We start from the raw sequence: 117,177 nt of genomic DNA on the forward strand, positions 1-117,177 counted from the left end.
CAAAGCTCCACAAAGGAGATTGGAGTATCTGTCCATAGGACCACTTTAAGCCGTATTCTCCACAGAGCTGGGCTTTACGGAAGAGTGGCCAGAAAAAAGCCATTGCTTGAAGAAAAAAATAAGCAAACACGTTTGTTGTTCGCCAAAAGGCATGTGGGAGACTCCCCAAACATATGGAAGAAGGTGCTCTGGTCAGATGAGACTAAAATTGAGCTTTTTGACCATCAAGGGAAATGCTATGTCTGGTGCAAACCCAACACCTCTCATCACCCCGAGAACACCATCCCCACAGTGAAGCATGGTGGTGGCTGCATCATGCTGTGGGGATGTTTTTCCTCAGCAGGGACTGGGAAACTGGTCAGAATTGAAGGAATAATGGATGGTGCTAATTTCCATACAGGGAAATTCTTGAGGGAAACCTGTTCCAGAGATTTGAGACTTGGACGGAGGTTCACCTTTCAGCAGGACAATGACCCTAAGCATACTGCTAAAGCAACACTCGAGTGGTTTAAGGGGAAACATTTAAATGTCTTGGAATGTCCTAGTCAAAGCCCAGACCTCAATCCAATTGAGAATCTGTGGTATGACTTAACGATTCCTGTACACCAATGGAACCCATCCAACTTGAAGGAGCTGGAGCAATTTTGCCTTGAAGAATGGGCAAAAATCCCAGTGGCTAGATGTGCCAAGCTTATAGAGACATACCCCAAGAGACTTGCAGCTGTAATTGCTGCAAAAGGTGGCTCTACAAAGTTTTGAATTTGGGGGGTTGAATAGCTATGCACGCTCAAGTTTTCTGTTTTTTTGTCTTATTTCTTGTTTGTTTCACAATTATTATTTTTTTTGCATCTTCAAAGTGGTAGGCATGTTGTGTAAATCAAATGATACAAACCCCACAAAAATCTATTTTAATTCCAGGCTGTAAGGCAACAAAATAGGAAAAATGTCAAGGGGGGTGAATACTTACGCAAGCCACTGTATGTATTCACGGTCCGTCGGACTTAACAATGTTCCCTGTGTCAGTGCACAAAACCAAAGTACTTATTTATGTAGGGCTATTATAACTCGGATTTGGCTACAGACACAGACACATGAAGTGTTGAACTACTGTTCAATTCCCTTTAGAGATCCATTCCAATTAATGGAGTAGGGCCCTCCTAGGGGGGATCAGCAGGAAGAGAAGAGGTGGTGGTGGGTCAGTAATTAGAATGCTCTCCCCAGGATGTGGCAACAGGATTAAAGCCTGCAGGGCTGTCAGGGAGAGTCCTCAAAGCTGTAACCTCTAGCACCCACCAAGCACCCCACCGCCCCCTCACCCCTTCCTGGAGATTGGAGAAACAGGAGTAGATACTGCCACACTCTCTGTCCGTCTGCTTAGTAGGAGAGAGATGGGATTTTCAGTAGTAGTAGATCTCCTCAATTACAACTTCCTCAATATGTGTTGGCCTGCCCAAATTTCCTGCAACTCCACCTTATAATTATAGTGCAAAAGTCATTGACTGACCTTGTATTTTGCACAACAACGTGCGTTTTGCGCTTCTTATCGTATCATACTTGCGCTTATCCTATACTTGCTTATGTCGTTTTATGTTGTGTGTTTTGATCCATCCTTTTATGTCGCACACAAATTGACTTTTGGGGAGATTTTAAAGATTTACTGAACTGAACAAATAACACCATATTTGTGTTCACAATTTTCAAAGTGTTTTCAGAATAGCCGGTACTGACATCAATCTCACATGACTCTGAAATGTGTCTTTGATTGCCTTTTATTCAGGAGAGCATTTTGCATCATCATGATGTTGTGGCCGGTGACACTTTGCTTCTTAAAAGTCCAATATTGAAAACTTGAATGCCGACATTCAAGACATTTTGACACTGTATCAACAGTGGACTAATGAAAAAAAAACTGCCAAAAGATGAGTGGAGTTCCCCTTTAACTTTGATAGCATTAATATGTGGAGAGCATGCATACTAGTTAATCTTACACCTGCTGGTGTTGCCTCCCTGCCTGCCGGTGGGGTCCCTCACATGGGGCACAAGCAAGCCAGCCAGAACTCAACAAGCTGCTTTGAAGCAGCAATCTCATGTAACCTTTAGAAGGTCAGTTTAACAGCAGAGAGCTGAGCTCTTCAGTCTAGATTTCACCAAGGACCCCTAGGGGCCGAGGCACAAAGAGGGACCTGTTAGATTCATTAACTGGCACAAGGCCAGTGCTCAAGTAAGCAATGTACTGTATGTCAATGACTGTTAGGGTTTTTCAAGCTTGAAGAAGACTGGTAGAATAGAAAGGACCTAATTGAATTGAGGTTTTGTCCAGTTGGTATAGACTACATTGGCAAGTCTCCTACGCACAGTGATTTATCAGAGAAGCTCGAGCTCTTACACAGTTGCGCATCAGTGGGTTCACATGATAGCAGTAGGATATAGGCTTTCCAATAGTCTGATGAAGTAGGAGGAAAAACAGTAGGCAAACTGCATTGCATAAGTTTCCTTCATGCATATCAAGTTTCCTTTTTTTTATCTCTACATCACTAGGCTCAACACATGAAAATAAATATAGGCATAGTAAATCACAATTTAGATATTTTATTTAATAATAAAAATTAATCATTTTTAATGTCAATAAATCTTGAAAGCATAAAAAATACATGACAATTAGGGGCAGAATGTAAATGTTTTTATTTGTGAATTAAATTAACTGACAATGTATTTGAAGTCTAGCTCATCTATGAAATTGAGCCTATATCACATTGGTTTAAAGTGGTCCTCTTAATGCGTGAAATAGAGATAGACTACACTCGTGCCTGTGCGTCGGATGCTGCTGAGACTAGTGCAGAGTGGGCGAGTGAGCGACTCTGCGGTATTTTGGCAGGAGCATCAATCATAGGCTAGTCCACACTTGTTTACGGTCGAAATCAGCAGGAGACCCGAAATAACGTCGAAAGGCGATTGGACATTAACGTTTTGGGATCTTAGTTCACATTTTTCCTAACCCGTTTTCAAGATTTTTAATGGAAAATGGCGATATGCACTCCGTCTTGCAGCATTGTCTGCTTGGTATCGTTCCAGATTATCTTGATTTTCAATGTACAGTGGCCTGGCGCGGATGGTCTCACGTTCCCCCAGCAATACACGTAAGTATTCTATATCACTGGCTGCTCAGCTGTCACACACAACATGCGTATTTTGAGGTCCGGCATTTGAATGCCACGTTGGGTGACGGTCATTGTGCTGGTGTACCACCTCTGGTTTCCTTTCTTCAAATTAGGTTACTCACATTGTATTTCTGACGTGAACATATTTCTCGCTATGCTGCGACTGCTCTGGCAAACGAGGAACGGGCAATAAAACAGCCAATATAGGATGTTTAAGGGATGTGGACCGTTGCTTTCTGTCATATCACAATACATGAAGGAATCACATACAAACACGGTACTATTTACTATTCACCAATTACCATTTACCATTGACTACATGTATCATTTACCATTTAGTCTAACAGTTAAGAGCGTTGGGCCGTTAACTGAAAGGTTGCTGGTTCGAACTCCCGAGCTGACTAGGTGAAAAATCTGTCCATGTGCCCTTGAGCAAGGCACGTAACCCTAATTGCTCCTTTAAATCGCTCTGTATAAGAACGTCTGCTAAATGACTAAAATGTAAATGTATTAGAATTATTATTTTTGTCATATCATTGGCACAAACAATACTGTTTGCTTGCCACCCAGTATCTGTCAACAGTCTGGTTGGCAAGAGCAGGCTGCTTGCCACCTAATTGATGGTTGTTGTGTTCATATGAGGCTCAATGAGAGTTTCGTCGTCACAACATCTCTGTGTGTCTCATGATGTCAATGCAGTGCTGGCTGCTGTCTTTGATCAAAGTGGGCAGCATCACTATTTTTTGTTTCCTTCCAGACAGTCACAGTCCTGAGGGAATATAGTGGAGGACATGGTAGTATATAGCCATGATCCACTACTTCTACTGCTGTAAAATCTTTAGCTTTTGTTTGGGATTCAAGCACGTTGAATCAGAATGACACAACAACATTATGTGGACATGCTTTTATTTGGGATGTAGGTCTAGTTAGGTAGCCTATGAGGTGTGTGGTTTTGTTTGGTACTTTGTACAGAACGACATACATATCAATCAATCAAATGTATTTATAAAGATCTTTTTACATCAGCAGATGTCACAAAGTGCTATACAGAAACCCAGCCGAAAACCCCAAACTGCAAGCAATGCAGATGTATCAAACCATCAACATATCTTGATGGTTTGCCGACAACTTGATGGGATTGCATTTTCTATAGGAGACATGATGGTTGTGTGTGCAGGGATACAGAACACTGTTGTTCAATACATTTAATAAACCGTTTTTATTGCACAAACAACATACATTCTAGTGTAGTCTACTGTCTCAACGGAGTCACTCACTCCAGTCCTCTCTTTGAAAGACTTTAAAATTGATCAAGGGTTTCAGAGGAGTGCTGATCTAGGATCAGGTTCCCCCTGTCCATATAATCTTATTCATTGTGATCTAAAAGGCAAAACTGATCCTAAATCAGCACTCCTACTCTGAGAAGCTTGAGACATATGGCCCTTCCTTATGTGGCTTCTGGGACTACGACCACCAGATCTGGAATGTAATCTGGGGCTAAAGCATGTCTTACTTTAAAAATGGATCAATAGAATGAATCAATAAAAACCTCTATAGCCATTAGCCCAAATAGACAATCTCTGTGCCCTAATTAGTCTGTGAGAGGAGATTAAACACTAGCCGGAAACAAGACAGGTAACTGTGACTTAAAGGAAGTAAGTAGCCTACAGTTGTAATGCTTGGCTTACTCTGGCAGTTACAGTGAGCCCGACAGTAATAATGCCATTCTAGCTATGATTGAAGCTGATTTTAATAAGCCTGCGTTCAAAATTCATGTTCAAAATTATCCTCAATCTGTCCATAGTGGAATAGTCATCACATTGTGACCTACTTTTAATCATCCTCTTCCCAGCTCTTCTTCTCCAACCTTTAACCCTTTCACTCGTAAGCACAGCTGGCACTTAACTTGAGACCACAGCTTTCCGGGCCTTTCTCCAGACTGCAGTCAGGCAGGCAGGCTCTCACCAGATGGGGCTGGGATCTTTGGGACAGTAGAAGGAAACTCTGGGCCAATGACAGCTGGAGTTACTGGGAGTGGTTTGTTGTGTATCAATGAGAGCAAGGGTCTTTGGAGCAGCAGGGGAGGTGTGTGTGTAGGGGGGAGTGGAGTGTGTGTGGGGGGGTTATTGTGGGGGGTACATAAGGCTGCCCTCTCCTTCCCTCTGGTTATCTGCTGAGTGAGTGCATTGAATCAGCACCACTTCCCTCAGCCCTGGGTCTCTTCATGTAAGCTAAATGAAGCAGAATCGCTACACTGAAGAACAGCAGCTCCGTCCAATTAAGAATTAATACTGCAGCAGTCAGGGTTTATCCCTTTTCTCCATCCCTCACAGCCCCCATCCCTCCCTCCCCTCCGTCTCTTTCTCACACTCGCTCTTCCTCAGAATCTCTCTCTCCTGCCTCTTCCCGTCTCGTTCACCCCAACCTCTCTGTATATCTCATCCACTCCAACTTTCTCTCATTCCTTCTCTCCTTCCCTCTCTCTTTGGAGGTGAATATGGGTCACAGCGGGCCGTGTAGTGCTACTTTCTCTCTCTCTCTCTCTCTCCAGTCCCTGGGTGTGTATGTATGGTAGGTAACAGAGGAGAGACAGGAGCATGGCAGGCAGAAGCTAGCTCCTTAACACACAGTTCTCTGATGTCCCAGGGGGGCCCAGGAGGAGGGGAAATGGAGCGCACTAAGAAAAGCTAGGATCGGGCTTCAGCTGCTCTGAGTCACACAAGCTGCAGCATCCCAAATGGCACCCTATTCCCTATTTAGTGCACTACTTTTGTAGTGCACTATAATGGGTCCTGGTCAAAACTAGTGCACTATAAAGGGAGAAGGGTGTCATTTAGGATGTGCCACAGTCAGAGACAGGGCTTCTGCTCTGCTCTGTTCTGCAGTTCTGTGGGCACTAGCAGTAGTCATGTAACCAGGCCTGTTTAGTCATGCACTATCATATACTAAAGGCATTTATTACCACCCTACTCTTCCTTTAAAAAATGACAATCTTTAGTCATATTATATCAGATATTATGTCTGTCTGTGTTCGTCAACAGACAGGGGGTGCTCTGCAGTTCTGAGTGTAACAGTCATGAAACAAAGCCTGTTTAGTCACACACACTCATTTATTGCCACCTCTCCTTTAAAACAATACCATCTTTGGTCATATCATGTCTGTCGTTCTGTGTCCAGCATCTCTTGCATAATCATCACACAGTAGCCTAATTTGCATCAGACAGGACTACGGCTATTTTTAAATCATTAATGAGTCTGTTAGTCATTTATAGTGCTTCGATGTGTCATCCAGCAGCCAACGTCTGGTAGTGGAATGCATTGTCTTTCTACAGTATCTGTCTGCATCGGCTCTTCTCTCAGCTAGCTGTACTGGTGTCGGTTACATTGTGACTGGCTGTGTTGTGGCTCAATAGCCGATGATTCACGAGAATGTTTATAATGTAGGCTAGTTGTTACAGTTGTTACCCGCTTGATTCTTGTGCTGCTGGTCATTACTCATCTGATACTTGCTACCTACATTGTGTGCCTATATATAGCCCTTGGCTTGATTTCACAGAGTGTTCAAGTATGGATAACTGCATAGACTGTGTTCTTAATGCAATGTCTGTTTATAATACCCTTGGCAGAGTCTAGGCCTATATATCTTGATGTGTTAGTGACCTACTATATCTACTGTTTAGCATCGGAGTGATGAACCCTCTTTTGGAACACTGTAACTGAAGATTGTTCCAGAAGTGTATTTGCTGTGATTGTTGAGTGTAGCATAAGGCAATGGACTACAATAGTAAGAATAATGTGTCCTTCGATTGACTTGCTCCACCATTTTAGATGTGCTTGCTTTACTGCAGCATTTCTCAGGCCTGATGAAGCAACAAAATATGGCCCTCATATTTTACTTGCTGAATGGGCTCATCAATGATTAATGCTCCCTAAAGTACTTGAGTCGAGCATTGGGGCTTTGCTTTTTTTTTTTGTGTGGAGTCAGGTGGTTGAATGTGCTTCTACTTATGGGTTTGTTGCAGGAGAGAATCTAACCCCACCAAGGGAGTGAGAGGAAACTGATGTTCTTGGCTCGGAACCACCACTGTTACTCTGAGAGTTCCTTTGCTTCGACTCAGAATATCTTGTAGATACAGTTCCACTTTTGACCAAGTCTGCATCCCAAATGGCACCCTATTCCCGAAGTAGTGCATTTATTTTGACCAGGGCCCGTAGCCTCCACTTTCTCTCTTTATCATTGTTAGAGTGGTGTCGTCATTTCCATGTGTTAGGAGGGGAATGTGAACTGTTAAAGCTAATTATGGGGATCACAAGCAAGGTCCTGGTCATAACACACTCCTATTGTCTCAGTTTGGATGGGGTTAAATTGCAGATGTACTGGTATTGGTTAAAGTAATACCTCACCTCCATATTGTGTGTCCACAGAATAATGCACTGGGCCAGGCGCATCGAGCAGGAGATCGACAGAGTCTTCCAGCACATCAGTGGAGCCCAGCAGCTAAAGGGGGTGAGTGCTTGCCTAACCACTCTTCCCCAGGCTAGAAGCTATCGCATATAATGGTTCAACAGTGAGAGAGACGGCTTGTCAATCTGTGTGTTTGTCCTGCATTTTCTCATTGGATCACATTGTAACCTATATTTTGAACTCATTGCTCCTGATTGTCAAGTCTCAGAATATGTGTGTCTGAGTTGCCCTCTGTGTACTGTAAGATATATATGTGGGTGTGTCTTCTGTACTGAGAGAGTTGTGAGTGTGCACGTGTGGGTGTGCGCGTGTCTATGTATGTGTGTGTGCCTGTGACCGTGACCATACTATGACAGGTGACTGAACAATACAACATCCTTTAACATATACTGTACAGTAGCCGAATCGTAAAACTTGAATCAGCTGTAGTGGGCCACTGGGTCCTATACATGGTGAGGGATGCATGTCCTCGATGCTGTGAGTGAGCGATGACTGATGGTCGTGGCTCGTGTCCTCTGTGTTCCTCTGTGTTGGTGTCAGAGAAGAACAGATGGTCTGGCAGCCTGCAGTAAATCCTCGATGGGAGCCATGCACCTTTTCCTCATTCATTTACCCATAATCCTGCCCAGTGTCTGAAACAGCCTGGGAGCGAATGTTCCACAGCCTGGCGCTACACAGTGTAGGCCTCAGGAGAATCCTGTGCTCATTTGAAAAAGGCACATAAATTGAACTGAACCTTTATCTATCTGTGGTTTCTACCCAAACTTGAGTTTCTACTCAATTGCGAGTAGAATGCCGCTGGAGGGAATAGCTGCTGTTTTACAGGCTCCTGACCAATTGTGCTATTTTGTCTGTCTTTTTTGTACAACATGTTTCCGCCATCGCTTCCTATGTCCAAAAAGAGCTTCTGGACATTAGAACAGCAATCACTAACCTCGATTTGGATGAGGATTTCTACTTCAATGAGTTGGCAGCGAAGGACTTACTGCTCATTCCGGACCAGGCCCAAATCCCCGACATACAGAGAAGGAAGAGGCGGCGTTATAGAGGCCGACATGCGGGATATCTGACGAGACTACTTTGGCAAGTGGTTAGACCGCCTCTACCCTCTGTTCTATTGGCCAACGTGCAATCACGGGAGAATAAGCTGGACGAGCTCCGTTCAAAACGATCCTATCAACGGGACCTGAAGAACTGTAATATTATATGCTTCTCGTAGTCATGACTGAACAAGGACATGGATAATATACAGTTAGTTGGGTTTTCTGTGCATCGGCAAGACAGAACATCAGCGTCTGGTAAGCTCAGGGGGGAGGGGTGTGTCTCTTTCTTAACAACACCTGGAAGTCTCTAGGTTCTGCTCGCCTGAGTTAGAATACCTCATGATAAGCTGTAGACCATACTATTTTACCAAGAGATTTTTCATCTATATTTTTAGTAGCTGTCTATTTACCACCACAAACCGATGCTGGCACTAAGACCGCACTCAACTAGCTGTATAGGGCCATAAGCAAACAAGAAAATGCTCATCCAGAGGCAGCACTCCTAGTGGCCAGTGATTTTAATGCAGGAAAACTGACCTCATTTCTACCAGCATGTCACCTGTGCAACTAGGGTAAAAACAACTCTGGATCACCTTTACTCCACACACAGAGACTCATACAAAGATGCATACAGTCTGTAATACCTACATGTTTCAAGCAGACCACCATAGTCCCTGTGCCCAAGAAAGCCAAGGTAACCAGCCTAAATGACTACCGCCCCGTAGCACTCACATCTGTAGCCATGAAATGCTTTAAATGGCTGGTCACAATCTCTATTGCACTCCACACTGCCCTTTCCCACCTGGATAAAAAGAACACCTACGTGAGAATGCTGTACATTGACAACAGCTCAGTGTTCACCACCATAGTGCCCTCCAAGCTCATCACTAAGCTAAGGACCCTGGGACTGAACACCTCCCTCTGCAACTGGATCCTGGACTTCCTGACGGGTAGCCCGCAGGTGGTGAGGATAGGCAACAACACATCCGCCACGCTCTCCAAACAGGTCAGGGACAAAGTTGTGGAGAAGTACAGATCAGGGTTGGGTTATACAAAAATATCTGAAACTTTGAACATCCCACGGAGCACCATTAAATCCATTATTAAAAAATGGAAAGAATATGGCACCACAACAAACCTGCCAAGAGAGGGCCGCCCACCAAAACTCACGGACCAGGCAAGGAGGGCATTAATCAGAGCGGCAACAAAGAGACCAAAGATAACCCTGAAGGAGCTACAAAGCTCCACAATGGAGATTGGAGTATATGTCCATAGGACCACTTTAAAGAAAAAAATAAGCAAACACATTTGGTGTTCGCCAAAAGGCATGTGGGAGACTCCCCAAACATATGGAAGAAGGTAATCTGGTCAGATGAGACTGAAATTGAGCTTTTTGGCCATCAAGGAAAACTCTATGTCTGGCGCAAACCCAACACCTCTCATCACCCCGAGAACACCATCCCCACAGTGAAGCATGGTGGTGGCAGCATCATGCTGTGGGGATGTTTTTCATCGGCAGGGACTGGGAAACTGGTCAGAATTGAAGGAATGATGGATGGTGCTAAATACAGGGAAATTCTTGAGGGAAACCTGTTTCAGTCTTCCAGAGATTTGAGACTGGGACGGAGGTTCACCTTCCAGCAGGACAATGACCCTAAGCATACTGCTAAAGCAACACTCAAGGGGTTTAAGGGGAAACAGTTAAATGTCTTGGAATGGCCTAGTCAAAGCCCAGACCTCAATCCAATTGAGAATCTGTGGTATGACTTAAAGATTGCTGTACACCAGTGGAACCGATCCAACTCTGTCTTATTTCTTGTTAATATTTTGCATCTTCAAAGTGGTAGGCATGTTGTGTAAATCAAATGATACAAAATCAATTTTAATTCCAGGTTGTAAGGCATCTGTATGCCAATTAGGCTCTACACCCCTTGTAAATCGGATTAATGTGCTTAATTTTAAGAAGTTATTTGGCCACTTTAGTTGTGATACAAACCTTATTAAAACACATAGGCCTATGGGCTAGGCTACATGAGGTGTGCGACTATGATTAGAAAAAGTCGCAAAAAAAGGCATTGTTTCTTATGCTAGCCATCATTCACAAGTGATAATATATCATTCACAAGTGATAAGCTAATATTGTCACCCATCAGGCTATTCTTGATTTAATCTTGTCTTTACATATAGTAAATAATATATGTGTGAAATTTGTTTTGATTTAGAATGGACCATTATCATGCACCTGTATCGAAACAGGCAGCGGGAAAAAATATATGTCATCTATGCACTTAATTAGAGAATGGAGGACGCATTTCCCGTGGTTTATTTTCATGCCAGCCAGGTAGGCTATACTCCTGTTGTAAATATAAGCAACAACAGTCCATTATTACTTTAAGACTTGAAGATCAGTTAATCCGGAAAATGTCAAGAACTTTGAAAGTTTCTTCAAGTGCAGTCGCAAAAACCATCAAGCGCTATGATGAAACTGGCTCTCAGGAGTACCGCCACAGGAAAGGAAGACCCAGAGTTACTTCTGCTGCAGAGGGTAAGTTCATTAAAGTCAATATCAACTGTTCAGAGGAGACTGCGTGAATCAGGCCTTCATGGTCGAATTGCTGTAAAGAAACCACTACTAAAGGACACCAATAAGAAGAAGAGACTTGCTTGGGCCAAGAAACATGAGCAATGGACATTAGACCGGTGGAAATCTGTCCTTTGGTCTGATGAGTGCAAATTTGAGATTTTTGGTTCCAACCGCTGTGTCTTTGTGAGACGTAGAGTAGGTGAACGGATGATCTCCGCATGTGTGGTTCCCACCGTGAAGCATGGTGGAGGTGTGGGGGTGCTTTGCTGGTGACACTGTCAGTGATTTATTTAGAATTCAAGGCACACTTAACCAGCATGGCTACCACAGCATTCTGCAGCGAAACGCCATCCCATCTGGTTTGGGCATAGTGGGACTATCATTTGTTTTTCAACAGGACAATGACCGAAAACACACCACCAGGCTGTGTAAGGGCTATTTGACCAAGAAGGAGAGAGATGGAGTTCTGCATCAGATGACCTGGCCTCAACAATCACCCGACCTCAACCCAATTGAAATGGTTTGGGATTAGTTGGACCGCAGAGTGAAGGAAAAGAATCCAACAACAGCTCAGCAAATGTGGGAACTCCTTCAAGACTGTTGGAAAAGCATTCCTCATGAAGCTGGTTGAGAGAATGCCGAGAGTGTGCAAAGCTGTTATCAAGGCAAAGCGTGGCTACATTTAAGAATCTAAAATGTAAAATATATTTTGATTTGTTTAACACTTTTATGGTTACTACGTGATTCCATATGTGTTATTTCATAGTTGTGATGTCTTCACTATTATTGTACAATGTAGAAAATAGTACAAATAAAGAAAAACCCTTGAATGAGTAGGTGTGTCCAAACTTTTGACTGGTACTGTATATATATTATACAGTGCCTTCAGTAAGTATTCACACACCTTGACTTTTTCCACATTTTGTTGTGTTACAGCCTGAATCTAAAATTAGTGAACACCAAGACGCTCAATCTGTTTTCAACTTTGTAATTTCAATAACCTAATTTTAATAAAAACCTTGAACCCACCTGTCCCTGACTTTTCCTAAATATGTGTATTTTACACTCTATCAGTACTTTCAGACAAATATCATAAAATACTAAAATGTTCTGAGCATTTCATCCTCAAAGCGCCATGACGGTCAAAATGACAGTGTGCATATTTAACAGTAGAATAGCCGGGCCTCGAGGAGTACCAATAGCCACCAGTCTAATAAATCAATTTAACTAGGACAGCCTGGCCTCATTGAACCACCCTTTTGTGCCAATGTGATTTGGTTGTGTTTATGAAGGTGTTCGGTAACATTACAATACTAAATGTAAATATTTGAAAAAACGTAATATTTTCATTAGTTTATGTAACTGTAGGCTATACAGTGTATGTAAAAACAAAAAAAACACCAAAAACTGAATTTCAAGTGTAAAATCTATTTTATTCATGGAGGGCCTTTGTTACAACTATTAAATAAAAAGCATGTGCATTGAAACACAGTAAAAGCTACTTTTTATAACGACAAAACAAATGAAAATACCCAAGCTGCAAGACACACAGTCAATGAAGAAAATATCAGAAAATATCATTAGCCTAAATATCAGTATAGGTGCCAAGCGTGCTTGTGAATAGTGAAAATCAGCACAAAAGCAATAATGGCATTATATAATGAATATAAGTGTCGATATGACAGTGGTCAAAAATAGTATATTATTGTCAGTTATTGGACACATTATTTGTGGCCTCGCTCATGCTTACAGTATGGTGTGCATCTTCACGCAACAGTTGGATCTCATTTAGCTGTTATCCCTTGTCCTAACAGTCACCACAAATCTTCAACACTTTCACTTGATTGCAACACTTCCCACAAACAAGTCGCTTGGAGCTGAAACAGGTGTCGTGGGTTCTGCCCACCTTGCAGCTTCTCCTCCCCGGAGCTGTGCGCAATTTGGCTCGAGCAATGGCTCGCGTTCAATCTTTGCTGCTCTCTTGGCCCTCATATGTCTCTCACGTAGCCCGTGTGCCAGACTCATGATGAAGTCTCTCCTGCTCATGGGTGTTGTTCATGCACTGCTTGAACAACACGTGTGCGTTGAAAGCAGCCAAGTCAAGCATGTTGTAGAACACAGCAACAGGCCAGCGCCTAGTTCCTCCTTTCACCTAGTACAGCCATGCCATCTGATCCAAAACAATATCCGACACTCGCTCACCTGCTGCCCGATATGGATCCTTTCCCAGATATGGAAAGCTGTTCAGGAAAAGTCTATTGAGACCCAGAGTCTCTTTTTCAAAGGAGACCTGGCCAAGAAGGCAGTAACAATCAATACATTACAGAATTAAAACATACAACAATACAATACAAAAATATGATCCAGCCTAAAAAAAGCATTTACACTCCTCTGTAACAGTCTCCCATCAAAATTGTAAATTAATTCAGTGGCATTAACATATCTAGATGAAGCATGGATTGTAGACTATTCCATGCCTCTGGTGCACAAGACGAGAATGCAGTCTTGCCTAATACTGTAAATGTCCTGGGGACTTTAAGTAGCAACCACCTAGCAGACTGGGTATGGTAACTGCTGGTGGTGAAGGAGACCAGACTACAGAGGTAGAGGGAGTTTACCCAAAGTGGCTTTGTAGATGAACACATACAAATGTAACTTTCTGTGCATATAAAGTGAGGTCCAACCCACCATTTGGTACAAGGTGCTATGGTGGGTGAGTGACTTGGCATTTGTAATAAAGCGCAAGGAAGCATGATAAACAGATTCCAGTTTCTGTAAGACAGAGGAGGCTGCATGCATATACAACAAGTCACCATAATCAATTACAGAGAGAATAGTGGCCTGAACAAGCTTCTTTCTAGCCTTAAGCGGGAAGCAAGCCTTATTACGAAAATAAAAACCCAATTTCAATTTAAGCCTCCTCACAAGATTATCCATATGAACTTTAAAGGACAGCTTGTCATCCAACCATATACCTAGGTATTTGTAGGGTGACACTTTTTCAATGGATAAGCCACCAGATGTGACAATGCTAACCTTCTCTGGCTGAGTGCGAGCTCTGGTAAAGGCCCGTTTGAGACCATAAAGGGAGGCCTGCAGTGACTGAAAAGCAGTCTGGAGCTCTTCAACAACCTGAACCAGAGAAGGAGTGCATGAATATACAGTGAGGGAAATAAGTATTTGACCCCTCTGCAAAACATGACTTAGTACTTGGTGGCAAAACCCTTGTTGGCAATCACAGAGGTCAGACGTTTCTTGTAATTTGCCACCAGGTTTGCACACATCTCAGGAGGGATTTTGTTCCACTCCTCTTTGCAGATCTTCTCCAAGTCATTAAGGTTTCGAGGCTGACGTTTGGCAACTCAAACCTTCAGCTCCCTCCACAGATTCTCGATGGGATTAAGGTCTGGAGACTGGCTAGGCCACTCCAGGACCTTAAAGTGCTTATTCTTGAGCCACTCCTTTGTTGCCTTGGCCGTGTGTTTTGGGTCATTGTCATGCTGGAATACCCATCCACAACCCATTTTCAATGCCCTGGCTGAGGGAGGTTCTCACCCAAGATTTGATGGTACATGGCCCCGTCCATCGTCCCTTTGATGCTGTGAAGTTGTCCTGTCCCCTTAGCAGAAAAACACCCCCAAAACATAATGTTTCCACCTCAATGTTTGATGGTGGGTATGGTGTTCTTGGGGTCATAGGCAGCATTCCTCCTCCTCCAAACACGGCGAGTTGAGTTGATGCCAAAGAGCTCGATTTTGGTCTCATCTGACCACAACACTTTCACCCAGTTCTCCTCTGAATCATTCAGATGTTCATTAGCAAACTTCAGACGGCCCTGTATATGTGCTTTCTTGAGCAGGGGGACCTTGCATGCGCTGCAGGATTTCAGTCCTTCATGGCGTAGTGTGTTACCAATTGTTTTCTTGGTGACTATGGTCCCAGCTGCCTTAAGGTCATTGACAATATCCTCCTGTGTAGTTCTGGGCTGATTCCTCACTGTTCTCATGATCATTGCAACTCCACTAGGTGAGATCTTGCATGGAGCCCCAGGCCGAGGGAGATTGACAGTTATTTTGTGTTTCTTCCATTTGCGAATAATCGCACCAACTGTTGTCACCTTCTCACCAAGTTGCTTGGCGATGGTCTTGTAGCCCATTCCAGGCTTGTGTAGGTCTACAATCTTGTCCCTGACATCCTTGGAGAGCTCTTTGGTCTTGGCCATGGTGGAGAGTTTGGAATCTGATTGATTGATTGCTTCTGTGGACAGGTGTCTTTTATACAGGTAACAAGCTGAGATTAGGAGCACTCCCTTTAAGAGTGTGCTCCTAATCTCAGCTCATTACCTGTATAAAAGACACCTGGGAGCCAGAAATCTTTCTGATTGAGAGGGGGTCAAATACTTATTTCCCTCATTAAAATGCAAATCAATTTATAACATTTTTGACATGCGTTTTTCTGGATTTTTTGTTTGTTATTCTGTCTCTCACTGTTCAAATAAACCTACCATTAAAATTATAGACTGATCATTTCTTTGTCAGTTGGCAAACGTACAAAATCAGCAGGGGATCCAATACTTTTTTCCCTCACTGTATGACTGTATCATCTGCATGTAGATGCAACTTTGCTGGTTGTAACCCAATTGAGAACACAGGAGCTAAAATGGAACCCTGGGGCACACCTCTATTAATCTCAACAAAGCTAGACTTGTGATTGTCAGCATATACACATTGTGTTCTGTCAGAAAGATAGTTCCTAAACCAATTTACTGCCCCTTCACTGAGACTAATGTTACTGAGTCTAGCTAGCAACAATTCATGGTCAACTGATTCAAATGCCTTTGATAAATCAATAAACAGTGTAGCACAATAATCAGAGATGTCATGATAAATGTTTTCCCCGACATCTGAGTCGTTTTCATTCAGATCTTATAGCAACGCTAACGCAGCATGTGCATCCATTTGTCTTGGTCTTGCCATTGTAAATTATGCGCGCTCTCACTGTGTATCCTACTCCAAGTAGGCCTAGAGTAGACTAATAAAACTGATTGGATTTGGTGGACTGATATAGGGTGCACCGTTTTGAGATTATAATTAGAATAGTTGAATACAATAGAATGGCCTGCCCTGTTCTTCATTCACAATTAGTGATTAGATAATTATGCATTGTTCGCTTCCCCTCACTCATCAACTCACCCATTCTCCCCTTTTCTCCCCATCGTACTAAACTTCATTTATTTCATCTGTTGTTATATGTGTGAAATTAGTTTCAGTATAGTTTAGGTTCAGTTTTAAGGCAATTATCGGGGTGATTATCAACCGGGCATGGCACATTCAAGTTTTGGAGAAGGAGCGGAGCAGGCCAGGGGAAATCAATCCAAAAATTACATGCCCTCCTAAAACTGGTTATAACTCCAGTTCTGTTTGTGAAATTAAGATTCTAACAATGACAGTGTGTTTTTTAAGACTTATTTAGGAAAAGTCAAGGACAAGGGGGACATGACTTAAAAAATGGCAGTAATTAAACATTTGAATTTGTTTTGAGATATTATGATGCTCTCTGACTTTCTAGTGTTAATATACACAATCACAAATAAATCTATTCATATTTCATTTAGGAAGGTCATAAAAAAACATGATACAAGGCAATTTATTTCAAAAGAACATAATATAACATGTTTTGAGTTGTATTTATCTGTGCTTAGTAGCCAAGGCTATGGCTGTGCCATGCCAATCTATGGCAGCACCATGCCAATGAAATCAAGTTGTTCATTTAGCAGACATCACAGGCCCTGCCCTACCACAGTCAACACACATATTGTTTTCAGTCTTTGTTTCCATTGAACATGCCATACAAATAAAGGCATTATATACACTACCGTTCAAAAGTTTGGGGTCACTTAGACATTTCCTTGTTTTCGAAAGAAAAACAATTTCTTTGTCCATTAAAATAACTTAAATACAGTATAGACATTGTTAATGTTGTAAATGGCTATTGTAGCTGGAAACGGCTGATTTTAAATGGAATATCTACATAGGCGTACAGAGGCCCATTATCAGCAACCATCAGTCCTGTGTTCCAATGGCACGTTGTGTTTGCTAATACAAGTTTATCATTTTAAAAGGCTAATTGATCATTAGAAAACCCTTTTGCAATTATGTTAGCACAGCTGAAAACTGTTGTGCTGATTAAAGAAGCAATACAACTGGCCTTCTTGAGACTAGTTGAGAATCTGGAGCATCAGCGATTGTGGGTTCGATTACAGGCTCAGAATGGCCAGAAACAAATAACTTTCTTCTGAAACTCGTCAGTCTATTCTTGTTCTGAGAAATGAAGGCTATTCCATGCGAGAAATTGCCAAGAAACTGAAGATCTCGTACAACGCTGTGTACTACTCCCTTCACAGAACAGCGCAAACTGGCTCTAACCAGAATAGAAAGAGGAGTGGGAGGCCCCGGTGCACAACTGAGCAAGAGGACAAATACATTAGTGTCTAGTTTGAGAAACAGACGCCTCACAGGTCCTCAACTGGCAGCTTCATTAAATAGTACCCGCATAACACCAGTCTCAACGTCAACAGTGAAGAGGCGACTCCGGGATGCTGACCTTCTAGGCAGAGTTGCAAAGAAAAAGCCATATTTCAGACTGGCCAATAAAAAGAAAAGATTAAGATGGGCAAAAGAACACAGACACTGGACTTTTTCTTTGCAACTCTGCCTAGAAGGTCAGCATCCCGGAGTCGCTTGTGTATAGAGTGCCTTTGTCCTCCATTCTTTTTGATGACACATACACTACATGACCAAAAGTATGTGGAAATCTGCTCGTCGAACATCTCTTTCAAAAATAAAGGGCATTAATATGGAGTTGGTCCCCCCTTTGCTGCTATAACAGCCTACACTCTTCTGGGAAGGCTTTCCACTAGATGTTGGAACATTGCTGCGGAGACTTGCTTCCAATCAGCCACAAGAGCATTAGTAAGGTTGGGCACTGATGTTGGGCGATTAGGCCTGGCTAGCAGTCGGCGTTCCAATTCATACCAAATGTGTTCGATGGGGTTGAGGTCAGGGATCTGTGCAGGCCAGTCAAGTTCTTCCACACCGATCTTGACAAACCATTTCTGTATAGACCTCGCTTTGTGCACGGGGGCATTGTCATGCTGAAACAGGAAGAGGCCTTCCCCAAACTGTTGCCACAAAGTTGGAAGCACAGAATTGTCTAGAATGTCATTGTATGCTGTAGCGTTAAGATTTCCCTTCACTGGAACTAAGGGGCCTTGCTCGAACCATGAAAAACAGCCCCAGACCATTATTCTTTACAGTTGATACTATGCCTTTGGGCCGGTAGCGTTCTCCTGGCATCCGCCAATCCCAGATTAGTTTTTCTTCGTCGGACTGCCAGATGGTGAAGCGTGATTCATCACTCCAGAGAATGCGTTTCCACTGCTCCAGAGTCCAATGGTGGCGAGCTTTACACCACTCCAGCCAACGCTTGGCATTGCGCATGGTGATCTTAGGCTTGTGTGCGGTTTTTCGGCTATCCAAACCCATTTCATTAAGCTCCCGACGAACAGTTCTTGTGGTGACATTGCTTCCAGAGGCAGTTTGGAACTTGGTAGTGAGTTTTGCAACCAAGGACAGACGATTTTTACGCGCTACGCACTTCAGCACTCGGCGGTCCCGTTCTATGAGCTTGTGTGGCCAGCCTACCACTTCGCGGCAGAGCCGTTGTTGCTCCTAGACGTTTCCACTTCACAATAACAGCACTTACAGTTGACCAAGGCAGCTCTAGCAGGGTAGAAATTTGATGAACTGACTTGTTGGAAAGGTGGCATCCTATGACAGTGCCACGTTGAAAGTCACTGAGCTCTTCAGTACAGGTCATTCTACTGCCAATGTTTGTCCACATATTTTTGCCATGTAGTGTATTTTACAGTAAGAATATAATGGAATATCCCAAATGGCTATTGCTGATTGTCACCAGTAGCCTACACATGAGGAATGCATGGAGCAATGGTTATTCTAGGAAAAAGTAATATTTGGTAACAGAGACCATTCCTTTAATTTGTACAGTTGTTTGGCAAAAATAGTTTAATTAGAAACGTTGGAATCTGCTCTTTCTGATAGGGTATAGTAATCAAAACATCTGGCCTGCATGGACCTCTGTAGGGTGAAATGGAGGAAGTGCTATTTGGTGAGCTCCTTACTTCTTTGTCAATGCAGACTGTCAATGCATCAGTCTCCTCTCTATTCGAAAATGTATAATAATCAGACTATTGTCAATTTAATGGTGTCTTTAGGCCACATCTGTTATTAATATTATATTTGTGAAATTAGTTTCAAAATAGTTTAGGTGAAGTTTGGTCGGGCAGCTGTTTTCTTACAGTCAGAAAATACATTATCATCTTATTTGAGTATTTACAGTGAATGTGCTTCTGGATCAATCAATACATTTTCTGACTGATTACAATTAGCATTTGGTGTTCTGAGGTTTCTTATTATCTATTTTAACATAATAAATGTATTCATTTAGCAATTTATTATTTACTATAGAATATTTATACAATTGAAATATCAACGGTCAGAATGACCATCATGGCTATTCTAGTAGTTATGGAATTCCGGCGCTCTGAGTGTTAAATATATTTTTGGGTCACTGGCCTACACACAATACCCCATCATGTCAAAGTGGAATTATGTTTTTATTTTTTATTTTAACAAATTAATTTAAAATAAAAAGCTGAAATCTTCAGTCAATAATTATTCAACCCTTTTGTTATGGCAAGCCTAAATAAGTTCAGGAGTAAAAATGTGCTTAACAAGTCACATAATTAAGTTGCATGGACTCACTCTGTGTGCAATAATAGTGTTTAACATGATTTTTTAATGACTACCTCATCTCTGTACCCCACACATACAAGTATCAGTAAGGTCCCTCAGTCGAGCAGTGAATTTCAAACACAGATTCAACCACAAAGATCAGGGAGGTTATCCAATGTTTCGCAAAGAAGGGCACCTAAATTCAAAAAGCAGACATTGAATATCCCTTTGAACATGGTAAAGATATTATTTACACTTTGGATGGTGTATCAATACACCCAGTCACTACAAAGATACAGGTGTCCTTCCTAAATCAGTTGCTGGAGAGGAAGGAAACTGCTCAGGGATTTCACCATGAGACCAATGGTGACTCTAAAACAGTTACAGAGTTGAATGGCTGTGATAGGAGAAAACTGAGAATGGATCAACAACATTGTAGTTACTCGACAGAGTGAAAAGAAGGAAGCCTGTACATTATAAAAAATATTCCAAAACATGCATCCTGTTTGCAACAAGGGGCTAAAGTAATACTGCAACAAATGTGGCAAAGCAATTCACTTTTTGTCCTGAAAACAAAGTGTTATGTTTGGGGCAAATCCAATACCACTCTCCAGATATTCAAGCATAGTGGTGGCTGCATCATGTTATGGGTATGCTTGTAATCATTAAGGAATGGGGAGTTTTTCAGGATAATAAAGAAACTAAATGAAACTAAGCACAGGCAAAATCCTAGAGGAAAACCTGGTTCAGTCTGCTTTCCACCAGACACTGGGAGATGAATTCACCTTTCAGCAGGATAATAACCTAAAACACAAGGCCAAATCTACACTGCAGTTGCTTTCCAAGAAGACAGTGAATGCTCCTGAGTGGACGAGTTACAGTTTTGACTTTAATCTGCTTGAAAATCTGTGGCAAGATTTTAAAATGGTTGTCTAGCAATGATGAAAAAGAAAAGGAAAGCCGCACACTCTATGAGCTCAGATGCAATAATTTAATATCCTAATAACCAATGTTTCGACAGACAAGCTGTCTTCATCAGGGTATGTCTAGCAATGATGAACACCCAATTTGACAGAGCTTGATGAATTTTGAAAAGAATAATGGGCAAATATTGTGCAATCCAGGTGCTAAGCTCTTGAAACATACCCAGATAGACTCACAGCTGTAATCGCTGCCAAAGGTGATTCTAACATGTGTTGACTCACATACTGACCACACCCCTCGTGTTACGTGTGCGAGCATTGCAAAATAAATGTACACATAAATGTTATTCAATAATTTCATCCAAACTTCTCACGCGCGTCAACAAGTGTTTGGTGCGTAGCCAGGCGCTAAAATAGAACTTTGTTCTTTTTTTGACACAAATTAGCTAGCAACAGCAAGCTAGCTAGCTAAATGGCCATGAATGTTTCATGTGTTTCGACCTGTCCCCAAATTAATATAGTTGGTTCAAAGTTCGTTTTGATATTTCAACCTGCGTGTCCTGATCGCGTCTTGTGTGGATGGACAAAATCAACATGCGCGTGATGGGGCACACACGCACGTGACTGGTCTAGTCAGCATGTCTGGGGTGTGAATACTTATTTAAATGAGATATTTCTGTATTTCATTAAAAAAAGATTGCTAACATTTCAAAAAACATGTTTTCACATTGTTATTATGGGGTATTGTGTGCAGATGGGTGAGAACTATATATTTAATCAATTTTGAATTCAGGCTGTAACACAACAAAATGTGGAATAAGTCAAGGGGTATGAATACTTTCTGAAGGCACTGTATATTATCGAAAAGAGGCCATCTTAGGTTTCTAGCGAACCTCAGGTTTGCCAATCAACTGTAAAAAATTAGCACATAGGACCCATTGGAAATTAGCACTTTTTTTGCGAATAATAATTTCTACACGAGCGCATTCAGCACTGGTTTGTTTAGAAAAATATAATTTCTATGTTATTTGATTATATTCCAATACCTTCTGTGAGCTACCCGTTAGCCTATCCTTTATCACATTAATGGAAGGTGTGAAAAATGATAATAAGCTACTGTTTGTGTTTCCCTGGCTGAGTTGATGAGCTGATTTGGCCAGAGAGGAAGAGGCGAAACAAGAGGTTTAACTTGCCAAAATCTGTCCAAAATAAGCCCAATGCGTTTCAATGTGCTTATTTTAGACCAAGCTTGTTGCCTGCCTTCCCGCATTGAGACAACGACTTCCATTGTTAGGGTGGAGACATGAGCATCTCGTCATTTTATGCAGATCTCTGATTTGACCTATCAGTTGATTGACAGCTGATTGAACAATGATTTGGTCATTATCATTCAAGAATCTGGCACTTTGCCGCACCCATGTGTTGATGAAATTTGACTTCCGCTTTATCCCAACCCTGCCGAAAGACACACATAGCCTATATACAGGTTGAAGAGGTTGGAGTAGGGGCCTGCCACACTGGGCGCCCGTGGAGCAGTTGGCGTGGGGGGTTAAGTGTCTTGCTAAAGGGCAATGGCAGGTAATGGCATATAGAGGACCACAGTATGAGTCATAATACCCATAAAACCTAGCGGTCAAATAGGGAAATGTTCCAATCGTTTTTCCACCATTCATTTTTCTCATAGTGGATTTTAGAAACACTTAAAAGAAGAGCTGTGTAGGCTTACCCTGGTGTGACGTTTTGATAACCGTGTAAATCTCTTTCGGACAAGGTGACTTTTATCAATATATTTGCCTGTATTTACCCTCAACAAATGAAATGCTAATTAGCTGCTAATGTGGCTATCATAAAGAACTACAAATGCCATGATGACGATAATAATAATAAAGGTAAGCCTAGATGATCTGGACGAGACTGCGAAATCGAGGAAAGGGTAAGAATCTCTGGATAAACGATCTAATGTTAGCTAAATGTAGTAATGAAAAATTTGACACATTTATTTAAATGTACCTGTTAGCAAAGGTGACAGCTAGAGATTACGTGCAGGAGCTTGCAGGGATTTGTAGTCTTGCATGATGTCTACTTTGATGCTAATTAGCAGTTTTGAATCTGAGAGTACATTTTAAGTGTTTCTAAAATCCCCTATGGGAAAAATGATTGGAACCATTTCCCTGTTTCCCTGGCCTTCCTCTGACACCGCCTGGTACAGAGGTCCTGGATGGCAGGAAGCTTGGCCCCAGTGATGTACTGGGCCGTATGCACTACCCTCTGTAGTGCCTTGCGGTCAGAGGCCAAGCAGTTGCCATACCAGGCGGTGATGCAACCAGTCAGGATGCTCTCGATGGTGCAGCTGTATAACTTTTTGAGGATCTGAGGACCCATGCCAAATCTTTTCAGTCTCCTGAGGGGAATAGGCTTTGTCGTGGTGTGTTTGGACCATGATAGTTCGTTGGTGATGTGGACACCAAGGAACTTGAAGCTCTCAACCTGTTCCACTACAGCCTCGTCGATGAGAATGCGGGCGTGCTCAGTCCTCTTTTTTTCCTGTAGTCCACAATTATCTCCTTTGTCTTGGTCACGTTGAGGGGGAGGTTGTTATCCTGGCACCACACGGCCAGGTCTCTGACCTCCTCCCTATAGGCTGTCTCATCGTTGTCGGTGATCAGGCCTACCACTGTTGTGTCGTCGGCAAACTTAATGATGGTGTTGGAGTCGTGCCTGGCCATGCAGTCATGGGTGAACAGGGAGTACAGGAGGGGACAGAGCACGCACCCTGAGGGGCCCCCGTGTTGAGGATCAGCGTGGCAGATGTGTTGTTACCTACCCTTACCACCTGGGGGCGGCCCGTCAGGAAGTCCAGGATCCAGTTGCAGAGGGAGGTGTTTAGTCCCAGGATCCTTAGCTTAGTGATGAGCTTTGAGGGCACTATGGTGTTGAACGCTGAGCTGTAGTCAATGAATAGCATTCTCACGTAGGTGTTCCTCTTGTCCAGGTGGGAAAGGGCATTGTGGAGTGCAATAGAGATTGCATAATCTGTGGATCTGTTGGGGCGGTATGCAAATTGGAGTGGGTCTATTATTTCTGGGATAATGGTGTTGATGTGAGCCATGACCAGCCTTTCAAAGCACTTCATGGCTACAGACGTCAGTGCTACGGGTCGGTAGTCATTTTAGGCAGGTTATCTTAGTGTCCTTGGGCACGGGGACTATGGTGGTCTGCTTGAAACATGTTGGTATTACAGACTCAGTCAGGGACATGTTGAAAATGTCAGTGAAGACACTTGCCAGTTGGTCAGCACATGCTCGGAGTACACGTCCTGGTAATCCGTCTGGCCATCCGGCCTTGTAAATCTTGACCTGCTTAAAAGTCTTACTCACATCGGCTACGGAGAGCGTGATCACATAGTCATCTGGAACAGCTGGTGCTCTCATGCATGCTTCAGTGTTACTTGCCTCGAAGCGAGCATAGAAGTGGTTTAGCTCGTCTGGTAGGCTTGTGTCACTGGGCAGCTCACGGCTGTGCTTCCCTTTGTAGTCTGTAATAGTTTTCAAGCCCTGCCACATCCGACGAGTGTCAGAGCCGGTGTAGTACGATTCAATCTTAGTCCTGTATTGACTCTTTGCCTGTTTGTTGGTTCGTAGGAGGGCATAGCGGGATTTCTTATAAGCGTCCGGGTTAGAGTCCCGCTCCTTGAGCTTTGCAGCTCCTTCAGGGTTATCTTTGGTCGCTTTGTTGCCTCTGATTAATGCCCTCCTTGCCTGGTCTGTGAGTTTTGGTGGGCGGCCCTCTCTTGGCAGGTTTGTTGTGGTGCCATATTCTTTCCATTTTTTAATAATGGATTTAATGGTGCTCCGTGGGATGTTGAAAGTTTCTGATATTTTTTATTAACCCAACCCTGATCTGTACTTCTCCACAACTTTGTCCCTGACCTGTTTGGAGACCTCCTTGGTCTTCATGGTGCTGCTTGCTTGGTGGTTCCCCTTGCTTAGTGGTGTTGCAGACTCTGGGGCCTTTCAGAACAGGTGTATATATAGTGAGATCATGTGACACTTAGATTGCACACAGGTGGACTTTATTTACTTCACCAATTTGGACTATTTTGTGTATGTCCATTACATGAAATCCAAATAAAAGTCAATTTAAATTACAGGTTGTAATGCAACAAAATAGGAAAAACGCCAAGGGGGATGAATACTTTTGCAAGGCACTGTATATCAGTGCATTCGGCAACAACCTAACCATTATGAAACTTCTATTCGATTAAATAAGCCTTGCGTAGCAAATTATCAATTACATTTTTTGTTGACCAATTTCGACGCTCTCGTTGATGTCTATACACAAATTCCTCACAATAACCAGGTTTCCATCCAACCTTTCAGCAAGTAAAGTACATGTCAGATAAAACATGTCACGACAGGCCTGATGGAAAGCAAATGTTTCGGTAAACTTTCCAAATGGCGACAAAACAAAATACACTAGACAAGGTGGGATCTTTTTGTGTCTGTAAAATTAATTATGAGAAAAATGGCAGTGGAAATGCCTTTATGCGCAAATATTGATATAATAACCATCATATCGAGGTAAACTTGGAGTCATGCGATGATATGGTGTGTGGTCCTTCCACTACGACTCGAAACCATGCAGTTTATTAGGCTACAGATGAAATACACTGAGTATACCAAACATTAGGAATTCGTCGGGGCATGGACTTTACAAGGTGTCAAAAGCATTCCACAGGCATGCTGGCCCATGTTTACTCCAATGCTTCCCACAGTTGTGTCAAGTTGGCTGGATGTCCTTTGGGTGGTAGATCATTCTTGATATACACGGGAAACTGTTGAGAGTAAAAACCCAGCAGCGTTGCAGTTCATGACACAAACCGGTGCGCCTGGCACCTACTACCATACCCCGTTCAAAGGCACTTCAATATTTTGTCTTGCCCATTCACCCTCTGAATGGCACACATACACAATCCATGTCTCGATTGTCTCAAGGCTTAAAAATCCTTCTTTAACATGTCTCCTCCCCTTCAACTACACTGATAGAAGTTGATTTAACATGTGACATCAATAAGAGGTCATAGCTTTCACATGGATTCACCTGGTCAGTCCGTCATGGAAAGAACAGGTGTTCTTAATGTTTTGTACACTCAGTGTAAGGTATGATGAACTTCACAGGGTGGTGAAAGTGCACAGTGATCTTGATGCTCTTTTCCAATAAATATCGAGGGTCTTATTCTGGTGACATCGATGCTTGACTGCCATTTGACAAATACAAATAATAATCTCATCATGTAGACTAGTCTACCCGCACTGTATCTGCAAGCTGTTGGCTAGAGCGGACGTGCCAAGACCAGAGTAGGCACATTTGCTATTTAAAGCAACAGTTTTTGTGACAAAACTATCAGTAGATTTGAAAATGCGATGGAAACATATTGAACTTTAGATTTTTATTCGGTACATGAAAACTTAAGAGAAAAATTAAATGTTGTGTGCACTAAGTCATCATGCATTTCTATCTGCAACAAGTCCATTTGTTGGAAATACCACTGGTGGGAAAATGTGCATATTTTTTGTTTATGCGCATTCTAGAATATTCACATGAAAATCTGTCGCCAATTGGATGGAAACCTAGCTTTTGTGGTCTTATTTTTGTGGACAGATTTTGTGGACCCTCTCACTTCAGCTCTTCCTCTCTGTGTATTTCCGAATTTCATGGCCTTTTTCATTTTATGGCCACTCTATCCATAATCGCAAGGGATATGTCAATCAATGCAAGTAAGAAGACCGATTTTGGTGAAGTCTCCTGGTCTGACAAACACCGCTGTAGCTCGGTTGTGACTAGAGGGAGTACAGCTACAACCGGAAGTGACTTTTCGTAGCAGGTTAGGAGAGCATTTTAGCTAACCCTTTTCCTAACCTTAACCTAAGTCTCCTAACCAGCCACGTTAATTATCCTAACCTGCTGCTAAAGTTCTCCTAACCTGCTATGAAAAAGTAACTTCCGGTCGTAGCTGTACTCCCTCTAGTCAGAACCCTGTAGCGCTGCCACCGTCCACCGCAGATGCGGAAGGCCAACATTGGCGGATGCCGAGGATTGGGACGCAGCCCATAAAAAAAAAACAGATATCTCTAGCTTAAACAGAGATTTTGATGGGGATTTTTTAATGACGCTAATTAGATTTTCACGTGGGCGCGGACATCGTCTTTAGGGTGTAACAAGTAGAAGCTCAGTATTGAGAAGTCATGATAAAAACATAGTTTGACCAGTCTTGATCAATCAGCTCTGTAAGGACATGGATTTTTGCACATGCTAATAGCTCTTAACACCTTGTCTGTTGTCATCATTCTCAACCCCCAGTTCAGTTCAGCAGTCAATCTAGCTGCTACAAACCTTCTTTGGGATTAGTTCATACATTAAAAAAAACCTCTTAATAAGAATGATAGACTATAAAGTTAAAGGGATACTTTGGGATTTTGGAAATGAGGCCATTTATCTACTTCCCAAGATTCAGATGAACTTGTGGATACCATTTTTATGTCTCTGTGTCCAGTATGAAGGAAGTATGAGGTCGTTTCATGAGCCAATGCTAACTAGCATTAGCATAATGACTGGAAGTCTATGGTTATCACGAATTCATATGACTCTGGGGAAGTAGATAAAGTGCCTCATTGCAATTAAAATAGCAACACACTTAAAACCAATATAATTCAAAAACAAACAAGGCAATAAAAGAGATGAATCAAAGAACATAAAACACAAAGGCCTCAAAGCTAAGTTAGAAAGGCCTGTTTTCAAAAGGGAATTTGAACACCTCAAGCAGTTTCTCACAGTACAATGCAAAGTTTGATATAAAATACGGGTAATAAAACATATAAAAAGTATGATACACTTTATAAAATATACACAAACAGTTATGATTAATCAGGCGTTATTTATCACTACAATTTAAGAAATATTGCTCTCAAATTCGATTTCTCATAGTTTTACCTCCATGTAGCCTAATGCCTGAAAAGTAGCGCTGCTTGACACTGGTAGCCCTGCTACCACACTTACTGTCTGTAGTCCTTGCAAACTGCACTTTATACCGGCAATATGCACAGCACTTCATAATTTTCTGAACTGGATTAAACTGGGCCTCTGATACAGATTCCAACACCTTGCCCTAAACCTCAATAGGGGGCTTGAAGTGATATTGATTCGGCTGTTTCTGGAACCAATTTACATGACATGAGAAATGTGTGTTTTTATGTGCTGGACCCACAAGCACATCATAAGAGAACAAATGTGTATGCCTGGTGTTAACTCTGCATCTGGTTGAATGCATGGTTGGCCCACCTGTCTGTCAGTGGCAAATTGTCTGTCTGTCATTTGCAAATCTCAATTCGAATAATAGACTATAAAGTTATTGGTGTCTATTCATACGATCTTGTCATGTCTTGAATTTTATTTCGCTTTGGTGATCTTGAACATGGAAAAATAGTCTACCAACTGCAATTGACATTACTGTGAGATAAAAAAACGGATTTTGTTCAATTAAATAGTACACATTTGACTTATTATTAACAGCTTTTGTCAAATATGTTAAAGGATCAGTGCAATCAAAAACATGGTTGTCCTGTGTTTTATATACATTTCCACACTATGAGGTTGAAATAATACTGTGAAATTGTGAAAATTATGATAATAACTTTTAGTGTAAGAGCTGTTTGAAAAGACTGCTTGTTTTGGTGGCGGTAAATTAGTTAATAGACCAATGAGAAAGAGAGTTCCAAACATCTCTGCCAATAACAGCTAGTTTTCAGTTTTCCTCTCCCCACTCAGAACACTCCCATATAGTCCTAGCTAAATTCTTCATTGAGAAATTGCTCTCTGCTAAGAAGCTATTTCTGTTTTAATTGAAAACAATGACAGTAAGGTACTTACAGTGAGGGAAAAAAGTATTTGATCTCCTGCTGATTTTGTACGTTTGCCCACTGACAAAGACATGATCAGTCTATAATTTTAATGGTAGGTTTATTTGAAGAGTGAGAGACAGAATAACAACAAAAAAATCCAGAAAAACGCATGTCAAAAATGTTAGAAATTGATTTGCATTTTAATGAGGGAAATAAGTAGGGCATTGGGCCAGGGCATTGAAAATGGGTTGTGGATGGGTATTCCAGCATGACAATGACCCAAAACACACGGCCAAGGCAACAAAGGAGTGGCTCAAGAAGAGGCATATTAAGGTCCTGGAGTGGCCTAGCCAGTCTCCAGATCTTAATCCCATAGAAAATCTGTGGAGGGAGCTGAAGGTTCGAGTTGCCAAACGTCAGCCTCGAAACCTTAATGACCTGGAGAAGATCTGCAAAGAGGAGTGGAACAAAATCCCTCCTGAGATGTGTGCAAACCTGGTGGCCAACTACAATAAACGTCTGACCTCTGTGACTGCCAACAAGGGTTTTGCCACCAAGTACTAAGTCATGTTTTGCAGAGGGGTCAAATACTTATTTCCCTCATTAAAATGCAAATCAATTTATAAAATGTTTGTTGTTATTCTGTCTCTCACTGTTCAAATAAACCTACCATTAAAATTATAGACTGATCATGTCTTTGTCAGTGGGCAAACATACAAAATCAGCAGGGGATCAAATACCTTTTTCCCTCACTGTATGTAGCAAGTGAAATGCATAGCTGGATATCATTTATTTGACACATCTTAAGATTTCTTATAGTTATCCTTAACTTATAGTTATTAGCATTGGCGTAGCACCCCCCCCCCCCCCCCCCTCCCCCCTCCCCCCCGATGCGGGGGTGCCACCAACCACCCCACCCCAAAGAACAGGATTGAAAGTCATACCTTCGGTATTTCCAAATACCCCGGTATAAACGGAACAGTGGGGAAAAAAAGTATTTAGTCAGCCACCAATTGTGCAAGTTCTCCCACTTAAAAAGATGAGAGGCCTGTAATTTTCATCATAGGTACACGTCAACTATGACAGACACATTTTTTTCCCTCACTGTAATTGTTACCCAGAAATTATTTTATATTGAGATAAAAACGTCTGCATTGGACCTTTAAATTATGTTACTAGGCTACTGTCACAGTCTGGATCCTGATCGACCCACGTCACTGAATGATAAAAATGTGACATGTATTGGGAGGACTGACCTCTTTGTGCATGTTATAGTTTTTACTGCAAAGGTCTATTTCTCTCAAAAAATATTTGACCAATTAAAAGTGCAATGTCAAATCAAATTCAAACGTTATTTAAATTGCATTTTAAAATGTATTCGCTAGAATACTCTTGCATGTTCTGATGGGACAGGAATCTTGTTACTTTTATGTAAGGTTACTGGTTAGTTTTGGTCACAATCTTTACTTTGGGTTGAGAGTGCAGTGTGCACTCCAACCAGCAGTGGCAGCAATACGCCAAGTAGGTGTCCATCTGCCAGAAAGACTAATGCAAAAAGTTAATACAAATAATAAATACCCCCAAAAAGCAACAAATCAGAGCTTTCTAACAGTATAAGGCATTACTAGGTACTGTTCATGGCCCTCTCATGAAGATATGTTTTATACAGCCATCCACTTCACTAAACATTCAACAGGTTAACTACCATAAGTTATGAAGTTATGAAATAAGTTATGAAGTTCATCATAATTAACGGTATGTAATCTGCCTATATACTCTGCATGCTTTTCCACGTGGTGGTGGTTGTACAACATAACATAATCATCGCGTGACTCCAAGTTTACTTCGATATGATGGTTATTATATCAATATTTGCACTTAAATGTGTTTCCACCACAATTGTCGCATAATCTATTTCACAGACCCCAAAAATGATCCACCCTTGTGTAGTGTATTTTGTTTTGTCTACATTTTGAAATTTTACAGACAAATTTGCAGTTTCCATCAGGCCTGTCGTGAGTTTCTTTATGCGTCAGGGAATTCATCCCAATGAAATGGTTGGATGGAAACCTGGTTATAGAGAGAAAGATATGTCATCAATAGCCATTATTTTGTATTATTTATTTAACTTAAATTTACCTGGAAATTAAGAAGAAATTAAGTCAACTTAAGCAGAAAAGCTAAAAAAAAGATACAACAATATTGTCACATCAAATGAATGTGACAGCAATATCAGTAAAACAAATTATGGTATAAAATCAGTTTGTCATCTAAAGAATTCAGGTGAAGGATGCTAGTTTATCTAACACAATTGTACACTGTTGGGTGTTAATGTTAAAAAGTAGCATATATGCACAGCAATGCTCAGTTTATTTTAAAGATGTTCTTGTCACGCAGAGATGCATACTCAGTCAGAGATGCATAGTTCTCCCAGAGCCTCAGATAACATATTTAGGCCTCTACATGGAAGTGAAATAATACGACTACAATGTCAACAATATAGAAATTAGGAACTTGATTCCAATCTTAAACTGCAGTGCTCACTAATCTCTTAATGAATTGCATGTTGTTGGAGGTTCCAGAGGTAGTCGTTGGCAAAGTTCATAATCTGAGTCATGGCGTTGAGTATCAGGATATCCATGTCGTCATCCAGCATCCCCTCCTCGTGGTAGTTCTTCACCGGCAGGATGCAGTTCATGGGAACGCCTAGCTCATTACTGCAGATCTCCATCTGAAAAACGTTGGAGACAAAAAGGGCTGGATCAGTTTTGCTTGAGTGATGATAATTCGATCATTTCAGCACAACCAAGATTTAATGGCTGACTACATTGCAGATATTGCATTGCATTAACCAATGGTTGCGTGCCACATCATCAACTGTGCAGTTGGGCATCAGATTGCCTCATCATATTTTATGGTTAGCTGACATGTTAAACACTTGTCCAGGCAATGTGAGATTTGGCATGCGTCTGTAATGTAGTCAGCATAGAACGCAGCCAATGTGAAATTTGATCAGGTCTGAGGTCATGTGATTCACCTTCTCTTTGATCGTCTTGCTGTAGTAGATTCTCTTCACATCTCTGTTCACCAGTTCACAAGCCTTGTCTGGCATGGTCATGACAACAACTTGAGGGATTTCTGCCGTAGAAGTGAATATTTAATGAATAGAAGGACTAACATATAGTGCCTTCGGAAAGTATTCAGACCCCTTGACTTTTTCCACATTTTGTTGCGTTACAGCCTTATTCTAAAATGGATTAAATATTTAAAAATTGTAAAACTAATGTAAAACTAAAATAAATACCTTATTTACATAAGTATTCAGACCCTTTGCTATGAGACTCGAAATTGAGCTCAGGTGCATCCTGTTTCCATTTATCATCCTTGAGATGTTTCTACAACTTGATTGGAGTCCACCTGTGGTAAATTCAATTAATTGGACATGATTTGGAAAGGCACACACCTGTCTATATAAGGTCTCACAGTTGACAGTGCATGTCAGAGCAAAAACCAAGCCATGAGGTCAAAGGAATTGTCCGTAGAGCTCAGAGACAGGATTGTGTCGAGGCACAGATCTGGGGAAGGTTACCAAAACATTTCTGCAGCATTGAAGGTCCACAAGAACACAGTGGCCTCTATCATTCTTAAATGAAAGAAGTTTGGAACCACCAAGACACTTCCTAGAGCTGGCCGCCTGGCCAAACTCAGCAATCGGGAGAGAAGGGCCTTGGTCAGGCAGGTGACCAAGAACCCGATGGTCTCTCTGACCGAGCTCTAGAGTTCCTCTGTGTAGGTGGGAGAACCTTCCAGAAGGACAACCATCTGTGCAGCACGCCTCCAATCAGGCCTTTATGGTAGAGTGGCCAGACGGAAGCCAGTCCTCAGGCAGATGACAGCCCGCTTGGAGTTTGCCAAAAGGCACCTAAAGACCCTCAGACCATGAGAAACAAGATTCTCGGGTCTGATGAAACCAAGATTGAACTCTTTGGCCTGAATACCAAGCATCACATCTGGAGGAAACCTGGCACCATCCCTACGGTGAAGCATGGTGGTGGCAGCATCATGCTGTGGGGATGTTTTTCAGCGGCAGGGACTGGGAGACTAGTCAGGATCGAGGGAAAGATGAACAGAGCAAAGTACAGAGAGATCCTTGATGAAAACATGTTCCAGGACCTCAGACTGGGGCGAAGGTTCACCTTCCAACAGGACAACGACCCTAAGCCCACAGCCAAGACAATGCAGGAGTGGCTTCGGGACAAGTCTCTGAATGTCCTTGAGTGGCCCAGCCAGAGCCCAGACTTGAACCCGATCGAACATCTTTGGAGAGACCTGAAAATAGCTGTGCAGCAACACTCCCCATCCAACCTTACAGCGCTTGAGAGGATCTGCAGAGAAGAATGGGAGAAACTCCCCAAATATATGTGTGCCAAGCTTGTGGCGTCATACCCAAGAAGATTCGAGGCTGTAATCGCTGCCAAAGGTGCTTCAACAAAGTACTGAGTAAAGGGTCTGAATAATTATGTAAATGTGATATTTCCATTTTTTATATTAATACATTTGCCAAGATTTATAAATACCTGTTTTTGCTTTGTCATTATGGGTTATTGAGGGGGGAAAACAATTTCATCCATTTTAGAATAAGGCAGAAACATAACAAAATGTGGAGAGAGTCAAGGGGTCTGAATACTTTCCGAATGCACTGTAAGTAACACTGTATCATGTAATAGTGAAAAGTCAAGAGCTGCAGCTGAAAGGTGTCAATTGATACCCAGCCATAGTTGCAGTTACCATTGAGAAACGTAGAGAGTTTAAAGATCTTACTTACTCATTCTACTGGCTTCTGCCCTGATGTTCTTCATCTTGTCTATGACATCCTTTGACATGAGAGAGATTTTGTCGGCTGTCACAATACTCACCAGGCAGTGAGCTTTGTCACTAAAGCTGGGATTTTGAATGAATTCTTTTTTTTTGTCCGTTAATGGGTGGAAAGGGTTGAACTGGCCAAGAAAAGATAAGATTTGTTAGTGTGTGTGTGTGTGTGTGTGTGTGTGTGTGTGTGTGTGTGTGTCTGTGTGTGTGTGTGACTTCTGAATTACCTCATAGCCCTCTGGTAGATGGCCCTTCAGAGCATTGATGATGTCATCAGGGTGCATCCCATTTTTTTGTGTTTCCAGACCCATGACATCATTGAATGCAAAGGGAAGACGTTTTTCTCCTGAACGGCCTTGAATGTAGTGTGTGTCATACTGAAAATAAATGGTTTATTTAATAACATTTATCGTTTTTTTTCTATGGAAAGGATAGATACCCTCACACTCGGAAACATGAAAAAGATCCCAAACTGAGGCTCAGAGTCAACAAATATATACACCGAGCGTACAGAACATTAGGAACACCTGATTTTTCCATGACAGATGAAAGCTATGATCCTTTATTGATGTCACTTGTTAAATCTACTTCAATCAGTGTAGATGAAGGGGAGGAGACAGGTTAAAGAATCATTTTCAAGCCTTGAGACAATTGAGACATGGATTGTGTATGTGTGCCATTCAGAGGGTGAATGGGCAAAACAAAAGATTTAAGTGCCTTTGAACGGGGTATGGTAGTAGGTGCCAGGCGCACCGGTTTGTGTAATGAACTGCAACGCTGCTGGGTTTTTCACGCTCAACAGTTTCCCGTGTATATCAAGAATGGTCCACCACCCAAAGGACATCCAGCCAACATCCAGTATTGGAGTCAACATGGGCCAGCATCCCTGTGGAACGCTTTCGACACCTTGTAGAGTCCATACACCGATGAATGAAGGCTGTTTTGAGGACAAAAGGGGGTGCAACACAATAGTAGAAAGCTGTTCCTAGTGTAAATGTTGTGTGTGTGTGTCTATTTTATATTTATATTTGAATTGACACACCTACTCATTCAAGGGTTTTTCTTTATTTTGACATATGGAATCATGTAGTAACCAAAAGAAAGTGTTAAACAAATCAAAATATATGTTATATTTTGTAGCCACCCTTTGCCTTGATGACAGCTTTGCACACTCTTGGCATTCTCTCAACCAGCTTCATGAGGTAGTCACCTGGAATGTATTTCAGTTAACAGGTGTGCCTTGTTAAAAGTTAATTTGTGGAATTTCTTTCCTTCTTAATGCGTTTGAGCCAACCAGTTGTGCTGTGACAAGGTAGCGGTGTTATACAGAAGATATATAATTTATTTAGGGCACATTGCCCCGAAATGTGCAAAAAGGTGCATAAAGTAGAAATGCAAGACCAACGTTTCGGTTTTTAAGTCAAAGGATGTAACTAAGCAGTAGAATACATAATTTAACATTTCTACTTTGTGTTCTACTGTGTAGTTTTTATTTTATTTTATTGAACTAGTAGGCAAGTCAGTTAAGAACAAATTCTTATTTACGATGACGGCCTACCCCGGCCAAACCCTCCTCTAACCCGGACGACACTGGGCCAATTGCGCGCCACCCTATGGGACTCCCGATCACGGCCGGTTGTGATACAGCCGGGGTCAAACCCTGGTCTATAGTGACGCACCTAGCACTGCGATGAAGTGCCTTAGACCGCTGCGCCACTCAAGGAACCCATTTCTTAGTTACATCCTTTGCATTTATCTAGGCTTGATTATGTGATGTAATCAACTCATTTATATTTTATTTATAGACAGATTTGTGTGCTTTCATTTGTCTTGATCCTTTTCATTATGCACCTTTTGATATAAAAATATATAAATTATATACATTTGTGCATCTGAGTCTCCATTTTAGAAGTTTCCAACAGTCTGCTTGTATCTATCCTTTCCATGATCCTACTTTTTCAAACCTACGCCCCTGTGATTGACTACGTTTTGCATTTAAAAGAGCGCAAACAACCTCTCTTTGTTTCTATAAGTCCCTCTTCATGTCTCTGTTCTGCCTGTTTGTAGCTCATTAAATACTGTATGTCTTAGTGTACCAGGATATATTAGGGAGCCATATCCCATGCCTGCATTGTGTCTGTGTTAAATGTATTAGGCACTGCAGCTTACTGTCGTGGTGAAGCTTGTGCCAGAGGTAGCAGCTACCAGGGCACCACCTGTTGTCCGATTTTGGAAGACATTGTTGACTGAGTTGATGAAGCTGGACTTTCCAGAACCGACTGGTCCATGTAGCAGGCATCTGAGCTGACCCACGTCAGGATCACTCACTTTAAAGCTCCTCAGGTCATCCACCATTTGGTCTCTCTCTCTTTTACTGTCAGAGACAATATAGAGTACCTGTTACTTCTTGTTTTGTTTACCTGGCCACTGTTTCCAAATGCTAACCTTTTAGCATTTGTGGCACAGATTCTATGCAAAATAGTGGCCGTGGACTGCTTATAATTATGTACAGGGAAATTGCATCAAGATTACACCAGGACTTAACTGATTTAAGATGGTGGGAAAACTGATATCAGCAATTTAGCATAGCACACTATTCACACAACACAACCCTTGATAGTGATTGTAATGATAACCAAAACGTCCATTTGACTTTCTCTCTCTTTCTCCTTCATCCTCCATATTTGGTCTGTCAGTACAGTACTTACCTCCAACATGTTTTCCTCCATTGTTGGTCAAATTCTGTGTGACACACATGGAACACATTTTGATTAACTTAACTTAATTATTGTTTTCCACATTCCAATCTCTTACTTTCAAAATAATTTGAAGATTTTGATTACAATGACACATATTTAATGAGAGTAGTCTACAGTCAATGACACAGGGTATGTACTATATATGTAATGCCTTGGGGCTGTGGTCAATGCATGCGCTAAAACGGTGAATGCAGATTCCCAGAACAAGTAAAAATAATTGGGACTGATGCACTGTGCTTGAACAGAATTTGCACTCACACCTGATATTCACTATCAGGGGTTGACTGTATTTGACCGATATGTCATATCTCTCTTACCCTTCTCTGGTGGGATTGGTGGGGGTGTCTGTGCTGGCGTTGATTCTCCTCCGCCCATGTTTGCTTTTCTGAGAGGGAATGTAACAGGGTTGGGGTCAATTCCAATTTCATTTGAAATTCCAATTTAGTTATTGAATTCACTCATGAAGTGGAGAATTTACAGTGGGGAAAAAAATTATTTAGTCAGCCACCAATTGTGCAAGTTCTCCCACTTAAAAAGATGAGAGAGGCCTGTAATTTTCATCATAGGTACACGTCAACTATGACAGACAAATTGAGATTTTTTTTCTCCAGAAAATCACATTGTAGGATTTTTAATGAATTTATTTGCAAATTATGGTGGAAAATAAGTATTTGGTCACCTACAAACAAGCAAGATTTCTGGCTCTCACAGACCTGTAACTTCTTCTTTAAGAGGCTCCTCTGTCCTCCACTCGTTACCTGTATTAATGGCACCTGTTTGAACTTGTTATCAGTATAAAAGACACCTGTCCACAACCTCAAACAGTCACACTGCAAACTCCACTATGGCCAAGACCAAAGAGCTGTCAAAGGACACCAGAAACAAAATTGTAGACCTGCACCAGGCTGGGAAGACTGAATCTGCAATAGGTAAGCAGCTTGGTTTGAAGAAATCAACTGTGGGAGCAATTATTAGGAAATGGAAGACATACTAGACCACTGATAATCTCCCTCGATCTGGGGCTCCACGCAAGATCTCACCCCGTGGGGTCAAAATCATCACAAGAACGGTGAGCAAAAATCCCAGAACCACACGGGGGGACCTAGTGAATGACCTGCAGAGAGCTGGGACCAAAGTAACAAAGCCTACCATCAGTAACACACTACGCCGCCAGGGACTCAAATCCTGCAGTGCCAGACGTGTCCCCCTGCTTAAGTCAGTACATGTCCAGGCCCGTCTGAAGTTTGCTAGAGTGCATTTGGATGATCCAGAAGAGGATTGGGAGAATGTCATATGGTCAGATGAAACCAAAATAGAACTTTTTGGTAAAAACTCAACTCGTCGTGTTTGGAGGACAAAGAATGCTGAGTTGCATCCAAAGAACACCATACCTACTGTGAAGCATGGGGGTGGAAACATCATGCTTTGGGGCTGTTTTTCTGCAAAGGGACCAGGACGACTGATCCGTGTAAAGGAATTAATGAATGAATGAATGGGGCCATGTATCGTGAGATTTTGAGTGAAAACCTCCTTCCATCAGCAAGGGCATTGAAGATGAAACGTGGCTGGGTCTTTCAGCATGACAATGATCCCAAACACACCGGCCGGGCAACGAAGGAGTGGCTTCGTAAGAAGCATTTCAAGGTCCTGGAGTGGCCTAGCCAGTCTCCAGATCTCAACCCCATAGAAAATCTTTGGAGGGAGTTGAAAGTCCGTGTTGCCCAGCGACAGCCCCAAAACATCACTGCTCTAGAGGAGATCTGCATGGAGGAATGGGCCAAAATACCAGCAACAGTGTGTGAAAACCTTGTGAAGACTTACAGAAAACGTTTGACCTGTGTCATTGCCAACAAAGGGTATATAACAAAGTATTGAGAAACTTTTGTTATTGACCAAATACTTATTTTCCACCATAATTTGCAAATAAATTAATAAAAAATCCTACAATGTGATTTTCAGGATTTTTTTTTCTCATTTTGTCTGTCATAGTTGACGTGTACCTATGATGAAAAATTACAGGCCTCTCTCATCTTTTTAAGTGGGAGAACTTGCACAATTGGTGGCTGACTAAATACTTTTTTCCCCCACTGTAGTTCCAAAACTCTCTGCATATAACAGCTAGTTTTTAGTTTCCCCCTCCCCACTCCTAGACAGTCCTAGCAAAATTCTTGCTTGAGAAATTGCTCTTTGCTAAGAAGCTATTTTTGTTTGTTTTTAACCATTTTAATTTAAAACAATCACAGAAAGGTACTTAATTGTTCTCCAGAAATGATTTGATAGTGAGATAAAAAACAGCTGCATTGGACCTTTATCTCAACCCTGAAATGTGAAAAGACTATTTGGGTTGAATAGTATGTCATGTCTGCACTGCAGCTATTAGGGCTTGGACGATACCAGTATTACAATATTTTTTCCATGGCAAAAATGAAAATACGAAGCAGACCAAACTCTTTGGTCCTTTAAATACCTGGTGTATGTAAAATATTGTGTGCTATAGCTTGGAAAATAGTTAAATGTGACTCTGGATGACAACATAATGATGTTTGTTTCCAACATTAGGGCTGTTTTCCTAAATAAGTTTAATCTGCTTCGCTTCGTGTTTTGTTTCCTTGCCACGATACTTACGAATATTGCGATATTGGTATCGTCCCGGCCCTAGTAGCTACACTACATGGTCAAAAGTATGTGGACACCCCTTCAAATTAGTGGATTCGGCTATTTCAGCCACACCCGTTGCTGACAGTGTTATGTGGGCAGCTTGTCTCTCCCTTTTCTGTTTCCCTTCTTCCTTGTTTTGTCCCCTCTTTGTCTGTTGTATCTGTATGTGTGTTTGTCCCCATTATGTGGGTGTGTCTGGAGTGGATCGGGGGGCGTGCTCAGGATCTGCCTCTCCTGTGCAGCTGCGGGTTGTTTCCAGTGATTCCTGCCTACGCAGCTGCATCCTATTCTCTCATCAACCTGCACTACTAATTCATGGGCATGGCTCTCCACCGGCGCCAGATCGTTGTTCTTACTAGAGCGGTAACTTGGCTCACCAGTAGAGTTAAATTGTCTTTGTCTTCAGCCTGGCTCTTTACTCTCCTTAACCTGTCGTTTGTTTTGTCTTCAGTTCAGACACACCTCCCAACCTGCCTTCCTGCCTGCCGGCCTGCCTGCCTGCCTCAGCCTCTCCTTCCTCCGGAGCCGACTAGCCCACTCTGTTCCTTTTCTTCAGTTGTTTTTGGACTAAGACAAATTGAACTTTTATTAAAATAATTTTTGTTTCCTCCACTCCCTTAGTCGTGTTTGTTTCTCTGAGTGCTGGGTTGAACCATAGCCTAACAGAACGATCTGGCCATGGACCCAACAGAGAAACAGCACGGGGCAAACGAAGACAGCTTCCAACAAGCTATCCAGGCTCAAGGAACGTTGCTAGGACAGCATGACCAATTGATTCGGACTCTTTTGGAAGATAATCATCAACTGCTGAACCAGGTGACTCAGTTAACTACACAAGTCTCTAAATTGGCTGTTATCAGTTCTCCATCTCTCTCTGACCCCCAGTTTGATGCACCCCAAGTTGTTTCCTCTGACATTATGCAGGCTTCGTTCCATCGGGAACCCCCTGTCACGTCGCCTGAACCGTTCAATGGAGAATTGGACAAGTGCCGGGGATTTTTGCTTCAGTGTGACTTGATTTTTCGGCAGAGACCACTGTCGTTTTCTACTGATTCCTCTAAGGTATATTATGTTCTGGGGCTGTTAAGAGGGAGAGCTCTGGTTTGGGCTGAGGCTGTGTGCTCAAATCAAACTGCTGATTTTGCTGATTTTTCTGCTAAATTGCAGACTGTTTTTGACCATCCTGACCATGTGGGTAATTCCTCCAAGATACTTTTTGATTTGAGGCAGGGTTCTAACAGTGTGGCTGAGTACTCTATTGAGTTCTGGACGTTGGCAGCGGACTCCAAGTGGAACAATGTGGCACTTCAAGGAGCATTTCTAAACGGTTTGAATGAAGCCATTAAGGATGAACTGGCTGCTCGTGATGAGCCACATGATTTACATTCTCTCGTTTCCCTGTCCATTAAGCTAGACAACCGGTTGCGGGAGAGGCGTCGGGAGAGAGGCGGTCGGCCACATCTAGGAGGACGAGTTCCCCAGCCTTCAACCACTCGAGTCTCGCCTCCCCGGAGCCGGCAGCTTCTTGTTCCTGATCCCATCCCGAGCACAGAGAAGGAACCAATGCAAGTGGGTCGAGCTCGACTACCTCCAGCAGAGCGGCAACGGCGCCTCCAGGCGGGTGAGTGCCTGTACTGTGGAGACGCCACACACATTCTGGCTACCTGCCCTAAGCGACCAAAAGACAAGGCTCGCTCGTAACGGTGGGTCTACTTGCGAGCCCAGAGTTAGATCCTGAACCCATCATTCCCCGATTACAAGTACCTGTAACCTTACGTTTCCAGAGTCATTCCCTGCCACTCTCAGCTCTCATAGACTCAGGTGCAGAAGACAACTTTATTAGCCACCAGTTCGTTACACAAGCTCGTATCCCCATGGAGCCACTACCTACCCCCATTCGGGTCACAGCCCTTGATGGGCGCCTCCTCGCGGAGATAACTCATCAAACCACCCCCGTTTCCCTAGTGCTTTCTGGCAATCATTGTGAAAGCATTCAGTTAAGAGTTATGTCTGGCTCAGCTACCTCCCTAATCCTTGGCTTCCCCTAGTTGGCTCTTCACAACCCACAAATTGATTGGACACGTCACACCATTCTCAGTTGGAGCACTAACTGAATTCAGAGTGCCTTAGGTCAGCGGTTCCCCCCACTAAGTGTAACCCAACTCATCCCTCAGCTCCTCTCGATCTGTCATCTGTCCCCAAAGAATACCATGACTTAGCTGAGGTTTTCACTAAGGACAAGGCTCTGTCTCTACCACCACATAGGCCTTATGATTGCCCTATTGAACTGCTTCCTGGTGCTCCCTTGCCCTCTAGTCGCTTATACAATCTGTCCCGACCGGAAAGAGAGGCAATGGAGCAGTATATTGGTGATTCTCTGGCCTCGGGCATAATCCGTCCCTCGTCGTCTCCTTTGGGTGCAGGTTTCTTTTTCGTGGAAAAGAAAGACAAGTCGTTACGCCCCTGTATCGATTTCAGGGGTTTAAACAACATAACTGTTAAAAACAAGTATCCCCTTCCACTCATCAACTCAGCTTTTGAACCTCTGCATGGCGCCACAGTTTTCTCCAAGCTCGACCTCAGGAACGCTTATCACCTTGTCAGAATCTGAAAGGGAGATGAGTGGAAAACCGCTTTCAACACTCCACTGGGGCATTTTGAGTATTTGGTCATGCCCTTTGGGCTCTCAAACGCCCCTGCTGTATTCCAAGCCATGGTGAACGATGTTCTTAGGGATTTTTTGAACCGTTTTGTCTTTGTATACCTGGATGATATTCTTGTTTTTTCCAAGTCACCCGAGGAGCATGAGTCACACGTCCGTCAAGTCCTTCAACGGCTCTTGGAGAATAAGCTGTACGTCAAAGCAGAAAAGTGTGAGTTCCACAAACAGTCTACATCGTTCCTTGGTTTCATCATTGAGAGCGGGCAGGTGAAGGCGGACCCCGAGAAGATCCGGGCAGTGACGGAATGGCCCACACCCACCACCCGTAAGCAACTTCAACGATTTTTGGCCTTTGCTAACTTCTACCGTAGATTCATTAATGGTTTTAGTAAAGTGGTGGCACCCCTTACTAGACTCACATCCCCAAAAGTCCCTTTTCTGTGGTCCCCTGAGGCGGAGCAGGCGGTAGGGGTTTTGAAGGAACTGTTTTCCACCTCCCCCGTGTTGATACACCCCAATACCTCTCTGCAGTTTATTGTGGAGGTGGACGCGTCTGACTCAGGTGTGGGAGCAGTCCTCTCCCAGCGCTCCCCCACTGACCAAAAGCTTCACCCCTGTGCTTTTTTCTCCAAGAAATTGTCACCCACAGAACGGAATTACGACGTTGGAAACCGGGAACTGCTGGCGGTCAAGCTAGCACTGGAAGAATGGCGGCACTGGCTGGATGGAGCTGAACTGCCGTTTGTGGTCTGGACAGACCACAAAAACTTGGCTTACATCCAAGCCACTAAGAGACTCAACTCACGCCAAGCCAGATGGGCCCTGTTTTTTAGTAGGTTTAACTTTATTCTTACATACAGACCGGGGTCAAGAAATGTTAAACCAGATGCTTTGTCCCGCCAGTTTGCTGACCCTTCGGAGACCAGCGAGCCTGAGGCAGTCCTGCCTTCCTCATGCGTCGTGGCGGCAGTACAGTGGGAGATCGAGTCTCTTGTGAAGACTGCACTTGCCACGGACCCGGGACCGGGTGATGGACCTCCCAACCTACTCTTTGTTCCCGAGACGGTCCGGTCTCAGGTGTTGCAGTGGATTCACACCTCCCGTTTTGCTGGTCACCCTGGGATGAGACGCACGTTGACGCTGCTTAGGAGACATTTTTGGTGGCCTTCAATGGAAACTGACGTTCAGGCTTTTGTGGCAGCCTGTTCAACCTGTGCTCGGGGCAAAGCCTCCCATCAGTCCCCTTCGGGGCTGCTGCTACCCCTCCCAGTTCCCAGCCATCCCTGGTCCCACATAGCCATGGATTTTGTCACCGGCCTACCCAAGTCTGAAGGTAATGATACTATACTTACCATTGTGGACAGATTCTCTAAATCTGTTCACTATATAGCATTACCAAAATTACCGTCTGCCAGTGAGACAGCGGACCTCCTAGTCCAACATGTATTCCGTCCCCATGGAATACCTGTGGACATCGTATCTGATAGAGGCCCACAGTTTACTTCCCGTGTTTGGAAGGTTTTCTGTTCTGCTTTGGGTGCTTCCGTTAGTCTGTCCTCAGGGTTTCATCCCCAGACCAACGGTCAAACGGAAAGAGCCAATCAAAACCTCGAAGCAACCCTTCGTTGTGTGGCTGCTCAACATCCATCATCCTGGGCCAAACATCTGCCTTGGATAGAGTACGCCCACAACTCCCTCACCACCTCTGCCACCGGCCTTTCACCCTTTGAAGTTACCATGGGTTATCAACCCCCTCTGTTTCCTGCTCAGGAGAAGGAATTGGCTGTTCCTTCGGTTCAGGAGAACCTCCGCCGCTGCCAGAGAGTGTGGAGCGACGCTCGGGAAGCGTTGCTTCGGACCACCGACAGGAACAAGACGACAGCGGATAGGAGCAGGACTCCCGCACCTGTGTTTCATCCTGGTCAAGAAGTTTGGCTGTCATCTAAGAACGTACCTCTTCGTAACAAATCACGCAAGCTGTCTCCTCGGTACCTGGGTCCGTTTGTGGTGGAGTCCATCGTTAACCCCGCTGCGGTTCGTTTGAAGTTGCCTTCAGCCATGAAGATACACCCTACTTTCCACGTCTCCCAACTGAAACCTGTGTCCTCCAGCCTTTTGTGTCCGCCGGCAGATCCACCTCCACCTGTTCGCCTCATTGACGACCATCCGGCCTACACCGTCAGTAGGCTCCTGGACTCTCTGAGGCGGGGTAGGGGTCTCCAATACCTAGTCGATTGGGAAGGTTATGGACCAGAGGAGAGGTCTTGGGTCCCTAAGCGTTTTGTGTTGGATCCTCAGCTGATCACGGACTTCCATCACGACAACCCTGACAGGCCTGGTGGGTCGCCAGGTGGCGACCATTGAGGGGGGGGTACTGTTATGTGGGCAGCTTGTCTCTCCCTTTTCTGTTTCCCTTCTTCCTTGTTTTGTCCCCTCTTTGTCTGTTGTATCTGTATGTGTGTTTGTCCCCATTATGTGGGTGTGTCTGGAGTGGATCGGGGGGCGTCCTCAGGATCTGCCTCTCCTGTGCAGCTGTGGGTTGTTTCCAGTGATTCCTGCCTACGCAGCTGCATCCTATTCTCTCATCAACCTGCACTACTAATTCATGGGCATGGCTCTCCACCGGCGCCAGATCGTTGTTCTTACTAGAGCGGTAACTTGGCTCACCAGTAGAGTTAAATTGTCTTTGTCTTCAGCCTGGCTCTTTACTCTCCTTAACCTGTCATTTGTTTTGTCTTCAGTTCAGACACACCTCCCAACCTGCCTGCCTGCCTGCCTGCCGGCCTGCCTGCCTGCCTCAGCCTCTCCTTCCTCCGGAGCCGACTAGCCCACTCTGTTCCTTTTCTTCAGTTGTTTTTGGACTAAGACAAATTGAACTTTTATTAAAATAATTTTTGTTTCCTCCACTCCCTTAGTCGTGTTTGTTTCTCTGAATGCTGGGTTGAACCATAGCCTAACAGACAGGTGTATAAAATTGAGCACACAGCCATGCAATCTCCATAGACAAACATTGGCAGTAGAATGGTCCGTACTGAAGAGCTCAGTGACTTTCAACGTGGCACCGTCATAGGATACAACATAGGAAACAACATTCGGAGAGTACTACGCTGCCTTACACAGGAAGCGGCACAGGTCCTAATCCAGGCACTTGTCATCTCCCGTCTGGATTACTGCAACTCGCTGTTGGCTGGGCTCCCTGCCTGTGCCATTAAACCCCTACAACTCATCCAGAATGCCGCAGCCCGTCTGGTGTTCAACCTTCCCAAGTTCCCGCTCAGCCCAGTCAAAACTGTTTGCTGCTCTGGCACCCCAATGGTGGAACAAGCTCCCTCACGACACCAGGACAGCGGAGTCACTCACCACCTTCCGGAGACACTTGAAACCTCACCTCTTTAAGGAATACCTGGGATAGGATAAAGTAATCCTTCTACCCCCCCTTACCCCCCCCCCCCCAAAAAAAAAAATAACATATTGTAAAGTGGTTATCCCACTGGCTATAAGGTGAATGCACCATTTTGTAAGTCGCTCTGGATAAGAGCGTCTGCTAAATGATGAAAATGATACCACCTTTCCAACAAGTCAGTTACTCAACCGCGAAGTGGTAGGCCACATAAGATCACAGAACGGGAACGCCGAGTGCTGAAGCGCGTAAAAATGGTCTGTCCTCGGTTGCAACACTCACTACCGAGTTCCAAACTGCCTCTGGAAGCACAAGAACTGTTCGTCGGGAGCTTCATGAAATGGGTTTCCATGGCCGAGCAGCCGCACACAAGCCTAAGATCTCCATGCGCAATGCCAAGCGCCGGCCAACCTGACAGAGCTTGATAGACTCTGCAGTGAAGAATGGGAGAAACTCCCCAAATACAGGTGTGCCAAGCTTGTAGCGTCATACCCAAAAAGACTTGAGGCTGTAATTGCTGCCAAAGGTGCATCAACAAAGTATTAGGTAAAGGGTCTGAATACTTATGTAAATGTCATATTTCTGTTTTTAATTTCAATACATTTGCAAAAAAAATCTAAAAACCTTTTTTGCTTTGTCATTATGGGGTATTGTGTTTATTTATTTTTATTTAACCTTTATTTAACCAGGTAAGCCAGTTGAGAACAAGGGGGCATGGGCAAGTTGCAGCGGAGGGTGCAGAGCTGGTGGCCGGGGTAGTGGTAGCCAGGTGGAAAGCATGGCCAGCCGTAGCAAAATACTTGTTGAAATTCTCAATTATTGTAGATTTATCGGTGGTGACAGTGTTTCCTAGCCTCAGTGCAGTGGGCAGTTGGGAGGAGGTGCTCTTATTTTCCATGGACTTTACAGTGTCCCAAAACATTTTGGAGTCAGTGCTACAGGATGCACATTTCTGTTTGAAAAAGCTAGCCTTTGCTTTCCTAACTGATTGTGTATATTGGTTCCTGACTTCCCTGAAAAGTTGCATATCGCGGGGGCTGTTCGATGCTAATGCAGTACGCCACAGGATGTTTTTGTGCTGGTCAAGGGCAGTCAAGTCTGAGGAGAACCAGGGGCTATATCTGTTCTTAGTTCTGAATTTTTTGAATGGGGCATGCTTATATAAGATTGAGAGGAAAACACTTTTAAAGAACAACCAGGCATCCTCTACTGACGGAACGAGGTCAATATCCAACCAGGATACCCGGGCCAGGTCAATTAGAAAAGCCTGCTCGCTAATGTGTTTTAGGGAGCGTTTGACAGTGATGAGGGGTGGTTGTTTGACCGCAGACCCATTACGGACGCAGGCAATAAGGCAGTGATCGCTGAGATCCTGGTTGAAGACAGCGGAGGTGAATTTAGAGGGTAAATTTGTCAGGATGATATCTATGAGGGTGCCCATGTTTACAGATTTAGGGTTGTACCTGGTAGGTTTGTTGATAATTTGTGCGAGATTGAGGGCATCTAGTTTAGATTGTAGGTTGGTCGGGGTGTTAAGCATATCCCAGTTTAGGTCACCAAGCAGTACGAACTCTGAGGATAGATGGGGGCAATCAGTTCACATATGGTGTCCAGGGCACAGCTCGGGGCTGAGGGGGGTCTATAGCAAGCGGCAACAGTGAGAGACTTATTTCTGGAAAGGTGGATTTTTAGAAGTAGAAGCGCAAACTGTTTGGTCACAGACCTGGATAGTACGATAGAGCTCTGCAGTCTATCTCTACAGTAGATTGCAACCCCACCCCCTTTGGCAGTTCTATCGAGACGGAAAATGTTGTAGTTGGGGATGGACATTTCTGTATTTTTGGTGGCCTTCCTAAGCCAGGATTCAGACACTGCTAGAACATCAGGGTTGGCGGAGTGTGCTAATGCAGTGAATAACTCAAACTTAGGGAGGAGGCTTTCGGATGTTAACGTGCAAGAAACCAAGGCTTTTACGGTTACAGAAGTCAACAAATGATAACGCCTGGGGAGTAGGAGTGATACTGGGGGCTACAGGGCCTGGGTTAACCTCTACATCACCATAGGAACAGAGGAGGAGTAGAATAAGGATACGGCTAAAGGCTTTAAGTACTGGTCTTCTAGTGCGTTGGGTACAGAGAAAAAAAGGGGCAGATTTCCGGGCGTTGTAGAATAGATTCAGGGCATTATGTACAGACAAGAATATGGAAGGATATGAGTACAGTGGAGGTAAACCTAAGCGTTTGGTAACGATGAAAGAGATAGCATCACTGGAGGCACCGATTTGAGTCGGTCTCCGCGTGTATGGGGGGTGGGACAAAGGAGCTATCTAAGGCAGGTTGAGCTGGGCTGGGGGATCTACAGTGAAATAGTACAATAAGAAATAACCGAAACAGCAATAAGCAAGGCATATTGACATGGGAGAGAGGCATAAAGCAATCACAGGTGTTATTCGAGAGAGCTAAGACAACAGCTGGTAATGGCGACAAAGTTTGGGCTGAGGCTAAACATAAACAGGATGCGGTACCGTATAAAGGAACAGTCCAGCAGGCATCAGCTGTATTGCTGAGTTATAAGGTCCGGTGAACAGCAATAGGAGAGTTCGAAGGTAGTTCGGGGGCTTCTACAGCACTGGCGAGTAAGAGGCCACGGCTTACGTGTGCTAGCAGGCCGGGGCTAGCAGATGGATCTTCGTGGTCAACGTCGTAACGGGAAGCCTGTTGAAACCACATCAGACGGTTTCGTCGGCAGACCAGTCGTGTTGGATCGGCGGGGCTCCGTGTCAACACTAGGAGGTCCCGTCCGGATGACAGAGAGGTAGATAGCCAGGAGATGGGCCTGGCTCGAGGCTAGCTCAGAGCTGATTAGCCAACAACTACATCCATTTGGTTGCAGCTAGCTAGTTGCGATGATCCGGTATTAAAGGTCCAGTGATTCAGTGATTCCGGCAGAAAAACCGATATGTTCTGGGTCGATAACGCGCTGTGCAGACTGGCCGATAATAGTCCAGGCTAGAGCTGGCTGGTAGGTAGTGCAGGCCACGGACAATGGTGAAAAACCGCTAACGGTGGCTAATAGCAAGTAGCTAGTTAGCTGGCTACTCCCGTCCTGTAGACAGAGAGGTAGATAGCCGGGATATGGGCCTGGCTCGAGGCTAGCTCGTGGCTAACTGGTGCTTGCTTCGGGGGCAGCAGTGATTAGCCAACAGCAACATCCATCCGGTTGCGGCTAGCTAGTTGCGATCCGGTGTTAATGTCCAGTGATTCAGTTATTCCGGCAGAAAATACGATGTTCTGGGTGAAAACCGCTAACGGTGGCTAATAGCAAGTAGCTAGTTAGCTGGCTAGCTAGTTTCAACTGGAGATTCTAGATAAAAGGTAAGTCAATAATAGAATCCGTTCCACATTGAGTGAGGCGGGTTGCAGGAAAGTATATTTTGTAGAAGGATGAAAAGTGTGATGGGGAAATAAGTACGAAAAATACAAAATAAATACAAAAAACAGGCTATTTACACGGACACACAACAAAGAACACGACCACACTGCTACGCCATCTTGGATCCTCCCAAGATGTGTGTAGGTTGATGTGAAAAAAATGTTAATCTATTTTAGAATAAGCCTGTAACCTAACAAAATGTGGAAAAAGTCAAGGGGTCTGATTACTTTCTGAATGCACTGTATATGGTCTGTGTGTGCTGAGTGCCTCCTTGTTGCTGTCAACTCAAGGATCGAAAACTGTTGCAAATGATGTGAAATGCAGTAATAGAATCAGTACATGTACAACATATGTGGAACTATCATTTAACTGCACTTCAATTGATGTTGTCTGTTTTTGTACTCTTTTTGCAGATCTACAATGAGAAAAGAAGGCAGTTCAGCCTGGTAAAGAATTCTCCCTATGAGATGGTGGAGAAGGTGGCTTCAGACATCGAGAATCTACTAGCCAAGAAACGCAAAGCACTTGATGTAAGTCAGCAATTTGACTTCTATTTATTTCACAAAAAAACATAACATTTAGTGGCAGTTTGATAGACACAGATTTAGCCCGGTCCTGGACTAAAAAGCAAGTTCAATAGTGAATCTCCATTGAAAATGCTTCTTAATCCAGGATTCCCTACCGGAGCCAAGCCCACCCACTTGTGGCATTGTGTTGTGTGACAAAACTGCACATTTTAGAGTGGCATTTTGTTGTCCCCTGCACAAGGTGCACCTGTGTAATAATCATGCTGTTTAATCAGCTTCTTTATATGCCACACCTGTCAAGTGGATGGATTATCTTGGAAAATGAGAAATGCTCACTAACAGGGATGTAAACAAATGTATGCACAACATTTGAGAGAAATAAGCTTTTTGTGCGTATGGAACATTTCTGGGATCTTTTATTTCAGCTCATGAAACATGGGACCAACACTATACATGTTGTGTCTATATTTTTGTTCAGTATATTTAGGAAAAAAATCCACCCCAAATCAGCTTTTCAGGTGTTTGTGAAAGCAAAGACAGGTGGAATGCATTTTTAACAAGTTACAATTCAATTTGTGTTACAGTAAACATTTGTTATTGTGTAATTATTTAATCGTTTTCATCTATGGCCTGGAAACCGCCCCATAATGTAGAAGATGTATAGGAACAACAGAAGACAATGTTACACATTTCCCTTGTGCACAGATTATAGGCAGCTTCTAAAATCATTGCAGTATAGCAATTTGATTTTATCCTTTTGCATCGCAAATGAAAAAATATATTGTACTGTAATCGATCTGGTCCTCTACCAATTTTTCCTATCAGCAGAATAAATTGTTTTGCATTGTTTATAAAAGCAGAATACATTGTTTTGCATTGTTTATAAAATATAAAATACATTTTAAAATGAATGTAAATAGACTTACCTTGCTGGTACTAGTTCCTCTTGAGGCTTAGATTCTGATATAGTTGTGAAAAAAGGATTGCACCAGCAGCTATTTATACCTTCACACTAGAAAGTGAAATTGACTGGTGCAGTGAACCACAGTATGTGCTGTACCAGTTACTTTCACTTTCAAGTGTTAAATGTAGAATAACTACATTTGAAGTCGGAAGTTTACATACACTTAGTTTGAAGTCATTAAAACTTGTTTTTCAACCACTCCACACATTTCTTGTTAACAAACTATAGTTTTGGCAAGTCAGTTAGGACATCTACTTTGTGCATGACACAATTCATTTTTCCAACAATTGTTTACAGACAGATTATTTCACTTATAATTCACTGTATCACAATTCCAGTGGGTCAGAAGTTTACATACACTAAGTTGACTGTGCCTTTAAACAGCTTGGAAAATTCCGGAAAATGATAGGCTAATTGACATAATTTGAGTCAATTGGAGGTGTACCTGTGGATGTATTTCAAGGCCTACCTTCAAACTCAGTGCCTCTTTGCTTGACATCATGGGAAAATAAAAAGAAATCAGCCAAGACCTCAGAAAAAAAATTGTAGACCTGGTTCATCCTTGGGAGCAATTTCCAAACTTCTGAAAGTACCACATTCATCTGTACAAACAATAGTACACAAGTATAAACACCATGGGACTTGTGAAAAACTGAGTTGAAATGTATTTGGCTAAGGTGTATGTAAACCTCCGACTTCCACTGTATCTAGATAATTCCACAAATGTATCAGGTGATGAGGGCTGTCTAGCTCTCCTATTTCTATACCCATTTCTTGTAAATGGGACCATTACAGGAATAGAGGGTTCATAGTTTTACTTTCAATATAACTCTTTCACTTTCTTCTGTGACAGATGAGAGCATCCTGTGGTTTACCCAGAAAGACAAACACTCAGCTCCTTGTTTTCTCTGTTCTCTAACCTGAACTCTTGAACTTGCAGAGGCTGGCCAGTGAGGCAGAACGTGTCCCAGAAAGACAAACACTCAGCTCCTATAGTCTTCTAAACCCATTGCATTTCTATGAAGTCAGACCATTTATGAACACAATTATATTTTATCAATGACATTACAAGTGAGAGAAGGTCAGTTGATGAGGGCTGTCTAGCTCTCCTATTTCTATACACATTTCTTGTAAATGGGACCATTACGGTAATAGAGGGTTCATAGTTTTACTTTCAATATAACTCAGACCATTTATGAACACAATTATCTTTTATCAATGACATTACAAGTGAGAGAAAGTCAGTGGATAAAGGCCCCTAAAGAAAGACAAAAAGGTGGCCAGTATGATGCAGATAAACTTTTGTGAACTATTAACATAAATAATTACAGTATTATATTACAGAATGCAAACTGCTGTAATATAATATGCTTATGTTTCTCACAGTACCTGTGTGGTTAATTTGTCTTGAAACTCCCAGGATGTATACATTTTCTAAATATCCCTCCCATTCAACTAGGCCTATTCAAAATAAAGGGCAGGACCTTTGTTTTCTCTGTTCTCTAACCTGAACTCTTGAACTTGCAGAGGCTGGCCAGTGAGGCAGAACGTGTCCAGCGAGACCATCCCTGGCATGACAGCGCCAAGGTAACACTACTGTAACACACCCTACCAGCAGACTGTCTGCATTTGTAATGTATAAAAGCAGGGTTTCATGATACTAAGCACATCCCCTGTTGATACAAAGATTATATCAACAGTAAATGTTCACCCCACCATCATCATGCACTCCTCAAAGTCATCAATTACCTCCTCACAGCTGATGGTACTGGTGCACTCAACATCCTGATTCTTCTTGACCTTAGTGCCGCCTTTGACACTGTGAGCCATTAGATCCTACTCAGCAGGCTGGAGGGTCTGGGTGTTGAGGGCACTACACTCTCCTGGCTACAATCCTACCTCACCAACCGGACCTCCTATATCTCAATCAATGGCCACACCTCAGACTCAGCTGCGGTTATACAGGGTATCCCCCAGGGCTCTGTGCTGGGTCCCTTACTCTTCATCATCTACATCCTCCCCCTTGGTCAGATCCTCCGTCGCTTCAACCTTAACTTTCACTGCTACGCTGATGACACCCAGATCTACCTCAGCACCAAATCCCTCCTCAACCCACCTCTGACCCACATTGAATCCTGCCTCTGCAATAACAACCTGGATGCAACAAAACTTCCTCAAGCTCAACAGTGCTAAAACAGAACTCCTCCTCATAGGCACCAAATCCATCCTCACCGAAGTTGGCACCCTCACCATTGACGACACCACTGTCTCTTCCTCCCCCCATGCACGCAACCTTGGCACCATCCTGGACTCCACCCTCTCCTTCGACCACCACATCCAGCAGACTGTCAAATTATTCTTTAAACTCTGCAACATTGCCAAAGTCAGGTCTCCTCCCGTCTCAACTACTGCAAGTCTTTACTCTCAGGCATCAACTTAAGCTCCCTCCATAAGCTGCAAATGCTTCAGAACTCTGCAGCCCGACTTCTCACCCACACTAAGGCCTGGCAGCACATTACCCCTGTCCTCCATGGACTCCTCTGGCTCCATGTCTCCCACTGCATTGTCTCCCCCCCTTCTTCTCCCCTACCAACCCACATGACCACTCTGTTCCACCACAGCTGGCCATCTTGTTGTCCCCAGGTTCAAACTTCAGTGCTTTGGTGACAGGGCTTTCTCAAGGGTTGCTCCATGGCTCTGGGCCCGGTTGCATAAAACACCTTACGTTAACAGTGCTGCCAACTCTCACGCATTGGGCATGAGACACATGCATTTGACCCTCTTCTCACGCTCACATGCCACACCTCCTATTTCGCACACATTTAATAAAGTACTGCTTTTATCCAGTGTATCAATGGGTTAACTTTTCAACTGTGCTTCCAAATCATTTTGAAATTGGAGCATATGCGCCTGATATTCTACATCACGAGCATTGTAACCACGGCAGCTTCACCCGGGAGATCCATAATTTTCCTACCACCGCACTGTGAACCACGGAAGATATAAGCTTGTGATTGGTTTAGTAAGGGTCCGGGATGAAGGCGATTGGATGCGCATTTGTAAAGAAACGCCCCTCACGATTAGAGTGGAGCAGGCAGCCACTGCAGACTGGACAGGCACGTTCATTCTCTGCTGAACAGTTTATGAACTCAATTGTCAAAAGAGCAGCACAGCAACTTGAAGCGCTGTTTTGTACACATAATTGTCAACAAATTAATTTGCTGTCACTCCTGTCGCAGAATGCTTCCTTTTGACAGCATGTGATACTCAGGGCCGTAGGTATGGGTGGGCCTAGGCCCAGCCACTGGGGAGCCAGGCCCACCCAATCAGATTGAGCAACAAATAAATATATATATATTTGTTATGCTCTTTCCTTGTCAATGTTCCAAACGGGACATTATTTGTATTTTTACCTAAACATGCAAACATCATCAGATAGAATGCATAGCAAGCAGTGAACTGTGTTTTGATGAAGTATAACAGAACAGATTAACTGTAATGACATTCACTCTGACGGGACTGGTTGCGAAAAAGAACTAATTGAATGCCACACCCCCAATAAGCACAAATATAACTGCATTGAGGCATATGTCACTGTGATTCTATGGCTATATACACCATGCCACTGCCTATTTCATTTGTTCATTTAGCAAACAAGACAGCTCATAATCAATGTTCCCTCTAATTTGTTTAGGCACTGGGCAAATTTCAGGTCTGCTGACCGCAAACTTGAACATTGTGAAAATTCGGTGCAACTTCCAGCGCATGTTTACTGTGAACACTGAGGCTGTACCCGCTTTAAGTTACAGTTTCAGACAGTGGTCAAGTAGGCTACTGTGGCTATTTGATCATAATGTAGGCCTATCAGAGTGGTCTACCATAACAAAAATGCATCCCATAACATTTTAACATGGAAAAGCTGTTCTATCATTCAGCCTACAGTAGAAGACAATGTGTGGTGTTAAATGTAGGCCTACATTCCATGATACTTTTGGAGAAAAAAAAACATGCAGGGCTTGACATTAACCTGTTTATTCAGTTGTCCTTCAGACAAGGAGGTGGCTGAAAATGTTGTTGTGTTGTTTGATGTAAGAAACCACTTTACAAAATAAAATGCATTATTATTGCCATACCATTATTACAGAGAATCAGACCTATTATGCCACCTTCTGCCTATTGGCTACTTAGCTTATTAAAGCCTGTCTCAAAATACAACACTGCCCCTTTAAGAAAAAAAGAGCCATACCCAACTCGCTTTTCAAAGATGTACATGTTTTGTGCTCTTGTAGGAAGCAATCACTCACCCATTGCTGACTACAAATGATCTATAACTGGGCTAATAACTCACTAACTAGCAAAGGATATAAACAAATGTGCACATGTGGCTACGTGCAGTTTTCGCTTTGATCTGAAAACAAGCACATCTACTCACGACCGCTCATGCTGTAAACACAGTCCACTTCAAAGTGAATGGCACAGATCCATATATGGCAATGGTCTATTTGCATATAGGCCTACTGCATCTCTGATTGGTTATGCCGCGCCGGTCTGTGTAAAGTACATGATGAGTCCTGTGTGTCAGTGCAATAGAATCCTACTCCGATGCGTTCTGCCTACAACAAAATCTCTTGCATAGTTAGTTTTGCATGCTAAGTCTTGCATAGTTCGTTTTGTTTTGGTATGTTGCATTGAAAGTGGCTAATATTGCGTTGATGTTTCCAACAAGGCACAAAAGTAATACTGCAAAAAATGTGGCAAAGCTATATTGAAATGCCCCTTGCCTCAGATATCCTGTTTTGCTGCTAGGCACAAATGGTAGGCATAAATGCCAAAGATCTATGTAGAGTAAGATGATGACAAGTTTTCGCAAATCAGCCTTAACCATCTGAAAATGTATATTAATTAGATTTTTCTTATGTGTGGGATAATTTGTAGAAATCAACTGTCACATGAACATATTCAAACCCATAGGATTTGGGAAACGTAGATCAGGGGTGGAGACCTACCTCTAGGCAGAATTTTCTACGGTCCTATTTTAAAGGGATAGTTCACCCAAATGAATTACATATTTACATGTTTGTTTCTTATGGACAAGGAGAGACTGCAATCCATCCTATGGCTAGCCACTGCCACCAACCGTTAATATTAGCATAAAATAAAAATGTAATTCAATGTTCCCAAGTTAGTATACTCTAAATTTCATGCCCAAATTAACTCAAAGTATCTTCAAACCAAGTGGTACAATGTTTAGTGTGTATTCAACTTTAAAATAATCCTGAATACATCCGACCTGTGATTGAAATATATATATATTCCACCCTGGTCATGGGCCAAAGCCGTTGGAAAATATGTAGAATTGCAGGAAATTAGCTTTAAAACAGATTTTGTTTTTTATGGAAGGAGCACAATCCATGGAAAATCTAGCTGGCTAGTTAGCTAGCTATTCTGTAAGCTAGCTTGGCATGCTAGAAGCTAATAGAAAGAAGAAGAAAAAAAACATATTGTAAAGTGGTTGTCCCACTGGCTATAAGGTGAATGAACCAATTTGTAAGTCGCTCTGGATAAGAGCGTCTGCTAAATGACGTAAATGTAAATGTAAATGTAAGTTGAGAAAAAAGTAACTACAAGAAACGTGATTCATTGTCTTCTGAAGCAATTTGGTTATCCTGTCTTCATTGTAGAAGTTATATTTTGCTCTCTCACATAACAAATGCGATCTCTTTGACGAGACCCCCCCCCCCCCCCCCCCCCACCATTCAAAATCCTTTGTTTCCCTAACCCCTAAACCTAACCTTAACCCCCCCTCCTGCTTTTTAGTCTGCCATTGTTTTCTTTGGATATCAGTTTTTTTTTTTTTTTTTCTACAATTGTAAAGTGACTTTGGGTGCTTGAAAAGCACTATATAAGTCCCATGTATTATTCTTCTTCTTCTTCTTCTCATCAGTTTCCATGCCCCTTATTCACTATGAAACTCAAAGGTTTACTACCATGTCTGTTTACAGCTGCTGGAGTCCAATAGTACTATTTCCTAGTAATCTACTCAGATTTGCAAAGCTTATAATGCGCTCATCCTATCCCACACTGCATTATCAATCATCCATCCTTGTGCACAATCAGTCATTATTACAGCCAGGGTGGTCTGGTCTGAGATCACCAGTCAGGGGCAGAGGACGGAGCTCAGGGATGAGCTGGTTCGACAGCGCTGGGTTGGGATAGCTGGTGCTGTAACTGGCAGTACGGACTAAGCATGCCCAGCCCAGCCGTGGGGGCACTGCTGAGTCCTACACACAATGACATTCCACTTTTCCACATGCTTTGGTTCATTAGCCCACTGAGGCAGGACAGGGCCTGTGGACTCATCCCCTGTCCTCCCTCCCCTGCCACACCACCCCAGCCCTCCCTGGGGCAACAGGCAGCAGCAGTGACTCCTTCTGTGAGCCTCACCACCACTGGCTCGCGCTCTGTGTACGAACCAGCAGAGCTCACAAATAACAACTCTTCCCATCCTTATGCACCAAAAAACAGAGTTTGGTTGGATGATTCAGTGGGTTTGACCACAATGTCGTATTCAGTCGTGGGTGTATTATGTATATGAAATACAGGGGTGTAGTTTGTGGAGTTCCTTCGTGACAGCAGGACAGTTTGTTTCAGATTAGCATTTCCGATTTATTTTATACTTGTTGAGGGAGTATGGTCGGTAACTCTGTTTACCCTATTATAAGATTGTGACAAACTTAGGGTTGCAAAGGGAGGGTATATTACTGGAAATTTTAGAAGTTTACCAGTAAACTACCAGAATTTTGGTAACTTTCAAGTTTTTATTTTATTTTATCAGATTACATCTAGTGGCCTTTTTAGATACTTCAGATTATTACAGGTGTCTGTAATTATATATGGTCCTCTGTGTGGCCTTATCACATGTAAAATATATAATATAGGCCTAATCAAATGAGATGATAAGAAATGACAAAGTTGTAAAACATTATCCAAAATATAAATAATCAGTTAAATGAATACCGTTGGTGTTTAATGTGAGGTTTTCAGCATGAAATATCCTTTATATATTTTTTACATACTTTTATTTATCTCAACTGGTGGCAGTTGTGCAAAAAGTCAATAGATGGAAGAGTTGCTTTGTTCATTGAAAATAATGCCTGTCACGCATGCTCCCGCTCCCTTGCGCTCGAGGGCGTCAGGCTGCCCATCATTACGCACACCTCTTTCCATCATTACGCGCATCAGCATTCATTGGACTCACCTGGACTCCTTCACTTTGTTGATTGCCCCCTCTATATCTGTCTGTTCCCCAGTTTGATCCCCGTGTCTGCATTGATGTTGTTTCGTTTCCCCTGTCCAGACGCTGTCCGTGGGGGGGTTGGTGACGTGGAAGCCTCAGCTGGCTCGTCGGGCTTCCACGCCTTAGCTGGCTCGAGAGGTTTCCTTCCCTCGGTTGGCTCGGCAGGCCCCCATCCCACGTCACGCCTCAGCCGGCTTGTCAGGCTCCCACGCCTCAGCCGGCTCGTCAGGTTTCCACGCCTCAGCCGGCTCGTCAGGCTCCCACGCCTCGGCCAGCCCGTCATGCTCGACAGGTTCCTCCCCTCGGCCGGCACGTGAGGCTCCCATGCCTCGGCCGGTCCATCAGGCTAGACAGGTTCCCGCTCCTCGGCCGGCTCGTGAGGCTCGTCCGGCACCCATGCCTCGACCAGCCCGTCACGCTCGCCCAGGTGGGATGCCGGGTGGCGTCCCTAGAGGGGGGGGGAGTACTGTCACGCCTGCTCCCGCACCCCCTCCCTGGCCCTCGAGGGCGCCAGGCTGCCCATCATTACGCACACCTGTTACAATCATTATGCGCATCAGCGCTCATTGGACTCACCTGGACTCCTTCACTTTGTTGATTGCCCCCTCTATATCTGTCTGTTCCCCAGGTTGATCCCCGTGTCTGCATTGATGTTGTTTCATTTCCACTGTCCAGACGCTGTCCGTGTTTTGTTACATGTCTTTTATTTATTAAATCATCAACCTGTCTCCCAGCGTCTGTCGAACCGAGATCGACACAATGCCATTGTTGACTAGATGCTTTTTTTCATTAATTAGGCTATTTTCACTTGAACGATATGGTCTATCCACAAGAAACTTAAGGTCAATATGGACACAAATATAAAAAATTAATAGTATATATGTATACATTTTTATAAATTACCAAAGTTACCATAGATTACCTGTTAATTACCAAACCTACTGAAGATTCCAGAACTTTGGTAAATTACCGGTAGCTTTGCAACCCTAGGCCAACTTGCCGTCATCTATGTTATATATCTGTTTTGTTTTGGTCTTTACCAGGAGTGGAACATGACGTATTACGATTCCAAGGCAGAGCTAGACTATGTGAGTAGAAAGTGAAAAGCTAATTTCTAAACATCCTCTCTCATTTGTTGATAAAGCTTTTGAAATCTGCTGAAGAATGAAGTGGTAGTAATATTGTGTGTGTGTATGTATCTACGTGTGTTAGCAGTACTCCCTGCAAGATGGTGATGGGGAAACAGTGAGCCCTCCACTACAGGTGGAGTTTGTGTATGACCCTAACTTCAAAAATAAGGTCAACTACTCCTTCACAGCCGTTCAGATCCCCACAGACATCTACAAAGGAGGTGAGTTTCACATTTGTGCAATGGACAGTGAATGTCTCATGATTATGTGATTTAGCAGTCATTTGCTGCTCAGTTGAAACTATGGCGCTGTACACGCTTGGGTAGTACAACTGATGTACAACACATTTGACACAATGGTTTTGAAACAACTGATATTTTGGCAGAGAGTTTGTCTCCACAATAACGTGTGATGGACATTTTTAAGTTTGTGCTTTTCTAATAACCAATTTCTGTATTCAATTCATGTGCTTTTCTAATAACCAATTTCTGTGGTCGTGCAAGTGACCGATTGAACGAATCCTCACTATCAGTATCTGCAATTTGCCAGTACGCCCAGAACCTTGTTTTGATAAAGGGATATCTCAGTTTCAAGGTCTCAGCTTAGAGGGAAGAAGCCTCGTGAGGTATTGGTCTGTCACATGCATGACCCAGTATTGGTTAGTAACATGAATTAAGCAAAACGTTAATGATGAATGAATTATGAATGATGAATAATGCAAATAAAACTTGTCTGTATATAAGAGAACTAACTGGACTGCCCGGGAAGAGCTCCTGATCGACATGTGTACTTGGTGCATTGAGTTGGTTGGAACCTCTCCAGCACGCTGGTAATAAACAATGATTCATTTAAGATTTACTTTGAGTGTCCCTGTGTAAGAATTTCAATTGACAATTTGGCATCAACGAACAGGATGATTGATTCTGCCTGCGGAGCTTTCCAGTGGGGGTCTGCGAGGAAAACCAGTGGCGCATTTTATGAAGCTTGAGGGAAATTCCCGTCTGATCAAAAGAGGACGAGACCCGCCCAGACCCTTACTGTGAGCTGCCCAGGAGGAGACACGTCATCCGCGAACAATTGAGGGACGGCAACTGATTTCAGTAAGTCAATTGAAATGAATTTGTAAAAAATATATATTTTTAATGATAAAACCAATAAAATTAAGGCGAGTAACGCATAAAAAGGTACCCATAGTCTTATAGAGAGAAGGCTATTCACTAGTCTTATGAGAAGACTAGAGGGAAGGTGTAACGGTACCATGGAAAGCCCCGCTGACAGCTGTCTGAAGGCTTTTATTGAAGAAGTGTCTACGTGGTCTGTTATTTATATGTATAGGACATACATATGATGCATAGCAAGTAACAACAAGAGAAAAATCGTTGAAGATGCACATGGGGTAATAAGGGAGATTAACGAGTGTGTTTGGGAATAGTACTAAATGAATGTGGATGTGAAAGTTGTGTGATAGTGAGATATGACGTATTAAGCTGATTGAAATGTGGATAATAAATGGATTGAAAATATTACTATTAAGATTTAAATTTGGATAATAAGATTGATTTAAATGTGGATATTAAGCTGATTGTAATGTGGATAACAAGAGATTGAAATATGGATAATAAGCTGATTGAAAATTGGATAATAAGAGATTGAAATTTAGCTACTCTACCGGTCAAAAGTTTTAGAACACCTACTCATTCAAGGCTTTTTCTTTATTTTTACTGTTTTCTACATTGTAGAATAATAGTGAAGACATCAAAACTATGAAATAACACATATGGAATCATGTAGTAACCAAAAAAGTCTTAAACAAATCAAAATATATTTTATATTTGAGATTCTTCAAATAGCCAACCTTTGCTTTGATGACAGCTTTGCACACTCTTAGCATTCTCTCAACCAGCTTCATGAGGTAGTCACCTGGAATGCATTTCAATTAACAGGTGTGCCTTCTTAAAAGTTAATTTGTGGAATTTCTTTCCTTCTTAATGCGTTTCTGCCAATCAGTTGTGTTGTGACAAGCTGGGGGGGGGGGGGGGGTTATACAGAAGATCGCCCTATTTGGTAAAAGACCAAGTCCATATTATGGCAAGAACAGCTCAAATAGGCAAATAGAAACGACAGTCCATCATTACTTTAAGACATGAAGGTCAGTCAATATGGAATATTTCAAGAACTTTGATCGTTTCTTCAAGTGTAGTCGCAAAAACCATCAAGCGCTATGATGAAACTGGCTCTCATGAGGACGGCCACAGGAATGGAAGACCCAGAGTTACCTCTGCTGCAGAGGATATGTTCATTAGAGTTACCAGCCTCAGAAATTGCAGCCCAAATAAATGCTTCACAGAGTTCAAGTAACAGACACATCTCAACATCAACTGTTCAGAGGAGACTGTGTGAATCAGGCCTTCATGGTCGATTTGCTGCAAAGAAACCACTACTAAAGGATAATAAGAAGAGACTTGCTTGGGCCAAGAAACACGAGCAATGGATATTAGACCGGTGGAAATTGTAGACCCCCACAAGTCTGGTTCATCCTTGGGAGCAATTTCCAAATGCCTGGAGGTACCACGTTCATCTGTAGAAACAATAGTATGCAAGTATAAACACCATGGGACCACGCAGCCATCATACCGCTCAGGAAGGAGACACTTTCTGTCTCCTAGAGATGAACGTACTTTGGTGCGAAAAGTGCAAATCAATCCCAGAACAACAGCAAAGGACCTTGTGAAGATTCTGGAGAAAACAGCTACAAAAGTATCTATATCCACAGTAAAACGAGTCCTATATTGACATAACCTGAAAGGACGTTCAGCAAGGAAGAAGCCAATGCTCTAAAACCGCCATAAAAAAGCCAGACTACGGTTTGCAACTGCACATGGGGACAAAGATCGTACTTTTTGTAGAAATGTCCTCTGGTCTGATTAAACAAAAATATAACTGTTTGGCCATAATGACCATCGTTATGTTTGAGGAAAAAGGGGAGTGCTTGCAAGCCGAAGAACACCATCACAACCGTGAAGCATGGGGGTAGCAGCATCATGCTGTGGGGGTGCTTTGCTACAGGAGGGGCTGGTGCACTTCACAAAATAGATGGCATCATAAGGAAGGAAAATTATGTGGATATATTGAAGCAACATCTAAAGACATTAGTCAGGAAGTTAAAGCTTGGTTGCAAATGGGTCTTCCTAATGGACAATGACCCCAAGCATACTTCCAAAGTTGTAGCAAAATGGCTTAAGGACAACAAAGTCAAGGTATTGGAGTGGCCATCACAAAGCCCTGACCTCAATCCTATAGAACATTTGTGGGCAGAACTGAAAAAGCGTGTGCGAGCAAGGAGGCCTACAAACCTGACTCAGTTACACAAGCTCTGTCAGGAGGAATGGGCCAAAATTCACCCAACTTATTGTGGGAAGCTTGTGGAAGGCTACCTGAAACGTTTGACCCAATTTAAAGGCAATGCTACCAAATACTAATTGAGTGTATGTAAACTTCTGACCCACTGGGAATGTGATGAAAGAAATAAAAGCTGAAATAAATAATTCTCTCTACTCTTATTCTGACATTCCACATTCGTAAAATAAAGTGGTGATCCTAACTGACCTAAGACAGGGAATTTTTACTAGGATTAAATGTCATGAATTGTGAAAACTGAGTTTAAATGTATTTGGCTAAGGTGTATGTAAACTTCCGACTTCAACTGTACATACAGTGGCTTGCGAATGTATTCACCCCCCTTGGCATTTTTCCTATTTTGTTGCCTTACAACCTGGAATTAAAATGGATTTTTGGGGGGTTTGTATCATTTGATTTACGCAACATGCCTACCACTTTGAAAGTGCAAAATATGTTTTGGGGTGAAACAAACAAGAAATTTGACAAAAAAAACAGAACTTGAGCATGCATAACTATTCACCCCCCCAAAGTCAATACTTTGTAGAGCCACCTTTTGCAGCAATTACAGCTGCAAGTCTCTTGGGGTATGTCTCTATAAGCTTGGCACATCTAGCCACTGGGATTTTTGCCCATTCTTCAAGGCAGAACTGCTCCAGCTCCTTCAAGTTGGATGGGTCAAGCTGGTGTACAGCAATCTTTAAGTCATACTTAAAGACTGTGGGCGGCAGGTAGCTTAGTGGTTAAGAGCGTTGTACCAGTAACCGAAAGGTCGCTGGTTCTAATCCCCAAGCCGACTAGGTGAAAAATCTGTCGATGTGCCCTTGAGCAAGGCACTTAACCCTAATTGCTCCTGTAAGTCGCTCTGGATAAGAGCGTCTGCTAAATGACCAATTTATTTATTTATTTATACCACAGATTCTCAATTGGATTGAGGTCTGGGCTTTGACTAGGCCATTCCAAGACATTTAAATGTTTCCCCTTAAACCACTCAAGTGTTGCTTTAGCAGTATGCTTAGGGTCATTGTCCTGCTGGAAGGTGAACCTCCGCCCCAGTCTCAATTCTATGAAAGACTCTGACCAGTTTCCCAGTCCCTGCTGAAGAAAAACATCCCCACAGCATGATGCTGCCACCACCATGCTTCACTGTGGGGATGGTGTTCTCGGGGTGATGAGAGGTGTTGGGTTTGCGCCAGACATAGCGTTTTCCTTGATGGCCAAAAAGCTCAATTTTAGTCTCATCTGACCAGAGTATCTTCTTCCATATGTTTGGGGAGTCTCCCACATGCCTCTTGGCGAACGCCAAACGTTTTTGCTTATTTCTTTCTTTAAGCAATGGCTTTTTTTCTGGCCACTCTTCAGTAAAGCCCAGCTCTGTGGAGTGTATGGCTTAAAGTGGTCCTATGGACAGATACTCCAATCTCCGCTGTGGAGCTTTGCAGCTCCTTCAGGGTTATCTTTGGTCTCTTTGTTGCCTCTCTGATTAATGCCCTTCTTGCCTGGTCTGTGAGTTTTGGTGGGCGGCCCACTCTTAGCAGGTTTGTTGTGATGCCATATTCTTTCCATTTTTTAATAATGGATTTAATGGTGCTCCGTGGGATATTCAAAGTTTCTGATATTTTTTTATAACCCAACCCTGATCTGTACTTCTCCACAACTTTGTCCCTGACCTGTTTGGAGAGCTCCTTGGTCTTCATGGTGCCGCTTGCTTGGTGGTGCCCCTTGCTTAGTGGTGTTGCAGACTCTGGGGCCTTTCAGAACAGGTGTATATATACTGAGATCATGTGACACTTAGATTGCACACAGATGGACTTTATTTAACTAATTATGTGACTTGTGAAGGTAATTGGTTGCACCAGATCTTATTTAGGGGCTTCATAGCAAAGGGGGTGAATACATATGCACGCACCACTTTTCCATTATTTATCTTTTTGAATAGTTATTTTTTTCATTTCACTTCACCAATTTGGACTATTTTGTGTCTGTCCATTACATGAAATCCAAATAAAAATCCATTTAAATTACAGGTTGTAATGCAACAACATAAGAAAAACGCCAAGGGGGATGAATACTTTTGCAAGGCACTGTATGTTGCATAGGATGTAACGATATAAAAGTATACGTGGTCTGAGAACCACTGATAATAGCACAAGGTGTTATTGTAGGCATGTGAATACCTAAGTATAGTTATATAAGGAAAATAATGAATACCCCAACCAGTTCTGTGTGAGCTGAGTTTTCAGATCTATAACATTATCTAGGGCTTCTGTCCACCACTGCCCATCGATCTACAGGTAGTGAGCACTGACAGGAGAAGCCATTTAAATATTTGAGAGGGTAACAGCCCCCGGACACTGATTTCCTCTATATGAAAGATATGTGTACCTCTCGGGCTGCTGCGCTGTGATCGTTGCTGCGGTGTTGACGATAATAACTAAAGATTGATAATGTTATATAGGGATTCTGTATGGAGATATGAAAGAAGAGAGTATTATTCCCGAATATGCTGTTAAATAGAACAACTATCGTAAATATCTAAACCACTGTATGAATAGAACACTAGTCTAAAGGGGCAATTGGTGAAGAAAAGTATACTGGGTTACTAGAGATTTTATAAAGTAACAATGGAAAAAAAAAATATAATAATAATATACAACTTGCACACCCACACGTAGACGTACGTAAGTGGTGTAAAACATATTCTGAGAAATGTTCAGACTGGTCCCTTTATGGATAATTTGATAAAGATAAGGTTAAAGCATTGTATGACTGTCCAAAGGGTCTGAGAAATAGAGTCTCAGACAAAGATTGGCATATATCCACTTTTGGTAAAGGTACGGGACTTGACTTACCCCTAACCAATAAAACTATAAATAGAAACAATTAATGTTGAACATGATTTTCTGTTAACTAAACTTAAGGCTACAATTTATTGTACTCCCGATGGAGTTTTCATTGATATCCCAATTGATGACGTTCTAAACCAATGAGTAGGCAAAATGGAAACTGCATCTATTTCCCTGTCTATGCTGTCTCAGGTGCCAGACTTATTATGGACAGAGCAGGTAATCTACAGGGGACTGATAGACAGTGCCAGCCCAGTTATTGTGAAAGTTTATGCCAGAAAGAGACTCTAGTCTTGAGAGCTAAAAAAGAAAAAGAAAAAGGAAGCTCCCTCCAAAGTTTATCTCTCTGAATTGGCAGATTTCCCAAAAAAAAAAATACAGATTCAGAAGTAAATGTTTCAATACAAGGTCACATGACGAACAGAGGGATTGAGCATTGGGACTGATATTTGGGTTAAGCTTCCTGTGGAACAATAGATAGCCGCCAGTACACAATGAACTCTAACAGGCTGTAAGAGGCTGTGGGGAAATTTGGGACAGAGGTATGAATAATTGAATAAGACACGTTTTTTTTGGACAATCTATAGTTTGGGTAGCACCAGTGGTCTGCAGCCACTGGTAGAGTTCTTACACAGGGACACACAAAGTAAATCTTAAATGAATCATTGTTTATTATCAGCGCGCTGGAGAGGTTCCAACCAACTCAATGCACCAAGTACACATGTCGATCAGGAGCTCTTCCGAGGGCAGTCATGTTAGTTATCTTATATACAGACAAGTTATATTTGCATGATTTAGCTTCTTCATCATTCAAAATTAATTAATCATTAACGTTTTGCTTCATTCATGTGACCAACCAATACTGGGTCATGCATGTGACAGACCAATACCTCACCAGGCTTCTTCCCTCTAAGCTGAGACCTTGAAACTGAGATATCCCTTTATCAAAACAAGGTTCTAGGCGTACTACCAAATTGCAGATACTGATAGTGAGGATTCGTTCAATTAGTCACTTGCATGAACACAGAAATTGGTTATTAGAAAATCATATGAATAGAACACAGAAATTGGTTATTAGAAAAGCACAAACTTAAAAATGTCCATCACAAACACTTGTGTAATTTTTGGGGGGAAGAAAAACTCTCCATACCAAATGCTTTGTACATCTTGAGTGTGTAAAGGGCTAGAGTGTTTTTCTATCTTAATTTAGACAGGTGGGAAGTATAAGTTTTACAAGTTAGTAGAGGGGAGAACAGCAGTGCTTGACTTGGACTCAAGGAGGTGCCGGTACTCAATTTTGGGTGCCGGTACTGTTTATATTTAAGTGCAGGAGCTCCACAATACTTTTGAACTAACTTTCTATAAGAGGAACAGGAGCTCAAGCAGTACAAAATTTGAGATGCTGGTACTCCTCTCCGGGGAGTTCCTTCTGAACTGAGCTGCTGGACAGGAAGGAAACTGCTTAGGGATGTCACCATGTGGCCATTGATTCTTTTAAAATAGCTACAGAGTTCAATGGCTGTGATTGGCGAAAACTGAGGATGGATAAATAACATTATCAATAACATGGATCAATGGACAATAATGACCTAAATGACAGAGTGAAAAGAAGAATACAAATCATGCATACAGTGCATTCGGTAAGTATTCAGACCCCTTGACTTTTTCCACATTTTGTTACGTTACAGCCTTACTCTAAAATGTATTAAATTAACATTTTCCCTGATCAATCTACAAACAATACCCCATAATGACAAAGTGAAAACAGGTTTTTAGACATTTTTGCAAATGTATGAAAAATAGAAAACAGAAATACCTGATTTACATTAGTATTCAGACCCTTTGCTATGAGACTCGGAATTGAGCTCAGGTGCATCCTGTTTCCATTGATCATCCTTGAGATGTTTCTACAACTTGATTGGAGTCCACTTGTGGTAAATTCAATTGATTGGACATGATTTGGAAAGGCACACACCTGTCTATATAAGGTCCCACAGTTGACAGTGCATGTCAGAGCAAAAACCAATCCATGAGATTGAAGGAATTGTCCGTAGAGCTCCGAGACAGAATTGTGTCGAGGCACAGATTTAGAGAAGGGTACCAAAAAATTTCTGCAGCATTGAAGGTCCAGGGGAAACACAGTGGCCTCCATCATTCTTAAATGGAAGAAGTTTGGAACCACTAAGACACTTCCAAGAGCTGGCCGCCCGGCCAAACTGAGCAATAAGGGGAGAAGGGCCTTGGTCAGGGAGGTGACCAAGAACCCGATGGTCACTCTGACAGAGCTCAAGTGTTCCTCTGTGGAGATGGGAGAACCTTCCAAAAGGACAACCATCTCTGCAGCAGTCCATCAATCAGGCCTTTATGGTAGAGTGGCCAGACGGAAGCCACTCCTCTGTAAAAGGCACTTGGAGTTTGTCAAAAAACACCTAAAAGACTCTCAGACCACGAGAAACAAGATTCTTTGGTCTGATGAAACCAAGATTGAACTATTTGGCCTGAATGCCAAGCGTCACGTCTGGAAGAAACCTGGCACCATCCCTACGGTGAAGCATGGTGGTGGCAGCATCATGCTGTGGGGATGTTTTTCAGCAGCAGGGACTGGGAGACTGTGTAGCTCAGTTGGTAGAGCATGGCGCTTTCAACGCCAGGGTTGTGGGTTCGATTCCCACGGGGGGCCAGTATGAAAACAAATGTATGCACTCACTAGATTACCTCACTAACTGCTAAATGACTTAAAATGTAAAAATTAGACTAGTAAGGATCGAGGGAAAGATGAACGGAGCAAAGTACAGAGAGATCCTTGATGAAAACTTTCTCATGACCTCAGACTGGGATGAAGGTGCACATTCCAACTGGACAACGACCCTAAGCACACAGCCAAGACAACGCAGGAGTGGCTTCGGGACAAGTCTTTGAGTGGCCCAGCCAGAGCCCGGACTTGAACCTCTCTGGAGAGACCTGAAAATAGCTGTGCAGCGACGCTCCCCATCCAACCTGACAGAGCTTGAGAGTATCTGCAGAATAGAATGGGAGAAACTCCCCAAATTCAGGTGAGGTGACTTGTATTAATGTGATGACTGTTATTTATTGAATCAACTAACTATGTTTAATTGTCACTCAATTAAAGGAATTATGTAACAATTCACTCATTAGGGAATTTGGGGCACCACGGAAGAAGTTGTTTAACGAGTTACCATCTCCCAAATTAAACTCTTAGAAGATATATGTTATATATCAATAACAGTCACTTATTAAATAATTACCTCATCATTCTCATTCTGAATGTCGCATAATCCTTGAACCTGCAAGAACCCTAACCTTATTGATGAATCAGTAATACACAAATTGGCTTAATTATTTATTTACTCACTAACTAAATAATAACACAGAATACATAAACACACACACACGGTATAGGTTATTGATTACCAACGTAATACAATGAAAACAAATTCCTAGTGGACTGGACTAACAATAGCATGACTGCTTGGTAAGGGGAAGGAGGGATCAATAGAAAGAGAGTGAAAGGGAGAGACAGCGATTAAACTTATCGTTGTTACATTTGGAAACCACCGCTCATGCATATTTACGCGTAGCTGTCCTTGATTGTCGTGTCTCTGTTGAACCACTTTCTCAAAAAGGGTTTGAGTGTCCTATCCCACTTCGGTGAGACTCGGTTTGTCTTCGAATGGAGTGTTCGTTAGAATAGATACTTCAGATGTACCAATGGTTGTCTGAGATGGGATTGTCCTTCCCAACTCGTGTCTTCAGTGAAAGTTCTAGAATACTTTACATGCCAGCTGCAGACTGATATTATAAGGTCTAGTGCGTTTATCTGCTTCTTCACCTCGTGTAGAGGTTTAGAGTTTCAGAGTTTCAACATTTCAAACGTATGGACAAACGTCTCACATTTCCTGGTCTTAGAGTGTCAACCATTTGTAACGTTCAGCTCCCGCTGCACGTCTGCTGGTCTTTCTGGTCTAACCATTTTAAGCCATGTAGCTACAGGCTTTTATGCCCTCTGGGTAAAAGGGGCGTTCCATCGTGATGACATGATCTCTAATGTCACTCGGAGCGTGGCTAGTCACTGTGCATAGTTTATATGAAAAACGATTATCTCATTAGAAGACTAAAATCACATTCCTATCTTCACCAAAATACTCTCCATTTGCCAAGCTGATCTGGCACCTTTGATCCTCACCAAGGAGAGAGAGTCATGAGACAGGTGTGCCAAGCTTGTAGCGTCATACCCAAGAAGACTTGAGGCTGTAATCGCTGCCAAAAGTGCTTCAACAAAGTACTGGCATACATATTACTCTTACAGAATTTCCACGTGGGAGAGGAAATTGGAAATGTAATCAAAACCTATTGGATGATAACTTGTTTTTAACTAGGACAGAATAATTTATAACATACTTTTTCCGACATAACATAGGTACAGCAGATCCCCTTATTGTATGGGACACTTTTAAATGTGCGTTTAGAGGCCATGCAATTCAGCACTCATATCTAAAACAAAAGCAATTTAGGTCAAAAGAGTCCATATTAACAAAGGAAATGGAAGGACTAACAGTACAGCTAAATAGCAATAAACTGTACTATAGAGGCACAGAATACGTTAGAGGAAAAACTAAAAGAATGGAGGAACTTATTCAAGTGTAATGAAAATAAAGCAAACTGGATGGAAAATTGGGAAAAATGCACCAAATTATTTTCTCATCTTCAGCATAGAAATGCTACCAAAAATAATTTACTGAAACTGGTTACAAATGATGGTCACCCATGATTCACCAAACAATATTTTGAAAGAGAAAGCAAAGTATTTTAAGCATTAGTTTTCATTTTCTCCTCTATCTCCTCTAATCGAAGCTAATTGTATAGATTTGTTTTCTATTAATAATGTACAATTAACAGCTGTACAGAAAGACTCATATGATGGCCAAATTACAGAGGAGGAACTTCTTGATGCAATTAAAGCCTTTAAGTCCGGGAAAACTCCAGGGTTGGATGGCATACCAAACCTTTTTTGATATACTCAGAGGACCATTATTAGCATGTTTTAACCACTTCTACAAAAATGGTTGATTATCAGATACTCAACAAGAAGGTCTGATTTCATTATTACTGAAACAGGATCCAAGTGGTAAATATAAAGATCCAGTCCAGTAAAAAAATTGGAGGCCCCTTAAACTTCAGTGTTGTGATTCAAAAATTCTAGCAAAATGCATAGCGCATAGAATTAAAAAGGTATTGTCGGATATTATTCATCCTAATCAGACAGGTTTTTTACATGGACGATACATTGGAGATAATATAAGACAAGTACTGGAAACAATAGAACACTATGAAAAATCTGGGAAACCAGGCCTGGTATTCATAGCTGACTTTGAAAAGGCTTTTGATAAAGTACGACTGGAATTTATATATAAATGCCTGGAATATTTCCATTTTGGAGAATCTCTTATAAAATTGGTTAAGTTATGTATAGTAACCCTAGGTGTAAAATAGTAAATAATTGCTACTTCTCAGAAAGTATTAACCTGTCAAGAGGAGTAAAACAAGGTTGTCCACTATCGGCATATCTATTTATTATGGCCATCGAAATGTTACCTATTCAAATCAGATCCAACAATAATATCAAGGGGTTAGAAATCAAGGGCTTAAAAACAAAGATGTCATTGTACGCTGATGATTCATGCTTTCTTTTAAATCCACAATTTGGATCCCTCCACAGCCTCATAGAGGGTCTAGATACGTTTTCTAACCTCTCTGGATTACAACCAAATTATGATAGGTGTACTATATTACGTATTGGATCACTAAAAAATACAACTTCTACATTACTGTGTAGTTTACCAATAAAATGGTCTGACGGTGATGTGGACATACTCGGTATACATATCCCAAAAGAAAGAAATGATCTCATAACAATACATTTTTATAGAAAGTTAGCAAAAATAGATAAGTCTTTGCTACCATGGAAAGGAAAATACAGTTTTTTAAATTATATGAGAAAAAAATATTCAATTTTATTTGGAACGGCAAGCCAGACAAAATTTAACGGGCCTATTTATATAATGAATGTGAATTCGGAGTGCAGAAATGATTAAATATTAAAGCATTAGACCTCTAACTAAAGGCTTCAGTCATTCAAAAGTTATACTTAAATTCAAACTGGTTGTCACGATCGTTCATAGACGGGTCAGACCAAGGCGCAGCGTGATATGCATACATGTTTATTTGAACCGAATAAACAATGACAAAACAACAAACGAAACGAAACGTGAAGTCCAAGGTACACAAACAACATACCTCACACGGAACAAGATCCCACAACCCACTAGTGCCAATAGGCTGCCTAAGTATGGTCCCCAATCAGAGACAACGAGCGACAGCTGCCTCTGATTAGGAACCACACCGGCCAACATAGATCTAGACATACTAGACTATAAACATAGATCTACACCACATAGAAAATCACACCCTGACTCAACAAATAAGAGTCCCCAGAGTCAGGGCGTGACACTGGTTCTCTAGCAGATTAGTAAGATTGTCTCACCCCATGTTCAAGAATGGCCTTTTTCCCTGTATTCAGATTACAACCTCTCACTTCGGTTATTTGAAAATGAAATAATCTAAAAAATATCTCTATTTTTAAAACAAGCCATAGAAAGTTGGTTGCAATTTCAGTTTAATCCACCAGAAAATACAGAACAAATAATACAACAAATTTATACTAATTTATTTTTTAAAAAATATTATGAAAAAAAAGGTATAATCTTTGTCAATTATATCATAAATAGGACTGGTGGAGTTGTGTCACACATGCAGCTAACACAAATATGGAAATGTCTACTCTACACAAAATTACAACCAACTAATTGCAGCATTACCGCAAAAATGGAAGAGGCAAGTGGAAGGGGGAAAAAGTAGATAGCACTACTGGGTGATTTGAAAGCTCATAGTCAATCGATCAATAATATAATAATACTTTTAGCAAAAACGTTTGTCTTTAATTTACAATCTGTAGAAACTATGAGAATAGAAATGTTCATAACTTTTGTGAAACATCACAGCACAGTTGAAAAATATATGGCAAATAGAAATAAAAAATGGATGGTGTTAATAGATAGATGGGAGGGGTTGAGTAGAGCTGAAGGGTGGGATTAAAAACAACAAGATAACTAATGTAAAATATATTGTGTCCATAAAATGAATATAGGTTCCGAACCTTTGTGAAACCGCACAGTTAAAAATATATGGCAAAATAGAAAACAAACTGGAAGGTCTTCAGAGATAGATGGGAGGGGTTGAGTGGAGCTGAAGGATGGGATTTAAAACAAACAAAAGATAACTATTGTAAAATACATTGTGTCCGTAAAATGTATATAGTAGGTATAAGCTGGAAGTAGAAGCCCAAGTGTCCATTAGTTTACTCCAATTAGGGGAGGGGTGGTAGGTTTAGGGGAAAATAATAAAGGAAAAATATAGGGGGGATTGGAAATGATGCAGACAATTACATTTAGTAATGATGGAAGCTACAATCTATCTGCAGTATTAAAGCTGATCTACGCCCTAAAAAAATTATTACTGAGTAAAGGGTCTGAATACTTATGTAAATGTCATATTTCCGTTTTTTTTATTTGATACATTTAGTACAATTATGGGGTATTGTGTGTAGATTGATGAGGGGAAAAAACAATTTCATCAATTTTAGAATAAGGCTGTAACGTAACAAAATGTGGAAAAAGTCAAGGTCTGAATACTTTCCGAATGCACTGTATGTATGCAACAAGGCACGAAAGTAATACTGCAACAGAAAAACCACAGCCTAAATGCAAAGCCTTATGTTTGGGGCAAATCCAACACAACACATCACTGAGTAACTGCCTCCTTTTTATCAAGTGTGGTGTTGGTTGCATCATGGTATAGGTATGCTTGACATCGGCAAAGACTGGGGAGTTTTTCAGAATGAAAATAAATGGGATGGAGCTAAGCACAGGCAAATCCTAGAGGAAAACCTGCTTCAGTCCACTTTACACTAGAAGAGGAATTCACCTTTCAGCAGGACAATAACCTACAACACAAAGCCAAATCTACACTGGAATTGCTTACCAAGACAGTGAATGTTCCTGAGTGGCCAAGTTTTGACTTAAATTTGCTTGAAAATCTATGGCAAGACTTGAAAATTGCTGTCTAGCCATGATCCCCAAGACCTTGACAGAGCTTGAAGAATTTTTAAAAGAATTGTTAGGTTCTAAGTTCTGGAACAAATCCAGTCGGACACCAGAGGAAGCTCAGACTAGATATATTCCACCCAAACTGGAGGCTACAGCTGCATAGCACCCATACAATTCACACAAGCATATATTTATACCTTCCGATTAGGTGGAGTCACCTCATTGTATTTCTATCCGTCTCTGTAATGCTGGGCCATAACCGAGTGATCTTCCTATTGGTTTTATCGTAGCCTGAGTCCAGAACCTTCGTTGGCAGGGATGTGTGTGTGTGAGAGATAAGACTACAGTTGGAGTGTTGTTGGGATGGGCCCCTCTAGCCCCCCTCAAAGAGGTTTCTTCTCTCTTCATTTTTGTCCTTGCCTCGATTTTACACTCCACGTCTCTCCCTGTGTCACGGTTTCGGCCGAGACTACTCCTCCTCCTGGTTCGGGCAGGCTTCGGCGTTCGCCGTCCCCGGAGTACTAGCTGCCACCGTTGAATGTTTCGTAGTGTGATTGCTTTGGTCTGTCTTGTACACCTGTGTCTGTTTGTGTTCTGATTACGTGTCCTATAAGTTCCCTGTTTTGTATTGGTTAGTTTGTGTGTCGTTGTCTGCCTGTATTTCGGAGCTGCGTGTTGACGCTCTGTTTGTTTGTTTAGTGTTTACGCATGGTTTACGTATTCACTCGCCTCTGTTTGTTTTCGAGGCCGTGTATTGTATTTTGCACTTTTGACTAGTAAAGTCTGTTGGACGAAGCCTCTGTGTCCTGCGCCTGACTCCTCCACCACATCCACATCGGTTACTCTGACACCCTGCCTTAGTTCCACAGAAACTCGCCTGACCTTACCATGAACTGAACTCGACTGTGGCTCTTTACCTACTTCCTTAGAAATATTAATATACAGCAATAACATATACTATATATACAAAAGTATGTGGACACCCTTTCAAAGTAGTGGATTTGGCTATTTCAGCCACACCCATTGCTGACAGGTATATAAAGTCGAGCACACAGCCATGCAATCTCCATAGACAAACATTGGCAGTAGAATGCCTTTACTGAAAAGCTCAGTGACTTTCAATGTGGCACCATCATAGGATGCCACCTTTCCAACAAGTCAGTTTGTCAAATTTCTGCCCTGCTAGAGCTGCCCCTGTCAACTGTAAGTGCTGTTATTGTGGAGTGGAAATGTCTAGGAGCTACAACGGCTCAGCCGCGAAGTGGTAGGCCCTTCAAGCTCACAGAACGGTACTCTGGAGCAGTGGAAACACGTTCTCTGGAGTGATGAATCACGCTTCACCATCTGGCAGTCCGACGGACTAATCTGGGTTTGGCAGATGCCAGGAGAACGCTACCTGCCCCAATGCATAGTGCCAACTGTAAAGTTTGGTTGAGGAATTATGGGCTGGGGCTGTTTTTCATAGTTCGAGCTAGGCCGCTTAGTTCCAGTGAAGGGAAATCTTAACGCTACAGCATACAATTACATTCTAGACAATTCTGTGCTTCCAACTTTGTGGCAACAGTTTGGGAAAGGCCCTTTCCTGTTTCAGCATGGCAATGCCCCCGTACCACAAAGCGAGGTCCATACAGAAATTGTTTGTTTGACTGGCCTGCACAGAGCCCTGACCTCAACCCCATCGAACACCTTTGGAATGAGTTGGAACCCCGACTGCGAGTCATGCCTAATCACCCAACATCAGTGCCCGACCTCACTAATGCTCTTGTGGCTGAATGGCAGCAAGTCCCCGCAGCAATGTTCCAACATCTAGTGGAAAGCCTTCCCAGAAGAGTGGAGTCTGTTGTAGCAGCGAAGTGGGGACCAACTCCATATTAATGGCCATGATCTTGGAATGAGATGTTCGACGAGCAGGTGTCCTCTGTAGCTCAGCTGGTACGTGGTCCTCTGTAGCTCAGCTGGTAGAGGACGGCGCTTGTAACGCCAAGGTAGTGGGTTCGATCCCCGGGACCACCCATACACAAAAAAACATGTATGCACACATGACTGTAAGTCGCTTTGGATAAAAGCGTCTGCTAAATGGCATATTATTATTATTATTATTATTAGTATTATTATTATTATTATTATTAGTCTATCTGGACATACAGAGACTTTCTGGACTTCCCTTTGTCACTGCAATAACACTCTCCAGCTCCAACATCCTAACCAATAACAAGTTATTACTACTAATAAGTGGATTATGCAATCACAAACGGACTCATTATGCAACTAAAACGGGCTGAAGTCAAATAGTCTCCTACAGAATAATTGGCAAATATTGCACAATACAGGTGTGCAAAGCTCTTATGAGACTTACCCAAAAAGACTCACAACTGTTATCGCTTGCGAAGGTTTTTCTAACATGTACTGACTCAGGAGGTGAGTGCTTATCTAATTGAGGTATATTAGTGTTTGATTTTTCATTCATCTTTAAAAATATATATATAATTTGTCTTCCAATTTGACATTACAGAATATTTTGTGTAGATCATTGACAAAAAATTGCAATTAAATCCATTTTAATCCCACTTTGTAACGCAACAAAATGTGAAAAAAGTTAAAGGGGGTGTAGACTTTCTATAGGCACTGTAAGTGAGACCAATATGTCTTCTACATGGTCTTCCCCTTCAGCCCCAGTGATTCTAAATGAGCTGAACTGGACCCAGGCGCTGGAGAAGGTGTTTATGGAGAACAGTCAAGAGGATCCTTCCCTCCTGTGGCAGGCGTTTGGTAGCGCCACTGGGGTCACCCGCTACTACCCAGGTACATGATGTCCTTATTACAGGAATACATTATGTCCTTATTACAGGAATACAGGATGCCCTTATTACAGGAATACATTATGTTCTTATTACAGGAATACATGATGTCCTTATTACAGGAATATAGGATACACTTATTACAGGAATACATTATGCTCTTATTACAGGAATACATTATGTCCTTATTACAGGAATACATGATGCATTTATTACAGGAATACGTTATGTCCTTTTTACAGGAATACAGGATGACCTTATTACAGGACATCCAGGATGCCCTTATTACAGGAATACAGGATGCCCTCATTACAGGAATACAGGATGCCCTTATTACAGGACATACAGGATGCCCTTATTACAGGAATACATGATGTCCTTATTACAGGAATACATTATGCCCTTATTATAGGAATACAGGATGCCCTTATTACAGGAATACATGACGCTCTTATTACAGGAATACAGGATGTCCTTATTACAGGAATACAGGATGCCCTTATTACAGGAATAAATGACGCTCTTATTACAGGAATACAGGATGATCTTATTACAGGACATACAGGATGTCCTTATTACAGGAATACATGATGCCCTTATACATGATGCCCTTATTACAGGAATACATGATGTTCTTATTAAAGGAATACAGGATGCCCTTATTACAGGAATACAGGATGCCGTTATTAAAGGAATACAGGATGCCCTTATTACAGGAATACATGATGTCCTTATTACAGGAATACAGGATGCCCTTTTTACAGGAATACATGATGTTGTTATTACAGGAATACAGGATGTCCTTATTAGAATTATAGGATCTCTTTGGTCTTTTCCTTCACGACAATGCAATATACTGTAAAGCAATACAAGTTTACTTGAATATGAATGGTTATATGGTTATATGAATGGTTGTAAATATGATGGGTTGTGAAACTAAACCGCCGCGTCCCAAATGGCACCCTATTCCCTTGATAGTGCAACATTTTTTATCAGGGCCCCTAGTAGTGCACTACAGTATATAGGGAATAGGGTACCATTTGGGTACAGCTATAAACCTGTGATTTATCTCAATATCCTATTATTTCTGGGCAACAATTAAGTACCTGACTGTGATTGTTTTCAATTAAAATTGTCAAAAATAAACTAAAATAGCTTTTTGGGAAAGAGCAATTTCTCAAGCAATACTTTTTTTAGGACTGTCTGGTAGTGGAGTCGGGAGGTGAAAACTAGCTGTTATTGGCAGAGAGGTTTGGAACTCTCATTCTTATTGGTCTATAAACTATTTTACCGCCTTGAGATGTCACCAAGCAGGCCAAAACTCCATCCCACCAAAACAGGCTGAAATTTATTTTCAAACAGCTCTTACACTAGAAGGGCATTCTCATCATTTTCACAATTTCACAGTATTATTCCAACCTCATAGTGTGGAAATATATATAAAACACAGGAAAGTCAGGTTTTTGACTGCACTGGTCCTTTAAGCATCTACATTTACATTGACATTTTAGTCATTTAGCAGGCGCTCTTATCCAGAGCGCTTACTTAAAGGTTACAATAACTCAAAGGAAGGTAATACCACAAAACCTATGAAATGTAAATACAATATTAGTTCCATTGTCTTATATGTATCAAATATCATCGTCTGGTGGTAGACTGGTAGGGGCAAATAAATACTGAAAGTAAAAATTCTGTATGTTTTTATTACCTTATCTGTAGCCACACCTTGGAGGGCCCCTGATAAGATCGACCTGTATGATGTGAGGAGAAGGCCTTGGTATGTGTTACCTATTCTGTTCTCTTATAATAATTTATTTTGATGATGGTTGAAGAGTTCATTTTGAGGATTCTTATGATGAGCATTTGGGGATCTTCTCTTTCTTTTTCATAAGGTACATCCAAGGGGCCTCATCTCCCAAAGACATGATCATACTTGTTGATGTGTGAGTTCTCTAATTTAAGTTCCAATAACTTAGTTCCAAAATGACTGGTTACACTATAAGAGAGTGCAGTTTGTGTGTGTGTGTGTGTGTGTGTGTGTGTGTGTGTGTGTGTGTGTGTGTGTGTGTGTGAGAGATAGAGAGAGCGAGTGCTTGCGGCCAACTGGCCAGCCACATTATCACAGGGTCAAGAGCATGACAGTGACAACCAATGTCACATGATAAGCATCTACATGGGGAGTGTATTGCATCATGCAATTAGTGTGCATGCGTGCACGAGTGCATGTGTGTGTTTTTGCGTATGCGTGTGTGTCATGATACCTTTCCCCTGTCCCCCCTCAGGAGTGGCAGTGTGAGCGGCCTCACTTTGAAGCTGATCAAGGCATCAGTGATGGAGATGCTGGACACTCTGTCTGATGACGACTATGTCAACGTGGCCAGGGTGAGTGTGTCTGATAGTGTGGTAGTTACTGTAGTTACACCTGGGATTGACATTTCATTGGTTATGCATTTGTTTTTTTTGTAGAGTTCTATTTCATACTATTTTTCGATACATAGACATCAACATAAAACATGTTTCACAACCTTAAACAACACAATAATTACTCATATGAACGGTTATACATTTGTTAATAACCCATTTCCTCTTTCACTCACTGTCTTTATCTCTTGCGGTCTATCTAGCCTGCTCTCTCATAGTTGTTCCTCAATCCCACTTCTGCTCTGTCCTTCTCTCTCCTGTCCTGTTTCAGTTTAATGAAAAGGCAGAGGCAGTGGTCCCTTGCTTCAAACACCTGGTCCAGGCCAACGTTCGCAACAAGAAGATCTTCAAAGAGGCTGTGCAGATCATGCAAGCTAAAGGCACCACAGACTACAAGTCTGGTTTCCACTTTGCCTTCAATCAGCTACTAAACGTAAATGACTTAAAGCTCAACACTCTGAACGACCGCATTCTGTACAAGTGATGCCCAATTCTTTAGGGCTCCTACTATGAACTAGACAAGGACATTTCCCAAAGAAAATGTGTGTGCTTGCTATTTTGTGCTTTGAGCAAGCACATTAATGACATTTCATTAGAGATAACAGGCCAACCAGCAAAACATTTAAGAATGGCTCTCAAGGAGTAGACCATGTTGGGTATGGAATTGGGTGTACTTGTGGTTGTGGCTTGGTGGTATCAATGGCTTGGTTGCCAGATCCCCTTCTGCTTTAGCCACCTCCCTTGTTGTTGTTATGCCAGACTAATACAGTATTATAAACCGGGTCCTGGATGCTGATTGGCTGAAACAGCATTTCAGCCGTGTGTATATCAGACGATATACCACGGGTATGACGCAAAAATACTTGTTTAATGTTTTATTTATATTGGTAACCAGTTTATAATAGTAATAAGGCACCTCAGGGGTTTGTGGTATATGGCCCAGATATCACTTCCACTCGGGCTTTATTGCTTAAATATACTTTACAGTTACAGTATCAACCTTGCCTTCCTCTAAATCACGTACGCTTGTTAACGCACCTGGAGATAAGAAAGATAAGAGAGTATAATGCCGTACGATTGCAAACAGCAGTAACTATACATTGGGACAAAGTTGAGTTAAGACCGAAATCAGACTTTGTCGTAATGTTTTGTACACTCTGTGACGAGTACTGGGGATACGAAGAGGCAGGACGCAGACGCAGGAATCAACAATGTAAAGGTTTACTTAACACTGAGCAAGAGAACAACAAAGAGCAATACTGACATTAACTAAACATAATTCTAGGCATATAGATCCTAAGGGTAACTTATGAGACAAAGCATGAACAAAGAGATGCTTACTAGGCCAGAGGCCTAGAAGCCTAGGAAATGAGAATTGACCATACAACCTTCCTCCATGGACTGGAAACAGGATAAGAGAGAACAAAGGCATTTAATTCCATTTATAACATCTGCAGGTGTAACTCTTTCAATCCAAAACCAACCACCATTGACCAATCAAACGATACCAACTTTACCGTAACCTGACCACCAGGCCCAATCTGCACAGGGTGTGACAGCATCTAAAGGCTTGTGTGGGGGATGAGACCAATGTAAATATGACAGAATTCCAGAGACAACCATAATTTCCCTTTGCATAGAATAATTTAGAGTTCACCATGTATAGATACAAGTTACTACAGAGACCATACATCCATATAGATAGCATCAGAGTTATCCTCAGTGAACAAGTTTCAGATAGATACCAAACATAGATACTATAGTATTATTCTATCACACATTCAATAGTCAGTCCTCTGTATTCTGTAACAGAGAGTATAACATTTTGTCCCCTCAGAGGGGGAATGTCTGACTAGTCCTTGGGCATTGTACTTTGTCCTTTCCTTGTGTTTGCCATGCGGACCCATAGGTGATAGAGAGCACATAAATTAGGGCCTAGCCTACAATGGTAAGAGAGATAGCAAACAAAATATGTAAAACCAAGCTAACATAAAGCAAATGACAGTGTTCAAATTATAGTTATACAAAGTAATATATTTCTTAAGTATAAACATTTCCATGATGAAATAGTTCTTACCTTATGGCGAAAAAATGCTTGAAGGTTACTACAATAAAACATTCAAAACATAAAAAAATAACTACACCACCGTTCAAAAGTTTGGGGTAACTTTTTTTGTCCATTAAAATAACATCAAATTGATCAGGAATACAGTGTAGACATTGTTAATGTTGTAAATGGCTATTGTAGCTGGAAACGGCTGATTTTTAATGGTCCTCTGTAGCTCAGCTGGTAGAGCACGGCGCTTCTAACGCCAAGGTAGTGGGTTCGATCCCCGGGACCACCCATACACAAAAATGTATGCATGCATGACTGTAAGTCGCTTTGGATAAAAGCGTCTGCTAAATGGCATATCATATTATTATTATATTATAGGCGTACAGAGGCCCATTATCAGCAACCATCAGTCCTGTGTTTGCTAATCCAAGTTTATCATTTTAAAAGGCTAATTGAACATTAGAAAACCCTTTTCACAGGTCCTCAACTGGCAGCTTCATTAAATAGTACCCGCATAATACCAGTCTCAACGTCAACAGTGAAGAGGCGACTCTGGAATGTTGACCTTCTAGGCAGAGTTGCAATGAAAAAGCCATATCTCAGACTGGCCAATAAAAACAAAAGATTAAGAAGGGCAAAAGAACACAGACACTGGAAAAAGGAAGATTGGGAAAGTGTTATGGACAGACGAATCGAAGTTTGAGGTGTTCGGATCACAAAGAAGAACATTTGTGAGACTCAGACCAAATGAAAAGATGCTGGAGGAGTGCTTGATGCCATCTGTAAAGCATGGTGGAGGCAATGTGATGGTCTGGGGGTGCTTTGGTGGTGGTAAAGTGGGAGATTTGTATAGGGTAAAAGGGATCTTGAAGAAGGAAGGCAACACTCCATTTTGCAACGCCATGCCATACCCTGTGGACGGCGCTTGATTGGAGCCAATTTCCTCCTACAACAGGACAATGACCCAAAGCACAGCTCCAAACTATGCAATAACTATTTAGGGAAGAAGCAGTCAGCTGGTATTCTGTCTATAATGGAGTGGCTAGCACAGTCACCGGATCTCAACCCTATTGAGCTGTTGTGGGAGCAGCTTGACCATGTGGTACGTAAGAAGTGCCCATCAAGCCAATCCAACTTGTGGGAGGTGCTTCAGGAAGCATGGGGTGAAATCTCTTCAGATTACCTCAACAAATTGACAACTAGAATGCCAAAGGTCTGCAAGGCTGTAATTGCTGCAAATGGAGGATTATTTGACGAAAGCAAAGTTTGAAGGACACAATTATTATTTATATTAAAAATTATTATTTCTAACCTCATCAATGACTACATTTCCTATGCATTTTGCTATATTTCCTATTCAAACTCATTTCATGTATGTTTTCATGGAGAACAAGGAAATGTCTAAGTGACCCCAAACTTTTGAACGGTAGTGTACATAACACCATTAAATAAAGTTGGAGTGTAGTTAGAACTCTCAAACTGTTTCCATCAAACAGAAAAACAACAAGTTGGATAAACGCATTTAGATTGTAGATACTGCGCTTTGCCTTTGCATTACTCATATATACTGAACATAAATATAACCGCAACATGTAAAGTGTTGGTCCCATGTTTCATGAGCTGAAATAAAAGATCCCAGAAATGTTCCATATGCACAAAAAGCTTATTTCTCCCAAATTTGTTGCACAAATTTGTTTACATCCCTGTTAATGAGCATTTCTCCTTTGCCAAAATAATCCATCCACCTGACAGGTGTGGCATATCAAGAAGCTGATTAAACAGCATGATCATTACACAAGTGCACCTTGTTCTGGGGACAATAAAAGGCCACTCTAAAATGTGCAGTTTTGTCACAAAACCCAATGCCACAGACATCTCAAGTTTTGAGGGAGCATGCAATTGGAATGCTGACTGCAGGAATGTCCACCAAGGCTGTTGCCATAGAATTTAATGTTCATTTCTCTACCATAAGCCGCCTCCAACATCGTTTTAGATAATTTGTCAGTATGTCCAACCGGCCTCACTACCGCAGACCACGCCAGCCCAGGACTTCCACATCCGGCTTCTTCACCTGCGGGATCGTCTGAGACCAGCCACCCAGACAACTGATGAAACTGTGGAGTATTTCTGTCTGTAATAAAGCCCTTTTGTGGGGAAAAACTCATTATGATTGGCTCAGCCTGGCTCCCCGGTGGGTGGGCCTGGCTCCCAAGTGGGTGCCCTCCCAGGCCCACCCATGGCTGTGCCTCTTCGCAGTCATGTGAATTCCATAGATTAGGGCCTAATACATTTATTTCAATTGACTGATTTCCTTATATGAACTGTAACTCGGTAAAATCGTTGACATTGTTGCATGTTGCGTTCATATTTTTGTTCAGTATAGTTGTTTAAGGTCATACAAAGGCAGAGTGCAGCATCTGCATTTTAGGGGTCATAAGTCAAATCAGTGGGCATGATTGATATGCATAAAACATTACTTCATAATAAGATAATACATCAGTGCATTATCACTTATCTTCCTACAACATACTGTATTTGGCTGGAAAGCAAAAAAACTTGAAAGCATTTTTCTCAGTTTCACTGTTTGCATAGTTACTGCCCTTTGCCTTGTAGGGCAGCATAGTGAAAGCCATATCAGGGGAACAGCTCATCTTATTCCCTATACAGTGCACTACTTTTGACCAGAGCCCTATTGGAAATAGGGTGCCATTTGGGACATAGACAGTGTCCCCTCTTGCCTGCTTTATTCATCACATACTAACTTTCTGTATTAATCATTCACTTGCTGTGTTTTGTATGAATGTTAGCACACACTGTCTTTCTGTTTCTCTTTCTCTTTGTGTTTTTAGAAGACGAATGTCCCGCGAGCTCACTGCAATAAAATAATCATGCTGTTCACGGATGGAGGAGAGGATCGAGCTCAGGACATCTTTGAGCAGTACAACTGGCCCAACAAGACGGTCCGTTTCTCAGAAACTAAACACACACACAAAACACATAAGCTGACATTTCAATCACTATTTCATTGGTAACTTCATTCTTCCTTATTCATTGATGACTTCATTCTTGGAATCCATAAATGCGCCACTAGGGTTGAAAAAATTCCTCCTACTTATTTCCTCCTGATTACAGGAATCTTCCAACTGGAATTTCTGGTCAAAGGATACCACAATGGATATCACACTTGGCTGTGTATCTCCGTGTTAATGACCCTGAATAAAGATGAATGGGTTATTTGAATTCTCTTTCTCCTAAGGTGCGGGTCTTTACATTCTCTGTGGGGCAGCACAACTATGATGTCACACCCTTGCAGTGGATTGCGTGTGCCAATAAAGGTGAGTGGGATCAGTGCAGGGGCTATTTTGTCTAACACGCATCAGTGAAGATCCCTCTTAACTTGTCCAAAAATAGATGCAGTAGGGGGTTGTAACAAAATGGCAGTTTTCATTTCCTTGTGCCCTAATAAACATGACACTTGTCTGCTTAAGAGAAGTTACTGTAGTCTTTCAGTTTATAACCCCTAGCCTAGGTTATAAGCGCTTGATACACAACCTCCATCTTCACTCTCCCTCATCTGTGCCATAATTGTGAACTCTGTTTCTCACCTATCTCTCTTGTTACCCCCCCCCTCTCTCTCTCTCGCGCTCTCTCTCTCTCTCTCTCTCTCTCTCTCTCTCTCTCTCTCTCTCTCTCTCTCTCTCTCTCTCTCTCTCTCTCTCTCTCTCTCTCTCTCTCTCTCTCTCTCTCTCTCTCTCTCTCTCTCTCTCTCTCTCTCTCTCTCTCTCTCTCTCTCTCTCTCTCTTCTCTCCTCTCCCTCTAGGTTTCTATTTTGAGATCCGCTCCATCTGTGCCATACGGATTAACACCCAGGTGGGTTTGTCTAGTGCCTCTTACACAGCTGATCCTGGGTCAGCCAGTTCTCCTCCTGGCACTGCTTCCTACTTCCTAGAATTGTTGTTGTTTATTGGAAACTGACTCTAATGTAGCGTATATATTATTACCCTGAGGTTATTACTGTGAAGTGTTTCCACTTACAGCCTGACAGGAAAATATATAAAGTTGGACAAATTTTACTGAGCATCTTTCCATCAGCAATAGCACGTAGTCATTTGAAATACCTTTCCGTTTCCTGTGTAACATCAGTGTGTGCGTCCCAAATGGCACCCTATTCTCTACATAGTGCACTACTTTTAACCAGAGCCCTATGTGCCCTGGTCAAAAGTATTGCACTATAAAGGGAATACAGTGCCATTTGGGACTGTTTGCTATTCCTGTGTGTTGTTACCAGGAGTACCTGGATGTGCTGGGCCGCCCCATGGTCCTGGCAGGCAGCCGTGCCAAGCAGGTTCAGTGGACCAACGTCTATCAGGATGCCTTGGTGAGGTCACCTGGCTCAGAACATTCAGCTACACTACCAGTCAAAAGTTTGGACACACCTACACATTCAAGGGTTTTTCTTTATTTTTACTATTTTTTACATTGTAGAATAATAGTGAAGACATCAAAACTATGAAATAACACATATGGAAACATGTAGTAAACAAAATAGTGTTAAACAAAACAAAATATATTTTATATTTGAGATTCTTAAAATAGCCACCCTTTGCCTTTATGACATCTTTGCCCACTCTTGGCATTGTCTCAACCAGCTTCACCTGGAATGCTTTTCCAACAGTCTTGAAGGAGTTCCCACATATGCTGAGCACTTGTTGGCTACTTTTCCTTCACTCTGCGGTCCGACTCATCCCAAACTATCTCAATTGGGTTGAGGTCAGGGGATTATGGAGGCCAGGTCATCTGATGCAGCACTCCATCACTCTCTCTCTTGGTCAAATATCCCTTACACAGCCTGGAGGTGTGTTGGGTCATTGTCCTGTTGAAAAACAAATGATAGTCCCACTAAGCCCAAACCAGATGGGATGGCGTATCGCTGTAGAATGCTGTGGTAGCCATGCTGGTTAAGTGTGCCTTGAATTCTAAATAAATCACAGACAGTGTCACCAGCAAAGCACCCCCACACCATAACACCTCCTCCTCCATGCTTTACGGTGAGAAATACACACACGGAAATCATCCGTTCACCCACACCGCGTCTAACAAAGACACGGCGGTTGGAACCTAAAATCTCCAATTTGGACTCCAGACCAAAGGACAAATTTCCACCGGTCTAATGTCCATTGCTCATGTTTCTTGGCCCAAGCAGGTCTCTTCTTATTATTGGTGTCCTTTAGGAGTGGTTTCTTTGCAGCAATTCGACTGTGATGGCCTGATTCACACAGTCCCCTTTGAATAGTTTATGTTAAGATGTGTCTGTTACTTAAACTCTGTGAATTATTTATTTGGGCTGCAATTTCTGAGGCTGGTAACTCTAATGAACTTATTCTCTGCAGCAGAGGTAACTCTGGGTCTTCCATTCCTGTGGTGGTCCTCATTAGAGCCAGTTTCATCATAGCGCTTGATGGTTTTTGCGACTGCGCTTGAAGAAACTTTCAAAGTTCTTCAAATGTTCCGTATTGACTGACCTTCATGTCTTAAAGTAATGATGGACTGTTGTTTCTCTTTGCTTATTTGAGCTGTTCTTGCCATAATATGGACTTGATCTTTTACCAAATAGGGCTATCTTCTGTATACCACCCTACCTTGTCACAACACAACTGATTGGATCAAATGCATTAAGAAGGAAAGAAATTCCACAAATTAACTTTTAAGAAGGTACACCTGTTCATTGAAATGCATTCCAGGTGACTACCTCATGAAGCTGGTTGAAAGAATGCCAAGAGTGTGCAAAGCTGTCATCAAAGAAAAGGGTGGCTATTTGAAGAATCTCAAATATAAAATATATTTTGATTTGTTTAACACTTTTTTGGTTACTACATGATTCCATATGTGTTATTTCATAGTTGTGATGTCTTCACTATTATTCTACAATGTCGAAAATAGTAAAAAAGAAAGAAAGAAAAACCATTGAATGAGTAGGTGTCCAAACTTTTGACTGGTGCTGTATATCTAATCTATAGCCTGAAGGCCAGTCTGTTTGTACTGTCATGCCAACTTCATTTCAGTCAGTCACTGTTTGGTATGACAATGAGTGACAAGGAGTTGGCATGATAGCACCAACAGACTGGCACTCAGGCTAATTCATCTACATTGGACTTAAAGGGTGACTGCACTTCATGCTTTGGCCACATTTTTCATCAATCTCATTAACAAATGAGAGTTGTCTTGGGGGTGTGGTTTGAGGTGGGTGTTTCATGGGTTTGTCTTTGCCAGTCAATCACAACAAACAAGGAAAGTAGCTAGCCAGTTCGAGTTGAAACATTATTGAATGCAAGCTGGCAACATGCATCAAACATGTTGTCAGGTTTGCTTAATTATGAGCTAGCTAGCTAATGTTAGCTGGTAGGGATAAAACCTTTCTTCAGGTGCAACATTAGCTATGCAAATCTTCCTCTCACATTACACATTAGTGAGAGGCTATGTATTTAGCTAGTTACATCACAGTATCATAGCCTAGTATCATAGTGGCATAGCCTATCAAATAATGACATGTAGCTCTTTGACGGTTGACAGCCCAAGTAGAAACTAGTCAGATGTAATCCATATCCTGGCCATCTGCCCAAGATTGTTGATTAACTTTCTGGAAGCCCATTTTCTCTAGAGTGGCTATTTCCCAAGCAAGGGAAAATACTAACCACACGTCTTGTCTGGGAAAGAGGTTCCAGTTGGCCAGTTCGTTTTGCGCAGTGGTGGAAAAAGTACCCAATTGTCATACATGAGTAAAAGTAAAAATACCTTGATAGAAAATGACTCAAGTAGAAGTGAATGTGACCCAGCAAAATACTACTTGAGTAAAAGTATAAAAGTAATTGGTTTAAAATATACTTAAGTATCAAAAGTAAATGTAATTGCTAAAATATACTTAAGTATCAAAAGTAAAAGTAGAAATCATTTCACATTCTTTATATTAAGCAAACCAGACTGCACCATTTTCTTGTTCTTTTCATATATGGATAGCCAGGGGCACACTCCAACACTCAGACATCATTTACAAATGAAGCATTTTTGTTTAGTGAGTCCGTCAGATCAGAGGCAGTAGGGATGACCAGGGATGTTCTCTTGATAAGTGCGTGAATTGGACCATTTTCCTGTCCTGCTAAGCATTCGAAATGTAATAAGTACTTTTGGGTGTCAGGGAAAATATATGGAGTAAAAAGTACATTCGTTTATTTTGGAATGTAGTGCAGTAAAAGTAAAAGTTGTCAAAAATAGAAATAGTAAAGTAAAGTACAAAAACGGCTTAAAAACTTACTTAAGTACTTTACACCACTGGTTTTGAGTGCCCCGGGTGGGCGGGGTTTGCTCATTTTCGACCATTCCATTGGTCCTCCTAAGGAGAGGTCTCCGTCCACCCAGGGCACCGGGCCATGCAAAGCGAACTCGCCCAGTCTTTACCCCAAAAATATGTGTTAATAGGCAAAAGGGGGCATGAATTGTTGACATAATTGTAATCCAAACCAAACCCTCAAGTCATGACACAGTCACTTATCAAACTCCATTTTGGTCGAGACTGACTTTATAACCAAAATTATCCTATTTACACTTTGTAGTCAATTTTGCCACTATAATGAATGTTTCTGACTCATATCGATGCCACATAGGCTGTTTAAAACCAGAGAAGTTGGTTCTAAGGAGCAGTTGACCTTACAGTATATACACACGGTCCACTGACAGAGACATACCATTGAGTGCTCTGTAGGTGGATGATAATAATATATCCACATCTGATTTCTAAGTTCCATAAGCATTACAATCTCCTGTAATCATATAGTGAGGTGCCATTGCACAATGTAGACACATTGGGGCAGTTTCCCAGACACAAATTAAGCCTAGGCCTGGATTATGATGTGTTCTGTTGGTAGTGTGGGAGAGGACTATTAGGGAAAACACTTAACGTTTTGTTCTTTTGTTTGTCTTGTTTCTTTATAGGGTCTGGGACTGGTTTTTACTGGAACCATGCCTGTTTTTAATCTCACCGTGGATGGAAACTCACAGGTGCAGTCATTTAAAACAGTTCACGTTGACCAATGGCAATCTTTCTTTAATAAATCACAATTTCTTGAGGTTTTGTTTACTGGTTGTTTTCTCCACAGAATCAGCTCATATTAGGTGTCATGGGGGTGGACGTGCATCTGGACGAAATCAAAAAGCTGACACCACGATACAACGTCAGTATACCGCATCATATCTTACTTCACACACACTTGCATGCACACAAGTAATAATTTATTCTATGCTCCGTAACTTTGCAGCTTGGAGCCAATGGGTACATATACGCCATCGACCCAAATGGATACCTTCTCCTGCATCCAAACCTTCACCCAAAAGTGATGTATACCAAATTCCCCCACTGAAAGATCACTGTGCAGTTTATAGGGAGTATTGTAAATAGATTGTAGATTGTAAATTTTTATTTGATACAAAGTGAATGTTGTTGGATGTAGGTTAGATATAGAACCTAGTGTGTACTGCTTATTGCATGTCATTCCAATTAGCTAAGATAAGATTGTCAGTGCATGTATTCAACTGAAAATATAATACAACTGAGATTTATTCAACTGAATGTGTTACTGTAAAACATGGGGATGCTGTGATATCCCTAATGTGACTGGTGCTTTTCCGCAACAGCTGCTCGACCTACCAGAGCCTGTAACACTTGACTTCCTGGATGCTGAGGTGGAGGATAGCTCCAAACAGGAAGTGAGTATAATAGCATGCACTGTGCCATATACTATATACACTGAGTATACTTAAGCAATAAGGCACGAGGGGGTGTGGTATATGGAAAATATACCACGGCTAAGGGCTGCTCTTAGGGACGAGGCAATGCGGAGTGCCTGGATACAGCCCTTAGCAGTGGTATATTGGCCATATACCACAAACCCCTGAGGTGCCTTATTGCTATTATAAACTGGTTACCAACGTAATTAGAACAGTAAAAATAAATGTTTTGTCATACCCGTGGTATACTTGATATACCACGGCAGTCAGCCAATCAGCATTCAGGGCTCGAACAACCCAGTTTATAAAAAACATTAAGAACACCTGGGCCCAGATTCACAAAACACTTCTTAAGCAAAAACATAAGAAGCTTCTTAAGAAAAAAAATTAAAAAGTTCATAAGATAGTTCGTAAGTGCGATTCCTCAACAATATCTTAAGATTAAATGATTTTCTTAAGAACTTCTCAAATATCTTCTTACCAATCTTCTTAAGATGTTTGTTGCTAGGCAACCGATTTAGTTAGCTATCTAGCTAGCAATGGCAATCATGTTAGCATATTTCCTACTGAGATTACTGTTCTAAAATGTTCTTGGGTTTAAAATAATCAATACTGAAACTTTCAGATGAAGTTTGTGAGTGAATAAACATGTTCAATTGCTTTCATGAGCTTATTCTCTCACTGCCCTGAGTTTAAGACAAGGGTTCAGCTATCTTGGAATTAAGAACAAATACAAAAAATGTATATTCTAGAATCAAACTTTTTGCTTAAGGAGAAACAAGAAATAGTGCAAGAACATTTCCAATAACCTTTTTGAGGAATAGCAACTTTGCTTAACTTTCTTCATAAGTCTATAGTTAAGGGAAAAATGGCAGTTAAGAAGAAATATCTTCTTAAGAAGGTTTTGTGAATCTGGGCCCAGGTGAAAGCTATGATCCCTTATTGGTGTCACTTGTTAAATCCACTTCAATCAGTGTAGATGAAGGGGAGGAGACAGGTTAAAGAAGGATTTTTAAGCCTTGAGACGCTGCTGGGTTTTTCACGCTCAACAGTTTCCCGTGTGTATCAAGAATGGTCCACCACCCAAAGGACATCCACCAACTTGACACAACTGTGGGAAGCATTGGCGTCAACATAGACCAGCATCTCTTTCGAACGCTTTCGACACATTGTAGAGTCCATGCCCGACGAATTGAGGGTGTTCTGAAGGCAAAAGGGTTGGGGGGGTGCAACTCAATATTAGGAAGGTGTTCCTAATGTTTGGTATACTCAGTGCATAGCTTTCATATAAATCATGCATTTATGCCAATGGGAAATCTGTGTGTGAATGTGTAATGCATATCTAAGTTAGAATGTTAGGATTTAGCTAACCTATTCTATATACAGAAGTAGTAAGAGTTACTCATCCAGTTACAATACTTGTACTTATCCACTCAATTATATGGTTAAAGGGGGGAATATTGACATACTGTGCACTAAATACACCAATAATTCGATAAGTACATGAATGTAGTACAATCAAAGTGTGTATACCAAATGGCACCCTATTCCCTATATATTGCACTACTTTTGACCAGAGCCCTATTGTGTTGCACCATATAGGGAATAGGGTGCCATTTGGAACATTACCTAAAATGTTGTGCTGCTAGACCATGGAGATGCAACCGCATAGGTAACATACTATCTCTACATTCCAGATCCGCAAACAGATGATTGATGGCAGACCGGGTGATATGCAGATTAAGACGCTTGTTAAATCAATTGATGAGGCAAGTGTGCGTGCGTGTGTGTGTGTATGTGCGTGTGTATTGTTCCTTACTTTACACCTAGACACTATATCAGGTATACAGTACCAGTCAAAAGTTTGGACACACCTACTCATTCAAGGGTTTTTCTTTATTTTTACTATTTTCTACATCGTAGAATAATAGTGAAGACATCAAAACTATGAAATAACACATATGGAATCATGTAGTAATCAAAAATGTGTTAAACAAATCAAAATATATGTTACATTTTAGATTCTTCAAAGTAGCCACCCTTTGCCTTGATGACAGCTTTGCACACTCTCGGCATTCTCTCAACCAGCTTCACCTGCAATGCTTTTCCAACAGTCTTGAAGGAGTTCCCACACATGCTGAGCACTTGTTGGCTGCTTTTCCTTCACTCTGCGGTCCAACTCATCCCAAACCATCTCAATTGGGTTGAGGTCGGGTGATTGTGGAGGCCAGGTCATCTGATGCAGCACTCCATCACTCCTTGGTCAAATATGCCTTACACAGCCTGGAGGTGTGTTTTGGGTCATTGTCCTGTTGAAAAACAAATGACAGTCCCACTAAGCACAAACCAGATGGGATGGCGTATCGCTGCAGAATGCTGTGGTAGCCATGCTGGTTAAGTGTGCCTTGAATTCTAAATAAACACTGACAGTGTCACCAGCAAAGCACCCCCACACCTCCACCATGCTTCACGGTGGGAACCACACATGCGGAGATCATCCGTTCACCTACTCTGCGTCTCACAGAGACACGGCGTTTGGAACCAAAGATCTCAAATTTGGACTCATCAGACCAAAGGACAGATTTCCACCGGTCTAATGTCCATTGCTCGTGTTTCTTGGCCCAAGCAAGTCCCTTCTTCTTATTGGTGTCCTTTAGTAGTGGTTTCTTTACAGCAATTAGACCATGAAGGACTGATTCACGCAGTCTCCTCTGAACAGTTGATGTTGAGATGTGTCTGTGACTTGAACTCTGTGAAGCATTTATTTGGGCTGCAATGAGGTGCAGTTAATTGTCGATTTCTGAGGCTGGTAACTCTAATGAACTTATCCTCTGCAGCAGAGGTAACTCTGGATCTTCCTTTCCTGTGGTGGTCCTCATGAGAGCCAGTTTCATCATAGCGCTTGATGGTTTTTGCGACTGCACTTGAAGAAACTTTCAAAGTTCTTGAAATGTTCCGGATTGACTGACCTTCATGTCTTAAAGTAATGATGGACTGTCGTTTCTCTTTACCTGTTTGAGCTGTTCTTGCCATAATATGGACTTGGCCTTTTACCAAATAGGGCTATCCTCTGTATACCACTCCTACCTTGTCACAACACAACTGATTGGCTCAAACGCATTAAGAAGGAAACAAATTCCACAAATTAACTTTTAACAAGGCACACCTCTTAATTGAAATGCATTCCAAGTGACTACCTCATGAAGCTGGTTGAGAGAATGCCAAGAGTGTGCAAAGCTGTCATCAAGGCAAAGGGTGGCTACTTTGAAGAATCTCAAATATAACATATATTTTGATTTGTTTAACACTTTTCTGGTTACTACATGATTCCATATGTGTTATTTCATAGTTTTGAAGTCTTCACTATTATTCTACAATGTATAAAATAATAAAAATAATGAAAAACCCTGGAATGAGTAGGTGTTCTAAACTTTTGACTGGTACTGTACTTTACTTCACATACTTCATTCACAGTAATGACTGTAAACCCTAGGAACCCAACAGCCATGGTCATGGACTGGGAGCAAACCTATTTTAATATGTAACTTTTCCCCCTTCATTGCAGCGATACATAGATGAGGGAGTTCGGAGTTACACCTGGACACCCATCAATGGTACAGACTACAGGTGAGGAGGCAGGAGATAGAGGTGTGGGTTGAAGGGTAGAGGATTAGTAATGGTAACCATTGTAATAGGATATGAACTGCTGAAGATGACAGGTTTGAGTGTGTGGGTGGACGGACTCTATACCTAGTAGGTTAATGGTAGTAGTGTCTTCTCTTGTGCCTCAGACTTTGATTCATTTCCTCTGTTTTCTTTTGGGGATGCTGCCACTTGTAGTCTGGGCCTGGTACTGCCACCCTACAGTGAATACTACATCCAGGCAGACCTGAGTGATGTGATGCTGCAGCTCCAGTGTGAGTACTACTGCCCACCCAGAGAGCCGCTGTCTCCCTTTAGCTCTGGTCCAGGGCGTTATGAGCGGCTTGCTGACGCTGAGCCCGATGACATGGGCGGTTGATGACAGTCTCTCTCTCTCCGTTGCAGATCTGCAATCTTTGCTGCCCAGCTCCTTTGAAGCAGGGGGACACGTGTTCCTGGCTCCCAGGTACAGAGATGTGTGTGTGTGTGTGTGTGTGTGTGTGTGTGTGTGTGTGTGTGTGTGTGTGTGTGTGTGTGTGTGTGTGTGTGTGTGTGTGTGTGTGTGTGTGTGTGTGTGCAAGAGTTTTGTGCAAGAGTTTTGTGCGTGTGTGTAATCTCATCTCTGTCTAACCGTTCTTCTTTTAGGGAATACTGCAAGCGTCTGCACATCTCTGACAACAACACACAGTTCCTGGAGAACTTCCTGTCTCTCATGGTGGAGATCACACCAGAATCTGAAGACTGTGAGTTTCTCTTCTTTATGTCAATGAGTTTGTAGGGTGGTTAGTGTCATGCCCTTCACCATACTACACAAGCTTTGAACTGCTGTAGATGACATGGAAGGACACTTGAGGCCAACAAAACATTATATTTGGGAAGTGTGCAATGCACATTTTTCACCTACAATATTTTATAAAGACTGACGGGTTACATTAACTGTGTGTGTGTGTGTTCACAGGTGATCAAGGCCTCATTCACAACCTGATCTTGGATTCTGGAATCATCTGGCAGCTAGCATCTAGAGTGTGGAAGAACAAGGATATCCAAACGTGAGTGAACTCAACAAATAATTGCCCTATAACATTGATATTAAAAACAATTCATGTGAATAATAACAATATGTGTAACGTCTGAGTGAATTAAATTACTTTTTGCTTCAGGTATGGTTTCCTGGCATTATTTGCAGCCACAGACGGAGGTGTCACCCGGGTCTTCCCCAACTCGTGAGTGTGTGTTTGAGGAGTTACAGATATCACTCTGGCTAATAAAATATACTTTGTTTGTTAATAATTGCATGCCTTTCCTGTCTGTGAGCATTATGGTAGTTGAATGTGAGTATGCTTGAATACTTACACATTACTCAAGCAATACTGCTTGAATACTCAAGCATTACTCAAGTAATACTGCTTGAATACTCAAGCAATACTGCTTGAATGTGAGTTGTCCTGGGCTTCCCAGGGCTGCTGAGTCGTGGGATGAGGACCCTGAGCCCTTCAACTCTAACTACTACCGGCGCAGCCTGGACAACAAGGGCTATATGTTCAGAGCTCCACCCAGAGCCTGTGAGTAACACACACTGATATACGCTACATGGTCAAACGTATGTGGACACCCCTTCAAATTAGTGAATTTGGCTATTTCAGCCACACCCGTTGCTGACAGGTTTATACATTCGAGCACACACCCATGCAATCTCCATAGACAAACAATGGCAGTAGAATGGCCCGTACTGAAGAGCTCAGTGACTTTCAACGTGGCACCGTCATAGGATGCCACCTTTCCAACAAGTGAGTTCGTGAAATTTCTGCCCTGCTAGAGCTGCCCCGGTCAACTGTAAGTGCTGTTATTGTGGAGTGGAAACGTCTAGGAGCAACAACGGCTCAGCCGCGAAGTGGTAGGCCACACAAGCTCACAGAACGGTACTCTGGAGCAGTGGAAATGCGTTCTCTGGAGTGATGAATCACGCTTCACCATCTGGCAGTCCGACGGACAAATCTGGGTTTGGCAGATGCTAGGAGAATGCTATCTGCCCCAATGCATAGTGCCAATTGTAAAGTTTGGTGGAGGAGGAATAATGGTCTGGGACTGTTTTTCATGGTTTGGCCCCTTAGTTCCATTGAAGGGAAATATTAACGCTACAGCATACAATGGCATTCTAGATGATTCTGTGCTTTCAACTTTGTGCCAACAGTTTGGGGGAAGGCCCTTTCCTATTTCAGCATGACAATGCCCCCGTGCACAAACTGAGGTCCATACAGAAATGGTTTGTCGAGATCAGTATGGAAGAACTTGACTGGACAGCACAGAGCCCTGACCTCAACCCCATCGAACACCTTTGGAACGCCGACTGCGAGCCAGGCCTAATCAGCCAACATCAGTTTCCGACCTCACTAATGCTTTTGTGGCTGAATGGAAGCAAGTCCCTGCAGCAATGTTCCAACATTACATTTTACATTTTAGTCATTTAGCAGACGCTCTTATCCAGAGCGACTTACAGTTAGTGAGTGCATACATTTTCATACTGAATGGAAAGCCTTCCCAGGAAGGTGGAGGCTGTTATAGCAGTAAAGGGGGGACCAACTCCATATTAATGCATCAAAGGGGGGACCAACTCCATATTAATGCCCATGATTTTGGAATGAGATGTTTGACGAGCAGGTGTCCACATACTTTTGGCAATGTAGTGTATATGACCTTGGAGATAAAAGTCAGGTTTTTAGATAGCAAGCAGGTTGTAGGCATTTAAAGACATTTCACTCATATAACGTGAAGTGATTCATTCATCTTGTTTATAACCTATCACGATAACACAGATCAATCACTGCTTTCTGTTTGCATGAACTTTGACCCTGTTAACCTTTGTCATAGCCATGGATGATCCGGTGACCTCGGAGAACGGCACCATCGGAATCCTGGTCAGCACTGCCGTGGAAGTCAACCTGGGAGGCAAGAACCTGAAACCGGCAGGTAAAGCTGTTTTGGTTGTGAATACAGTAATTGGAGGAGGTGTTATCTTTTAATGTCAATGGCCCCGTATCGTTGCAAAATTCCGGTAATTTTCCCAAAATTCCCAGGATATCTGGACTCCTCCAACCAGGATTTCTGGAAAACCTGGGAATTTATGGAAGTTACTGCAATTTTGCAATTCTAATGGCCTCAGATCCTGGTTGCTTTGTCCTTCTCCCTCTTCTTAAAGGAGAAGTTTACCCAAAATCCAGAAACTCCCAAGTGATTCCATAAATTGAAACTAGTTCAGTGGATGTTGCCCTCTCCACCTCTCTCTCCCTGTAGTGCTGTACTGAAACTGCTGAAAAAATGGGTCATGTTACTCGTGACGTTGCTGGATGCAGGCCACGCTCTGCTCCGTTGCCAGTGTGGACAAATTCTTTGTTTTATTGAGCGTACGGCCGAATGAGCTATTTTTGGCATAAGTACTATCGGTTATAAGTCAGGAGATGTGTACTTTTCCACCTAAAACATTTGCCATTATTGTATTAAGCCGACTGCCACAGCAGCGGAGATTAGTAACAACTGCGCATGTGTGCCCTCGTGGGAAGACCCTGCTACGAAGGAACGTCACGATATGCCCTTATATGGAGGTTGATGTCACAGATTACATTTTTTGGGGTGGGAGAAGGAGCTAGTGCGAAAATGGATAAAGTTAGGCATATCGCAGGTAAAGTTAGTTACCAAAATGGAAAAGAGATGGCAGTTAGAGCAAGCTGGTGTTCGGTCCCTGGTTGCACTTTAGACAGGAAATCAAGGGAAGAAGACACCAAATGTCACTGACACCAAATGTCACTGTTTTCCGGTAGAAGATACGGAGAGATGCTGAAGATGTTTAGTTGCAATTCCAAATAGTAAATGTGACTCACCGCCTCGATTCGGTCTTATGTAGCAAAATTTGAAATTGTGTTTTTTACATTTAATATGATGTAAATACTCCTGCAGCCAACCTTGCATCGCTGCATGTGTGTAGCAAGCACTTCAGCGACGATGCATATGAACGAGATGTGCAGTCTGAAATGATGGGGACAGAAACCTGAAGGAAACTAAAAGATGCAGCTGTTGCTACTGTATTTCCATGGACTGGATCTGGCGCAGTGCCAGAATACAAAGGCATGTTTAAGATGAGAAAGCGACAAAGCAAGCCTGATTCTTGACGTTCAATGTGTTTTTATTGTGTTATTACCATGGCACCATATCATGTAGACATAAAAGTGCCCTACAGGTTAGCATATGTGCTCCATGTATTTATGACAGTTGAGACAATAGACATTGTGTCACTTTACATTGCAGAATAGGATTGTGATAAATAAACATAGGCCATATAGTGTTTTGGGCTAATGTGAAAACATAAACCCACTAACGGTCCCGCTCATAGAGGTTTCAATAAAGTAAAGTAGCTACTTACTCGTTAGATAACTGTCCATTTGGCCCAGCTGGAACAGCGGTGCGTCTCCAATTCGTATTTGGAATACGGAAGAAATCATCCAGGACACCAGAGTTTATGTGGGCAGTCAAATATTATTTTTTTCTCGCAAACATCCTTTCTGAATTTCTAAGTAATCCTCGAAGTAATCATCTAGTTTTTCAAAAGTATCTGTAATCGGATTACAATATTTTTGCTGGTAATGTAACGGATTACAGTTAGCGTTTTTTTTTGTAATCCATTACATGTAACAGATTACTTGTAATCCCCAACCCTGTGTGTAACGCTGTCTTCACTTCACAGACATGTTTTTTTTTCATCTGTGAATTAGGGCATATCAGGACGTTTCTACATAGCATGGATTCCCCCAAGAGCGCACATGCACAGTTGTTACCCATCTCTGCTGCTGTGGCAGTTGGCTACATAAAATAATGATATTAACCTCTACGGGATCGGTGTTCTGTATATGGGACGGTTGAGCTAACGTGCGCTAATGTGATTAGCATGACTGTTGTAAGTAACAGCAAACTTTCCAGGACATAGACATGTCTTATATGGGCAGAAAGCTTAAATTCTTATTAATCTAACTGCACTGTCCAATTTGAGAAAATACCATGCTATTGTTTGAGGAGAGTGCACAACAACAAAAAATGTATCACGGCAACTGGTTTGATACATTCACCTCTGAAGGTAAATAATGTACTTACATTCAGTAATCTTGCTCTGATTTCTCATCCTAAGGGTCCCAGAGATAAAATGTAGCATAGTTTTTGTTTGATCAAATCCATTTTCATATTCAAATGTAGGAACTGGGTTCTACAGTTTGAACCCCTGCTGTCTCTGGCTCCACACCCACCCCGCCCGGCCATCTAGATGTATGAAAGTTAGTGTATAAGCTAATGATCCATCATGTATGACATTCCTGGGAGTGTGTAAACGTACATTTTGTATTACCATATCATTTTTGTATGTTCTCGATAGTTATGTACTTGAAAATGTATCAATTGACCAATTCGGCACATTTGGGCATACTAAATTGTGCCTAAACTGCAATATTATATTGTGGCCTTTCTCTTGCATTTCAAAGATGATGGAACAAAACCAAAAAATAGAAAACACATGTTTTTTTGTTTGTATTATCTTTTACCAGATCTAATGTGTTATATTCTCCTACATTAATTTCACATTTCCCCAAACTTCAAAGTTTTTCCTTTCAAATAGTATCAAGAATATGCAAATCCTTGCTTCAGGTCCTGATCTACAGGCAGTTAGATTTGGGTATGTCATTTTAGGCGAAAATTGAAAAAAAGGGTCCGATCCTTAAGAGGTTAAATCATCACACATGTTTTAGGTGGAAAAGTACACATTTCCTGACTCAAAACCAATAGTACTTTTGACAAAATAACTAATTTGGCTGTGCGCTTTCAATAAAACAATGAATTTGTCCACACTTTGCGGATTTCTAAATCATGAATTCACTGGCAACGGAGCAGAGCGAGGCCTGCATCCAGCAACGTCACGAGTCACGTGACCCGTTTTTGCAGCTGTTTCAGTACAATACTACAATGTTTCTGGATTTTGGGTAAACTTCTCCTTTAATGGGCTATCTCTCAGTCTTCTGTTAAACTGTACCTCTATCTTTCATGGTCTGGTCTCATGGTCTTGTTTTAACTCTCCTGCTGACCAGTGGTGGGGGTGAAGCTGGACCTGGAAGCCTGGGTAGACAAGTTCAAGATCTTGGCCAGCAACGTGTCTGACAGTCGTCAGGGCTCGCAAAAGGTACTGTATGAAAGGCTGGGTAAAAATGATCAGTCCTCTGTGTGACTGCTGTGAAGTGACTTGAACAGATCCAGTCTAACGTTATTATGTTATGATGACTCTCTGACTTCCTTTGTACAGTGTGGGCCATCCAGAAGTTGTGAGATGGACTGCGAAGTCAACACTGACGTAAGAATTCCTCTCCTTTCACATAGCCCTACATTGTACAAACTGCTGTCACAGTACCCAACCAGACACAACCCACGCACACATACACACACACAACAGGCTGGGAGCAGCACAGGGTCAGCCTCAGAGCAGACCCCCTGGAGCAGTTTGACTAGTTCATGTCAACCAAGTGTCTGGGGAGTAATGGCGTGATTTGTTTGTGTGTGTGTCCAGTGCTGGTCTGTGTGACAGAAAGAATAGGAGAGAAAGAGAGTGTGAGAGTCTGTATGTGCCTATCAGTAGTGATATAATAATACAATACAATTCCCTGTCTCTAGGACTTACTCTGCTATCTGATTGACGATGGTGGCTTCCTGGTGATGTCCAACCAGAGGGATCACTGGAAAAAGGTATGGAAGGCCAACGTCAGTAGGTACCAACCAGGTCATCTTACACAATCTCTAAATGGTAAAATAGCATAATAAAGTTGATTATCGAAGATATTGATTGATTCTTTGGTACCTGTATGTTAAAATTATAACATTCAGTCTGTATTATTTGACTCCATTAGTTTTAATAGGTGCAGACCAGTCACAAAGCCTTACCCTTGTTTTTTTGCTATAGCCCAGTGTGCAAATAATACAGACTGATTGTTCTCAAATATATTGTATGATAGATCTGTGTATTAAAGAGATGGAGATGTAGGTCTGACAAAGATCTTGTCTACGTGCCTGTCAGTTATTCCAGTATCTTGCTGTTCCAGGTGGGCCTTTTCTTTGGTGATGTGGACCCCTATCTGATGCACGCGCTGTATAACAACTCCATCTACGCCCGCCGACAGTCCTTCCAGTACCAGTCAGCATGTGAGCCAGTCAGCAGCAGTCACACAGGAGCAGCACCCAGGGGCATCTTTGTGGTGAGAGTTCCAGGACCAGGGCAGCCTTACCTTACCTACCCTATTTCATCTCCAGGGCCCGTATTCATGAAGTGTTTCAGAATAGGGGGTGCTGATCTAGCATCAGTTTTGCATTTTACAGGGGGTTCTGATCCTAGATCGGCACTCCTACTCTGAGAAGCTTTACGGATGGATACAGGCCCTGAAAAAACTACTAACTATTCCACCTAGCCTATCAAAGGTGCAGCTACCACAACATTGTTTATACCCTCAGATCTACACAAGTCCCTTAGTGGTACACTCTTAGAAAAAAGGGTTCCAAAAGGGTTCTTCGGCTGTCCCCATAGAATAACTATTTTTGGTTCCAGGTAAAACTACTTTTTGGTTCCAGGTAGAACCGTTTTGGGTTCCATTTAGATACCTCTATGGAAAGGGTTCTACATGGAACCCAAAACGTTTCTACTTGGAACCAAAAGGGTTCTACCTGGAACCAACAAGGGTTCTTCAAAGGGTTATCCTATGGGGACAGCTGAAGAACCCTTTAAGGTTCTAGATAGCACCTTTTTTTCTAAGAGTGTAGGGGTGCTAAAGGTTGTTTCTGGAAGGGGCTATCAACTTCAACTTCATAAGGCTCTGGTCAAAAGTAGTGCACTATAGGGAATGGCATTTGGGACTTATTCTATATCTTTCAATGAGTAATGGCTTCTCCTTGTGTTCTCTCTTCTTCTCCTCCCCTTGGTCCCAATGTGTTGTGTCTAGCCCTCCATCGCAGACATGCTCAGTCTGGCCTGGTGGACCTCAGCGGCAGCATGGTGAGGCCATCTCTATTTTAGCACAGATCACATGACCTAAAGAACAAGATGTATGAAACTTAACCATTTAAAGAGGTGATCTGGGATTAGTACATACATTTACATCATTTAGCAGACGCTCTTATCCAGAGCATACATTTTAGGACTTAATGATACAGCCATAGATTCTTGGAGAATATAACTAGTTAAACTGTCTTACTCCATCACAACCCAAAATATAATCTTGTTTTACAATATAATTAATAAACAAATACTGTATAACTTCAAAATATGAATATAATTTTGATCTCATGGATGGTCAGTCCTTGCATCCATAGCTCCGTCTATGAATTTGAGAGTAGTTACATTTCTCCAACTCCATCCCTCAGCTGTTTACCAAAACATTGTTGTTGTTTGAACTGCAGATTGCCCCTTTAAGCATGTCTAGTCTCTGCTGTTAACCCCCTAAGGTCGATGTCCGCGCCCCTGCGGAAATCTAATTTGTATAATGAAAAAATCTCCATAAAAATCTGTCAGTTTAAGCTAGAGATATGTTGTTGTTTTCTTTGCATTGGATGCGTCTCAATCCATCACATCCGCCTATGTCGCACTTCCGCATCTGCGGTGAAAGGTGACAGAGCTAGAGCTGTGTTTTTCAGACCATGAGACATCCTGAAAATCGGTCTTCTCACAAAATCATCCGTAGTCTACAAACTATTAAGACCCCTCTATGGAAAGACTCTCATGATGGTGTTCTTTGTTTTGCTCACCTACTCCCACAAGTGTCTTGGGACTCGTCTAAAGTCAGTACAGCCGATCTGCCAACTTCTGTCTGTAGCGTCCGAACAGTTTGGGCTACACACTAATATGACCCCTCTGTAGAAAGGTGAGACTCGCAAACGCGTACATGTCGGTTGTTTTGCTCTAGGATGCCCATAGACCTCACAAGACTTGTCTAAAGGTCCCCCGGTACCAGTTGAAAAAATGAATGGAAGTATACAGTGCCTTCGGAAAGTATTCAGACTTTTTCCACATTCTGTCTTATTCTAAAATTGATTAAATATAGACACCTGTCTATATGAGGTCCCACAGTTGACAGTGCATGTCAGAGCAAAAACCAATCCATGAGGTCGAAGGAATTGTCCTTAGAGCTCCGAGAAAGGATTGTGTCGATGCACAGATCTGAGGAAGGGTACCAAAACATTTCTGCAGCATTGAAGGTCCCCAAGAACACAGTGGCCTCCATAATTCTTGTATACAGTGCCTTCGGAAAGTATTCAGACCCCTTGACTTTTTCCACTTTTCTAAACGTTTTTAACGTTGATTAAATTGTTTTTTTCCCTCATCAATCTACACACAATACCCCATAATGACAAAGCAAAAACTGGTTTTTAGAAATGTTTGCAAAATTATTAAAAATAAAAAACTGAAATTATACAGTTACATAAGTATTCAGACCCTTTACTCAGTACTTTGTTGAAGCACCGTTGGCAGCGATTACAGCCTTGAGTCTTCTTGGGTATGACGCTACAAGCTCGCACACCTGTATTTGGGGAGTTTCTCCCATTCTTCTCTGCAGATCCTCTCAAGCGCTGTCAGGTTGGATGGGGAGCGTTGCTGCACAGCTATTTTCAGGTCTCTCCAGAGATGTTCATTCGTGTTCAAGTCCGAGCTCTGGCTGTGCCACTCAAGGACATTCAGAGACTTGTCCCGAAGCCACAAGCTGTGTGCCAAAAACGAGTCACATGCAGTCTGTTTAGTTCCAAAAATAAAGGTTACAGTGCCTTGCAAAAGTATTCATCCCCCTTGGCATTTTTCCTATTTTGTTGCATTACAACCTGTAACTTAAATTGATTTTTATTTGGATTTCATGTAATGGATATACACAAAATAGTCCAAATTGGTGAAGTGAAATGAATAAAATAACTTATTCTACAAAATAAATAACGGAAAAGTGGTGCATGCATATGTATTCACCCCCTTTGCTATAAAGCCCCTAAATAAGATCTGGTGTAACCAATTACCTCCAGAAGTCACATAATTAGTTAAATAAAGTCCACCTGTGTGCACTCTAAGTGTCACATGATCTGTCACATGATCTCAGTATATATACACCTGTTCTGAAAGGCCCCAGAGTCTGCAACACCACTAGCAAGGGGCACCACCAAGCAAGCGGCACCATGAAGACCAAGGAGCTCTCCAAACAGGTCAGGGACAAAGTTGTGGAGAAGTACAGATCAGGGTTGGGTTATAAAAAAATATCAGAAACTTTGAACATCCCACGGAGCACCATTAAATCCATTGTTAAAAATGGAAAGAATATGGCACCACAACAAACCTGCCAAAAGAGGGCCGCCCACCAAAACTCACGGACCAGGCAAGGAGGGCATTAATCAGAGAGGCAACAAAGAGACCAAAGATAACCCTGAAGGAGCTGCAAAGCTTCACAGCGGAGATTGGAGTATCTGTCTATAGGACCACTTTAATCCGTACACTCCACAGAGCTGGGCTTTACGGAAGAGTGGCCAGATTAAAAAAGCCATTGCTTAAAGAAAAAAATAAGCAAACACGTTTGGTGTTCGCCAAAAGGCATGTGGGAGACTCCCCAAACATATGGAAGAAGGTACTCTGGTCAGATGAGACTAAAATTGAGCTTTTTGGCCATCAAGGAAAATGCTATGTCTGGCGCAAACCGAACACCTCTCATCACCCCGAGAACACCATCCCCACAGATAAGCATGGTGGTGGCAGCATCATGCTATGGGGATGTTTTTCATCGGCAGGGACTGGGAAACTGGTCAGAATTGAAGGAATGATGGATGGTGCTAAATACAGGGAAATTCTTGAGGGAAACCTGTTTCAGTCTTCCAGAGATTTGAGACTGGGACAGAGGTTCACCTTCCAGCAGGACAATGACCCTAAGCATACTGCTAAAGCAACACTCGAGTGGTTTAAGGGGAAACATTTAAATGTCTTGGAATGGCCTAGTCAAAGCCCAGAACTCAATCAAATTGAGAATCTGTGGTATGACTTAAAGATTGCTGTACACCAGCTTGACCCATCCAACTTGAAGGAGCTGGAGCAGTTTTGCCTTGAAGAATGGGCAAAAATCCCAGTGGCTAGATGTGCCAAGCTATAGAGACATACCCCAAGAGACTTGCAGCTGTAATTGCTGCAAAAGGTGGCTCTACAAAGTATTGACTCTGGGGGGGGTGAATAGCTATGCATGCTCAAGTTCTGTTTTTTTGTCTTATTTCTTGTTTGTTTCACAAAAAAAATTATTTTGCATCTTCAAAATGGTAGGCATGTTGTGTAAATGAAATGATACAAACCCCCCAAAAATCAATTTTAATTCCAGGTTGTAAGGCAAGAAAATAGGAAAAATGCCAAGGGGGGTGAATACTTTCGCAAGCCACTGTACATACATGTAAACATTTTCCTGATCTTTCTTATATCTCTCAGATATAGGACAGACACTTCAGAACAAACTTCCTTTAGATTCCTTTGGGGGGGATCTGTTATTCAATGTGTGTGTATGGGCTAATAGTAGTAAGGCCCCCCAGAAAAACTCATCAAATACTTTATTTATATATTTTTGGGATACTTCAAGGGGTCTTAAAATTCTAAATTAAATAGCAAAATGATCCTTGGTAGTAGAACCCCCCCTCCCCGGTTTAGACAGGGTTTAGACTCTTATGGGTTAATGAGGTATGACGTCAGGTTTAGGTCAGAGAGATGTCCTGTCTATTACTGTGATATTACTCTATGACTCAGCATCCCTCTCACTGTTTGTTTCATCTATATCAGGTCTGTAGTCCAGCAGCTGCTCTATGGACTGGCCTACAACAGTTGGCTCTATACAGGTTGGTGCACATTTCTTATTCTTGTGCTGCATGTGTGCCTTTCTCCAAGCTGATATGTTAGGGGAATATGTTTCCATAGGCAATGGGAAAGTAGTTGGTGTACACGGGACAGCACATTGCCAGGGCTGTCTTGCTGGAAATGTTTTTACATAAAACATGAACACTCTCAGTACATGTCACATGTATGAAGCTGAATCCCCACTGTAGACTTGAGGTTCAATCCCCGCGTCCACCTTTCCCTCTGTTTCTCCCACGTGCCTGTATCGCCCTCTTATTTCATAACTGTCAAATAAAGTGTCAAGATACCCTAACAAAAAACATTTCTGGGTGTTTCATTCCTCCTTTGTTGCAGGTGATGTTCTGGCAGATGGGTTTGACCAGAGGGAGAGCAGCTGTGTGACCATCCAAAGCCAGTTCTACTTCACCAACACCACCAACTCATACAATGTGCTGCAGGACTGCGGGAACTGCTCCAGGTGTGTGTGTGTGTGCACATGCATGTGTTTGTGCGTGCGCGTGTATGTGTGTACAAATATGTGACCTCTTTTCCTCTGTTGTAGGTTATTCCATGCTAAACGGATAGAGAACACCAACCTGTTGTTTGTGGTGGCTGAGACACTTCCCTGTAGCTCCTGTGAGATCGAGAGACTGACCCAGGTCAAAACGGAGTGTATCCTTCATTTGGTCACCTAGGCTACGGCAAGCCTTTAGGGACATAAGACAGGCAGGGGGTCCACTACAACCTCACCAGGACTGCAACGTCTACTAATCTTCACAAAGGCTGTCCACAAACGGGGGCATGATCTCCTGCATGTTACAAAAACCTAATGCGTTGACTTATTAGCTAATACAGCTAGCTGTAGCCTACATTTTGTAAATAAGTGAATCACTGGGTGTTATGGGTGTTATCGTATCCATATAGAAGACTCTATATAGGCCCAAAGTGTCACTGCATTTCCTTGTTGACCCTCTGACCTTAACCCAGGCCAACAGTCCAGGAGGAGGATCCCTGTGAGGTGTTGAACTCTGCACGCTACCGGAGAGGCCCGACCGAATGCTGGGACTACAACATCTGGGTAAGGAGTTCTCTAGTACCACAGACATGGGGTGTGTCCTACATGGCACCCTTTTCCTTATATACAGTAGTGCACTACTTTTGACCAGAGTCCTATGGGCCCTGGTCAACAGTAGTACCCTATAAAAGGTAATAGGGTGCCATTTGGGACACAACCATGGTCTCTTGTGCATCACTTCCTATTGTTATTATTTGCATATATAGTATATACAGTGAGGGAAAAAAGTATTTGATCCCCTGCTGATTTTGTACGTTTGCCCACTGACAAAGACATGATCAGTCTATAATTTTAATGGTAGGTTTATTTGAACAGTGAGAGACAGAATAACAACAAAAAAATCCAGATGTCAAAAATGATATAAATTTATTTGCATTTTAATGAGGGAAATAAGTATTTGACCCCTCTGCAAAACATGACTTAATACTTGGTGGCAAAACCCTTGTTGGCAATCACAGAGGTCAGACGTTTCATGTAGTTGGCCACCAGGTTTGCACACATCTCAGGAGGGATTTTGTCCCACTCCTCTTGGCAGGTTTCGAGGCTGACGTTTGGCAACTCTAACCTTCAGCTCCCTCCACAGATTTTCTATGGGATTAAGGTCTGGAGACTGGCTAGGCCACTCCAGAACCTTAATGTGCTTCTTCTTGAGCCACTCCTTTGTTGCCTTGGCCGTGTGTTTGGGGTCATTGTCATGCTGGAATACCCATCCACGACCCATTTGCAATGCCCTGGCTGAGGGAAGGAGGTTCTCACCCAAGATTTGACGGTACATGGCCCCGTCCATCGTCCCTTTGATGCGGTGAAGTTGTCCTGTCCCCTTAGCAGAAAAACACCCCCAAAGCATAATGTTTCCACCTCCATGTTTGACGGTGGGGATGGTGTTCTTGGGGTCATAGGCAGCATTCCTCCTCCTCCAAACACGGCGAGTTGAGTTGATGCCAAAGACCTCGATTTTGGTCTCATCTGACCACAACACTTTCACCCAGTTCTCCTCTGAATCATTCAGATGTTCATTGGCAAACTTCAGACGGGCCTGTATATGTGCTTTCTTGAGCAGGGGGACCTTGCGGGCGCTGCAGGATTTCAGTCCTTCACGGCGTAGTGTGTTACCAATTGTTTTCTTGGTGACTATGGTCCCAGCTGCATTGAGATCATTGACAAGATCCTCCCATGTAGTTCTGGGCTGATTCCTCACCGTTCTCATGATCATTGCAACTCCACGAGGTGAGATCTTGCATGGAGCCCCAGGCCGAGGGAGATTGACAGTTCTTTTGTGTTTCTTCCATTTGCGAATAATCGCACCAACTGTTGTCACCTTCTCACCAAGCTGCTTGGCGATGGTCTTGTAGCCCATTCCAGCCTTGTGTAGGTCTACAATCTTGTCCCTGACATCCTTGGAGAGCTCTTTGGTCTTGGCCATGGTGGAGAGTTTGGAATCTGATTGATTGATTACTTCTGTGGACAGGTGTCTTTTATAAAGGTAACAAACTGAGATTAGGAGCACTCCCTTTAAGAGTATGCTCCTAATCTCTGCTCGTTACCTGTATAAAAGACACCTGGGAGCCAGAGAGGGGGTCAAAAACTTATTTCCCTCATTAAAAAGCAAATCAATTTATAACATTTTTGACACCTGGGAGCCAGAGAGGGGGGTCAAAAACTTATTTCCCTCATTAAAAAGCAAATCAATTTATAACATTTTTGACATGCGTTTCTCTGGATTATTTTGTTGTTATTCTGTCTCTCACTGCTCAAATAAACCTACCATTAAAATTATAGACTGATCATTTCTTTGTCAGTGGGCAAACGTACAAAATCAGCTTGGGATCAAATACTTTTTTCCCTCACTGTAGGTAGTTGTTCTCTAGTCCTCTCAGTCTGCGTCTTCTCTTTGTTTCTCTCTTCTAGGAGAACACATCGGAGTGTGGGAGAGGCCATTCCATACAATCTTCAATGGGAATCCTTCTCTCTATCCAGCTGATCCTGACTCTTCTCTCTCTCTGACACCTGGACTAGACCCTTGCCACAGTCATCATTCACTATCTCCTGCCATCCATTCTCTTACTCTTTCTTTTGTTCTTCAACATTTCTTTATCCACTTCTGGGTCGGTGTTTGACCTCTGCAAAAACTGTTTATTTTGTTTCATAATTCCAACTTCCTCTTTCCTCTCCCTTTCTCTAGTGTCATTTCCCTTCATCTCTCTCTCTCTACATTGCCATTGCATGTCTCATATGACAAGCCATTTGAAAAGAAGAGAATTTCTCTTATTTTGATGACAGTAAACTGCCCCAAGTGTGAGATATGGAACTTTTTTTTTTTTTTATCATCCATATCCTTTAAAAAAATCACTCCAAAGGGTTGTTTTGAAAAATATTTTATTGACTTAGATATTAGTTACCGCCAATGCTCAATATGTTCTAAAAGTGCTTCCAAAAGCCAAATAAGAAGGGATTGAGAGATAAAAATAAATAAAAATAAAAATATTGTTGTAACAAAAGTATAGTGGACCGTTGCTATCAACTGATACAGTACATTTCGTTTTTGTGAATTTTACATGAACATATAGTAAATATAAAAGAAAATACAAATATGTAATTAGATATATATGAACAAAAATACATCTATGGAATGAGATATATATATATATATATATATATATATATATATATATATATATATATATATTATATATATATATACAGTACCAGTCTAAAGTTTGGACACATCTACTCATTCAAGGGCTTTTCTTTATTTTTACTATTTTCTACACTGTAGAATAATAGTGAAGACTTCAAAACTATGAAATAACACATATGGAATCATGTAGTAACCAAAAAAAGTGTTAAACAAATCAAATCAAAATATATTTTAGATTTTAGATTCTTCAAAGTAGCCACCCTTTGCCATGATGACAGCTTTGCACATTCTTGGCATTCTCTCAACCAGCTTCACCTGCAATGCTTTTCTAACAGTCTTGAAGGAGTTCCCACATATGCTGAGCACTTGTTGGCTGCTTTACCTTCACTCTGCGGTCAAACTCATCCCAAACCATCTCAATTGGGTTGAGGTCGGGTGATTGTGGAGGCCAGGTCATCTGATGCAGCACTCCATCACTCTCCTTCTTGGTCAAATAGCCCTTATATAGCCTGGAGGTGTGTTGGGTCATTGTCCTGTTGAAAAACAAATGATAGTCCCACTAAGCGCAAATCAGATGGGATGAAGTATCGCTGCAGAATGCTGTAGTAGCCATGCTGGTTAAGTGTGCCTTGAATTCTAAATAAATCACAGACAGTGTCACCAGCAAAGCACCATCACACCTCCTCCTCCATGCTTCACAGTGGGAACCACACATGCGGAGATCATCCGTTCACCTACTCTGCATCTCACAAAGACACAGCGGTTGGAACCCAAAATCTCAAATTTTGACTCATCAGACCAAAGAACAGATTTCCACCCGGTCTAATGTCAATTGCTCGTGTTTCTTGGCCCAAGCAAGTCTCTTCTTCTTATTGGTGTCCTTTAGTAGTGGTTTCTTTGCAGCAATTCGACCATGAAGGCCTGATTCACGCAGTCTCCTCTGAACAGTTGATGTTGAGATGTGTCTGTTACTTGAACTCTGTGAAGCATTTATTTGGGCTGCAATCTGAGGTGCAGTTAACTCTAATGAACTTATCCTCTGCAGCAGAGGTAGCTCTGGGTCTTCCATTCCTGTGGCGGTCCTCATGAGAGCCAATTTCATCATAGCGCTTGATGGTTTCTGCGACTGCGCTTGAAGAAACGTTCAAAGTTCTTGAAATGTTCCGGATTAACTGACCTTCATGTCTTAAAGTAATGATGGACTGTTGTTTCTCTTTGCTTATTTGAGCTGTTCTTGCCATAATATGGACTTGGTCTTTTAACAAATAGGGTTATCTTCTGTTTACCAACCCTACCTTGTCATAACACAACTGATTGGCTCAAACGCATTAAGAAGGAAAGAAATTCCACAAATTAACTTTTAACAAGGCACACCTGTTAATTGAAATGCATTCCAGGTGACTACCTCATGAAGCTGGTTGAGAGAATGCCAAGAGTGTTCAAAGCTGTCATCAAGGCAAAGTGTGGCTACTTTGAAGAATCTCAAATATAACATATAACACATTAAGACTTTTTTGCTTACTACATGATTCCATATGTGTTATTTCATAGTTTTGATGTCTTCACTATTATTCAACAATGTAGAAAATAGTAAAAATAAAGAAAAACCCTTGAATGAGTAGGTGTGTCCAAACCTTTGACTGGTACTGCATATATATAAATCTATGGAAATATATACTATATATATATATATATATATATATATCTCTCATTCCATAGATATATTTTTGTTCATATATATATTATATAAAAACAAAAATACATGTATGGAATTAGATGTATGAACAAACATGCATAGCCTATATGTCAAATGTTATACTCCATTTGGATGGTTGAAGATGACCTACTGAAGCTTCACCTTGCATCGTGTGCAATGATTTGTCCATGTGATCTGAAAAGCTCATGCTTTTGTGTATGCTAACTTCTGGAGAATGCAGCTTATGTATGGGCAGCTTTCAGTGTAAACATTTGATGATGCCATTCCCTGACACCCTTTGTTGATATTCCCTTCTAGTCCCTGGAAGCCTTTATGAAGAAACACATTTGGGTTATAGAAAAAGGAGTCATATTTTTGACACGCTTTTTTTGATGAAATATTTGTAAAATGTTTTTTCTTTCATGTCTGCCTGGTGTTCCACCCAGCAGTGCCTTGGTGCACTGCTATTGGATGAGCGGGACTTTAGAGCTCAGATCTGGACAGTGGACACTGCTGCTCCAGACCTGGAGAAAGGCACACTCGACTCTATGGACTTACTGACTGAAAGGACAGCCCTGGATGGATTTTGTGGGCCATGGGAAATGTTAAGGTGGCGTGGACTGTGTGAGATGAAGGGAGATACGTGTACATTTACATTTACGTCATTTAGCAGACGCTCTTATCCAGAGCGACTTACAAATAGTCTAGGATGACATCTCAGACGGCAAGGTATTAGGGATATAGCACAATTGAAACAGCGCAGAGTTGAAACAGCACAGTTGGGAGTGCAGTTACAGTACTTTCCCTTGTCATTTCCCCATGGACACAGAGGCACAGCTATCGTTCAGCCTGCTCCAGTCTGTTTGTGAAAAGGTGCAGTCACCTGTGTGACCAAGAGCGGAGCGTGGATGAAGGACAGCCTGGATAGCCTGCTTCCCCAGTGCTCAGTGTCATCTCCCTCTACACTGTAGTTCAGTGGTATACTGCAGGATCTCATGCTATTCTACACATTTTGCCATGAGGCTGAGACAATTTTGCATTTTTAAAGCTAATTTCCTGCTATTCTACACATTTTGCCATGAGGCTGAGAGAAAATGTTGCAGTTTTACAGCCAATTTTCTGTAATTCTAAAATAAAAATACATGGCATATGACATGTTCATATCGTATCTGGGGAGGGTGGGGGACTGAAGAACACTCAGTTTGGACCATGTTTTTTATTATTATTTATATATTATTCAAGACAGACAAGACTAGACAAAAATCTGTTTGTACAAAACATACAAATAATCGTCTCAACAAGAAGAACGTGTTTACAAAAGTAAATTAACAAACAAAAATTATATACAGCGAAGCTGCACACCTCAACCCAGTACCCATCCCAGACCATGGGCATTTTAAAGACGCAATAGCATTTTATCTGGGCTTTTCATGATTGATTTGGGGGAATTAAATATTGAAAACAACTCTAAGTCCACATTATAGGAGGACTAATGCTCTTTATACAGTATGCTATTAACTCTGAAGTCAGTGTTTTAGTTTGGTACTTTTAATTTATGATGTACTTATTGCATGATTTTATGGAAGATTTCCAGATTGATGTATAAACTAGTAATAAAAAGTATTTGACATTTCTTTACAGGTGAGCGTGAGTAGCCTAAGCACTCTCCCACTCCGTGGGGATTTCCCAATGGGTGCCACCTTACACGTAGCGCTGGTCCAGTGCGTCGTTCAGCTTTGAGAGCGCAGCCAAACGACGTCCTGGACCAGAGCTACCTTACACTATGAGTGTTGTGAGAATCTGATTGGCATGTGGGGGTTATGGTCGATGACCTCTGATTGACCTTTGATTATGCTTCATATTACCTGTTATAAATTAGGTAATAGCATTGATTGTGAGAATGCACTCAGTGGGCAGTTTGTTCATTGCAAAATTTAAAGAACGTTGAATGTTTTTGAAAAATATAGGGGGGATGGGCATTTTAAGCAGTTTATTTTAAAAAGTCTGTAACATCTTTCCTAATCGTTTTATTTATTAGGCTATGAAATAATATGAATGTTTAATGTCTTTCTGTACTTTTGGTTTGGTTTGCTGCTATTATTGTTGTTTGCTTGGGACAGCGTTTCCTCTCCTTGTGCGCAGTTGTACACGTCACCTCGTGTTTTGTACAGATGACTCAAAGCAGTCAACGGAAGAAGGCCAACTTTGTACAACATTTTGTCTGCCACATGAAAAAATAATCTCTAAATGTTTATATATGATATTTGGTGATTAAATGCTATTGATATTTTTCACTTCAGCTCTTTGTGATTTGTGTTCCTTTGATTTAATGCTATTGTGGTATGCAGTGCATTTGATAACTTCTTTTTTATAGTACTGTAAGTTTCATGACTAACCTCCACTATTGAAATATATATACACACCTACTACCATACCCCATTCAAAGGCACTTAAATATTTAGTCTAGCCCATTCACCCTATGAATGGCACACATACACAATCCATGTCTCAATTGTCTCAAGACTCAAATCCTTCTTTAACCTGTCTCCTCCCCTTCATCTACACTGATTGAAGTGGATTTAATAAGTGACATCAATAAGGGATCATAGCTTTCACATGGATTCACCTGGTCAGTCTATGTCATGGAAAGAGCAAGTGTCCTTAATGTTTTGTATACTCAGTGCATACATACATACTCTCAGAATGGCAGACTAAGGCCTAGTTTTCTGTGACATTTTAGTGCCAGAAAGCATGAGTAGGAAGGCCCCACTCACGCACCCACACACTGATGAAGAAGTTTTACTTACACTCACACATGGAGCACAAAGAAGAATGAACACAGAGAAAAATTGACATTGACCTTAGAAAATAAGAATAAATTAATTGGGACTGGAATTTATTAAAATAATAATTAAAGGTTATATATGTTGAATGTTAAAGGTTGACTAAAGTAATATAGTAAAATGGTTAAGGATGAGATGTTTGTTTTAAGGTACAGTATATTTGGACTATGTCTACTAGGGTTGGAGGATCAGGTCTTAGGGCATGTTGGAGGTTGATAGTGAAATGTTATAATTAAGCAATAAGGCACGAGGGGGTGTGGTATATGGCCAATATACTACGGCTAAGGGCTGTTCTTAGGCACGACGCATCGTGGAGTGCCTGGACACAGCCCTTAGCTATGGTATATTGGCCATATACCACAAACCCCTAAGGTGCCTTATTGCTATTATAAACTGGTTACCAACGTAATAAGAGCAGTAGAAATAACTGTTTTGTCATACCCGTGGTATACGGTCTGAAATACCACTGCTGTCGGCCAATCAGCATTCAGGGCTCGAACCACCCAGTTTATAATGTTGAAATAAGAGGATGGTGGGATGTAGGATGTTTAAGATGTAACTAGAGTAATAACATTAGGTTTGAGTGAGATTAGAATTGGGTGAAATTAGAATAGTAAAGGGAATAAGAAGTGTTAATGTTTAAAACAAGTAATGGTGATGATATGTAGCTAAAAGTATATTAAGGGTGATAGCTTGACCTAGAATAACCCCAGGTTAGACTAGTTAGAAGGAGGCAGGAAATCCTGTGGATGCGAGCGTGGAGGAGCCTGTGGTTTTAAAAAAGCCCAGGGTGACGAAAAAGTGGGGGTTAGTGGGTGGCTGAAAAAGCCTCTGAGAGTTTGCAGATGCAAGATTTTGCAGCGTCAGTGGAAAGAAATAGGTGTTAGGCGGAGAGTAATGATAGATTGGGTAGGGCTAGGACCACAGATACAGTGCATTTGGAAAGTATTCAGACCCCTTCACTTTTTCCACATTTTGTTATGTTACAGCCTTATTCTAAAATTGATTAAATACTTTTTTCCCCTCATCAATCTACCCACAATATCCAATTTTGACAAAGCAAAAACAGGTTTTTAGAATTTTTCCCAATTTAATAAAAATAAACTACTGAAATATCACATTTACATAAGTATTGAGACCCTTTACTTAGTACTTTGTTGAAGCACCTTTGGCAGAGATGACAGCCTCGAGTCTTCTTGCGTATGACGCTACAAGCTTAGCGCCTCGAGTCTTCTTGCATATGACGCTACAAGCTTAGCACTTCAAGGGGTCTGATTACTTTCCGAATGCAATGTATATACATATATACACACAAACACACACACACATACATACATATACAGTAACCAAAAATCATGTAGTAACCAAAAAAGTGTTAAACAAACCAAAATATATTTTATATTTGAGATTCTTCAAATAGCCACCCATCAAGGCAAAGGGTGGCTATTTGAAGAATCTCAAATATAAAATATATTTTCATTTGTTTAACACTTTTTTGGTTACTACATGATTCCATATGTGTTATTTCATTGTTTTGATGTCTTCACTATTATTCTACAATGTAGAAAATAGTAAAAATAAAGAAAAACCCTTGAATGAGCAGGTGTGTCCAAACGTTTGACTGGTACTATATATATATACAGCTGTGGAAAAAATTAAGAGACCACTGCAAATCTTTCTTAAATCAGCATCTCTACATGTATTACAGCCATTCCATTCCAGTGTCTGTTGAATTCTAACACAGGCACACCTCATTCTACTGAATTAGGTACTGATTAGGTGATCACCTGAACCAAATCTTATTTAACGAGGAAAAGTATAAAAACCACTGCTGTGGTCATCACTATCCTCTTGCAATAGGACCAGCTGGATGGCAAAAACTGTGCTAATAGTACCTCAAAAGTAATTTTAATCAAAAAATAACTATTGACCATGCCAAAAGAGTTGAAAAGGAAAGTTTTGAGTGAGGAAAAGAAGGGTTCAATTCTGCCTGTACTGGCAGAGGGATACAGTGAGCGTCAGGTTGCTTCCATCCTTACAATTTCCAAGACGGCGGTTCATAAGAACAAGGTCAAGCAGTGACATTGGGGACAACAAAGCGACAGACCGGCAGAGGGTGAAAACGACTCTCTACTGACCGGGATGACCGCCAACTCATTCGAATGTCACTCAACAACCGTAGGATGACATCACATGACCTACAAAAAGAATGGCAAACGGCAGCTGGGGTGAAGTGCACGGCAAGTTCGAAACAGGCTCCTAGGGGCAGGGCTGATGTCGTGCAAAGCTAGAAAAAAAGCCCTTCATCAATGAGAAGCAAAGAAGAACCAGGCTGAGGTTTGCAAAAGACCATAAGGATTGGACCATAGAGTACTGGAGTAAGGTCATCTTCTCTGATGAGTCCAATTTTCAGCTTTGCCCAACACCTGGTCGTCTAATGGTTAGACGGAGACCTGGAGAGGCCTACAAGCCACAGTGTCTCGCACCCACTGTGAAATTTGGTGGAGGATCGTGATGATCTGGGGGTGCTTCAGCAAGGCTGGAATCGGGCAGATTTGTCTTTGTGAAGGGGCGCATTAATCAAGCCACGTACAAGGTTGTCCTGGAAGAAAACTTGCTTCCTTTTGCTCTGATATTGTTCCCCAACTCTGTGGATTGGTTTTTCCAGCCGGACAATGCACCATGCCACACAGCCAGGTCAATCAAGGTGTGGATGGAGGACCACCAGATCAAGACCCTGTCATGGCCAGCCCAATCTCCAGACCTGAACCCCATTGAAAACTTCTGGAATGTGATCAAGAGGAAGATGGATGGTCACAAGCCATTAAACAAAGCCGAGCTGCTTGAATTTTTGCGCCAGGAGTGCCATAAAGTCACCCAACATCAATGTGTGAAGACTGGTGGAGAGCATGCCAAGACTCATGAAAGGTGTGATTGAAAATCAGGGTTATTCCACCAAATATTGATTTCTGAACTCTTCCTAAGTTAAAACATTAGTATTGTGCTGTTTAAAAATGAACATGAACTTATTTTCTTTGCATTATTCGAGGTCTGACAACACTGCATCTTTTTTGTTATTTTGACCAGTTGTCATTTTCTACAAATAAATGCTCTAAATGACAATATTTTTATTTGGAATTTGGGAGAAACGTTGTCAGTAGTTTATAGAATAAAACAAACATGTTATTTTTATCCAAACACATACAGTGGGGAAAAAAAGTATTTGGTCAGCCACCAATTGTGCAAGTTCTCCCACTTAAAAAGATGAGAGAGGCCTGTAATTTTCATCATAGGTACACGTCAACTATGACAGACAAAATGAGGAAAAAAAATACAGAAAATCACATTGTAGGATTTTTAAAGAATTTATTTGCAAATTATGGTGGAAAATAAGTATTTGGTCAATAACAAAAGTTTCTCAATACTTTGTTATATACCCTTTGTTGGCAATGACACAGGTCAAACGTTTTCTGTAAGTCTTCACAAGGTTTTCACACACTGTTGCTGGTATTTTGGCCCATTCCTCCATGCAGATCTCCTCTAGAGCAGTGATATTTTGGGGCTGTCGCTGGGCAACACGGACTTTCAACTCCCTCCAAAGATTTTCTATGGGGTTGAGATCTGGAGACTGGCTAGGCCACTCCAGGACCTTGAAATGCTTCTTACTAAGCCATCAGTGAAAACCTCCTTCCATCAGCAAGGGCATTGAAGATGAAACATGGCTGGGTCTTTCAGCATGACAATGATCCCAAACACACTTCATTGCCCGGGCGGTGTGTTTGGGATCATTGTCATTCTGAAAGACCCAGCCATGTTTCATCTTCAATGCCCTTGCTGATGGAAGGAGGTTTTCACTCAAAATCTCACGATACATGCCCCATTCATTCTTTCCTTTACACGGATCAGTCGTCCTGGTCCCTTTGCAGAAAAACAGCCCCAAAGCATGATGTTTCCACCCCCATGCTTCACAGTAGGTATGGTGTTCTTTGGATGCAACTCAGCATTCTTTGTCCTTCAAACACGACGAGTTGAGTTTTTACCAAAAAGTTATATTTTGGTTTCATCTGACCAGATGACATTCTCCCAATCCTCTTCTGGATCACCCAAATGCACTCTAGCAAACTCCAGACGGGCCTGGACATGTACTGGCTTAAGCAGGGGGACACGTCTGGCACTGCAGGATTTGAGTCTCTGGCGGCGTAGTGTGTTACTGATGGTAGGCTTTGTTACTTTGGTTCCAGCTCTCTGCAGGTCATTCACTAGGTCCCCCCGTGTGGTTCTGGGATTTTTGCTCACCAATCTTGTGATCATTTTGACC

At 42.0% G+C, this 117,177-nt stretch overlaps 2 protein-coding genes across 2 annotated transcripts; one reads left to right on the forward strand and one right to left on the reverse strand.

The window, feature by feature from the left end:
* Nucleotides 1-3,021: 3,021 nt before the first annotated feature.
* On the forward strand, nucleotides 3,022-107,814 carry cacna2d2b (calcium channel, voltage-dependent, alpha 2/delta subunit 2b; the record flags this gene model as incomplete). Its single annotated transcript, XM_084173246.1, has 38 exons — nucleotides 3,022-3,137; nucleotides 7,584-7,665; nucleotides 49,078-49,194; nucleotides 51,683-51,742; nucleotides 58,496-58,540; nucleotides 58,665-58,803; nucleotides 75,678-75,809; nucleotides 77,525-77,582; nucleotides 77,698-77,748; nucleotides 78,088-78,187; nucleotides 78,498-78,659; nucleotides 83,132-83,242; nucleotides 83,539-83,617; nucleotides 84,103-84,152; nucleotides 84,571-84,660; nucleotides 88,269-88,334; nucleotides 88,433-88,507; nucleotides 88,592-88,666; nucleotides 88,968-89,039; nucleotides 90,758-90,829; nucleotides 92,626-92,687; nucleotides 92,901-92,977; nucleotides 93,108-93,168; nucleotides 93,348-93,445; nucleotides 93,661-93,751; nucleotides 93,863-93,925; nucleotides 94,161-94,264; nucleotides 95,571-95,669; nucleotides 98,822-98,913; nucleotides 99,034-99,081; nucleotides 99,399-99,470; nucleotides 99,824-99,976; nucleotides 100,715-100,767; nucleotides 104,554-104,609; nucleotides 104,962-105,085; nucleotides 105,170-105,279; nucleotides 105,603-105,685; nucleotides 107,591-107,814. 38 exons carry the CDS (start codon nucleotides 3,022-3,024, stop codon nucleotides 107,684-107,686), a joined length of 3,294 nt encoding a protein of 1,097 aa, XP_084029372.1. The 3' UTR covers nucleotides 107,687-107,814.
* LOC311138533 (interferon-induced protein 44-like) lies at nucleotides 30,993-50,188 on the reverse strand. The gene is made up of 8 exons (XM_084173247.1): nucleotides 50,118-50,188; nucleotides 36,830-36,897; nucleotides 36,462-36,495; nucleotides 35,923-36,127; nucleotides 33,981-34,130; nucleotides 33,710-33,881; nucleotides 31,922-32,022; nucleotides 30,993-31,615 (listed from the first exon to the last, which is right to left on the reverse strand). Exons 2-8 carry the CDS (start codon nucleotides 36,885-36,887, stop codon nucleotides 31,436-31,438), a joined length of 900 nt encoding a protein of 299 aa, XP_084029373.1. The 5' UTR covers nucleotides 36,888-36,897; nucleotides 50,118-50,188; the 3' UTR covers nucleotides 30,993-31,435.
* Nucleotides 107,815-117,177: the final 9,363 nt, after the last annotated feature.

Source organism: Coregonus lavaretus (assembly GCF_964263955.1).
Source record: "Coregonus lavaretus genome assembly, chromosome: 12".
NCBI lineage: Eukaryota > Metazoa > Chordata > Actinopteri > Salmoniformes > Salmonidae > Coregonus > Coregonus lavaretus.

Coding starts and splice junctions, on each gene's coding strand:
- LOC311138533 (XM_084173247.1), bottom strand. CDS start 36,887: ATGGGCGGAGGAGAATCAACGCCAGCACAGACACCCCCACCAATCCCA. Junction 36,496..36,829: donor ACCAATCCCACCAGAGAAGG/GTAAGAGAGATA, acceptor TGTGTCACACAG/AATTTGACCAACAATGGAGG. Junction 34,131..35,922: donor GCACAAGCTTCACCACGACA/GTAAGCTGCAGT, acceptor ATTTATTTTCAG/TATGACACACACTACATTCA.